We start from the raw sequence: 144179 nt of genomic DNA on the forward strand, positions 1-144179 counted from the left end.
ATGTCGAGACCTACCTTCACTATTTTGTGGGCCATTCTCTCTCAGTGCATATAGCCTCCGTCTTAGTGTCTTTTCATATCACTTGTGTTGCAGCTTTTGTCATCAATTTTAATCTTGGTTTTCAATAGTAGTTAAGTTAATTCTCTATGTATCTTGCTAAATCTTGTTTTTTGTGAAGATCCCGTTGTATATCAAAACAATTTGTAATTTATTACACTAGTGCGAAGTGTCCAACATGCAATTTATTGGTGGAGTCCATGCAGCATTTGATTTGTTCTCCACAAATCTTAATAACACGTGGGAGATTAAGATGCATAAGTTGGATGTCCATTTCATGTGCCAAGGTCATTTTGGGTGCCCAATGCGTTGCACACACTGAAAAAGTGTCCACTCACTTACTAATAAATGTCAACCTGCAAAGATTATAACATTACAAAGTAATTTTTAATAAAAATAACAAAGGTTTTCGGAATACAAGGCCCCCACACGGTTCATGGGTGTCTGAGGATCATGAACTGGACATTCATAGTAGCAAGCCCAAACACATTGTAATAAAGTAGGAACTTTATTCAATAGGGTTAATAATGGGACAAGTCCATGTATAAAAGAGGGGACTTGGACCATGGTTGTAACTTTTGATGATCATTTTTTAGAAATGGAAACTTATGTTTCTTGGAGCTCATGGCTTCTCTCTTGGCTTGTGGAAGGCTATTTCCATTCTCTTGGTGGGAGACTAAACACACTTAGGCATCATGTTTACATGGTGATTACTCATAATTTTCATGCATTACATCCCTTCATTCCAATTGGTATTAGAGCTCTTGATTTTGATCATGGGCATGCATGGGTTGTTGGGAAAATTTGAGTTTCTTTTAATTTTTTTTCTCATTTTCTTGTAATCCTTGAGTGATTCTTGACAAATCTTCTCTAATCTTGCTTAATCTCATGGAGATGGTGAGCATTTCATGGAAATTGCTTGAATTTTGAGTGATTTTGGCCAATTTTGCCATTTTTGGACTAAATTTTGGGCCTTTGGACCAAAAATTTGGGACAGTCGGGCCAAAACTTAGGGCAAGTGACTAATTGCAATTAACTTTTTTGCTAATCATGTTTAGTAATCATCTTCTTCTTCCTCAAGCTTTCCATAGCCATGGGATGCTCTTCCTTTACCCGTTTTGATGCCAAACCTTAGGGTTTTTGTAGAGCTCACTGAGATCTTTCATTTGAGCCTCTTCTTGCAAATTTTTTTCCTCAAGATTGGAGAGCTTTTGTTCATTCTTCCATGGCTATGAGAAACCCTAGTATACCTTGCCACATTGACCAAATCTTGCATTGCTAAGCTCTTACTCTTCATAGGCATCATTGTTAGCCTAATCATCTCATGAAGGGAGGCAATGAAGCAAAAATGGCGGGCTGCAGGCAGGCTGCCGCCTCAAAATCGCGCTGAAGACATGTGGAGGGAGAGCTAGGTGAAGCCTAGCTCTACTACCTCAAGAGATGGAAGCCTTTCAAGAGGGTTCTTAGCCATTGTTTGGAGCACATTTTCAAGCTTTGTTCAAGCACATGGGAGGTGTTATTTGGCTGCAAATTTCAGAGCAAAGAGAGGCTACGTTTTTCTTCAACAAGAGGCTTCTTCAACATTTTCTACCATTGAAGCTTTCCAGATGACATTGGTGAGTGGTTTGATCAATTTCTTGCAAGTTTGAAGCATTTGGTGGAGCTTGGGAATGGATTAGGGTTGGACACATTCAAACTCCCCTAATTTTCAAAAATTAACCATTAAAGCTTGACCATTCACATGCCAATATTGCTTCTCCATGCATTATTGATGGCAATGGTGAAAGGAATTGATTCCACATGAGCTTGGCCAATTCATAGATCACATTTTGGGGGATTTTCTTCATTATGTCTCAATTGGCATGCCATTGATGGAATAGCAAGCTTATGCAATGTTTTTGGAGTCTCTCATGTTCATCTTGATGCCATATGGACACTATGGATGTTATACATAGCCATGCCAATGCTATGTTTTACACATGGGCATAAGAGAGCATAAGTTTTGGAAGCATGCATTTGTCAATATGATGTGAAAGGGATTGTTGGAATGCAATTGCAAATGCCTTGATTGTGGTTAACAATTGCTTATGCAAATGCCATGGTGAGGGCATTGTGAATTGTTGGTTTGTGTTGGAGCTTTTGGATGATGGATTGAGGCATGAGTCCATGCTTTATTGATGAGTTCTAAATTGTAAAAGGGCATGAGTCATGCTCAATACTTGTAAGCCAACAAACTTGTTCTATCATTTGATATTATCCACATCATTTTGTACCTACACTCACCATTGCTATCACTTCAAGTTTCTATAGAATCTAGCAATGTGTGAGGGTACCTTGGCATTGGTTAGAGAGGCCAAGGGGAGAATGGCTTGAACTCTTTGTGCCGTGATTGCCTTGGAAAAGCGGTACAAAGGGGGATTAGGTACACCGGTGTGAAGAAACGGCCTCAACCTTCACCTTGGAGGAAAACTCGGTGAAGGGGTGAGAAGAGCTTGGCCGGGAGATCGGCAAGCTTCAACGTGCGTCCTCAACAATCCTCACCATCGACTTTGTGGATGCATTTGGGCAATGGGGCCCCTTTTCCGTCATATTGTGTGGATATTGCAAATGCTTTGATGGACAAAGAGTGCATATGATCTTTCATGACATTGTGGGATACAAAGAGTATTGCATTGTGATTTGAGAAGTTGCATTTTCATTTGAGATTTGGTTCCAATTACAAAGGAGACTCTGGCGGAATTTTTCCAACAAGGGAGCCAAACAAGCTTATTGATTGGAGATTTACCCCATGGATACACTTGAAGAGTTATTCACAACTACCAAGGGGAGAAACACCAATCATTTGTAGCCGGATTGAGCTTTGGGACCGAATTTTGGGACTTTCTGGGATTTTACAAAACCCTAATTCAGTCCTAGGGTTTTTGGGATTAGGTCCGAGTGATTACACGACTCTATTCTACTCCTTGAGAGTTTTCAAATGAGCCATAGAACCCCTTAATCGGATATCACAATCTTGGTCAAAGTAGTCATGTTGACTTTCTGGTCAAAGTCAAATAGAATATACTTCCACTTTGACTGAATCAAAATGCTTTTAGGGGTAGGTTCTATCTTCCGTTAGCTTTCTATAGAGCCGTCAAAATCCTAATTTCGACATATATTTTGCATTTTAGAGCCAAATTACTACTTTCAGCTGTCCTGCACAAACCCTAAAACAGAGAGTACTTGCCCACACCTAATTCTTACTGTGTTCATTTGGGAGGATAGTAGACACCATTACGTACCCATATAACCTTCTTTTGTCCAATTCCGACATCATTTGGGCATTCTACCAACATCTTGCATTTCTTCACTATGCCGAAGGGAAGACCACGCAAGGGTGGGGATGTTGTGCAAGAAATGATCATTGGTGATGAGGACATGGAAGGTAATATGGATGCAAGGGATGCATTCATCAATGAAGACAATGGGGGCAATGTACATAATCAAATTTCTCAAGGGACACAAGCGGCGGTTAACCATGACACCCTCATGCAAATGCTTGTACAATGGTTGGAGACCTTAGACTCCAAGCTTGATTCTCATTTTGAAACATTATCCTCACGGATTGGTGTGATGGAGGACAAGTTTGGGAAGTCTCAAGCACAAGAAAAGCATGGGAATTATGGTGACTATGAGCAAAGAAAAGACAAGGGCATCTTGAATGAGGATTCCATGAAGGCCGTACAAGAGGATCCATGGGAGCATCCACTCGGGGATTCATGGCGGATGCACGGAGACCTCTTGTCAAGGACATGTTTCCTCCTTCTTTTCATTCGGGTTTGTCTCACCTCAATGCATCAAAGGGTCCTACCTCTTCTAGGGCAATGCATTCAAGGGAAGAGGATGAGGTGTTTGTGAATGATGAGGAGATTGCACTTGATTGGAATCAAATGTCCTTTGCCCAAAGACAAAGGGATGCTCACGAGAAGTGGATGGAATTGTCGAATATCATCAAGAGGGATTACAAAAACTTTGCACAATTTATGGAGTCATACTCGAAGATGCAAAGATTCAAGCCCTCTACCCAACATGATAACCCATTCCACATATCTTCCAAGGATGTCAAAGACAAAATCTCACTATCAAAGTTCAAAGGTGACGGGTCATCTCCGCAAGAGTTGGAGGAGTGGGCTACCGAGCTTGACACCTATTTCCAACTTTACCCAAAAAGTGAGCATGATATGGTACAATTTTCCTCCTTACATCTTGAAGATTATGCTCATCAATGGTGGAGGCACTTGGTCAAACAAGGGAACACGCCATCAACTTGGGAAGGATTGAAGCGGGAGATGAACTTGGCCTTCATTTCACCCTTAGTGCTTGACCGATACCATGAAGAATGGTATGAGCTTTCTCAAAAGGGGATGATGGTGAGAGATTACATCAAGAGATTTTTGAAGCTTTCAATGTATGTGGAAGGCTTGAGTGAAGACATGAAGATGAAAAAGTTTGTGCATGGGCTTGAACACTTCATCAAGGCGGATGTGTCGGCTCAAAGGCCTAGCTCTCTCAAAGAAGCTATGAGGTTAGCCGAACTCTATGAGCCAAAGTACAAGAGGTCTCAGCCCATGACCTTCACCAAAGACACACTCAAACCAACCACTACTTCTTACAATTTTGGGAAAGGTCCTACCTCTACATTACCATCCTCTAATCCAAGAACTCCTACATCATTTGGGGGTGGACAGCCAAAGAATGGGATACATCAATTTGATGCCAAAAAGAGTAGTGACTTCATGAAGAAGAAGCCCTTTCAACCCTTCAAGAAGACTCAAAGAATGGATGATCCAAATATTGAGGAGTTGAGAAGCAAAGGGCTATGTTTCAAGTGCAAAGAGAGGTGGTCACCCGGGCATGTGTGCAAATCAAAGAAGATTGTGGCCACTATGATCCTCATGGATGAGGAAGAGAACAAGGATGACTCTCATGACATTGAGGAATGGGAGGATTGCAATGAAGAAGCACATGAGGAGTCACTTGAAGACCATTCTTTCATCACGGAGGATGGTGAGTTTCCGTTTGATCCGGGAGGTGGAGTTAAGGAAAGCCTTGTGGACGGAGACATGCCTACAAATGCAGAAATTTCAGCTTGCATATGCTCTATCTCACAAGAGTTATTGGCGGGTTGCAAGAACCCAAGTACACTAAGGTTGGTGGGGACCATCAATGGGAGGGTTGCACATATTCTTGTGGATTCCGGGAGCACTCATAGCTTCATCAACTCTAAATCCATCAACTCTCTCAAACTCAACACAAAGAAGACACCTACAACGTTCCAAGTGCAAGTGGCAAATGGGGAAAGTGAGAAGACTAGCTTGGTTTGCCATTCTACAAAAGTGGTTTTATCCTCTTCATACACTTGGGAAGGTGATTTGGTGGTTTTGGATATGGGTCCCATCGACATTATTATGGGGTGTGATTGGTTGGCTTCACTTGGTGACATTCACATGAACCTTCAACAAGGTTTCATGAGCTTTCTACATCATGGGCAACAAGTGGTACTTGCTGCAAATGCACCTAAGAAGCTCTCTTTGATCACTCCAAGGCGACTCAAGAAAGAGATTAAGGCTTTTGGCACTATCTATGTGTTACATGTTACCCAAGAGGGAATGGAAGGCAGTGGACAGCACATAGATGAGGAAATGGCAACTCTTCTTAAGGAGTATGAAGATATTTTGCAAGTGCCAAAGAGTCTACCACCTAAGAGGGAGATTGACCATGCCATAGTACTTGAACCGAATGCAAAGGTTGTCAACAAGCCTCCTTACCGTTTGTCTAAGGTACAAAGAGAGGAAGTGGCTAAGCAAGTGCAAGATTTGCTTGCTATGGGTCTTATTCAACCTTCACAATCTCCATTTGCATCTCCCGTTCTCTTGGTGAAGAAGAAGGATGGATCCTTTCGCATGTGCATTGATTATCGTGACTTGAACATGGTCACAATCAAGAATAGGTATCCCATACCTCGCATTGATGATCTTCTTGATGAGCTCAAAGGGGCAAAGTTCTTCACCAAGATTGATTTGAGATCGGGATATCATCAAATAAGGATGAAGGAAGGTGATGAAGAGAAGACAGCATTTAGGACGGAAAGGGGATTGTTTCACTTCATGGTAATGCCCTTTGGTCTTACAAATGCTCCGGCCACTTTTCAAGCATTGATGAATAGGATATTGGCTCCCCTTCTTTTCAAGTTTGTGCTAGTGTTCTTCGATGACATCTTGATCTATAGCAAGAGCAAAGGGGAACATCTATGTCATGTGAAGCAAGTGTTTGAAGTGTTGAGGAAGCACAAGCTTTATGCAAAGGAGAGCAAATGCACATTCATGGTCAATGAAGTGGAATATCTTGGACACTTGGTGGGTGAGAATGGCATAAGGGCTGATCCTAATAAGAAAGTGGCATATGTCAAAGAGTGGCCAACACCAAGCAATACAACTCAATTGAGAGGATTTTTGGGATTATCTTCTTTCTATAGAAGATTCATGCAACATTATGCATCCATTGCGACACCTCTTACCGACTTGCTCAAGAGGGAGGCTTTCTTTTGGGATTCCATTGCCAACAAGAGCTTCAATGAGCTCAAGGAGTTGCTCACTTCAGCCCCTATACTTGTATGTCCGGATTTTGCAAAGACATTTTATGTGAGGGCGGATGCAAGTGGTAGAGGAATTGGGGCAGTTTTGTATCAAGAGCATGGAGTCATTGCATTTGAAAGCAGAAAGCTTACCGAAAAGGAGATGGGGCTTCATGTTTATGAGCAAGAGATGCTAGCCATACTTCATGCCATCAAGAAGTGGCATCACTATCTTTATGGTGCTCATTTCAAGGTGAGAAGTGATCATAGGGTGCTGAAATTTTTCCTCTCCCAACCAAATCTTTCTCCAAAGCAAAAGAGATGGCTGGCCACACTTCAAGGATATGATTTTGAGATATCTTACACACCCGGGAAGGACAATGTAGTGGCGGATGCATTGTCTAGAATGTGGGCATGCGCTACAACTTCAATCATGGAGGTATATAGTGAATGGATCAAGGGGATTCAAGAGGAATACCTCATCAATGAAGGTGCTGCCCATATTTATACCAAATTACAGCAAGGTGATGGTGGAGAGTTTCCTCATTACAAGCTTCACAATGGTCTCTTGTGGTACAAGGATAAGGTGTATTTGGTTCCTACCTCATTCTACATACCAAAGGTGCTTCATGAGATGCATTCTTCACCACTTTCGGGCCATCTTGGCGTACTCAAAACCTATGATAAAGTGAGCAAGAGTTTTTATTGGAAAGGTATATGGGGAGATGTGAAGAAGTTTGTGATGGAATGTGCTTCTTGTCAAAAGAATAAGGATAGCCATCAACTCCCAAGTGGTTTACTTCATCCATTACCTATTCCGGATGGTAAATGGACTCACATTTCTATGGACTTCATCACGGGTCTACCAAAGACAAAGCATGGATGGGATCAAATATTTGTGGTGATTGATAGGCTTACAAAATCAGCCCATTTAATTGCTTCAAAGACCACTTATGGAGCATCTCATATTGCCAAGCAATTTTTGGAACATGTATTCAAGATACATGGCTTGCCACTCAACATAGTTTGTGATCGAGATACCAAGTTCATGGGGACTTTTTGGAGGTCGTTATATGAGAGCTTGGGTACTCAAATCACTCCATCTACGGCCTATCACCCTCAAATGGATGGGCAAACGGAGTGCACAAACAAATGGCTTGAGGTGTACTTGAGGCACTATGCAAACATCTTGGGATGAGTGGCTTTATCTTGCTGAATTTTGCCATAATTCAAGCAAGCATTTGAGTATTGGCATGTCACCATTTGAGGCTCTCTATGGATATCAAGTACATGTGCCATCGATAGCCTTCCATGAAGACAAAGTGGTCAATCCATTGGCAAAAGAAGAGTTGGAAAGAATGAGACGACTTCTTCAACTTTGCAACAAGGACAATATGAAGAAGGCTCAAGATGTCATGAAGGCTAATGCGGATGTTCATAGAAGGAATGTGGAGTTTCAAGAGGGTGATTATGTGCTATTGAAGCTTCCCAAGAGTCGGCATAACACTCTCAAAGGTGTAACCAACTCAAAATTGGCTCATAGGTATTATGGACCATACTTGATTATCAAGAGGGTTGGTGATTTGGCCTACAAGTTGGATTTGCCTTCTTCGACAAGGATCCATAATATGTTTCATGTATCTAACCTTAAGAGGTTTATGGGATCTTTGCCTCAAGAGATGGAAGAGCTTCCACCCATGAATGAAGAAGGTGAGATCATTTATGAGCCGGAGAGGGTTATTGGCAAGAGGACAAGAGAGTTGAGGAATCGGAATATTGATGAATACCTTGTCAAATGGAAGCAATTACCCATGGATGAGGCTACTTGGCAATCATTGGAGTATGTCCAACAACATGGCTTACTTGTGGATGATTTTCCGTGACCAAGTGGTGTGGTTTACTTGAGCAAATTGGATAATATGAGGAGAAGTATACATGCTGTAATTTCTGGACAGCTTTGGGAAGGTCTACTATTGGGCCTATTTTTCTACTCCAACAAGCTTCATGGCGTACCCTAATGAAAGATTATGATGTGGGCTACATATGGCTGAGTGTACATATCATTTTCAGCCCAATATATGGAGTCTAAATGAAGGATTTTCAAGGGTCTTCATCGACTAGAAGGGCTGTCATAACAGTCCCACTCATACACTTTGGGCTTGAAGCTTTGTGGACTTGTATACATCCGGATTTTCATTGTATATGTGCTTTGGATGTACTTGAGAACTCTTAACCACTTCCCATTGATTACATTAGAGTCTCATACTTTGAGATTGTACATGTTATTGATTTTGAGGACAAAATCTTTGGGAAGGGATGGTTTGTAATAAAGTAGGAACTTTATTCAATAGGGTTAATAATGGGACAAGTCCATGTATAAAAGAGGGGACTTGGACCATGGTTGTAACTTTTGATGATCATTTTTTAGAAATGGAAACTTATGTTTCTTGGAGCTCATGGCTTCTCTCTTGGCTTGTGGAAGGCTATTTCCATTCTCTTGGTGGGAGACTAAACACACTTAGGCATCATGTTTACATGGTGATTACTCATAATTTTCATGCATTACATCCCTTCATTCCACACATGAATACAGATCATACAAAACAATGTTATACATGCGAATATGTGTGCATAAGCACTTGATTTATGGGTCACAAATCTCCCGCCCATGGAACATGTACAACATCGACATTTACGGGCACGAATCTAGCATATTGAAAAGCGTGGAACTGGGATCTTGAACACTCAGATCCACACACTGGCCACATTTGGGCGTGAGAACATGGCCACATTTGGGTGCGAGAAACTGGCCACATTTGGGCATGAGAAACTCGGGGAAACCATATAAGTGGCCAAATGGTGAGAGTTATGATCCTTAGTGCTAGGATTCATAATTGCTAAGTCTGCCTTGTATCTTTGAAGCTCTGACAGAAACTCAGTACATAGACCTTTATATGAATGTATACTCTTGTGTGTGTGTGTGTGTGCGTGCGCGCGCATGTGTGTGTGTGTGTGTGTGTGCGCGCGCGCATGTGCGTGGGGAGTGTGTGTGTGGGAGCATATATTGATACCAAGTTCTACAACCACTATTGGGTAATAATGATGCTAGCGGGGATGTCGTTGTATCTAATCCATATTGTGCATGATGGAGTTGATGTTTTATTGTCTTGTGGATGACTACCATGAGGTTATAAATTACACTTTATTATAAGGTGAATTTGGGCATGTTCCTAGATTCATTTAGGTTTTCATGACCTCTTTGGAAGCCTCACTTTCTCAAATTTAAGCAATACCCAATCATTTTCTTTAATGTCTTATTGAGCAGCCTTTTTATGCTTGTCTTGAGACCTAGCAATGGTTAACCGTACCTATGTTGGTGGGATCCATTCTCACGCCATCTTTAGACACAATGTGGCCTAAACGGTGGATCTTAGAAATAAAGAACTCACTTGTCTGGTGTTTAGAAAGAACTTACTCTTTTGGCATTTAGAAAGAGCTTATGCTTATAAATCTATCTAAAAATTGTGGCCAAATGAGCCCTGCATGCCTTCAATTTGTTCACCACCAACTTTAATAGCACATCGTGTTGAGATATCGAGCTCGTCTAGTGAGGCGGTGGATAGGGGATAGGCCCCACACTTACACCACTGGCATGGTTGGTGAGATCATGGGAGATATGCGGCCAGTGGGATGACAGGCTGAGTGGTAGCCATTCTAGAGACTGGCATAGTTATAGCGCCATTTAGTTGGGTTCACACTATAGAGAACCCGTGTATGTATTGGTTGAGTACCTTTCATATTAATAGCACATGGTGTTGAGATATCGAGCTCGTCTAGTGAGGCGGTGGACACTGATGACCCACCTGGGGGATAGGCCCCACACTTTCACCACTGGCATGGTTGGTGAGATCATGGGAGATATGCGGCCAGTGGGATGACAGGCTGAGTGATAGCCATTCTAGAGACTGGCATAGTTATAGCGCCATTTAGTTGGGTTCACACTATAGAGAACCCGTGTATGTATTGGTTGAGTACCTTTCATATTATGTGTACTCTTATCTTGTATATGGTGTGTTGAGTGTTGAGTGAAGAAGAAGAAGATTTTCAACCTCTCACCGTGTGTGTTCTCTATTAGGGTTTTGTGTGTGTGTGTGTGCTTGCAAGAGCTCAAGCTCTCTTCCCCCCTGCATCTTTTCATGGTATCAGAGCTTGGTTCGTGCTAAGGACTGAGCTGCAAGCAAGAGAACCACAGGAAGAGGTACGAGGGCAAGAGCTTCAACTACTCTTCCCGATTTGGTTGGTGACTACACCCTTGTCGGGAGCTCTACGGGAGGCAAACGATCTCTGATTGAGGAGCTTTCTTCGCAGGAGTAAAGCTATAGGGCAACTATATTATTCTATTGGACATCATTTTTTGGGCCGAAAACGTGTTTCGGGCACGTCTGGACCTCCGTTTTTTAGAAAGCAGGCGATTTCGAGCACTGCGGCGGGTAAGTCATCAATTCTCTGCAGAACTCTGTTTTAAGAACTGCAAGAAGACAGATTGACTGTGCAGACACTGTGGGTGCTGCAAAGAGGTCAACAGTTGCCATTGGGTGTATGTATGCATATTGAAGTCACTGGTTGTGACATTTGAGAGTACTACAATACCGCTGCAGAAAATATAGCAGTTTGTGCAGGACAAACTAGAGTGCTGTTTCTGGTAAAATTATGTGTTTGGCAAGATGTGAAATGATGGGATAACCCAGATTGTGACAAAGAAGCTTGATAAGAATAACTTCCATGCTTGGAGGTTCAGGTTGATGAATTTTTTGATGGGAAAGGGCTATTGGGACTACATAGAAGGTGAGCATGAAGAGGCACCAGAGATAACGGACATAAATCCGACTGTTGCAGATGTGAAAGAGTTTAAAGATTGGAACCAAGGAGCCATGAAAGTTATGTATTGGCTTTCCATTAGTATACAAGACACCATGATTGGGCACATTCAGGATGCCAAGTCCCCCAAGGAGGCGTGGGACACCTTGGTAAAGCTCTATGAAACAAATACCAAGGCACATAAGATACAGTTGAAGAATGAACTTCATACTATGGAGAAAAAGAGCATGTCTGTGAATGACTATGCGCTGAAGATAAAGGGTATTGTGGAATCCCTTGCATCTATTGGTGTGTACAGTAAATGATAATGACAAGGTGGAAGTCTGTCTACGTGGTCTCAGGCCACAATACAAGGCATTCAAGACGTCTATTTAGACTCGGAAAAACATTCCCAAATTTACAGATTTGGTATCTATGCTGATTATAGAAGAGAAGAGCTTGGGTGAAGACCAACAGTCTTCACAAACCAAAAATAGTTCAGAGCAACAGGCCTTCTACACAAGTTCAGGAAGAGGACAAGGTAGAGGAGGCCATGGACGCGGTCAAGGAGGTGGCCAAACAGGTAATCAGAATTATGGCCAGCACAGCAGACAACAACACTCCCAGAATACACAACAACAACAACAACAACAACAACAACAACAACACGCAGGTGGAAGAGGCAGATTCAGAGGCAGGGGGAGTGAAAGAGGCCGTGGAAATTGGCAAAGGCAGTATAATGATGCACGTGAATGCTATTATTGTGGTAAGCCTGGACATGTGCATGCAGAATGTTATAAGAAGCAGGCTGACATGCAAAATGGAAAAGTGCAGCAAAACAACTATGCATCCTCAAGCAGAAATAATGAGGACAATGAAAGGTTGTTTATTATGCAGCATGTCGTGAATGCCATGTCTGAAAATGTTGAAGCAGCACAAAAAGATGATGTGTGATATGTGGATTCAGGTGCTTCGAACCACATGACAAGTCATGGGGAGTGGTTCAAGGAGATGAAAAACCCGGAAAGACCAGGTTTTGTGGAAACAGGGGATGACACTACTCATCCAATTGCCCATGTTGGAGATGTGCCATTGTCTATGTAGGATGGCAAAGTGAAGTACCTTGCAGATGTACTTCACGTTTCGAACATAACAAAGAATCTGGTTTCAGTTGGCCAGATGATTGAGCAGGGTTTGCAGGTTTGGTTTAACCCTGATGATTGTTATGTTGAAGACTTTAAAGACAAGTGCAGGTTGGTTTAACCCTGATGATTGTTATGTTGAAGACTTTAAAGACAAGTGCAGGTTGGTTGCAAAAGGCAATAGAGTGGGCAGAATGTTTACGTTGAATGTAGACATGCCTAAAATGAGTGCTGCGATGTTTGCACATGGTTCAGAAATTGTTGCAGACATAGACATTTGGCATAAAAGAATTGGACATGTGAATGTGCAGAGAATGAAGTCTATGTAGACTAAAGGAATTGTGACAGGGCTGCCAAAGTTGGAAGGTATGCAGAGAATATGTGAAGCATGCCAATTTGGAAAGTAAACAAAGCATGTATTTCCACGTAATAGATATGTGAGCAAAAATGCACTAGATGTTGTGCATTCAGATGTATGGGGTCCTACGAAGACCATGTCTATGGGAGGCTGCAGGTATTATGTGACATTCATTGATGACCACGCAAGGAAAGTGTGGGTATATTTCATGAAGGAGAAGAGTGAGGTGTTCACTCACTTTCAGAATTTCAGAGTTTTGGTTGAAAAGCAAACTGGAAAATATGTAAAGTGCCTAAGGTCAGATGGAGGGGGAGAGTACTTCTCCAATGAGTTCTTTGAATTTTTGAAGAAGAATGGTATTCCGAGACAGTTTACATGCAGATACACTCCGCAGCAAAATGGAGTTGCTGAGCCAAAAAAACAGGCACATTGCTGAGATTGCACGAGCATTGATGGTGGGCTGAGGCTGTTTCTACAGTAGTATACATCATGAACAGGACTCCAACTGCAGCCATACATGATGTGAAACCAGAGGAGAGGTTTACTGGCAAAAAACCAGATTTGTCTCATCTGAAAGTTTGTGCATGCATTGCATATGTGCATGTGCTAGATGAGCTAAGAACTAAGCTGGATTCAAAAGCTGAAAAATGTGTGTTTATTGGATATTCCCTTGAGCAAAAGGGATACAGGTGTTATAACCCTACTACACGTGAGTTGAGGGTAAGCAGGGATGTTGTCTTTGATGAGATGAGCAGTTGGTATGCTGCTAAAAAAGAAGCTATTGGGATGGATACAGGTGTTATAACCCTACTACACGTGAGTTGAGGGTAAGCAGGGATGTTGTCTTTGATGAGATGAGCAGCTGGTATGCTGCTAAAAAAGAAGCTATTGGGACTGATGTGAGTGGAAGTGTGGTTGCACAGAATGCAGGTCAGCAATCACAGTCTTTGAGTGGACCAAGAGAGTCCTCATCTACTGGGTCTGTTGATAGACCATGGAGTGGCAGGCTGCATCATAATACCAGTCCTACAAATGTGGTTAGTACATCACGTAAAGGAAAATAGAAAGTGGTTGAGCCCCTTGGTATGCCTGACATTTCTGCAGGGCATTCTCATGTTGATGGAGAGTCTAGTGGTTCAGATATGAGCCTTGATGATGAGGAGCTTGGGATCCCAGCTATGAGAACACCTGGTGTAAAGAAGGCTATGGAAGCCATGAATGAAAAGCTGCGAAGATCTGGGAGAGTGACAAATCCTGTGCAGAGATTTACCTATGATGGTTATGTGGCACATCACTATGCATATATGGCAAAGGTTGTGCAGGTTGTTGAGCCCACATGCATTGATGAGGCTGTTGGAAATGTGTGTTGGGAGAAAGCTATGGATGAGGAGATGGATGCACTATATGGAAATGAGACTTGGGATTTAGTGCAATTGCCTGAAGGCAAGAAAGCCATTGGATGCAAGTGGGTATACAAAGTAAAACATAACAGTGATGGAAGAATAAATAGGTACAAGGCTAGATTGGTAGCCAAAGAATATGCGCAGACATATGGCATTAATTATGAGGAAACTTTCAGCCGAGTTGCCAAGATGGCAACAGTGAGAGTTGTGATAGCAGTGTGGCTGTGTCAAAGCAATGGTCTTTACATCAAATGGATGTAAAGAATGCATTCTTGCATGGGGATTTGCAAGAAGAGGTGTATATGTTACAGCCACCTGGTTATGAGAATGTGGGTCACCCCGAGCATGTTTGCAGGTTGAAGAAAGCCTTGTATGGCTTAAAATAAGCACCAAGAGCATGGTCTAACAAGATTTTTGAATATCTTGTCACTATTGGCTTTCATGTAGCCAATGCAGATTTCTCGTTGTATGTGAGACATGGTGATAGAAAGGTTGTGCTTGTTGTCATCTATGTAGATGACTTGATCATTACGGGGGACCATGATGCAGAGATCTTTGATGTAAAGATCTTGCTTAGACAGAAGTTTGAGATGAAGGATCTGGGGGAGCTCAGATATTTCTTGGGCATTGAGGTGATTAGGTCACTACATGGTATTGGATTACTGCAGAGATAGTATGGCTTAGACATGTTGTCCAAGTATGGTATGACAGGCTGTAAGCCTATTTCCGTGCCATTGGATCAGAATGGCAAGTTGAGTGCAGATTCAGGAGAGATCTTGGAGGATCCTACTATGTACAGGCGCATAGTAGGAAGTTTGATCTACATGACGATCACCAGACCAGATTTGAGCTATGCTGTTGGGTTGGTGAGTCAGTTTATGCAGGTTCCACGAAAACCGCATTTGGATGCAGTGAGACGCATACTAAGGTATGTGAGGTCTACTTTGCATTGTGGACTATTCTATGAGACTGGGATAGAGATATGTGTACATGGGTATATAGATGCTAATTGGGCTATTAGTATCTCAGATAGGAGATCTACTAGTGGATTCATGTTTTCTTTGGGGAGTGCTGCTGTGACTTGGAGCAGCAAAAAGCAGCCTACGGTTGCTCTATCCAGTACAGAGGCAGAGTACAGAGGAGCTGCTATGGCAGCATGTGAGGTAGCTTGGTTGAGAAAGCTACTTGGAGATTTGGGTCTATCAGAGTGGATAGACAAGTTGTCATTTTTTGTGACAATATTAGCAGTATACAGTTGGCTAGGAACCCAATTTTTCATGCTCGCACGAAGCATATAGAGGTCCACTACCATTTCGTCAGAGAGAAGGTCTTGGCAGGAACCCAATTTTTCATGCTCGCACGAAGCATATAGAGGTCCACTACCATTTCGTCAGAGAGAAGGTCTTGGCAGGAGACCTTGACCTTGTTTATGTCAGCACAGAGGATCAGGTAGCTGACATCTTCACCAAAGCATTGGGTACAGAGAAGCTCCATAGATTCAGGGCTTTGCTTGGTGTACATGAGATGGAGTTGAGCTCGAGGGGGAGTGTTGAGATATCGAGCTCGTCTAGTGAGGCGGTGGACACTGAGATGACCCACCTGGGGGATAGGCCCCACACTTACACCACTGGCATGGTTGGTGAGATCATGGGAGATATGCGACCAGTGGGATGACAGGCTGAGTGACAGCCATTCTAGAGACTGGCATAGTTATAGCGCCAGCTCATTTAGTTGGGTTCACACTATCGAGAACCCGTGTATGTATTGGTTGAGTACCTTTCATATTTTGTGTACTCTTATCTTGTATATGGTGTTGAGTGTTGAGTGAAGAAGAAGAAGATATGCTCTTATGTGTGTCTGTGTGTGTGAACTTGCAAATGTTATAACATTACAAAGAAATTTTTAATAAAAATAACAAAGGTTTTGGGCATAGCTACCACCTCTTCATAGGCCATAGAACATGTTAGAATACAAGGCACCCACATGGTTCATCGGTAGGGGTCCCACGCCCATGAATTGGACATTCATAGTAGGCAAACACACAAATACAAATCATGCAAAATAAGGGTCATGCAAAAATATTATCATGAATGATGCGAATATGTGTGCATGTGAAATTGATTCATGGACAAATCTCCTAGTCAATGAAATATGTAAAACATTGGAATGCACGGAATTGGGGTCAACAACACTTGGATCCACACACTAGGCACAAGAAATTGGCCACATTTGGGCATGAGAAACTGGGGGAAACCATATAAGTAGCCAAATGGTGACAATTATGATCCTTAGTGCTAAGCTTCATTATGTGGCCGAGTCTGCCTTATATCTTCGGAGCTTTGACAAAAACTCAGTACACATAGACCTTTGTATGAATATATGCTCTTGTGTGTGTGTGTGTGTGTGTGCGCACGTGCGTGGGGTGGTGTGTGTGGGAGAATATATTGATACCAAGTTCTACACCCACTATTGGGCATTGATGATGTCATTCCTTTTTTAATCTGTATGTGAGATACAATGGGAATAGAGTATCCCTCCTTGCTGGCATCAATACCATGCATGAAACCTTTATGCATAAAAGTGACTCTATTTGTCTTGTAATCCTTGTGGAAATCAAGACGATGGTGCCATAGCTTGCTAGAAATACATCATAATTATCGAGAGGGGCAAACCAAAAAGGTTTCATGATCCAACCTTGAATGTGCATGAGCTTGCCTATGATAGGCGTACTTGCACCTCTTTGATTACAAAAGCGGCTTCCGCTACAATTTGGGGTCCCAATTCCCCTAATTCAATGCCCAGTGTGGTGGCCATTTGCATGGAGATGAAGTTATCCATTGCACAATCGCTAAACATGAAGAGAGCGGACTGATCTTTAGTTTGTCCTCAAGCTTTGCATACCACTCTCTCATTACCCTCATGACTTGTACTCCCTTGGTGTTAATCTATGATTAATTGCGTTAATCTAATTAGTAAGTCTTCCACTATTAGTTAGTAAGTCTTTGGATATTAGTTACCATGTTATAGTATAGGTTTTATGTTTATCTCAGTTAGGTGATGTGGTCGGGCCATTCAGTAGTATATATAGAGGTGTTTGGTACCTTCATTATGTTGAGATCTACCTTCACTGTTTTGTGGGCCTTCTTTCTCAGTGCATATAGCCTTCGTCTCAGTGTCTTTTCATATCACCCCTATTGTCCCTAACGGGACAACACGGGTGGGAAGCTCTTGTCATCAATTCTAATATTGGTTTTCAATAGAAGTTAAGTTAATTCTCTATGTATCTTGCTGAATCTTGTTTTTTTTTTTTAAGATCCTATTGTTTGTTAACAAAAAATTTGTAATTTCTTACACTACTGCTAAGTGTCCAACATGAAGTTAACTGGTGGAGTCCATGTAGTGATTTGTTCTCCACCAACCTTAATAACACGTGGGAGTTAAGATGCATAAGTGGAATGTGCACTTTAGATACCAAGTTCATTTTGGGTGCCCAATGGGTCGGACACATTGAAAAAGTGTCCACTCACTTACTAATAAATGTGAACTTGCAAAGGTTATAACATTACAAAGTTATTTTTAATAAAAATAACAAAGGTTTTGGGAATACTAACCACTTGTTCACACACCACAAAACACATCAAAATACAAGTTACTCACATGGTTCATGGGTAGGCATTCGAGGATCGTGAATTGGACATTCATAACATGCCTAACACACGAATAGAGATCATACAAAAATAGTGTCATACATGCAAATATGTGTGCATAAGCACTTGATTTATGGAAAAATCTCCAGGTCATGGAACATGTACAACACTGACATTTACGGGCACGAATCCAGCATATATGAAAGCATGGGATCTTGAACACTCAGAGCCACATAGTGGCCACATTTGGGCGTGAGAATTTGGCCACATTTGGGCGTGAGAATTCGGCCACATTTGGGCATGAGAAACTGGGGAAAACCATATAATTGGCCAAATGGTGAGAGTTATGATCCTTAGTGCTAGGATTCATTATGGATGAGTCAGCCTTGTAGACAAAAACTGAGTACATAGACCTTTGTATTATGAGTGTATGCTATTATGTGTGTGTATGCGTGCGTGGGGGGGTGTGTGGGAGCATATATTAAAACCAAGTTCTACACCCACTATTGGGAAATAATGATGCTAGTGGGGATGCTATAGTATCTAATCCATACTATGCATGATGTTGATGGTTTATTGTCTTGTGATGACTACCATGAGGTTATAAATTGTAGTTTCTTATAAGGTGAATTTGGGCATGTTCCTAAATTCATTTAGGTTTATATATGCTCCTTCCTTCCATGACCTCTTAGGAAGTCTCACTTTGTCAAATTTAAGCAATAGCCAATCATTTTATTTAATGTCCATGTGCCCTCTATGCTTGTTGGGCAACTTTTTATGCTTGTCTTAAGACCTAGCAGTGGCTATCCGTACCTTTATTGGCTTGATCCCTTCTCACGCTATCTTTAGATACAATGTGGACTCAACAGTGGATCTCCAAAAGAAAGAACTCACTCTTTTGACGTTTAGAAAGAACCTTGGGGTGGTCACTCATAAATATGTACGCATAGCATGTGAGTTCAACACAAGGGATTTTTAAAAATCCATTTTTAACACATTTTTTACATACAGAAGGGTACCATTTAAAGGTGGTGTTTACAGCTTGAATAGAAAAAGGGTATGTTTTATTCATGAAAAATTCACAAATAAGGGATTTTTAAAATAAGCCTTGAGCTCATGTGATATATAGGGTTTACTTCTAGAGAATCCCCCAAGGAAAGAACACACTCTTTTGGCATTTAGAAAGAGCTTATGCTTATAAAGCCATCTAAAAACTATGGCCGAATGAGCCCTGCATGCCTTTGATTTGTTCTCCACCAACCTCAATAACACGTGGGAGATTAAGATGCATGAGGGATGTCCACTTCACATGCCAAGGTCATGTGTGACGCTTCGTAATTTCATATAAATATTTTTCATAAATTCATGTTGTAAAAAGTGTGTAGAATATTTTGTTAGGACATCTAACGTGTTTTGACAAAATTTTGTATTGCAGGAAAGTTTTAGTTTTGGTCATTTTCAAGTAGTTGCCATTTTTATGGGTGAGTTTTGATTAGGTTAGATGTGGAATTAGGAAAAAAATTGTATGAGAGTTTTCTCGTTTTGTACATAGAACAACTTTGCTCAAATGAAAATTTTGGAATTCACATTATTTCACATCCGTTTGGTGACTCCAAAGTGGATTTTCAATGGTTTTATGCTAAAAATGTGCCTAGGTTTTTATGTCGAGACATTGAGGTCCTAATAAATGGAGGTCAAGAACAAAAATTTAACCTCGAACGAAGAGATACAAAGTCGAAGAGGAGGATGGAATCCTCATCGGATCACCTATTCGCGAATGTCGCACCATGGAAAAGGGCTATTTTCCCAGTGTAAAAAAAATGTGATCTCATAGGAATGATGATCGCGTTTGAAGAAAGCTCCTAAACATGCTTTTTCCAAAAAGAGCGACATCGCCAAAAATATGGCACGTAGATAGAGAAAGCTCTAAAAAGGGCTACTTTTGGATTTCGATGTGAAGAAGATGAATAAACAGAAAATCGAAGAAGAGATTGAGAGTGCGTGTGCGAGTGCGAGTGTGAGTGCGAGTGTGAGTGTGAGTGTGAGATTTTCATGAGAGTGAGAGTGCAAGTGAGATAGCTCGAGGGTGGTCGTGGTTCGAGCTCTTTCCTCCAAGAGTGCTTCATATCAGATTGTTGCAAGATTTCTTGATTATATACATAATGGTTCTCTTTTTGCCTCTAAAATTTGTGCAAAATTCTAATTTCTTGAATTGTATTGTGATTATTGAGCTGAAGCCTCACATTTGGGTGCCTGATTGGTCAGACATACTAAAACGTTTCCACTTAATTACTATAATAAATGTGAACCTGCAAAGGTTATAACATTATAAAGCATTTTTTAATAAAAATAACAAAGGTTTTGGGCATACTTACAACTTGTTCATAGGCCACAAAACACATCAGAATAAAAGGCACCCGCACGGTTCATGGGTAGGCATCCCATGCCCGTGAACTAGACATTCATAGCAAACAAACACACAAATACTAATCATACAAAAATAGTGTCATACATGAAAATATGTTATGCAGAGATCTTTGATGTAAAGATCTTGCTTAGAAAGAAGTTTGAGATCTTCGATGTAAAGATCTTGCTTAGATAGAAGTTTGAGATGAAGGATCTGGGGGAGCTTAGATATTTCTTGGGCATTGAGGTGATTAGGTCACCACATGGTATTGGATTACTGCAGAGAGACAGTATGGCTTGGACATGTTGTCCAAGTATGGTATGACAGGCTGTAAGCCTATCTCAGTGCCATTAGATCAGAATGGCAAGTTGAGTGCAGATTCAGGAGAGATTTTGGAGGATCCTACTATGTATAGGTGCATAGTAGGAAGCTTGATCTACATGATGATCACCAGGCTAGATTTGAGCTATGCTGTTGGGTTGGTGAGTCAGTTTATGCAGGTTTCTCGGAAGCCACATTTGGATGCATTGAGATGCATACTGAGATATGTGAGGTCTACTTTACATTGTGGACTATTTTATGATACTGGGATAGAGATATGTGTACATGGGTACACAGATGCTAATTGGGCTGGTAGTATCTCAGATAGAAGATCTACTAGTGGCTTCATGTTTTCTTTGGGGAGTGCTACTGTGACTTGGAGCAGCAAGAAGCAGCCTACGGTTGTTCTATCTAGTATATATAGAGGCCGAGTATAGAGGTGCTGCGATGGCAGCATGTGAGGTACCTTGGTTGAGAAAGCTACTTGGCATGTGAGGTACCTTGGTTGAGTGCAGATTTGGGTCTATCAGTGTGGATAGACAAGTTGTCATTTTCTGCGACAACATTGGTATACAGTTGGCTAGGAACCCAGTTTTTCATACTCACACGAAGCATATAGAGGTCCACTACCATTTTGTCAAAGAGAAGGTTTTGGCAGGAGACGTTGACCTTGTTTATGTCAACACACACACAGAATCAGGTTTTGGCAGGAGACGTTGACCTTGTCTATGTCAGTACACAGGATCAGATCGCTAACATTTTCCCCAAAGCATTGGGTACAGAGAAGCTCCGCAGATTCAGGGCTTCGCTTGGTGTACATGAGATGGAGTTGAGCTCAAGGGGGAGTGTTGAGATATCGAGCTCATCTAGTGAGGCGGTGGACACTAATGACCCGCCTAGGGGATAGGCCCTACACTCTCACCACTGGCATGGTTGGTGAGATCATGGGTGATATGTGGCCAGTGGGATGACAGGCTGTGTGACAGCCATTCTAGAGACTCTGGCATAGTTATAGCGCCAACTCATTTAGTTGGGTTCACACTTTAGAGAACCCTAGTATGTATTTGGTTGAGTACCTTTTCATATTGTGTGTACTCTTATCCTTGTATATGGTGTGTTGAGTGTTGTGTGAAGAAGAAGAAGATTTTCAGTCTCTCACCTTGTGTATTCTCTTTTAGGGTTTTGTGAGTGTGTGTGTGCTTGCAAGAGCTCAAGCTCTCTTCTTCCCTGCATCTTTTCACCTTAGCACTATTAGAGCCCTCTTTCCTACCCACTTTTGTCCTGTTACCCACTTCATACCACTTTTTATAAAATATCCAAAGTTACCCATTGAAATAAAGTTCTAGAATTCCTTGGGAATTTAAAGACATAAAAACCTTATTAGAGACCCCATCAAAAGAAGAAATGTCAAACCAATCTAGGGTACTATGAGAAATGCATTTACATGCAATTGAAAAACTCTTGAACAACTCACCAAATCAATGGAGAGTGATCTAGGAACTCAATCCAAAGTGGGTAGACTTCTAGTTAAATTTGCAGAAATGTGATGAGCTATGGTGGATCAAATGCAAGGATCAACATGATTAGCAAGTAATTAGATGGTGATTAAGATGAGATTAGTGCACAATTAATCTAATAGCTTAATGTAGACATGGATACTCAAAAACCAGCAATTTCTCATTATGGCAATGCCTCAATTTCTCATTATGACAATTTCTCATTATGACAATGCCTCAATTTATAGATTTTACATCCATAAGATGCCAAGCATCTAATCCCATTGATTTCTCCTTAATTTGTGCCACCTTCCCTATCTAGGGGCACCTTTTCCTAGAATTTTTCCACACCCCTATATTCACTCATGCTATCCTTGATTCTCTCATTCAGTCGACTCTTCTCACCTTTTCACTGCTACCCACTCAATTACAGACTCCCTTTTACTGTCTCCAGCGAAGGGCTTATTCCTGCACACACCCATTCACTTGCATATTTCAACACCTCCCCTCAAGTGAATACTCTAGCACACTGGGACTCTATACCAAATTTCCCTCTTACTTGGTAGCCCATGACCAGTGCCTCAAAGTCCCTAACTCATAGACCTTGACACTCTCTCTCTATGTGTCCAAGACTACTACAAGTTCCTGTGACCTTGACTAAAGTTGTCACACATTCATCTACCACATGGCCTACATCATTGGTGGCTCAAAGGTGGTTTTACTCTATTGGGAAAAGTTACATTGGTTTGTGGGGTTTCTCTCTTAGAAAAGATGTCTTGACTCCTCTACCTTCTTATTAGGAGTATCAATGAAGTTTATCGATGTCGATCCTTATTCATTTGGTTTGCTATAGCAGTCTCTAGCTATATGTCCTAGCTTCCCACAGTTGTGGCAAGTGAAGGTCCTTCCTCCTTCCTTGCCTCTTCCTCGTCCTTGTCCTCGTCCTACGAGGCCTCCTCGGGTGTGTTGTATATCATTTCTGTTCTTCCACTCGTTCTCCCCATTCTCCATTGGACATTCATCTCTTCCCTCAATTAGCATCACCAACCCTAAAACTAAGTGTGTATCTTGGCCGTTTGTTTTGCTAACCCTAAAATCCAGAGCGTACATCTTGCAAACCCTAAAGTGCATGATGCCACCGAACCTCATTCGAGGTTATAAAACCAGAAAACTTTTTTTTTTGCCTCATTGTTGTCAAAAGTCATTTTCACTCTCCTTACTCTCTTGACTTGGATTAGCATTAGTGGGCCCATTAGCATTGTTTTATAGCTTCATTAGTGCTACTTAGCACTAAGCATTGGACCCTTCACATTGGACCTTTCACATTAGACCTTTGTGTTAGGCTTAGGTTTTAGCATGGAGTCACACGAGGAGGGCCGCTCGTCTATTGTGGACCTCATTGCGGAGATAGAGACCGCGAGTTAGCAGCTATTTGTAGGAGTGCTAAAGACACACCGTCTACATTACATATCGCGGCAGACTTGGAGGCGATGCTTTTGTCCCTTCGTAGCCTTCACAATATTGTTTATGTAGATGAGTGGATAGCCCACCATCGCACTGCTCCTGTGTCACATGGCCTGACATATCGCCAAGTCTGTGATCTTGGTCTGATTAGGGATGGAGCCTACTTAGATCTTTTCCTCGATAGTCATGGGATGAGGCCTAGGGGGCGGGCAAGCCCCTTACTATTTCGCGGTGTTCGCATCCTCGTATGGCGGCACATATCTATAGTCGATATGTTGCCGCATATGGGAGGATGCCGAAAAACCGCCAGATTCTCATATACTTCGCAAAGCAATTATATGCGGAGTTTGTCTTAGTAGGGGAGGAGGTGGATTACACTAGCCATCGGCCGGGTGGTGGTGTTGGCCGAGGCCGTCTCTAGGACCAGGGTAGGCGGCCTCCACTAGCCCTTCGTGTAGCTCCTATTGAAAAACAGGTAGAGGGAGAGGAGACACACACACACAAGAGCAAACCCTAATATATATTACAAACCCTAACCATAGAGGGAAGCCATCTCCCTTCTCATACAATGCATAAAGCCATCTCCCTTCTCATACAATGCATAAAGCCATAATCCATAATACACAAGACACACTATAAGTTGTGTCCATATACTACTAACCCTAGCTAATGTCCACACTCTATGACCAGCTGGACGTGGTCATTTATGTCTCACACATGTTCCTACCTAACATGCCAGCACATAGAACAGCTGGCACATACTGACATCGAGCTTGAATCTCAACAGCCCCTCTCAAGCTCATCCCATGTACTCCCAACATAGTACGGAAGTAAAACTTCTCCCTGCTAAGTGGCTTTGTAAAGATGTCAGCCACTTGCTCTTCAATCTTCACATACTGTAGATCCACTGTACCATCCAGCACTTTCTCTCTGACAAAGTGATAATGGACCTCTATGTGTTTGGTCCGCGCATGAAACACTGGATTCTTGGCCAACTGTATACTGCTCATGTTGTCACAATGAATGACAACTTTGCCATCAATAGGCTCACCCAAATCAACCAAGAGACTCTTTAACCATACTCCTTCATATAAAGCAATGACTGCACCCGTGTATTAAGCCTCTGCACTGGATAAAGCAACAGTAGGTTGCTTCTTGCTACTCCAACTCACCACAGCACTTCCAAGTGTAAAAGCATAACCACTAGTAGACCTCTTGTCATACGAGCTACCTGCCCAATCTGCGTCTGTGTAGCCATGTATATCCAAGCCTTTACCATGCTCATAAAGAAGACCATAATGTGCAGTGGTCTTTACATATCGCATAATGCATCTCACTGCATCCAAATGAGGTTTTCTAGGGCTTTGCATAAATTGGCTTACTACCCCCACAACATAACTCGAATCCGGGCGTGTGATAGTCATGTAAATAAGACTACCAACCATCTTTTTGTATATAGATGGATCATCCAACTCTTCACCAAAATCAGCCCGCAACATCAGATTCTGCTCCAAAGGTGTACTCATTGGCTTATACCCTGTCATGCCATATTTTGCCAACATATCCAATGCATATTGGCATTGCACTAACCATGTACCTACATGGTCTTTGATCACTTCAATTCCAAGAAAGTATCTCAACTCACCCAAGTCTTTCATGTCAAAGTGCCCACTCAATGCTTTCTTGACATGCATCACATCTGTAGCATGATTCCCTGTGACAATCAAGTCATCCACATAAATGACAAGTAAGACAAGCCCTTGATCTGTTTTCTTCACATAGAGTGAAGAATCTGCTGTAGAAACTTGAAATCCAATGGAGATAAGATATCTGCTCATCTTATCACTCCAAGCACGAGGTGCTTACTTCAACCCATATAAAGCTTTCTTTGATCTGCATACATGAATGGGATACTTTGGTGGGTGTACACGGTGCCATATAAACTTCTTCTTGTAGATCACCATTTAGAAATGCACTTTTCACATCCATTTGATGCATTTCCCAACCATTTGCTGCAGCCATAGCAATGACTGCTCTCACTGTTCCCATCTTTGTGTTAACCCATGACGGACATTGAGACGTACTATGTTTTACGTCATTAATTTAAATATTCTGAGTCATGGGCTGGGCTTGTCGGCACCATATGTTAAGGATAAAGGGATTGGGTGATCGTCGATGAGAGGCGCACCTTGAATATCAGCAGGGTAAGGGTTAGGATCGGTCGGCCATGTATGGGCGCCCATGTGTGAATGGCCAAGTCACCTATAAGAGTCAAATGTAACCCTAAAACCCTCATTCTCATGTGTTGTGAATACAAGAGTGCTCTTGCCGTATCTCTTTGGTTTCCTTCTCCTACATGTGTGTGAGAGAGAGAGAGAGTGAGAGAGCGATCGAGCACTGTGTAGCGGCACGACGGCGGGCGGAGAGGCGGTAGAGCGACGACGGTAGCTCCTCCTTCACTGCGACACGGGAATCCTTCAAGGTGGCGGTTGAGCGGTGAGTGACACACCTTTTGCATTCTGTTTGAGCTTGCTTTCCTGGTTGTATGCTTGCAACCATTCGTGGCTCGCATACGGTGTTTGGCAAGTCCCCAGCTATGACCTGTGCGGCAAAAGCGCACATTTTTGGCATCGCTGCCGGCGGGGAGTTACCCTTCACCAAGATCCAGTTTGCAGCTCGGGCTGCTGCTGCATGAAGTTTAATTTACACTGTAGAAAAGCGACTGTGTGTTTGTTGTTGAGGTGTTTCCGTGTTTTGCAATCTGTTTCTGCAATTTGTCTTCTGCATTTCTGTTTCTTTTGTTATTTTTTCGCTCTGCGTGTGGGCGTGCGTTCTGTTATCTGGTTTTCTACGTGTGAGGGGGGATTTCCTGTGCTGTGTGTGAACTGCGCCGCGGCCAAGGCTGAACCCTAGAAAGAAACCCTAGAAAACCTATCTCCCAAAAAAAGAGAAAAAATAATTTTAAAAAATAAAAAAATTAAATTAAAAAATTAAATTTTTAAAAATTTTGAAAAGAAAAACCCCCAACCGACCCCGACCCCAGCCTCGGTTTCGATCTTTTGATATATATATATAGGAGAGTGAGCCTCCATAGCTTTCTTTCAAGTGAGAGCTTATGGGAAGTTGTGCCCTATATGTAGCCCACCCCCCAAGGAGTAAAGTGAGCATGTGGGATAAAAGCCCTCACCCTTTCCTCCACAAGAAAATAGGCTTTCGCCCCTTCCCCACAAGGAAATAGATCCATAAGAAGTGACATTGCGTCCACTTCAAGAGAACCGTTTGGCACACCAAGTCTAGATGGGATATTTCTCAATGAAAATTGGGAATATAATCTACATACAGAGACTCTAACTGACCTACACATGGGTTACACATACCATGTAGGTTGGTTAGAAGTCCTACGATCTACATCTAGCGCCACTAATCTAGAGGAGCAACAACAAATGATATGTGAGGTTATTCATAGAATTATCCAAATTGAGAGGCAAAATAGGGGAGTGAACTTAGTTTCCACTGGCCCTATGAGATTTTTGGATACAGGTAAGGCCAAACAACCAACCCTATCACAATTGGAGACTCCCTCGATGAGTCCCATAGACCCTTCGTATGTTGTTTCGCCTGGAGTCTCAATGCAGGTTGAGCCCATGAGCAGTAACTTTAGCTTTCCAACCTTGGCTCAACTTTCCATTAAGGAATCCACAATGCCTACCCCAATGATGAGCATGACAGAAAGCGCACCTGTTTACCACTGTAGTTAGTACGACACCGCTACCTAGTGGAACAGTACCTACAACAGTGCGTGCTAGTGCCTATCGACCCTATGTACCTATCGCTACTCATGCTCATGTAGCTCCTACGCCTCTTAGTATGCCAATGGTGTATGCTCCACGACCGCCTTATCACAACCCTTATCCAAGAGGAGCTAGGCCTAGCCACATATCATATCCTACGTCATTTGCCAACATACCCAGACCAACGCCAACTCCTATCAGCCAAGCTATCCCAGAAGTGCCTCCACCAGCTATGCCTGCTCACCTAGGTGATCTCGCAGCGTTTGCTCAAACGATTGGACGATCTATTGCAGAAAACATGCGGGGTATGCCTAAGAGAGAACCTAGAAGCAAGGCAGTACAAGTGGCTAAGCTCACTCAAAACTTCAGTGGTAACGAGGATGTTAGGAAGCACATTGAAGTCTTTGAACACGTGTGTGATTCCTTGGAAGAGCACAATGAGCTGCATAAGTGTAAATCCTTAGGCTTAAACCTTGAGTGGGAAGGCCGGAGATTGGTATCGAACCTTAAGGGTTGAAGAGCGCACTCACTACCCCACTCTCACGAGATTGTTCTTGAAAGAATACATACGTGAGGGTGTACTTTGGGGAGTAGCATCTCAACTCCAAAAAGCTGAACGCGAGGAAGGAGAGTCAATGAGAGAATTTATAAGTCGATTGAAGCATCTAAATTCTCGCTGCACTCCCAATGAGCACTTCAATAATAACCAACTGCTCGATAGATTCATCCGAGGATTGCGCCACGAGGACATATACAATGGCCTAGTCATTAGAGGTCTTACAACGTGGGAAGCAGTCACTGCCAATGCAATCCAGTTAGAAGACAACTTGATGATTGCATGTAAAAAGGTGTCTTCAGAGACAAAATCCGTTAGTTCATAAGTATCTGGGTACGAGCCAATGACGGTGAAACCTATTGCCAAGGAGCCCAAGATATCTGAAATGTCTGTGATCGACCTTACTAAGGCTCTCCAAGAATACTTTAGGGGTAATCGAGCTCCTCAGAATAGCCATATGTACCCAAGGAGAGAGCAACAATGGTGTTCGGTTTGCTTAGGACCACATAGCACGAGTGAATGTCCCACATTCAGAGTCAAATTCAATGGGAATTGCAATGCATGTGGTAAGTATGGCCATCAATCTAAGCCATCAATCGAGCTCCTCAGAATAGCCATATGTACCCAAGGAGAGAGCAACAATGGTGTTCGGTTTGCTTAGGACCACATAGCACGAGTGAATGTCCCACATTCAGAGTCAAATTCAATGGGAATTGCAATGCATGTGGTAAGTATAGCCATCAATCTAAGCCATCAATCTAAGGATTGCCTAGTATGTTAGCAAATCAGGCACCCCTAGCCTGGTCAAACACACCTCAAGTACCCGCGCTAATGCCTGCACCACTTGTTGAGCAACCGTCACAGCACATAGTTCCAAGGAACCCGAATGTAGTCCAATCTGTGCCGTTACCACCGCCAGTGCTAGAACCACAACCTCCACATCCAAGGATTACCCCTATAAACCAGATGGGTTGTGAGTCACATAGTGCGTGTGGGGATTATGAAGAGGAGATAAACCCCACTGCTCCATATGGGATTGATACGTTTGAAATGACTCCCCCCAGTACTACATGGAGGATCATTTCGGGCAAGTCAAGCCTGTAATCAAGCGGCTGCTCTCACCACAAGAGGGCAAAACCTTAATACTTTGGCGAGAAGACCACCTCTTCAATGCTACGAGTGTGGTGGACCGCATCATGTAGTGGAGTGCCCTAATAGGCTACAGAAGATCGCTACTCAGATGCAAGTTGGGAAACACCTGAGGGGCAAGATATGCCATAATTAGTGCCAATAAACATGGTAGGTGTTATGCACTTGACTCTCGATTGGCGAGAAAGTGGCAAACTCCACTGACACTGAAAGTAGCGACGAAGACTCTGACCAATGCAACTCTGAGTATGAATCTCAAGAACAAACTGACTCTGAGCCTGATGGGAGGGATGAATCAAATAATCACCCAAATGTGGAAGCAAGGTGCTCAAGGCCTAGGACGGTGACCTCCTACAGTTCATCCGAAAGTGAGGGGGACACAAGTGAAGATCGACCAAATGAGTCCGAATCTGATAGAAACAAAAATCAAAAACTTGGTAAGAAGAAAACAAGACATAAGCGCCAACGCTATCGAGCTAATGTACGAACTGCAATAAACAAGGAAAGATCCACTGCAGAATGGCTTAGTTATGTAGGAGCCATTGATGCTCATCGGAAGTTAGCGGATAATTGGGGACAATACCTCCAAAGTGTCATGTGGAGTATTCCGCAACCTCATGATGTCGCCCAATTAGAAATCGAAGAGAAGCTGAAACTAAGTCGTACTGCAAGAAGGCGGCAAAACCAAAAGTTGGCTCAGCAACAAAAGGAAGCGGAATTGAAAGAAAAAAGCCTGGCACAACAAGAACCAGTAGACTTACACCCCGCACCCGAGCATTTCAAATCATTTACCACAGGGGAACGTAAAGTGGTCTACACAAAAGCCCAACGAACGCCTACCAATGGGAGTAGCAGTGTCTACGATGGCCCTGCGGTAGTTAAGGAGATAGACTTAGCAAATCCGAGTGAGGAGTCTAAACTAGTTTTTATTGCTCAAGACCTCACCAAGGCGGAAGAAGCTGCGCTTACAAAGCTTCTTAAAGAATTCAAGGACATATTTGCTTGGACATATCATGATATGAAGGGTGTTCCACCCTCGGTGGTGCAACACACGATTCCAATGATTAGCACTGCTAAACCAGTCCAGCAACGTCCCTACCCAATGAATCCTAAGTACGTAAAGATTGTACAAGAGGAAATTGAAAAGCTTGTAAAATGTGGATTCACATACCCTATTGAGCACTCAGAATGGGTTTCTCCGATAGTCATCGTACCAAAGAAGAATAGGAAACTCAGAGTGTACGTTGATCTCAAAAAGGTTAATGCAGCCACCAGAAGGGATCATTACCCCTTACCATATTCTGAACATGTGCTTGAAAGAGTGGCAGGCAAGGAGGCATATAGCTTTTTAGATGGGTACTCGGGTTACAATCAGATTACAATTGCAGTCGAGGACCAAGCTAAAACAGCATTTATCACGGAGTTTGGAGTGTTTGCCTTTCGCGTCATGGCTTTTGGCTTGACCACTGCACCTGCAACATTCCAACGATTGATAAACACGGCCTTTAAGGAATGGTGGTATGGAACGCTAGTGATCCCTCACATATACTATCTTATGGGATAATTTGGGCTCAAGATTATTGCTTTGCTTACATCACTTAGCATATTGTCCTCAACATTCAAAGACAATCTCATTTTCTAAATTCACTAGAAGTTATAGTGTGGGTATTCTCTAGATAAACTTCTTTTATCTATAGCCTACATGTTGTGATGAGGGTAATCTCATTGGCATTTTCACTTGTTGAAATCTCTTTCTTTAGAGTTCAAACAAGTTTATCTTGTTGTGTTCGGATAAGGAAATTCGGATTCTTCCTTTGTTGGCATTTTTTTCTCTAGTTCCATACTTTAGGTGATTTATATAGTCAACTTGATTGTTTACGGATGGACATATGTGACTCATCGAGACATATGTCAACTTGATTGTTTACGGATGGACATATGTGACTCATCGAGACGCTGATGACTCTCTAGGTTGATATGGGTAACTCGAGATGTCGATTATTCCATATGCAGATGTGGGTATGTCGAGGCGCCGATGAATCCCTGGTTTCTGCTGTTATAATGCCATGTTTTCCTACTTTATTTCGAATGGTTTACAACGAGGAAGTTACTTTGAATGTGAATTGCTCTGATCATCCGTAGTCTGATGGGCAAAACAGAGCGTATGAATCAAATTGTAGAGTATATGCTTCGTGCATATGTCTCTAGAAAATCATCATATTGGGAAAAATATCTTCCAATGATGGAATTCGCCCATAACAGTTTCAAATATACGGCTATTGGTTTTAGTCCATGCATACTTATGTATGGGTATCACCTAGGGCACCTATTGATGTCGGTCTTAAGGGGATATCGAGCTTGATGCATCGAGGGATTTCTTGCATGATATGTAGGAAATGCTGACCGAAGCTCAGGATTCTATCAGGAGTGCTCAAGATAGGGTACGGTTTTATGCTGATAAGGGATGCTCATCTCGATCTTTTGAACCAGGAGCGTTGGTTTATTTTAATGTTTCTAAAGATTCTCAGACTTTGTCAATAGAAAAATGCTCGAATTTATCTCTTAGATATTGTGGTCCATTTTCGAGTTATACATCGGATTGGCATGGTTGCGTTTGAACTTAAAACTACCTCCACATGTTAGAGTTCATCCAGTCTTTCATATCAATAGATTGAAAGGGAAACTGGGAGGTGAGGATAACACAGTTACTCCTCAAGAACTCGTTGAAGTCGAAGAATTATCCTATGTTCCACATGAACCTAATATGGTACTTGAATTCAGGGAAAGAAAACTTTGTAGTTGACTAATCCTTGAGGTTAAAATTAGGTGGAAAGATAGGGGAATAGAGGATTCGACTTGGGAGTCAGTTGAGATTGTGCAGCGCAGTTCTCCTTCTTTTCATTGTTGCAAGAGTGCAATGTTTTGAGAGAGGGGAAGTATGTTATATATACATTATGTGTGCTATGTTATATGCACATTATGTGTGCATATACTAGGAGTCTAACCCACATTAGGCTTGTGAGCATGAGAGCATGGGAACAAGCTCTAGTGGAGCATGGGTTAGGATTAGCCTTAAGGGTTAAGGTTAGGGTCAGGCATCCAAGGGTCACACATGGGAAATGGAAAGTCAAGATTCACTTAAGGGCCTTCCTATATAATAGGGGCATGGGGCTCACTCAAGGGAGGCTTGGGGGCTTGGAGGCTTATGCTATGGTCTCTTGTGTGTAGAGGTCCATATCTACTCATCTACCATTTCACACTATAGCTACATTCTATTGGATTGGAGTTATACCTCTTGATGGTATGGGACATCAAGGTAGAGGTATGTTGTATTTCATTTATAATTCATGTGTGCATCCCTTGGGCTCGGGGGTGGTTGGGTGGTTGAGTTTATGCCTGATTTATGCATGTTTATGCATAACAATTATCTAAAGAGATCTTAGGGTTTTAACACACAGTCACTAACACTTTGCAACCCATTTGTGAACGATGTGCTATCGATCACATATTCCAAGATTGCCCAAGGCAAGCTCCTTCAATGCAACCTGTCTCTCAAAATACAACTTTGAACATCTTAAGTATGCAAAACGGGCAATTGTCCATGATACCCTTAAATATGTTTACACGCTTGCAAGCCAAGGGACAAGAAACAGTCAAAAAGAATGCAAAAGAACACACTTCGAGATGGGTAGAAGAGAATGTTTTAAAACGAAAACCAAGAACGGAAGCTAGAGCAACCTATAACTTTAATGGTTTCTTTCACAAGAGAATTTTCTTTAGGGATGATTGTAGGTTGGCCCAATGATACCCAAGTGTCTATTATTACAAGGTTATGGCTTGCTCAAGGGCTAATCAATGCACACTTGTGCTTAACCTTATTTCCCCCATAGGAAAATCTAACCATACCATGATAGAATCCTCAATCAAAATCATGGATGTTTCAGTTTTTGTTTTAGCTTCAGTTTCCGTTTCAGTTTCATATTCCCATTCACTTTCATCCTCTTCTTCTTAGCTCTTAGATTTTTCAAGAGTTCCAAATGTTTACAATGGTACCCTGGGTCTATTGACCACTTTAATTGAGGTCTGTTTGGAAACTTGTGAATCCTTACAAGCCTGTTCTATGTAGATCTTGAGATCTTGGTATAACTCATGGGGTTAGTCTTTAAAGGTGCAAGGGATGAAGCTATGCTAGCTTCACCAATGAGAGAAGAGAAATCCTCTAAATGAGGATTTAAGAGACTACTTAAATTTCATAATGGATTCATCGAATTCCTCACGTGCTTTTTCAACTGCATCATTCATGCAATCTCCCTCTGATGACACTTCTAGTCTTGATGAGTTTATTTCCGTAGAGAGTACATCCTCTTGGAAGGGAAGTGATACTCCTTCAATTTTGTATTTTGGTTGCTTTTTTAGGTTTGACATTATGTGGTTCAATCACAACCGGTGATCTTGTATGACACTCAACAATGCTAAGCATGCTCTCCTAAGCCTGCTTTTTGCTTTCTTCATATGTCATGTGATTATGATTTTCAATTTGGGAGGTTCATTAAGTGACAAGTCAGAACTTGTTTTGTCCTCACTAAGTGATGTACTAGAACTTGTTTCATCTTCTAACTTTCCTAGGATCCTCAGGTTTTCATTATGCTTGCCCATGCGGCGAGAACAAACTTTCTTTCAAGCTTTTGAATCATGTGTCGCACATGCGGGTTTTGTGGTTCGAGAGGTAGCCTTTGAGGTGGATGCATTCACATCATGTGTAGCTTTTGGCTCTTTTGGGGTTAGGTCCTCCATAGGCCCCTTTCTCTTGTCCTTAATTTCAATCGTGGTTTCGACAGTTTGTTGGCCCTTGTTTTTCTTGGGTTTAGAATCTTTTGCATCCTCTTTTGGTTTCTGTTTTAAAACATGCTCCTCTACCCATTTCGAAGTGTGTTCTTTTGCATTCTTTTTACTGTTTCTCGTGCCTTGGCTTGCAAGCGTGTAAGAACCATTGATTCAAGGGTACCATTGACAATTTCCATTTTGCACACTCAAGATATTCAAGTTGTATTTTGTTTTGCGAGACAGGTTGTTGGGCTATAACACAACAATATCTTTTGTGACTACTGTAGTGATACTTCAGCATAACCTGTAGGTCACCAAATCTAACCAAAGTACATGTACATACACCCAATGTCGACAATACATGTGCAAACACTGTTTGCACTCCCAAAATGCACTGCTGCACTGCAGTAACCAGATTTTGACCAGAGACAGTTCTCAATCAAAACTTTCCAAAACTTTCCAAAACTATCAAAAATACCTTGCACTGATAGAACGGAGACCAAGACACACCTGAAACACGATTCTAGCCACAAAAGTGGTGTAAAGTATCGTGTAACACAGAGGCACCTCCAATCCTGTGAAGACAACTCCTCAATCGGAGATGTGTAGCTCCCGGAGCTACCGCGAGGGGTGTTGTACCTAAACCAAGAAGGGAAAGAGGTGATGATGCTCTTACCCATGTATCGCTTCCTTGATTGCTTGTTCCTTCCTCTTGCTTGCCTCCATAGCTCTCACACAAACCGGAGCTCCAATACCATAAAGAGAATGTGGGGGAGAGAGAGAGCATAACACCCATCAGGGTTAAACCGAACCTGCAAACCCTGCTCAATCATCTGGCCAACTGAAACCAGATTCTTTGTTATGTTCGGTACATGAAGTACATTTGCAAGGTACTTCACTTTGCCATCCTGCATAGACAATGGCACATCTCCAATGTGGGCAATTGGATGAGCAGTGTCATCCCCTCTTTCCACAAAACCTGGTCTTTCCGGGTTTTTCATCTCCTTGAACCACTCCCCATGACTCGTCATGTGGTTCGAAGCGCCTGAATCCACATACCATACATTATCTTTTTGTGCTGCATCAACATTTTCAGACATGGCATTCACGACATGCTGCATAACAAACAACCTCTCATTATCCTCATTATCCTCATTATTTCTGCTTAAGGATGCATAGTTGTTTTGCTGCACTTTCCCATTTTGCATGTCAGCCTGCTTTTTATAACATTCTGCCTGCACATGTCCAGGCTTACCACAATAATAGCATTCACGTGCATCATTGTACTGCCTTTGCCAATTTCCACGGCCTCTTTGACTCCCCCTGCCTCTGAATTTGCCTCTTCCACCTGCGTGTTGTTGTTGTTGTTGATTCTGGGACTGTTGTTGTTGCTGCTGCTGCTGGCCATAATTTTGATTACCTCTTCGGCCACCTCCTTGATTACCTCTTCGGCCACCTCCTTGACCACGTCCACGGCCTCCTTTACCTCGTCCTCTTCCTGAACTCGTGTAGAAGGCCTGTTGCTCTGAACTGTTTTTGCTTTGTGAAGACTGTTGGTCTTCACCCAAGTTCTTCTCTTCGATAATCAGCATAGACACCAAATCTGTAAAGTTGGGAATGTTTTCCCAAGTCTGAATAGACGTCTTAAACGCCTTGTATTGTGGCCCGAGACCACGTAGACAGACTTCCACCTTGTCATCATCATCTACTGATACACCAATAGATGCAAGGGATTCCACAATACCCTTTATCTTCAGCGCATAGTCATTCACAGACATGCTCTTTTTCTCCACAGTATGAAGTTCATTCTTCAACTGTATCTTACGTGCCTTGGTGTTTGTTTCATAAAGCTTTACCAAGGTGTCCCACGCCTCCTTGGGGGACTTGGCATCCAGAATGTGCCCAATCATGGTGTCCTGTATACTAATGGAAAGCCAATACATAACCTTCCTGGCTCCTTGGTTCCAGTCTTTAAACTCTTTCACATCTGCAGCAGTCGGGGTATCTCCAGTGCCTCTTCATGCTCACCTTCTATGTAGTCCCAATAGCCTTTTCCCATCAGGAAATTTGTCAACCTGAACCTCCAAGCATGGAAGTTAGTCTTGTCAAGCTTCTCAGCCACAATCTGTGTTATGCCATCATTAGACATCTTGCCAAACACACAATTTTACCAAAAACTGCACTCTGGTTTTTCCTGCACAAATGCTGTATTTTCTGCACAGCGGTACTGTAGTACTCTCAAATGTCACAACCAGTGACTTCAATGTGCATACATACACCCAATGGCAACTGTAGACCTCTTTGCAGCACCCACAGTGTCTGCACAGTCAATCTGTCTTCCTACAGTTCTTAAAACAGAATTCTGCAGAGAATCGATGACTTACCCGCAGGAAAAAACCAGAAACTGCACTCTGGTTTTTCCTGCACAAATGCTGTATTTTCTGCACAGCGGTACTGTAGTACTCTCAAATGTCACAACCAGTGACTTCAATGTGCATACATACACCCAATGGCAACTGTAGACCTCTTTGCAGCACCCACAGTGTCTGCACAGTCAATCTGTCTTCCTACAGTTCTTAAAACAGAATTCTGCAGAGAATCGATGACTTACCCGCAGTGCTCGAAATCGCCTGCTTTCTGAAAAACGGAGGTCCAGACGCGCCCGAAACGCGTTTTCGGCCCTAAAATTTCAAACCGTAGGACTGTATAATTGCCGTAGGACTGTATAGTTGCCCTATAGCTTCACTCCCGCGAAGAAAGCTCCTCAATCGGAGATCGTTTGCCGGTGCCTCACGTAGAGCTCCCGACAAGGGTGTAGTCACCAACACAATAGGGAAGAGTAGTTGAAGCTCTTACCCTCGCGTACCGCTTCCTGTGGTTCTCTTGCTTGCAGCTCAGCCCTTAGCACGAACCAAGCTCTGATACCATGAAAAGATGCAGGGGGGAGGAGAGCTTGAGCTCTTGCAAGCACACACACACACTCACAAAACCCTAATAGAGAACACCTAAGGTGAGAGGCTGAAAATCTTCTTATTCTCTACTCAACACTCAACACACCATATACAAGAATAAGAGTACACACAATATGAAAGGTACTCAACCAAATACATACACGGGTTCTCTATAATGTGAACCCAACTAAATGAGCTGGCGCTATAACTATGCCAGTCTCTAGAATGGCTGTCACACAGCCTGTCATCCCACTGGCCGCATATCTCCCATGATCTCACCAACCATGCCAGTGGTGTAAGTGTGGGGCCTATCCCCCCAGGCGGGTCACCAGTGGTGTAAGTGTGGGGCCTATCCCCCAGGCGGGTCATCAGTGGGGGCCACCGCCTCACTAGACGAGCTCGATATCTCAACATGATGTTTTGCAAAGTCAAGTAACGCCCAGTGTGCATTTGTGTGCATGTGGGGGCTCACAAAGTTTGATCACCATTAGACGTACGATGGCACCCAACTCTCTAACCACAACTCTAACCCCCATGGAAAAGAGTGGGATTTTCCAGGGCCTCTCGAGCACTTTAAAAATACACACGCATTGCTACTCGACATATCAAATATCGTATGAGGATGACCAAACTTTGTGAGCATGTGGGGGGATCCTCACCATCGAACGATGTTTTTCCATCGCCTCTCCAGCAATAAGAGACTTGAAAAATACATGCTAAGTACTACTTGAATTTGCGAACATCATCCGATAGTGATGAAACTTTGCGAGCATGCATGAGGAGGGGGGACCACCCACATGCTTGTAAAGTTTGGTCACTCACACCATTGGGGACAATGTTTGGGTATGATGGCATGGGAAAAAGCTAGATTTTCCATGCCCTCCTTAGGCACTAAGAAACTTAAAATACTTGACTTTGCAAGCATCGTCTGATGGTTTGTGAGCATGTGGGGGGGGGTCTTACAAGCATGTGGGAGGGGGGGACCCCCTCCCACATGCTTGTAAGACCCCCTCAAAGTTTGAGGGGGGGACAAAGTTTGGTCAGAGAGATTTTCCATCACCCCTCAAGCACTAAGAGACTTGAAAATTGCACACTAGGCGCTACTTGACTTTGTGAACATCATATGATAGTGACCAAACTTTGCAATCATGAAGGGGCTCACCCCCACATGCTCACAAAATTTAGTGAGATAACCATCATACGATGTTTGGGTACGATGGCATGGTAAAGAGTGGTTTTCTAGGGCCTCTCAAGCATTAAGAGACTTGAAAAATGCACATTGGGTGCTAGTTGACTTTGCAAACATCGTCCAATGGTGAGCAAACTTTGCAAGAATGTGGGGGTGGTCAATGTTCACAAAGTCAAGTAGCACCCAATGTGAAATTTTCAAGTCTCTTAGTGCTCGAAGGCGATGGTGAAAAATCTCGCTCTTCCCCATGCCATCATACCCAAACATTGTCGAATGGTGACCAAACTTTATGAGCATATGGGGGGGACCCCCTCCCACATTCTTGCAAAGTTTAGTCACCACTATAACGATGTTTATAAATTCAAGTAGCACCCAGTGTGCATTTTTCAAGTCTCTTAGTACTCAAGAGGCTATGGAAAATCTTACTCTTTCCCATGCCATCATATCCAAAAATCATCCGATGTCAACCAAACTTTTTGACCCCCCCACATGCTCACAAATTTTGGTCACCACCATGAGACGATGTCGATAAAGTCAAGGTTCTTATATTGCATCCTTTGTGAGCATCATTATATATAGGCATGATCTTTGTACATTTGTTATATTTGTTGGGAGAAGCATCCAAAGGTGCAGTAGAGTCAAACATCAAAATAGCAGGCTTCCTCCTCTTGCTATCTATTATGCCATGCACACGAATTGTAACCATAATAGATTGAGAAAAGGCTTCCCAATCCACCCTATACTTTGATTTTTCGGCTCCATAAAGGGTTGAGTTGGAGTTCTCCCTTTGCAAATGTATGCGAAATTGTTGAATGCGAGAGTAGATGCTCTACATACACACACAGACACACACGCGCACACAGTCACACACAATCTCAGACCAGGGCTTCCAAGGCTAACAAACCCCCTTGAAGTGAATGGTGTGAATCTGTACATGGTGTAGCAGACTACCCTGGTAGAGGTAATAAGTTCAAAGCCTTGTGGAAAACCTCAAACATTTCCCTGGAAAGGGACTTGGTAAACCCATCTACCACATTGGCCTGTGTAGGCACATAATTCAAGGTAATCTCTCTCTTGCATGTACTTCCCTAACATAATGATAATGCACTTCAATGTGTTGTGTCCACGCATGAAGAATCAAATTCCGTGCTAATGCACTCTGACTGTCAATGAAAATGGTGGTAGAAGGTACATATCTAATACCAATATCTAATAATAGATGATAAACCCCTGAATTATGCATAGTGACAAGGCAACAATGCTGAAGACAATGTAACAGTAGCATCTATGTAAATGAGCTATAAAAAAGGGAGGCAACTCGAACATGAAGCGAGGAAAGAAAGTAATACATCTCAGCAAGCAAGCACCACTGCATAAAGGTATGTCTCCAAGACATAGCACAAGTGAGAGGTCAAATGCATAAGTGACCATAGACATTACCAATAGCAATACACAACGTCCCCCCTCAAATGCAACAACCATGGAGAAAGCTCAGTTGTGACAATTACTAGAAAGCATAATCATTAGATTATAGTTCATGACCAAAATCTATTAGTGGTAGAGTAACATCATGCAATGAGGATGTAGTATGACTAGGACACAATCATCACTCATGAGCCCAATTAGCCTCTATTGCATTAGATGTACCAACACCAGCTAACAATTCTGCATCTCAATCAACATCTGACAACAATGACAAACAAGAGGCGGTAGATCACTGCATGTGACTGTTAAAGCATAGCCATCATGTGTGAAATTGTCTTCGTCTGCATTGTCAGTATTGGTGGTAGGAAGACCTTGCTAGTGCTTCTTCTGCTCACATTGTTTCGGCTTCTGGCATTCCTCAATGACATGACCATGTTTCTGATAATAGTTGCATCTCTTCTTCTCAGATTTCTCCTCTTTGGGCTTAGGAGGGTTTGAATGGGCTTGTGCTTTGCCCTGAGGTTTAGCACTAGAAGCAACCCTAGATTATCCTTTGCCATAATGGGAGGTAGCAAAGCCTAATCAGAAGCAAGCATGTTGTTCCAATTGGAATGAGACTCATTGTAACAAGAGAGCTACCAACTCATCAAATGTGTATAAATATGTATTCTTTTTTGTCAGGAGGTGAAAAGTGGTAGCAAATCCTTGATAGGATTCAGATAAGAAATTGAGAATTTTAGAGACAAGAGAACTATTAGGAATCCCCTCATTAGTATTGATCAACTTCTCTCTCAGATCCTTAACATGTCCAAAATGCATCCATAGATTCACCCTCAGTCCAGATGCTCCAAGTCAAGCTTTTTTTGAAGATAGGCAACTCGAGCTTCATTGCGGATCTGATATAGAGAGATAAGTATATCCCATGCACTTTTAGAAGAAGATCACCATCAAATGATGTTTGGGTACCATGGCATAGGAAAGAGCAAGATTTTACATGGCCACTTTAGCACTAAGAGACTTGAAAAAAGCACACTAGGCACTACTTGACTTTGGGAACATCATCTGATGGTGTCCAAACTTTTCAAGTATGTGCCCCCACATGCTCGTAAAGTTTGTTAACCAGTGGATGATGTTTGGGTACGATAGCATGGTTTCCATCACCTCTCAGGCATGAAGAGATGAAAATTACACACTCGGAGCTGCTTGACTTTGTGATGGTGACCAAACTTTGTGAGCATGTGAGGGGGGGTCCCTCCACATGCTCACAAAGTTTGGTGACCACCATCGGACAATGTTTGGGTATGATGGCATGGGAAAGAGCAGGATTTTCCACGACTTCTCAAGCACTAAGAGACTTGAAAAATGCACATTGTAAGCCACTTCAATGGTGATGAAGCTTTGAAAGAACGTAAGGGATTACCATCGTACTCAAACATTGTTCGATGGGTTACCAAACTTTGGGAACTCCCCCCCCACCCCCCCCACATTCTCCCAAAGTTTTGTCACCATCGGACGATGTTTGCATAGTCAAGTAGCGCCCAATGTGCATTTTTCAAGTCTCTCAGTGCTCGAGAGGGCCTGGAAAATCCTACACTTCCCCATGCCATCATACCCAAACATCGTCCAATGGCCACAAACTTTGCGAGCATGTGGGGGATCCCTTCCCACATGTTCGCAAAGTTTGGGACCCCCTACATGTTCACAAATTTTGGTCACCATCGAACGATGTTTGTAAATCCAAGTAGCGCCCAATGTGCATTTGCGAGCATACAGGGGGTCCCCCTTGTTGAAATTTGAGCATAATGATGAGCTATGGTGGGTCAAACACTAGAATCAACATCATTAACAAAAGTGATTGGCAAATGATTAAGACATAATTAGTGAATAATTAGCAAATAGATTAATGTAGGCATGGATACTCAAAAACCAGCAAATTCTCATTAGGGCTATGCCTCAATTTATAGAGTTTACATCAAGCATCAAATCCCATTGATTTCTCCATGATTCACTCCCAGAATATCTCCACCTTTTGCATGATTCTCTCCACCTCTTCTCTTTTCCCTGAATATCTCCCAGAATATCTCCACACTCCTAAATTCCCTCATGCTACCCATTATTCTCTCCCAGTAGATTCTTCTCACCTTTTCACAGGTTCTTTCACAATTACATCTTCTCTTTTACAGCCTCTATCCAAGAGCTTGTTCCCACACACACCCTATTCACTTGTATATTTCAACACCTCCCCTCAAGTGAATAATCCTAGCACACCTGGACCCTATATCAAGTTTCCCTCTTACTTGATAGCCTGCGACGACCAGTGCCTCGAGTCCCTAACCTCATAGTCCTTGACACTCTCTCTCTCTATGTGTCCAAGGCTTACTATAGTTGCCTGCGACCTTGACTAAAGTGCTCACCCATACATCTACCACGTGGCCTACATCATCGGTGGCTCAGAGGTGGTTTTACTTTATTGGGGCAGGTTACATTGGTTGTGGGGTCTCTCTCTCTCTCTCTCTCTCTCTCTCTCAGAAAAGATGATCCGACTCCACTTCCCTTGGAGCCTCCATGAAGTTTGCTGATGTCGTTCCTTCTCCACTGGGTTTGCTGTAGCAGTCTCTTGCCATGTGTCCTGGCTTTCCACAGTTGTTGTAAGTGAAGGTCCTCCCTCCTACTCTGCCTCTTCCTCGTCCTCGTCCTCGAGAGAATCCTCCTCGTCCTCGTCCTCGTCCTCGTCCTCGAGAGAATCCTCCTCGGGTGAAGAATGCTTTTTCCTCTCCTGCTGTTGAGTCGAGCCCTTTCTTCTCTTTGCCTCTGCTCTCTTGCTCTAGTAGAGCTGCTTCTATCTCGTGTATCTTCAGTTCAGGTACATTCTTTAGTGTTGCTACAATGTTTTCATAATCTCCTTTGTCCACACTCTTCAAAAGTACAGCTAATGCTTCATCATCTTCTACCTTTTTGCCAATAACTGCTTTTATATTTGTTCAAGTGTGTGATAGCTGTTGCTTAATGCTTTTATATTTGTTCAAGTGTGTGATTAAAGGTTCACTTTCCTTCATGTCCAATTTGTAGAATTGCATTAATAGATTTATCTTGGAATTTTTTGCTTGTGTACCAAATAATTTATTGAGTTCATCCCATGCATCTTTTGCCCACTGTATCCCTGTGATATGATGAATGATTTCATCATTTAAACTGAGTGCAATAAGCCCCAATGCTTTTTCATTCCTACTCTTCCACTCATTTTCCCCTCTCTCTGGGCATTCATCTCTCCCTTCAACTAATCCCCATAGATTTTTCCTCATCAACAAATACATGGTTTTTGTTTGCCATGTATAAAACTGTTCCCCATTAAATTTGGCTATTTCCTGTGCTGAATTCATGGTGATGTGAAGGGGGTCTTACCTCTTGATCCAAATTCAAGATTCAAGGGCAGTGTCTACCCTTTTACAACTCAATCTGGTGTTTAATAGATGATTACAACAATTTTATCAGCATAAAATCACCAGAAAATACATTAAATTGAGAGTAACCAATTTGTACGGGATGGTTGGAGTATCAAACCAACTCCGATTTGCAATCTGAAGCTTTAGGGATCTGTATCAGATACCTAATGGTTAATTTGAACCCTCAATTGCACCAAAATATAGTGATTAGCACTGATTCACTGATTAGCAAATTAATGCTCTGGTTTGTGTGCAGAAAACAGAGTATGCAGGGAGTCCAGATCTGGTGCCTTCCACTTCAAATGAGCTCAAATGCTTTCAAGGGCATCAATAGCAATGAGTCTAGTAGAGGATTAAGCCAAGAAACACAAGATTTAACCAAATAATGAAAGCTTAATCTCTGTTTTACCAAAGTCACCTGTAGATTTGATGAAGAGCTTGGATCTCACTGTAGACTTGATGAAATTGATTTCTGTCTTCACCAGCTTGTAGAGCATGCTTGATTACCCCTTGGGCTAGGAGGAGTTGAAGCAATTTGACTTGATGAAGTAGCAATGGCAAAATCTGCAGAGAAAAAAGGCGCCGGCGAAAAACGCGAAATCTCCTGATTCCTTTGGCGGTTTGCTACGCCGTTTCGATGAGCTGGTAGCCAGAGGTGTTGGCTAGGTTGTGCTAGAAGCTTGTGCCCTAATGTTGACTGTGCATAGATAATGGAGTCCTCCACTGACTGGGGGTGAAGGGGGAAATGAAAAACTCACTAAAAATTTGATTTTTTGCTAATTATCTTACTAATCCTCATTAATTAACTAATGGGCTCATAAATCTGGTTGATTCTAGGCATGGCTCTGATACCATGTTGAAATTTGAGCATAATGATGAGCTATGGTGGATCAAACACTAGAATCAACATCATTAACAAAAGTGATTAGTAAATGATTAAGACGTAATTAGTAAATAATTAGCAAATAGATTAATGTAGGCATGGATACTCAAAAACCAGCAAATTCTCATTAGGGCTATGCCTCAATTTATAGAGTTTACATCAAGCATCAAATCCCATTGATTTCTCCATGATTCACTCCCAGAATATCTCCACCTTTTGCCTGATTCTCTCCACCTCTTCTCTTTTCCCTGAATATCTCCCAGAATATCTCCACACTCCTAAATTCCCTCATGCTACCCATTATTCTCTCCCAGTAGATTCTTCTCACCTTTTCACAGGTTCTTTCACAATTACATCTTCTCTTTTACAGCCTCTATCCAAGAGCTTGTTCCCACACACACCCTATTCACTTGTATATTTCAACACCCCCCACATGCTCGCAAAGTTTGGTCACCCCAGACATGTGGGGGGGGTCCCCCCCCCACATGCTCGCAAAGTTTGGTCACCCACCAGACATACGATAGCACCCAACTCTGGAGCACTTGAAAAATTCACACTCGATACTGCTTGATATATCAAACATCGTCTAATGGGGTGACCAAACTTTGTGAGCATGTGGGAGTCTTCACCATCATATGATTGTTTTCCATCGCCTCTCCAACACTAAGAGACTTGAAAAATGCACATTGTGCACTACTTGACTTTGCAAACTTGGTGACTAAACTTTGCGAGCATATGATGGGGGGGACCCCTCTAGAAGCTTGCAAAGTTTGGTCACCATCGAACGATGTTTGGGTATGATGGCATGGGGAAGAGAAGGATTATCCATGGCCTCCTTGAGCACTAAAAGACTTGAAAAATGCACACTATGCACTACTTGACTTTGCAAACATCGTCCGATTGGTGACCAAACTTTGCGAGCATATGGGAGACTTCCCCACATGCTTAGAAAGTTTGGTCTATTGGACGATGTTTGGGTACGATGGCATGGGGAAGAGTCAGATTTTCCATTGCCTCTAGATCACTAAGAGACTTTGCACATTTGGTGCTACTTGACTTTACGAACATTATTCGATGGTGAACAAACTTTGCGAACATGGGGATAAATGGACACTAGGTGCTACGTCACTTTGTGAACATTGTGCGATGGTGAGCAAACTGTGTAAGAATGTGAGATTGGTTTATGTTCACAAAGTCAAGTAGCACCCAATGTGCAATTTTCAAGTCTCTTAGTGCTCGAGAGGCGATGGAAAATCTCACTCTTTCCCATGTCATCGTATGCAAACATCGTCCAATGGTGACCAAGCTTTGAAGCATGTGGAGGGAAACGTTTCCCTCCACATGCTCATAAAGTTTGGTCACCACCATCAGATGATGTTTGCAAAGGCAAGTAGTGCCGAGTGTGCATTTTTCAAGTCTCTTAGTCCTTGAGAGGCATGGAAAATACCGTTCTTCCCCATGCCATCTTACCCAAAAATTGTTCGATGTGGTGACCAAACTTTACGAGCATGTGGGGGGCCCACATGCTCGCAAAGTTGGTCCCATCAGACGAAGGTCACCCCCCCATGCTTGCAAAGTTTGGTCACCATAAAATGATGTTTGTAAAGTCAAGTTTCTTCTATTTGCATTCTTGGTGAGCATCACTATATGTAGCCATGATCTTTGTACATTTGTTGTCTTTGCTAGGAGAAGCATCCAAAGGTGTAGTAGAGTTACTCAAAATATCAGACTTCCTCCTCTTGCTATCTAGGCTGCCATGCACATGAATTGTAACCATAACAGATTGAGCAAAGGTTGCCCAATCCACCCTATACATTGATTTTTAGCTACATAAAGGGCTGAAGTTGCAGTTCTGCCTTTCCAAATGGATGTGAAATATCCTTGTTAGTAAGGGAATCTTGGTATACCTTGTAGTGTAGCACCATGAGGTCCTCGTAGAGTTCTCCCTTTACGTTGTAACATTTCATCGTCTATCTAGCAAGGATGGTCAGGAGGTTTTTTTGATGTGTGGATGGTAGCATTGTCGATTGCTTAGTGGCATTGGATCCTTGGAGTGAGCAAGTGATAACACTAGAGTATCTGATACATGTTATACCTATGGCACATGATGTTGGTGGTTATGGCAAGTTTGTAGTTGGTTATGAGACGAGCTTACAGATTTAATGAGTGATTTCCCCAATGCACTAATTGATGTCACCTATCTAGATGCTTTTACTCAGAGATCTCATTTTTAGAAGCCTGTGGTTTTAGCCCATAGTAATTAGTGACCTCCACCTTAGTATTGAGCACTAGGGTCAGAACAACAGCTCTCATAGACTCAAAACAGTTCTTCTAATGTAGTGTGATTATAGCTAACCAAGAGGAAGAAGAGAGGTCGAATCCATGTCGGTTCTAAATGACTCTTTCTCCCTTGACCTTGAAGTTCTCCGCACCGTCCAAGGTTGCCTACTAGAGGCCCAAGTCAAAACCCCCCTCAGCAATCTCTTTAGGGTTGCCTACCCAACCCCTCACATGTGAGAGGAGTAGGCTTGACACCAACATTAAAAAATGTAACAGAAATATCATACTTAGATGGCAATACCCTTAGATAACATCGATGAGAGAGAGATCCGAGGAGATTACACTTATGCCAATTTTAGCCATCTAGTCTCATGGGGAGACACCAACATTAAAAAATGTACTATATTACTAAATATATTGCAAATCTCCACACCCATGTGCTATGGTGGAGGAGCTTTGATGGTGGCTAATCTAGAACTGCTCAGATGGAGGTATATACTAGTAGAAGCCATGGAGTAAACTCACAATGATAACTAATGAACTGTGTGGAGAAGGGGCTTGCCGTGTATCTATATAGGCTTGTATATACACGAGGTCCAAGGTCATAGTTAGTGCCACCGTGTGCTGTGTAGACTTAGTCCATAAAGATGAATAAGGACTGCTTGAATTCAAACTTAGGTTCAAGGTATGGTATGGTAAAGACAAAGGTGTCCACTCAACTTTGTGCTAGCATATTGCTTACAACACAAATACTTGAGTTTGTGTAGGACTAGTGAGGTTCCCTTCTATACAAAGAAAAAGCTTGCAAGGGAGAAAGACAATGAGAAGAAAAGGAGAGGGGGATGTGTGTTAAGTTTCTTAAATATATTTAAAAAAAGGCATAGTATCACAAATAATTATGTGAAAATATGTGTGTTAAGTTGCTCAAAATATTTTTAAAAAGCATAGTACCAAGAAAATTTGATTATTATTTTAGATTATAGGTTCAATGAAGAGGATAGTCTGTTTTCTTGATAACATAATTAAGAATTGGTTATGGCTTAATAGACATTTCTTACTTAAACCCTTGCTATAACATATCACTCAAAAGTTACCTTGAGGATTATAAAAAGATAAACTACATGTAAGATTAAGAAATGATAAGAGAAAATTCACCATTAAGATATATTACAAAAAATTATTTGAAGCACCAAGTCCTCAATAGCCAAGTTCTCACCTTAGTATTTTGAGACGAGAAGTGAAGGCTAGAATTTGAAAAAATAAGAGAATATAAACTCGAATATATGTGTGTGTGTGTGTGTGTGTGTGTGTTGAGAGAGAGAGAGAGAGAGAGAGAGAGAGAGAGAGAGAGAGAGAGAGATTTTGAATGGACCGGATAACCCAAAACATTCAATTTTCTTTCATTTTTTTTAGGTGGACAGGTTTTTGGCATATCTGGTTAACTAGGAATGTCTTCGTATTTGATGCAAAAGTGGGTATTACAGCTCACATAGGTTGTATAAAAGGGCTACTATTGTGGCAAGTCTCTTCCTTGTGGTCAGTTCATTTGGTGGAGAATGACATGGCTATATATTGGATGAGGGTACTCCGAGCTACACCTGTGGTTCGGAGTAATTATTAGTGAGGGAAAGCTAGTATATATGGCAGCCATGTGGCCATATATACTAGTATATATGGTAGCCATGTGGCCATATATACTAGTATTTAGTGAGGGAAAGCTAGTATATATGGCAGCCATGTGGCCATTTGTAAAGTAATTTTGGTAAGATATCTTCTATTATGAGAGAGAGAGAGAGAGAGAGAGAGAGAGAGAGAGAGAGAGAGAGAGAGAGATTGGTTGTGCTCGAACTATGATAGAGCAAGGTCAAATGTTGTATATATTCTCTTTATAGAAAATAAGTTAAGGAAGAAAAACATCAATGGAAACATGTTGTGTTGAAAAAATAGCGAATCATTAGATTGTCACAATTTTCTACGATCATTTGGTGAGATAGCTAAAAGTTAAATACAAAGAGTCAATAAATCAATAGCCACCTATGGGCTAGCTTTCATAAAGAAAGGAAACTATGCAAGTTTCCATACCTTAAGACTAGACTAGAGGCAGATTGTCACAATTTTCTACGATCATTTGGTGAGATAGTTACACGTTAAATACAAAGAGTCAATAAATCAATAGCCACCTAGGGGCTAGCTTTCATAAAGAAAGGAAAATATGCAAGTTTCCATACCTTAAGGACTAGGCTAGAGGCTTTTCTATCAACACGAAGTTCAATCAAGACACTAGGTTAGAGGCTTTTCTAATGTGATCAGTGCCATGACCTTGGCTTCCATAATGTGATCAATGCCATGACCTTGGCTTTTCTAAAGTGATCAATGCCGTGAGCTTGGCTTCCATAGTTTTCAAGAAAATGCACAAGCTAATATATTGTGAAACTTATTTCCAACAAAAGATGGCATTGAAAATTGTGCTCCTCCTATATACGATGATAACTATTGTCCACACAATGAGATATAAGAAGCAATTATTTCATTATTGTGATAAGATTACATTGTTAGATGAGCCCTAACGAGGACGATGTGGTAAGATTACATGATTAGATGAACCTAATGAGTATGCATGTGTTAAGACTATACGATTGGATAAACCCTAATGAGGATGTATGTGGCTTGGACAATAATGTGAAAATAGTGTGGAAAGGAGGTGGGAGTACATGGACTCTATTTGGCAAAGTAGTGACTATCCCAAACCTAGATCTTAGTTATGGGATGCATGCGAAAACCATCCTTGTAAATCAAGCTCATATACCTGTGATTGCCCACTCTTATGGTTTGAATGTGCACATGAAGTGACATGTCCACACTTTATTGCCAAATTTTTAGTGCAAAATCTCAAAGTTGACATTTCTTCTACTAGTTAATACTTCTAATGGGTCCTAAGGGATTTTATTATATAAATAAGGCAAGTTAGGAGGAGGCATGTCATAAACCGAGGGAGACTTTTATAACCGACATTGACGTTTGCTAATTGTGATGCTTTTATGAAAACCTTAATGAAAATGCGGATAATTGAACCCTTAGGGTGCAATTGAAATATATAAATAAATTAATGGTACAAGCACAAGATTGGGAGAATCTACAAAGGAAACCCTTGTGAAGGAGAGAGATTATTAACATAGGACTCACTAGGATTAATTTGCTCAAATTATAATTAGCTTTAGATAAAAATTTGCCCTTTGTGAAAGGGGGAATCAAAAACGAAAAAGGCTCGGTTAGACCGGTCTCACGTTTTTCGATTGCACAACCGGCCAAACATAGCACATAAACACACACACAAACGACACACACCCACATCCCTCCCACACACAAACGACACACCCACATCCCTCCCACACACACAGCAGCAGCAGCAGATCTACTCACTCTTCTTCTTGCTTTTTCAACTCTCCTACCTCTCAATTCAACCCACAGCCAGGAAAAAAAAAGCAACAAATAATTCATCAATCTTGAGGGCTTCCTCAAGCACTTCAAATTGAAGTCCAATTTCTAGAATTAAGCTTCTTTTTTCCGCCCATTATCATGATCCTCTTCGGCCTTCCATGATGGTTGTAGCCATACGCAGGTCTCAATTTGCTTTTTGTTTTTTTGTTTTGGTTGAAATAATTGTTTCTGTAATGCTTGATCTTGTATGTTTCCATGAACCCAACTCTTTTTAATAAATATTTATCTTTTTGGGTCATGCAGTGGTGCAACCATAAAGCCCACAGAGATGAGGCGACTGATTGTTACTGCCGTATTGGGAGTTATGCTTGGCATACTCATTGGCATCACCTCAACAAAGGTAGAACATCTCCCGCAGTATTTTCAAATAGCTTTTGGTCATCTTCAATTCCACTTATTTATGTTTTTTTAGATTCAAATCTGGCATAACTGCCCTAAATGCACACACAACAACACGGAAACTCATGCCCGATCACTGGACTCTGTGATCACCTTGTTTTGGTACAGCAGATGCAACAACACCATGTTTAACTGATGTGGATTCATGTGCAGTATGGTTTGGTCGTCAGGATACCTATGATTCAAATAGCCGAGAATCGACCTACTCAGGTAAGAAAGAGAGTGAATAGTTTGATCCAGAGCTAGTGCTTGTCTTATTAGTTTGATGATTTTGATTGCCAACTGGAGTCTCTTTCCACCACACCCGCCCCCTCTCCGCCCCCCACCGGCCCTCCTCCTTTCCCCCTCCCAGAAAGCGACATTCTTCTCTTAGTAAAGTGAAAAAGCATCTGGAGAACCCAGATTAGATCACTCATCTAGAGGTAATGACCAAGAAGGACAAGGGGGGGCTCCCTCCATGGCTGGCTGCTCTCAGAGGTAGACTACATCTGAAAAAGGAAAGGAAGAGGGAAGGGTGATAGTGCCAAAAGATGCAGCCCCACTGTTTTTTTTTTCTATTTTTTTTTTCCTCGAGTAGAATTTTCTGTAGTAGCAACTCAAGGGCGCACCCAAAGGCAGCTTGGTCTCCTGCCAGAAAAGGCGTTGCAATTATCACCACAAACGGCCCGGATGCCACCGGGGAGCCTCCGGGGATTTGTACTCAGGACCTCCCCCTTCCCAGTCACAAACCCACACCCCTAGGCTACACACCCCTTGGCGCCCCTTTTTTTCATAATAAAAACTACCTTGTGTGAAAATGATAGCCTACTTAGCCGATCCTTTCAATTTTTCAAACCTAGGATATTGTAAAATAAACAATGAAACTATCCTGCAAATCTAGAAAGTATATGTTTTATGCCCAAAAAATAAGGTTTGGTTACAAGTGTAGTGTAGTTTATTCATTATCACATCCTGCAAATCTAGAAAAGTATATGTTATATGCCCAAAAAAACAAGCTTTGCTCATCCCCTTATGGTGAAAATTACCTCACGGTAAACTAGGGCTGATGCTGCTCTCACCATTTTGACAAGAAAGGATCCGGCTCCAAGTACGAAGAAAAACATATCATTTCTCCCTTAGCTGCCTTGGATGGGTTAGCTGCGTAGAGTGTTGGATGAGATTGTTTTAGATAGGTGAAATGAAACAGCTACTTACTCTGGGATAGTTGTTGCAAAGCAAACACACAGACATAGAAGTGGCTGATAGGCTCACTTCCCAACGATAGCTCCATCGGGAGTATCCCCAAGCTTGAGGCTAGAACAACAACGAGCACGCTTAGAAGTGGCTGATAGGCTTACCGAAATTCCGGTGTCCCAAACCACCAAAGCCTTGTTTCCAAGTGTATGTGTAAAACATGGGCCTTGCTTGGAATTGAATCTCCAGAGAGTTATCCTTGTGAGGGATGCCACTTTTGAGCCAATACCTCACATATATATGCAATAAGAGCATACCTATTATTAATGAGGTCCTTTCACACTAGCCCATGCCGTAAATGACCCATATTTCACCTATAACCTTTAGTGTCCCTACCACCTTACCATAGATATCTCAAATGGGGCTTTCTCGTGGATGCATGCACTGTCATTGTATGCAAACTCTACCAAGGGCAAATACTTCTCCTACGAAGTTTTCTAATCTGCCACATAACATTTCAACAAATCCAATGCTATTGAATTTGCACCTTCACTTTGGTCATTCGTTTGAGAATGAGATGCCGAAGTAAAATTCAACTTTGTGCCCATGTTGTCAAAAAGCGCCCTCCAAAAGAGACTCAGTGTGTTGGGATCTCTATCTCCCACCACAATAGACTTTGGCATCCCATGATGCTTGAACACCTACGATAAAAATATATTAACCATATGCTCAGCTTTTATGGTCTTCTTGACTAGCAAGAAGTAAGCTTCCTTGCAAAAATTATCCACAATTGTCCAAATTGCATCATTTCTATATAGGGTGCAAGGGAAATCCACAATAAGGTCCATTGAATTACTTTCCCATGGTTGGTTGGGAATAGGCAAAAGCCTGAAGCTAACCTGGACCCTTTTGCCTATCAAATTCAACCTCTTGACAAGTTGCACATGTACGTACATAAGCATTAATGTCTGCTCTCATGCCCAGCCAATAAAATTACCTCTCAACCGTTTGAGTTGGAGGCAGTATACCTCTCAACAAGCATAGGGAAGAGCATGCCATTGATCCAAGACGTTCTCCGTCATGTTGATCACACAAGCAATTATCTTTCATGAGGTATCCATCTTTGATCACAAAGGAAGAATGGCCTGCAAATCAGCCCATGCGAACAACTTTCTCGTAAATCCCAAGTGTTAGCTCGCCATCATGCAATCGCCTACTCTCATAAGTGTCACCATTTCCAAAATTTATGGAATTTACAGGCATTTGTCAGTATTTTACACACTTATCAGGATTTATGGACTTTTTTCAAAGTATGGGCGTCAAAGAAGTGATGGCCAGTCCATGTATTACTGAGGGAAACATTATTATCGAAGCCTGGATAACACAAAGGTAAATAGAAAACTATTAAAAACTCACAAGGATTTTTGGAAAAAGCAAGGAAAAGCAATTTTTAAAGTATAAATAAGTGGGCAAGTCCACTTTTGACACACAAAAGGAAGCTCTCTCTCTCTTTCCAGCACTGTTTATGGCCAGGAGCAGGAGCAGGAGAAGACTGCCATCACCGTACGGACGTGTGCGGATAGTTGTTTAGACTGTATGGACATGCTGAATGGACTGTGCAGAAACCCTAAAATGCCTCAAAAAACCACACAAAAAAAATTGCTTTCTAGAAGATTTTGTCACCCGAAAATCAGCAAAACAAGCTGTAAATCAGTTTTATGGCTAAAAGCATTTATCTAGAAGCCTCTGTCATCCCCACTCTATGTAATGAAGAGACCAGCATGACATAACGCCTCCATCTTCATCAGGTCCTTGTAGTAGAAGCCCACCATCAAGCCCCCATGATACCATGGGACCCCTCCACACCACAGGACTCCAGGTGCAAGATGAACCAAGGGAACAGCCTTAGAAGCACCTCCTGTAATACTACAGGGCTGCCCTCCAGAGGAGATGCACCTCCATTACTAAATCTTTTGTAGCAGCTCCTTATCCTTCTTACCCACCACCACATCTAGCTTCATATAAGCCTCTGCGATGGGCTCCAGCTTCAGGGAACAGAAACCCATCATCACATACTGCTTCATACATGACAACAAGAGGTGAGGTCATTCATATGTAAAAATTAGCAGGTTGTTGCAGTGGATCTAGTACTACGAGGTAGGTGTACCATGACAGCAGACAATCACAAGATAAGTGATCTGTATGGTGCAGTCTTAAGAGATCTGAGGCTGCACCTTCTTTGGCAACTGTACCGCTTGTTGTCAATTTTCCATCTAATGGAGCGCTGGTAGCCTTTCTGCTAGAAAGCCTGTTACAGCCAATCATTAGGGCAAAAACACTAAGATCCTAGCCATTTTGGCAGCGTGTGCAAAACCTTCACAAAGGTCTCCTCATTTTTAATGCCACGTCTCAGGTATCTCTTGTATGGCATATGCAGAGTTTGTTCATGTTGCTTGTGTCACTTTATCGATGCTCATTTTTAATTCTAAGGTATCATAGATCTGATCAAATCCAAGCATTTACCTTAAGTTTCTGGAAAATCATTTTTTAAATTCTAAGGTATCACAGACTGATCAAATCCAAGCATTTACCTTAAGCTTCTGGAAAAAGTAAGTGCATAGCATTATGCTTCACAACCCCACAAGTCGAATTTCTTCAACACACGTGCAGAAACTCCACTCAACCTTGGTGATCACGATGAAGGAAGGCTCAGCCATCCACTGTGAGACGGATAGGATGAAATTCGCTCTTCATATATCACATAAGCAGATATCCATCATGGGGGCACACGCCTCCCTTACTCTCGCTGGAAGTTGCTCAGCAGAATAGGAGCATGACAGAGCACGCTGCTGCAAGACCATCAAGGGCACAATGACACCTCTGCTAGAGGTCATTTTGGTGTTGAGGCCCTAAAGTTCATAACATGGATGACAATTATATTTGAGGTTAGGCTTATACCTATGGACGGCCGTGAGTGTTGCGCCTCATCCTACGCACTAAAGATAAAATCTTTGCCACAAATGAGTATGTAAGGAACTGGATCTCAAGAGAAGCATAAGAAGGCTGCATACAAACATCGGAAGCAAATGGATGTCAAAGAGAATGAATCGGTGTTGCTGAAGTTTGAGATAGCTAGACTCATGATCTTGCTTTTCGATTCTGGTTTTCTGATCATTAGAAGCTCCACAGTGCCTTTGATGTAAGCCTCTTACGAAAATATGTGGGACTAGAACGAGTGGACCCAATCATAGAGGATCCACTTGAAGTGGATGAATTGGATGAGGTCTTACAGCCGGAATAGATTGTGTTTCACAAAGATCGCATGTCACCATTTGGCCACCCAAATGGTCTTCTCCGCCTCGTGCTAATTTACGGGGGCCTGGCAACCTTATTGCCGCCCCTATTGAGGCCAGTGAAAAATATCCTAGAGGGCAAATTTTGAATTTCCAGCAGGAGGGGTGAATTGGACAAACATCAATTTGTGCAAATTGATGTATCGAACAATCTCCCAGTCTTAATAGCTTGTACTTGCGATGTTCCTTGGATTTAGGTGTGGACACCCTGAAATCCAAGCCCATTGGATCTAGGTATGGACACGAGGCCCGTAGCCCAATTGAAGTGGTTCTAGGTGTGGACACGAGTGTGACATGCGGGGGATTGATCATAGTAAAACAACCTTAGGCTAATCACTTAATGATGCTTAAGAGATAGACAATTGTGTCAATGGAATGCAATGTAACCATATTAAATGCAATGGTTACAACTGCGATCTATGAATAGATCTATGTTGAATATCCTTCTCAGAATGAGAGAGATATGTTGAATGCTAATGGTGAATGACTGTTCCTTTCTCCACTGCTGAGGTCCACCCTTGGATGCCGGCTTTCCTCGATGTAGGAGGTAGGAAGATGACTGGATGCTGACTATACTTTGAAAGCTGAGTGCTAGATGCTGAATATGCTACTGTTGCTTATGATGCTGACTATTGAACTTTTTACGCTGAGAAGATCCAGATGATTGATGCTTGAATGATGCGCTCTTATATATGAGAGCATGGCTGCTGGTCGGGTACCTTTATTGCAGTCGGCCAGCCTTCTGTACCTTCACGACTTGCAATAAATGCTATGAATTGCTGTTGGCTGCCAATGACTGCTGGCGGCTGCCATAACTTGTTGTCGGCTGCCATAAATGCCCACGACCTGATGCTATTAATGTCACGTGCATCCCGCACTTGGATGCCACGTAGACATTTCTGTACAGAAGGTGCAGGATCTGGGGAGGTGTGCATTGTCCTGCACATGAGTCCAAGGTCAGGTGTGCATTGTCCTGCACATGAAACAGTGCCAGTCCGCAATGTGAGTCTCCCTCTAGAATGATGTTGGTGATTCTGTGTATCTGGTATGGTACCGGATGCCAGATCACTGAGTAGTTAGTGTTTAGAACAAGGGGCGAGCCCATAGGGCTACCCCGGATCTTAGTGTGGGCATGGGAATGGAATGGAACCACCCCCATGAGGGCCAGGAAGGCCCAGGCTGAACCCACCAGCCATGGAGGGGCTGTAGGACAGCCCTAGGGCAAGAATAAGGTAAATTCGAGTTTACAGCCTTTACGTGGCTGTAGGGCAAGTATGGGGCAGCCCATCCCTTGGAATGTGTGCAAAGGCTGAGCCCAGCACTCTGGAAGCAGGCGCATCACCTTTCAGCTTGATAGGGAAAAACGCAGCATTTTATGGGATTTAATTCAGCATTTATTGCTGAATTTTCACAGTCGTGGGACACTAAAAACTGGCCGCCTGGTTTTATGCTGGCCGACTGCTCGTGTGTGGGTAGTATAAGTAGAAGTGTCCATAATCCCATTCATTCATCTCATTATTCACCAAGAGCTCAAGCAAATCAAGGGCTAGACAAGCCAAGGGAGTTGCTAAGCAAAGGGGTGGAGAACTGAAGGTCAAGGGCAGGGATTTTCCAGCCAAAAAAGGTCAAGAATTCTGTATTTTCTTTTCAGATTCACATCATTCTAATAAAGCAAATACACCATCCGTGGTGGGGGCCCTATAGAGGGTAATTGGGACCCAATACTGTGTCCTCTCCATCTCTCTCCCTCTCTCCCTCTCTCTCTCTCTCTCTATTTTCTACGCATCTCCTTTCAATTTGTGCGTTAATTTTCGTCGCGAAAAGAGTGCTGAATTCTGAGTATTGAAGTTACCGATTCTTCTCCGAAGCTTCGGCATACTATAGTGGTATGAGAGCCTACTTCAAGTACAAAGATTCAACAAAGAAACCAGAATTTTCTCTCGCTCGTGTGGTTGGTTTTTAGACGTCGATGGACTACCCCTTTCGGAGTGACTCCTGTCCCTCGAAGGACGGTTGGTTTTCAGCCTCCGGACGTCTCCCACACAGATAGTGGATGGTCAGATTGCGTTCCGGAAAGGAAGTGCATTTTCTTGTTATGGCGAGCTTCGACGACGAGAGAGACCAAGAACCATGGGACCAAAGTGCACCAGGCAGCCTAGCTAGGGCACCAGGCTTGAGTGTTACAGACATGTTCCAATAGATGATGCGAGCAATCGCAGTACAGACAGCCAAGTTGGATGAGCAGAAGGCGCAGATCTTGGCTCTGGAAGAGCGTACCTGTTCTCCAGGGTCACGTTTTCCATGTCCTCCTCCCTCTTCTTTCGTATCCCAAATTCCAGATCCTTGTCACAGGGACCCTCTTGCGGGGTCACAGCCGCAGCCAAGCTCTTTGCTTGAGTTGCAGATGCGTGCATTGGAGATCCGATAACGAGAAGACGAAGCCATGCGACGCGTGGAACACGAGCGTTACCTCAAAGCATTGGACGCCAGATTGACACCGACCGCGCCCTCGAATCATTTTCCCGAGAAAATGAACTTCAGTAAGTATAATTCAGTATCTGTTTTCCTAACTGCGGCAAAGTAAGCTTCAAATTGATGTAACCATGAATAGAGAGTTGTGGGATCGAGTTTACCGCCAGTTGGTACTTGGAAGGTGAGGCCATTTCTTGGTGGACTCAGTGGGCTCATGCCCACACCAGATTAGGTATGGCAGCTTATGTGTGGGATGAGTTTGTCCGTGACCTTAAGTAGCGGTTTCTACCGCCCCACTACCTTGAGCGACTTGAAGACGAGTTCAGGGGAGCGCGTCAGAATGCGCAACCAGTCCTTCAGTTTGCCAATAGAATTTCGACTTTATGTCTACAATTAGGCTTATCTGATACGAACAAGAAAGGGCAGTTTTTGTATGGCCCTGACATGCAAATCCAATGGGAGGTGCGTATGTTTAGGCTAGCCACCTTTGAAGACGCACTCTCGCTTGCGCAGAGTGTAGAAATGAAACATAATGGTGGCAAGCCCAAGACTTCCTAGCCGGCTTCTCCCAGGGCTACCGCCTTGGGGGGTAAAGGCCAGAACCAGACGAAGTCTTCCCCAGGATAGAGCCGGAGAGCCTCTGGCTCCAAGAGCTCAAACAGTGCGTCTAAGCTTACTCCAGACCAGAAAGCGGAGGCAGGCAAGACAGGTGGCAAGTTGAGTGCTTAGGAGCTTCTCAGTACAAGAAGGAGGGTAGATGTTTCTTTTGTCATACAAAAGGACATACTTCTCGGGATTGTCCGAAGAAGCCTCCAAAGCCCGCTGCCGCCGTCTCCACAGCTTCCGTGGTGAGCTCAGCTCCCACATAGACCCCAGCAGCTACCTCTAGTTCTTCAAACCCCGGTGCTTCAGTTGGAGCAATTATTAGCCGGGAGCTCGAAGATAAGCAGAAGGACGCCCATGACGAGGAGTATGAGCGCAACGAATTGCTCAAGTCCTTTTGGCTACATAGGTGGCCAGAGAGTCGTTGTCTTGTTTGACAGCGGCAGCACGGAGGATGTGGTCACGGAATAGGCCGCTAGGCGTGCCCGTTTCAAGCTGACTTCGGTGGACAAACAGGTTGGGGGTTTTAGCACAGGCATGACAACGAGCGTCAAGTATGAATCTCTAGGTGCTAAGTTAGTGATTCAGGGCATAGAGTTTGTGCGTGATTTTATGGTTGCCCCTCTTGTAGGAGCAGACATAATTTTGGGCATTTAGTGGTTTCACAAGTTTCTTCCTGGTGTCAAGTGGGACAAGCACACGTTCCAGATCAATCGGAATGTGTCAAACGCCCCGGTGACCATTAAGTGTGAGCCAAGAATTCCAAACTTTCCGCTCATAAGCCACTTGCAGGCTAAGCGAGCAGTTAGGAAAGGCGCACAGTGTGTGATGATTTACATCCAAACAGCCCAGACGGTGGCCAGTGCTTCCGAGAAGTACTCGGTTCTCCATGAAAAGTTCCAGAAGATTTTACTTCGGGACAGTCTCCCTCCCCAGCTCCCCCCGTCAAGACCGGAGGACCACAAGATTGACCTCCTCCCAGGCTCAGAACCCCTGAGCAAGTTTCCGTAGCGCCTTTCTAAGGCAATGGAATCGGAGCTGGACCGCCAACTCCAAGAATTGTTGCAATCTGGCTTCATCCGCCCCAGTGTCGCCATTTGCAGCACCGATCTTATTTGTCAAGAAGAAAGATGGGTCTTCTCGTATGTGTGTCGATTATCGTGCACTCAACAAGCTGACTATCAAGAGCAAATTCCCGATGCCTCGAATTGATTATATTCTCGAGAGGTTGAATGGAGCAAAGGTGTTCTTAAAACTAGATTTAAAGAGTGGGTACCACCAGGTACGGATTGTGGAGGGGGACATCTCCAAGACAGCCTTCCGTGTACAGAACGGGCCCACTATGAATTTGTGGTCATGCCATTTGGCTTGACGATGCGTGTTTTCCGGGATTTGATTGGAAAGTGTGTGTTCATATTTTTGGATGACATACTGGTTTTTTCAGCTACATTTAACCGCATGATGATGCGTGTTTTCCGGGATTTGATTGGAAAGTGTGTGTTCATATTTCTGGATGACATACTGGTTTTTTCAGCTACGGTTGAGCAGCATGACATTGATGTGGAGAAAGTCCTTAAGTTGTTGGAAAGCAACGAGCTCTATGTCAATGAAAAGAAGTCAGGAGTAACATCGCAATTGGAGGTGTATTGCAACAGAATGGTAATCCAGTAGCTTACATGTCTTGTAAGTTACTGCCCACCGAGAAGAACTACTCAGTCTATGATCGTGAACTCCTAGCAGTTATACAGGCCTTGAAACATTGGAAACATTTTCTGTATGGCTGTGACTTCGAGGTTCGCACTGACCATCAGGCATTATGCTGGATTCAGACGATGCCAAGTGCACAGTGGAATGATCGACAACACCGCTGGAGTCAGATATTTCAGCAATTCGGTGGTATGATTGAGTACCATCTAGGAAAGGCCAATCCAGTGGCTGATGCTTTGAGCAGGAAGGGACAAGTGTCTACGATTCAGACCACTAGACTTGATCTTGTTGGTACAGGACTAGAGGACATGAAGCACACGTACGCGGATTCCGAGGAATTCGGTACACAGTGGGAACAGGCATTGGATGCCACAGGACCATGCCACTTTCTGATACGCGATGGTTGGCTTTTCTACAAAGGCCGACTATGTGTCATGAAGTCGTTCAGGGCAGCTCTTCTCCATGATGCCCATGACGCCATTACAGGTGGTCATAGGGGCATGAATTGGACTCTGGAGAAATTAGAACGGCAATACTATTGGCCAAAGATGAGGCGTGATGTGTTTACATATGTACAACACTGTGACATTTGTCAAAAGGTGGAAAGAAGATAGGGTTGTTACAGCCCTTGCCAATCCCTGAGAGTTCTTTCCAGGACATTTCGATGGACTTTGTCACAAATCTGCCTCCCAGTCCGAGTAAGCGTAATACACAGTGCTTAACTATTGTTGATAGGTTTAGCAAATTTGTTATGCTTATTCCTTGCAGGGCCAATGTGACTGCCGAGGATGTTGCCCAGTTGTTCATTCGGCATTGGTACCCGATTGGCGGGATTTCTAGGACCATAGTGTCAGATCGAGATGCCAAGTTTACTAGTCATTTCTGGAGGGCATTGTTTGATAATTTTGGTACTAAGTCGAATTTTTCCAATGCATTCCACTCACAGACAGACGGCCAGACAGAGATATATAACCAGTTGGCCTTTGATGTGCTGAAGTGTTATGTCCACAATCAGCAAGGTAAGTGGGAATTGTATTTGCCTTTAGTTCAAGCTGTTTTGAATGACTCTTTTTCTTCAGCTATTGGCAGGACTCCATATGAGGCAGCGTTTGGAAGACCTTTCCAGTCGTCGTTATCCAGGACTTCGTCTTCAGTACCGGAGGCGAACAGAGTGACGGAGTCTACCAGGAGAGCTAGACAAGCCAAGGGAGTTGCTAAGCAAAGGGGTGGAGAATTGAAGGTCAAGGGCAGGGATTTTCCAGCCAAGAAAGGTCAAGAATTCTGTATTTTCTTTTCAGATTCACATCATTCTAATAAAGCAAATACACCATCCATGGTGGGGGCCCTACAGAGGGTAATTGGGACCCAATACTGTGTCCTCTCCATCTCTCCCTCTCTCTCTCTCTCTATTTTCTACGCATCTCCTTTCAGTTTGTGCGTTAATTTCCGTCGCGAAAAGAGTGCTGAATTTTGAGTATTGAAGTTACCGATTCTTCTCTGAAGCTTCTGCATATTACAGTAATGTAACACGCGGAAGCTCTGGGAGTCTTCTTTCAGCCCTAAACACTACTGGAAACCATCTGGTGCAAAACGCAGATATGGAGAGAGAGTAGAGAGAGAGAGAGAGAGAGAGGGGTGTTGGAAATTGAGTATATTACTATAGTACAAAAAGGTACTCTTCTACAGTCCTAGGCTGTCTTCATAAAAGGGTGATAAACACCAAAATCCTGGTCCCTACTTGGACCCCTAAAGACACAATCCCTAGAGGATTGAATGACTCTACACAATGAGCTCCTATGCCTTTTATAGGCCTTTGGACACCTAGACTGCAGCAGTCGGTCAGCCACCAGACCCCTTTTCTCCATAAATACTGGTCGGCCACTAGAAACGCTGAAGTGCTGAAGCTGATATAGCCGACTCCCACTGTGATGCACCCGACAACACTTGTGTGCAGCCGACAGAGCTTGTGTGCAGCCGGCAGAGCCTTCCTTCTCTTCCGTGCCTTGCACCAAGTCCAACACTGGCCCATCTGCACTCTGTGCTCCAAATCCCTAGCTCTAATGGTCTTTTTCTGGTTACCTCTGCGGGAGAATCTCTGAGAATGTTTATGGCATATTCATGCACATGACATCCCCTTTTGCTGAACTTGATGACGGGATTCCAACCTGTTCTTGGATGACTGTCATCATCCCACTCTATTCCCGGAGTCACAGACTAAGATCTATGCATCTAATTCCATCTAGTCCACAATCCAATCCTGCCCTGACCTTGAACACTGTCTTGGTCTTCATTCCAGAGACATGAGTCTGGCACTCTCACATCACGCTTGGAGGGTAAACCTCCCTTGGGACCGTTGCCCGAGAACCTATTTGGCTCACAGGACTGCCATCCCCTCTGGCTTTGTGGAACACCACCAACAAACCTCCTGGGAGCTCTTCCTGATTCTGTGTTCCTTGCCTTGGGCCTCGTATCCGTTGTCACGTGCACACCAGTCAGGTGTACAGTGACATGGCTTCATTCTAGCATCATTAGCATCTTTAGATTCATCAGGTATTTTTACCAGCATTTATCAGGAATTATTCAGGCATTTTTATGCATTTTTGGGGCAGCCGACTACCATTTATGGTACTTTATTGATATTTTTATGGAGACATGAACTGGCCGACTGCATGAGTGCTGGCCGACCAGCCCTCTCCCACCCATAAATACAGGCGCCTCTTCATTCAGCAGATAGGACCCTCATCCATTCAGTCAACAGGCTCAGCAGGAAGCGCATCATCATCTTCATGCGTTTTCAGCCTGGCATCATCAGCATACAGTAGCAGCATCATCATAGTACCCCTTCAGCCTATGGTGCTCTAACGCATCATCATCAGCAGCATAATCAGTAAACGCAGCCTCCTCTGGAGCATCATGCGTTTCAGCCATCATCATCAGCAGCAGCATTCAACGCATCTCCATCAGCATCTTCATCAGTAAACGCATCATCCTCAGCATCTTCATCAGCAAACGCAGCCAGTTCAGCCCTACAGGTCTGCGTTTCATCATCCATTCAGCATTCAGCTTCTGTTCCAAAGCCTCCCTTCAGTGTTTCCTTCCCAGGAGACAAGGGAAAGAGTGGACAGCAGTTCAGCCCGCATTTACAGCATTTAGGCAGCATATTTCAGCAGTACAGATCCATCTGGATCTCATTGTAACCGCATTCATTCATATAATATAGCTGCACTGCATTGACACATACTTGTCTATCTCTTGTATATCTGTTTGTCTCTTGAACATCATTAAGTGCAGTTAAGTGTAGACTAAGGTTGTGATTACTACGGTCCCATCCCCCACATGTCACATCCGTGTACTTTCTTGTACCTTGGATCTGTACACCATCATATGGGACTGAATCAGTCTTTAGCTTTGCTGAGCCTGATGCTCTGATACCAATGTAACACGCGGAAGCTCTGGGAGTCTTCTTTCAGCCCTAAACACTACTGGAAACCATCTGATGCAAAACGCAGATATGGAGAGAGAGTAGAGAGAGAGAGAGAGAGAGAGGTGCTGGAAATTCAGTATATTACTATAGTACAAAAAGGTACTCTTCTACAGCCCTAGGCTGTCTTCATAAAAGGGTGATAAACACCAAAATCCTGGTCCCTACTTGGACCCCTAAAGACCCAATCCGTAGAGGATTGAATGACTCTACACAATGAGCTCCTACACCTTTTATAGGCCTTTGGACACCTAGACTACAGTAGTCTGTCTGCCACCAGACCCCTTTTCTCCATAAATACTGGTCGGCCACCAGAAACGCTGAAGCGCTGAAGCTGATATAGCCGATTCCCACTGTGATGCACCCGACAGCACCTGTGTGCAGCCGACAGAGCCTTCCTTCTCTTCCATGCCTTGCTCCAAGTCCAACACTGGCCCATCTGCACCCTGTGCTCCAAATCCCTAGCTCTAATGGTCTTTTTGTGGTTACCTCTGTTGGAGAATCTCTGAGAATGTCCATGGCATATTCATGCACATGACAAGTAAAAGCTTTGAATGCCTTATGTGCTGAAGATGGGGCTGAAATAGTCCCATACATGCTGTGATAATGCTTTGAATAAATGGATAAATGCTTGGATTAATACTTGATGATACTGAATGCTAGTTGCTAAATGCTTATGAATGCTCTCATATGCCATGTCACTTGTACACCTTCTGGGTGTGCACGTGACATTCCCCTCTGTTAAACTATTGTGGGTGGTACACCTGGCAACTTTATACTTCTGTGTTGATCCTTCTCCACTGAAACCACTGCCCCCTTTTGACTTCTTCTACCAGGACTGAGGTCGATTGCTAGAGTTGAATCCTTTGAGCCAACGACTCCTTTACTGTGGGAACTACATGGTGAATGGTGATAGATCTGCACGGAAAACCTGAGTCACCATTGACTTGTCTGTGGAATCCTTTTACACACTATCTCCATCGTTCTTGAACCTCTGAACCTCCTGAGGTGATGTTGGAGCAAACTTCCGTCTTCTTATGTGGAAGAGAACCCCTTGTTGCCAGTTCAAGCCCAAAGCTCCATTTACTCCTTTGATGACGGATGTCATTCTTCCCCAGAAAACTCATGGGTAAAACATGTATGCCTTGTAAATGCGAGATGCTAGATTGACTGCTAGGATGACTACTATGCTGATGCAAGCCCTGTGCAACTCTAAATGCTGTGCAAGAATGCAGATGGATGGGTTACTGATGCATGCCTAAGGGGAAAACCCTAAGGATGGCCTGCAAGATCTTGAGAACTGGATTTAACTGAGCGGAAGCGACTAACATGCTGACTTGTTGAATGACCTTTGGAATGAACATGAACTAAGGTTGGTTACCCTGTAACGCTCTGATACCAATGTGACATGCGGGGGATTGATCGTAGTAAAACAACCTTAGGCTAATACTAAACTTCACTTAATGATGCTTAAGAGATAGACAATGGTGTCAATGTAATGCAATGCAGCTATATTAAATGCAATGGTTACAATTGAGATCTATGAATAGATCTATGCTGAATATCCTTCTCAGAATGAGAGAGATATGCTGAATGCTGATGGTGAATGACTGTTCCTTTCTCCACTGCTGAGGTCCACCCTTGGATGCCGGCTTTCCTCTATGTAGGAGGTAGGAAGATGACTGAACGCTGACTATATGCTGAAAGCTGAGTGCTAGATGCTGAATATGCTACTGCTGCTTATGATGCTGACTCCTTGTCTCCTAGGAAGGAAACGCTGAGAAGATCCAGATGATTGATGCTTGAATGATGCGCTTCTTATATATGAGAGCATGGCTGCTGGTTTTACTGCAGTCGGCCAGCCTTCTGTACCTTCACGACTTGCAATAAATGCTATGAACTGCTGTCGGCTGCCAATGATTGCTGTCGGCTGCAAAAAATGTCCACGAAATGCTTTGAATGCCTTATGTGCTGAAGATGGGCCTGAAACAGTCCCATACATGATGTGATAATGCTTTGAATAAATGGATAAGTGCCTGGATTAATACTTGATGATATTGAATGCTATCTGCTAAATGCTTATGAAGGCTCTGATATGCCATGTCACTTGTACACCTTTTGGGTCTGCATGTGACAACGAGACCCCTAATCCACTCTTTTTGGTCCTAGGTGTAATCACGACGGTCCCTAGGCCAGTCACATAAGCCCAAAGCACGGATAAATGTCCAGCTGGTGACATCCCCCCAACTTCTAAATAGTTGATTCTAGCTGAAATGCTTCCAAGTAAGCTTGCAAAAGCAATGGATTATTCTTGAAGTATGTCTCTTCCATCCATTTACCATCAATGGCTCAACAATTGACAACTTCACCAAATAGCATGTGTGGAGGCTCACCACACGTAAGAGCTTGCAATGTCAATCGGGTGTGAGCACTATTTGGACACTGTCTCATAAATAATTAGCACTTAAACGCTGATGAAATGGAAATAACACAAGACAAAGACAAGGCTGAAAAATGAAACTTTGCTCAAAGATAGCACCTTGGGGCCGGAATTGGGCCGACCCCCCTAAATACCGAGTATATTAATCTCGGACACTTGGATCCACACACACAAATGGGCATGAAAACTAGGATCTCGACCGTGTAGATCCACACTGGCCTCCATATGAATGGCACGAAGGTTGCTTGATCCTTGTAAATTGGCACGAGACTGGAGTAGATCGTTGGGGTGGCCAAATGGTGACATCCCCCCAGCTTCTAAATAGTTGTCCTCAATTGAAAAGCATCAAGGTACGCCTGAAGAAGCTACAGATAGTAGGTGAAATATTCTTCGTCAACCCACTTCGCATCAATAGGAAGATAGTTTTTAATTTTAACAAGGTATCGCCCGGAAAGCTTGCCGCCAGTTATAGCTTTCTCTCTTTGTGAAATACTATCTGCTCTGGCTGAAGTATCTCTTCAAGCTCGTCAACCTTTGGCAATTCTTCTGTGACAGGCTCTTGTGGATTTGACCCCACATACTTGCGCAATAAACTCACATGAAAGGCATTGTGAATCTTCCAATGATCAGGTAATGCTAACCTAAAAGCAACTTCATTGATTTGCTTGTTCACCTTGGAGAGCCCATAGCTTAGGGGATGCTCCCTCTAGTCCATACTATGCATGATGGAGTTGATGGTTTATTGTCTTGTGGATGACTACCATGAGGTTATAAATTGCACTTTCTTATAAGTTGAATTTGGGCATGTTCCTAGATTCATCTAGGTATATCTTTATGCTGTGTTAGCGGATATGCAAATTTCACATTGTGAAGTTTTCGTCCAAGTTGTAGCCAGTTGATATTGTGTTAATTCTTTCTATCTTTAGTGGTGCATATGCCCTATCAACTACCTTTTTGTTGTAATAATTTTTTCTATTTGTTATTGTAATGTACCCTATGGGGTGTAAGCATGTATTGGGCGCCGTATCATGATTTAGCAACACTTAAACACTTAGGATTACTAAGACAGCTCAAGACAGACAAAACTGAAAAAGAGAAAGTGCTCCGTAACACCACACTGGGGCCGGAATCCTAGGCCGACACCCCCCCCCCTCCTTACAATACCAAGTATATTATTGGAGTATTTTGTTTGTACAATGATCTACGGGCTTTGAAGCCAGATTTGCCATAAATGCACAAGGAATGAATACAGATACTAGACAAGATCGTCGCAGACGAGTTCCTTTCGTAGTCGATGTCCCTTGAGAAATCCTCGCACCCTTCATTGAAGTGAGCAGTCACGGTATTGGCTTTCCGGGTCCACACATGATGCTGGTATGCTGGTATTGGCGCTTGGACTGGGCACTCTCGGTGTGGAAGATGAAATGTTGGCCTTACAAGCTGTCCGACCTGTTTTAGCAGCCAACCAACAGCCAAGAGTCACAAAGGTATCCCAATATGAAGAGCTTGTACTGTCCAGTAGGTAGAAGAGAAAGACTTTTGCAACTGTATGGGCTGTATGACCAGGCCTAAATAGTCGACCAGCAGCCTGTAGGAGCTCGACCAGCAGAATAACCAATATGGAGGGTGGCTGAGGGTCAAGATGTAGATGGGGATTGCTACTATGCCTTCCGTTTTCAAACCGACCTGAATATGGAGGATTATGAGCAAAAACGATGGATCCAAGATGGTCTGCACTTGCTTTCGAAAACATTTTGTGAGTGGGAAGAAGCCTTGCATGCCTTCGATTTGTTCTCCGCCAACCTTAATAACATGTGGGAGGTTAAGATGCATACGTGGGATGTCCACTTCACATGCCAAGGTCGTTTGGGTGCCCATTGGGTTGGCCCGGGCACACTTAATAAGTGTCCACTCACTTACTAATAAATGTGAACCTGCAAAGGCATCGATGGGAAGATAGTTTTTAAACTTCACAAGGTATCGCTAGGAAAGCTTGCCCCACTAGCTAGCTTTCTCTCCTTGTGGAAGACTATTAGTTCTGGTTAAGGTATCTCTTCTAGTTCATCAACTTTTGGCAGCTCTGCCGTGACAAGCTCTTGCGGATGTGGCCCCATGTACTTATGCAATAGACTTACATTGTGAATCTTCCAATGATCATGTAATGCCAACCTGAAGGCAACCTCATTGATATGCTTGATCACTTTGAAGGGACCATAATACCTTGTAGAGAGCTTAGGATATGGTCCCTCTTTACTTGGCATCTTGCGGAGTCTTGCTTTCTCAAATTTCAGCAATACCCAATCTCCTTCTTTGATGTCCAGCTGCCTTCTATGCTTGTCAGCAGCCTTTTTATGCTTATCTTGAGATCTAGCAATGGCTGTCCATACTTAGGCTACATCAAGATCTCTTACATACTCATCAACAGCAAAGATCTCATGCGAAGGATGTAGAACCCCTTTGCCTCTCCCGTGGATGCATGTACCGTGTTGTTGTACACAAACTCTACCAGCGGTAGATACTTCTCCCATGCTGTCTTTTGATCTGCAAGATAGCACTTGAGAAGATCCAACACGGCTGAATTTGCAGCTTCACTTTGGCCATGAGTTTGGGGATGATAAGCTGATGAGAACTCCAACTTGGTCCCCCTGTTATCAAAGAGAGCCCTCCAAAAGAGGCTCGTAGTTCTGGGATATCTATCCCCCACAATGGACTTCGGCATATCATGATGTTTGAACACTTGTGCAAGGAAGACCTTCACCATATGCTTGGGTTTTATGGCCGTCTTGACAGGCAAGAAGTGTGCTTGTTTACTAAACCTGTCCACAATCGTCCAAATGTGATCATGACCGTGCTAGGTTCTTGGCAAATCCTTTATGAAGTCGATAGCTACGCTTTCCCATGGCTATGAAGGAATGGGCAATGGTTGAAGCAAACTTGGAGCTTTCTGGCTACCTTTTGACAGGTGATACATGCACGCACATATGCCTCTATGTCCTTGTGTATACCTGGCCCAAAGAAATAGCGCTCAATCATGCGTGTAGTAGTCAATATACCTCTATGACTAGCATAAGGAGGAGCATGGCATTCATCCATAGCCTTTTGCCTCATGTTAGACACGACTCATAGGCAATTATTCTTCATGAGATATCCTTCTTTGATCACATAAGATACATGTGTATGACCTGTCATCAAATCAGTTCATAAATGTCCAAAATCAGCATCTTGATGATACAAATCACACATGGCAGACAAGTCCCCATGTGAGGCAACCAAAGTTGCAGCCACATATGGTCTCCTGGACAATGCATCTGCCACCACATTCTTCTTTCCCGAAGTGTGTACAATCTGAAAATAAAACATAGAGAGGAAATTTGCCATCCTCATTTGTTTCTCAGAAAGCTTTGTTTGCATGAGAAAGTACAACAAACTTTGGTGATATGTCTTGACTATAAAATCAGCCCAAAGTAGGTAATGTTTCTAAATTTTCAAGGCATGAATTACAGCCAAGAGCTCTTTCTCATAGACATCCAAGTGAACCTTGGCATCATGCAATCGTCGGCTCTCATAAGCTACAACATGACCCTCTTGATTTAGGACAGCTCCAATGCAATCCCCACATGCATAACATTCTACACTAAATGGTTTATGCACGTTTGGAATGATGAACACTGGCCCATGTATGGTTGCATCCTTGAGATGATGAAAGGCATCCTTCTCGTTGCCAGTCCATTTGAAGGATGCCCTTTTCTTAGTTAACTCATGCAATGGCGAGACAATAAGAGCAAAGTGCCTTATGAATCGCTTGTAATAGGAGCATAGACCAAGAAAACTTTGAACCTCGTGTACATTAGATAACTCTGGCCAACTCCAAATTGTATCAATCTTTGTGGGGTCCATACATACACCATATTTTGAAACAATATGACCCAAATAGTGTATCTCTGAAAGAAAGAATTCACTCTTCTTGGGATTAATGAAGAGTTTGTGCTTTCGTAGCTCATCGAAAAACATGGCCAAATAAGCTCGATGTTCTTCCTCATTCTTGGAGAACACTATGATGTCATCAAAAAGGACACCTGTGAATTTTCGATGTTCTCGAAAAATTTGGTCCATCATTCTATTGAATGTTGCCAGGGCATTTGTAAGACCGAAAGGCATGACCAAATACTCATAAAAACCAAAAGCTGTCCGGAATGCCGTCTTATGTACATCTTGGGGTACTACATGCACTTGGTGATACCCACTCTTCAAATCAATACAGCTAAAGCATGTCGATCCATCCAACTTATCAATGCGTGGAATAGGAAACTTGTTCTTGATTGTGAGCTTGTTTAATGCCCTGTAATCCACACACATACGGAAGGATCCGTTCTTCTTTGTACTAGAAGCGCGGGAGAACATAATGGTGAAGAGCTCGGCTAAACCAAACCCTTCTTCAAAAGCTCTTTTTTTTGCTTCAGAATCCTTCTTAGTGTGCGATGCTCACACGATATGCGGGTCTGTAAGGTGGAGAACTTTGTGGCACAATACCTATGAGCTCCCCTAGCAACGTGTCAACAAAACTTAAAACCATTTAGAAAATTCAGTCCTTCTTGTGTTAGAGTATCCACATGAACATTGCTATGTTCTACATTATCTCAAACAAAAATCCAAGTACGCGGAAAGGCTCTTTCTCATTGCTTTATTAATCTGGATGTGGGATACAATTGGGATTGAATCCCTTTCCTTGCCGACATCAATAACATGCTTACGGTCCTTATGCATAAGTCTTATGCATAAAAGTAATCTTATTTGTCTTGTAGTCCTATGGTTTTCTCAGTAACACATCACATCCATTGAGTGGAGCAACCAAGAAATGCCCATGGTTGAGATATCCTTGAATATGCACATGTAACTTTCCAATAAGAGGAGTAAATTGCACCTCCTTTCCCACAAAGGCCGATTTTGCTTCAATTTGGCGTCCCATGTCCCCAACCTAACTCCAGTTACTCAGTAGCCAATGCAGAAGCTATAAGTTGCTGTAAGGTGTGGTTCGGATGCAATTCCAACCCCGATTGGTATACCAGATGACCTGACTCAAACTTTTGCTTCTTCTCACCTTCTCCAATATGCGTAAATGGGAAACTTCCAAAAGAACCTTCCATAATTTGGCTACATATGATTTGAATGGCTCATTGTCCTTTTGTTCAAGCTTGTCCCACTTCTTAGTGATTTGCCTAACTGCATTTGGTGGTAGGAATTGAGCGTAAAATTTCTCCTTGAACTCCCAAGTGGTAATAGAAGTTCCTAAGAGCTTTTCTGCGATCCACCAATGAGCGGCTGTCCCCTTAAGGAACATGCTTACATGCCTTATTTTTTATTTTTCGGAAATAGCCTCATCACTAAATGCGATATCAAACTGGGCAACAAAAGCCATCACCTTGGAAGTATCATACTCCCCATGGTAAGCTTCAAACTTGACGGATTTGTCACCTGCTTTAAAGTTCTTGAGCCTTCTTGTATTAGGCTCTTGCTCTTCTCTCTCTCTTACCCCTAATGGGGCAGTCCTAGATGCATGGGCATCTTGCACATTATGGCAAGATACATGAGGCACGGTGGCATCTACCCTTTGAATTGGTGGCCTACGTACATGCATAGATACATCTCTTCTTGCGTCACCGTGCTCATGGGAATATTATTTGACATGAATACCATGAGCTGAGTTTTCATCATATTCATCACATGTATAGCGAGAAAATCTCAATCTATGTGGTTTCTACACTAGCCAATTCTATAGGTAAAGTACTATGTCTTGCATGATGCTCATGTCCTACATGTGCATAACCACCTGGCTGTCCACCCTCTTTGGCATGAGCATGTCTCTCTTCCCTTGCATTAAGTGGTCAAGAAGCATGGTGGGAAGTCACCGAGGGTTCTTCTCGTTGCACAAAAGATTTAATTCTGCGAGAAATTGCACCGCCCGGCTCTATGTGAGGAGGCTTTTTGAACTTAAGAACACTCGCTTTACCTTCCATTACATCTCCATTCCATATAAGGTATGTAAGAGCCAACTCCCTTGGCTTCACACCCAGCTCCCTGGCCATGGAGTCAAAAGTACGGTCCACCATGGATTCAGCTTTGGTGGCTTCAATAAGCTTGTGAACCTGCGGGTTCCCATGAAGAAGCCTCAACTCCTCTTCTCTTGCCTGCAACTGCCTCTTTACATGATCCAATTTAGCCGTCAATGCATTGGGCTCCTCTTCATAAACCTTTTCCTTGCAACAGGACGGCTATCCCATTAAAACCATAGTAGGGTCATGAGGGCTTGACACATATGTGCCTCGAGATGCATCAGAGGCATGTGTAAAGACACAACACATGACAATGATAGAGATTCTTCTAGTACCACTTCTAGGGCTCCGAGGGCGCTTCCGGCTCAGGAGGACTCAGATGGTGTACTTCTCTAGTATACATGTAGTTCCCCCCATGTACTTCCAGCCAGAGGAGGCTTGTGGGTGGGAGAGGGGGTTGATTGCAGCTCCACTTATTGGTGCATGGGGAACGTGATTCGGAGTTCCAAGCATTAGACATCTGGCAGGACATGTTTATCTTTGATGTAGCAAAGATTATGAACTGGATTTGTTCCGAGTTCATTGTTCAAGGCTTTCGGGACGTGATGTGTTTTCTGTCCACTGTTGGGGATTATGGGCGCGGTGTGTCCTGCAGCTCATCATCTATTCTTGGAGTTCATTGCACACTTGTGTGGGAATTCGTAGCCAAGCAAAGTTCCTTGTTGTTCGTGGTGGCATTTTTGTTTCAAGGAAACAGGTTGGTGGGTGCTCTCTCTCAGGTGATTCGAGTATTCGCGGTGCTGGAGGGTCCATGGTTGCATCTTCATCAACTTATCTTCTTCAGGCTCTTGCACACACTGAGCTGCATAGAGGGGGCGTTAGAATTAGTGCATCTTAGTGTTATGGGATTGAGTCTATTTTATGGGCATTTATCTATTTTTCACATGATTTATTGGTCTTGGGCTAGTCGGCCAGCTTCATCATGTAGTTGGCCAGCTTCTGGCCTCTCCCTATATAAAGGGCCTCCCATCATCACTTGTATTTAACTTAGTCACAGGGAATGGGCATTTTTAGACTCGGGAATGTTGGGGATGGCAGCATCTTCCCGTTTCCATTCCCGTCCCATGTCACTCTATAGTCACAGGGAATGGCCATTCTCAATCTTTTCCGTCCCCGTTCCCCGTCCCCATTTCCCGTCCCATGTGACTATGGTATTTAATCCATTCCCGTGCACATTGTTCAACACCTCTGCTGGCTATTGCGAGTGTAAAGCTTGTTGCTATTATAAAAGGTGATCTTGTCCAACTCTCTCCATCTTCTTTGCTCTCTCTCATTGTTGTTTTGTTTATGCTTCCGCCTGTGCATTCTTCAATAGGGATCCATTCTTACGCTATCTTTAGATACAATGTCGCCCAAATAGTGGATCTCCGAAAGAAAGAACTCACTCTTTTGGCGTTTAGAAAGAGCTTATGCTTATTACAAAACTCTCTTAAAACTATGGCCAAATGAGCCCTATGTTCCTGTTCATTTGTGGAGAATATTAATATATCATTAAAGAACATACCTTTGAATTTTAGATGCTCTCAAAAATGTGATCCATCATTCTATTGAATGTTGCCAGGGCATTCGTGATACCAAACGTCATAACCAAATAGTCAGAAAGTCCAAATGCTGTCTGGAATGTTGTCTTATGTATATCCTATGATACCACACGCACTTGGTGATACCCACTCTTCAAATCTATGTGGCTAAAACATGCAGACCCATCAAAGCTTATCAAATATGTCATCTATGCGTGGAATCGAAAAACGATTCTTCATAGTAAGCTTGTTCAATGCCCGGTAATCAACACACATATGGAATGACCGTCCTTTTGTACGAGGAGTATAGGTGAGCAAAATGGTGCTAAACCAAACCCTTCTCTAAAAGCTCATTTACCCGTTTCATAATCTCCTCTTGTTGCACAACACTCACGCAGTATGCGGGTCCATTTGGTGGTGAACTATCCGGCAATATATCAATACGATGATCCTTGGGTCTTGGAGGAGGTAGCTCCCCTAGCAATGCATCGGCAAAACAATCATTAAATTCAGCAAAAAATATCAGCCTTTCTTGAGTAAGAGTATCCACATGCACATCGATATGTTCAGCATTATCACGAACAAAAATCAAGTACACAGAAAGACCCTTTTTCATTCCTTTATTAATATGTATGTGAGATACAATGGGAATAGAGTATCCCCGTTGCCAGCATCAATAACATGCATGCAGCCCTTATGTATAAAAGTGATTCTATTTGTCTTGTAATCCTTGTGGGAATCAAGACGTTGGTGCCATAGCTTGCCTAGCAATACATCACAATCATTGAGAGGTGCAACCAAAAAGTTTTCATGATCCAAATAGCCTTCCATGTGCACATGCAGATTCACTATGATAGGCGTAACTTGCACCTCTTTGCTTACAAAAGTGGCTTCCACTACAATTGGGGGTCCCAAGTCCCTAATTCAATGCCCAATGCGGTGGCCATTTGCATGGAGATGAAGTTATCCATTGCACAATCACCAAACATGAAGAGAGCGGACTGATCTTTAGTTTGTCCCCAAGCTTTGCATACCACTCTCTCATTACCCTCGTGATTTGGACTCCCTTGGCGTTAATCTATGATTAATTGAGTTAATCTCATTAGTAAGTCTTCCGCTGTTAGTTAGCATGTTACACTGTAGATTTTATGTTTATCTCAGTTAGGTGATGTGGTCGGGTCCTTGGGTAGTATATATACAGGTGTTTGGAAGCTTCATTATGTTGAGATCTACCTTCACTGTTTTGTGCACCCTTCTTTCTCAGTGCATATAGCCTCCGTCTCAGTGTCTTTTCATATCACCATTTAAGCGCCCTAACGGGACCACACGGGTGGGAAGCTCTTGTCATCAACTGTAATCTTGGTTTGCAATAGTAGTTGAGTTAATTCTCTATCTATCTTGCTGAATCTTGTTTTTTGTGAAGATCCTGCTGTATGTTAACAAACCAGTTGTAATTTCTTACACTACTGCGAAGTGTCCAACATGCAGTTTATTGGAGGAGTCCATACAGCATTGCATTTGGGGATGCATACAAGCCCAAAGAGTGGTAGAGGATTGCATTACTTATGTTTCATACTAGGATAGAACGGTTTATCTTACTAGGGGCATAGTGGCTTGATGGGCCTTAGGTCTTCTAGAGGGGAGACTTGCAGAACATGCTATCCTGGCAGACAGGTACATGGTAAACATCATTCCTTGGATCTAGTTCTAGAGTGATCATCATTCTGCATGGAAGCCATATGTGTCGTGCGTGAAAGGTTTGGAGCATAGAAGCCATGGAGGTTACTTAGACCCTCCATATACAGTTCTAAGCACTACACTGCCCACACTCCAGCTTCCATTTGAAGCGGGAGGTTGGAACCTCCATGGCTTCTGAATCTAGATAGGAGACCTGCATGTGTATACAGAAGATAATCCCTTCCTTGTGACACACCTGGCCCCAGACAGTGTCCAGATCATTCAGATAAGGCAGATGTCGCAGCCCCAATCTCTAGCACATTCCGTTGCAGCAGCAATATGCAGTCTTACTATACAATTTTGTTATCTGATATGATCAAGCTGTCTATAGGATTTTGTTTTTTTGATATTCAGTACATCTAATCATTTCCACAGGATCCCAGACCTTGGTATGAGGCAATTCCAGAGAAACGATTTTTTTATTTTTTATTTTTTAAAAGATGTTTATTGTATTTTTGAACATGATGGGTCTTTTATGGCCATACCTTGTTGCTAGAATCCATTGCTAAATAATCTCGTGTCTCTCAGGTTAATTATGAAAGCCCTCATCATGGTGCAGAACTGCTACCCCCTGGTATAGTTGTTCCAACAACAGATTTTTTTCTGCGGAGGCTTTGGGGGAATCCAGAGGAGGTGCAAGCCGTATTCCATCTTTGTCATCATGTTGCGTTTCACAAGATCTTTGTTTTGCGACATTAAAACCACTAATTCTTTCTCTTGATAAGCTAGGAATATCTTGCAATTATAAGCTGTTCATGCTTGAGGTGTTCTCTTAAAAAGGGCCGCACTTTGGATGGTTCTTGGCTCCCTTACATTTGCAAACTTAAGCAGTCGGTTTGGGATATCAATATCACCGATCTACTGTTGAACTTGATGAAAAATTAAGAGTTTGCATGGTGCCACTATAAAAAGTGGTTGCTCATACGTCACGTGCATGCCTGTGCCATGCTATGGCTAATCTCCAGCAGGAACATCATAATCCCTGATTGGGACAGTAGTTAGGACAGCATTTAGGTCATCTTCATCAGTATCAGCAGTAGCATCATCAACATCATTATCATCAGTATCAGCATCAGTGTCATGTGCACGCCCGTGCCATGGCTAATCCTCTGCATGAACAGCCTTAATCCTTGATTAAGTCTACATTAGGCATTAGCAGCATTACGATCATTAGCAGAATTATCTGCACATCCTCAGCATCATCTTCATCATCACATCCATCAGCATCTACAGCATGACGATCCTCATCATCAGCCGCCACATCATCATTAGAATCACCATCATCAGCACCATTAGCATCTCATCATCATGAGAGTGCTTGGCACCTTGTCGGCAGCCAGCAGGGGTGCCCAAGCAGTAGGTGGCCAAGTGCCCAGGCGGTAGGCAGCAATATGGACAATGCATTATATCCAGTGCAGCATATATCGGTTTTTGTGCATGAATATTTGTCCATAGCAAGCTGATAGCCCCTGATGCTGGCCGACCTGCATCCCAAGCATATATAAAAGCATAAGAGCATAAATCGAGCTGGAGAACCTCCTCTAGATCATCAACCTCTGGCAGCTCATCTGCGACATGATTTTTTTTGGCTCTGGCTCCACATACTTTGGCAATAGACTCACGTGAAAAGCATTGTGAATCCTCCAATGATCAGGCAATGCAAACTGGGAAACAACCTCATTGTTCTGCTTGATCACCTTGAAAGGTCCGTAATAACTGGTAGAGAGCTTAGTTCTTTGCTTTATTAATTTGAACGTAAGATACGACTTGGATGGAGCTTCCCTCTTGTTCAGCATCAAGAATATGCATGCGGCCTCTATGAATAAAAGCAATCCTATTTGTCTTATACTCCTTTCGTGGCTCAATGCATTATGCGGTGATGCCACGGTTTTCCCTGCAATACATCACATCCATGCCATGGTGCAACCAATAAATTTTTATGATCAAGATACCCCTGTATATGAATGCGCAACTTCGCAATGATTGGGGTCACTTGCACTTACTTTCCCACAAAGGTGGTCTCCGCTTCAATCTTGGGTCCCGCGTCCCCTACATCAATGTTCAATGTGGTTGCCATCTCTACATAGATGAAACTATATGTGGCACAGTCATCAAACATAAAGAGTGCGGGCTGATCCTTAAGCTGTCCCCAAGCTTTGCAAACCACCCTTTCTTTATCATCATTCCTTGTATTCCATTGCACATCAGGAATGGCATGCATATTAACCTTTTGTTGCGTATCATTATCTTTATTCTTGCGTATAGGACACTCACAAAACATGCGATCCTGGCTGCCAACACATGAGAAGCATTTTACTTCTTTGACATATTGCTCTCTTTGCTCCGGGGCCAAGCTAAACTTGGACTTTTTCTGAGGGGCATTGGGCTGAGAATTTATAGCCTTCCCTCTACTTTTCGCATTTGTTTAGCGTGCTGTCCACCCTTTTGCAGGTTATGATCAGCCCTCTCTTTGCCCTTGAAAACATGATCTCCTTTGCCAAAACGTTGCAGTTTGTGCTCTAACTGCTATGTGGCAAGAGCGGCTGCTATGTAGTCCTGCAAGGTAGCATTGTGATGCATACCAAGACTGGATTTGTAAACCGGTTGAAGTCCATACTTGAACTTCCGTTTCTTCTCAGGCTCACCCACAAACAGAAATGGTGAGACCTCCAAATAGATCTTCCTAAATTTGTTCAGAGACTCATTGTCTTTTTGCTCTATCTTATTCCATTTGCTCATGATCTTCTCCATAGCATTGGGAGGCAAGAACTGTGCATAGAACCTCTCTTTGAAGTCCTCCCATGTCTAAAGAGGGCTACTACAAAGCTTTTCAGAGATCCACCAATGGGCAGCTGAGCCCTTTAGAAACTGTTAGAGGTCAGTGGAAAGATGTAGATGAATGACAAAAATGCTGAAGCTCCAAGAGAGAGATGAGAGAAAACAGCAAAACGCTGATGCACTAATCCTCAAGAAAAGATGGATACAACCAGCCCGTAGGCATGCAGAGAGCTGAAGGTGCTCACGAAATGATAAAAAATGATGATGAAAAGTGAGGAAGAGGGCAGCATATATATATACTCCATATGAGCCGGCCGACTACCTCCTACATGACTTGAAAATAGGCATAAAAAGCCATAAAAGGGTGGGCAACCCACATCAAAGGCCCATAAAAATATGGGGAAAAATGGGGGTGCCTGAGCATGGAAAGGGTCCCTATAGACACCAACACCCCCTCTCAGGTCTTGGAGGTGGCCCAAGGCCCAAGGAGCTGTCCATGAATGTCAATAGCTGACCGAGACAATCCTTTGGTGAATAAGTCTGCAGCATTGTCCTCGGTAGGACAATATTCAAGGATATTTCTCCCTCCAAGATCCGCTCCTGCACAAAGTGGTACTAGATCTCTATATGCTTGGTCCGTGCATGAAATACCGGATTCTTAGCAATAGCTATGCAACTTTGGTTGTCGCATGAGATAAGGGTAGATTGTTGCTGTCGAAAACCGATCTCTTCAAGTAGCCGTCGCAACCAAATCACCTCACAAGCAGTTGAACAGGCCGCTCGATACTCCACCTCAGTCAATGAAAGCGCCACTGTAGGCTGCTTTTTACTGGTCCATGAAATGGCTCCAGATCCAAGAGTAAAGCATACTGTTGCTAAGAAATGAATATGCCATTGGAGCGCTGAAAAATCTCCAATCCAAGAAAGAAGTGAAGCAATTTGAGATCTGTCATCTCAAATTCCTTACTGAGGGCAGCTTTTGTCTAAGCAATGTGCATTGTATGGTTGCCTGTGATGATCAAGTTGTCCACATAAAGAATGATAAGAGTATACAACCCTTTCTAGGGATAGATGTAGAGATTTTGATCAGCTGTCGACCCCTTGAAATCCTTCTGTTGAAAGAAAGCATCAATCTTCTCATACCAAGTCCTAGGGGATTGTTTCAAACCATGTAAGGCCTTTTTTAGCCTATAGACCATACCTTTGGAGCCAAAAACTTGAAATCCCAGGGGCTGTTCCACATAAACTTCCTCCTTTAGCTCCCCCTTGAGGAATGCCGACTTGACATCCATCTGGAAGATTGGCCAATGAGCGTGTGCAACAAGACCAAGAACTGTCCGTATGGTCTCCATCCGAGTAGTCGGTGTAAAGGTCCAAATGAAGATGTCCAAATCTAGGATGCCAAAGATCGCCTGTGCAGGTACCTGTGTGAGAGTAAAGAGCCATGAGTTTGTAGAGGACATGGTCCTCGATGCCTTGCCATGGGATCCTATTAGTGAGAGGGTCACATATGACTATACAGAGGCCTCCAGAAATTCCACCTTAGTGCCCAATTCGCAAATCTCATGTACAAAAAGGGAGATGAAATCCTAAATCTAGCACATATAGCACTCTCGAGGTGTACTTCCCTCCATTCCCATTTGGAATGAGGGGCATTGTCCCTTCACCACCAAGAATGAGGACCCTTACACACGAAGCTGCTCTACGGGATCGGATTAATTCCCGTGCTTAGTCATTCATCCTTCTGAACTCTCAACCCTCAGTGATCGCTCACATCAAACAGGATACCCATGCACGTGTTGCCTCGAAGGTACTCTCCGACATCTACGACCGGAAGACACCCATGAAGAGAGTTTCCGTGGAGCAACAAATGTTGAAGCTTTCACCCAATGATTCTACTTCCATGCGAGATCACATCAACAAACTGGAGTCATAGCGATTTGAGATTTCTAGGTGCGGGAAGGAGATTTCCGCTAAAGATATGGCCGTCTGGCTACTTGCTCACTTGCACCCAAAATATAAGGGCATCTATTCTTCACTTCTTACCTCAGGACGAACGGAAACCATTACTTGGGATGAGCTGGTGCCTAGGTTCTTGATCAGGAGAGAAGATTCAAGGATTCTTTTTCAAAGAAAGCTTTCATTGGATAGAGAGGGGGGGCAGCCTAACAAAGGCAAAGGTGAGGCATGTCCCTCTAAGGACTCTAAGGACTCCAAGGACTCTAAGGATGCTAAGCCAAAGGGGTCTTCAGCTCCTAATTCTTCTGGCAACCATAAGGTTTGTGATTACTACTACAAATAAGGGCACTTATTGGGACAATGCCGGAGTCGCATGCGGGGCTTGGAAGTCAAAGGACAAAGGGGCGAGCTCATCCACCAAAGTTGTGGAGGAGTTAGCTTTCGTTACCCTGATTGATCTGGAGTTCGACACTCCCCCATCCAGGTAGATTAGGCTTTTCCTTCTTGTTCCCACTCTCCTCTACGGATTTTGGACAGCGGTGCCACACAGCACATGACTTGGAGATAACTCTACGCCATCCCTCATATCCTCATCCGCTACGGTGTCTGGGTTAGGTGGAGGACCGGTTGAGTGATGAACTCCAGAAGATCGTATGTCTCCACGACTGCTTCCACCGTGACTTTTCAGATGTTGTAGTTTGTGCCATCCAACTTGGCATTTGAAGGAAAAGTTGGAAGAGTGGGTATCTGAACTGCGCGAGGTTGAACCACCCCTCTGAAAAACCTAGACACCAAAACAGCCCAAGAACTGCTCTGTGCACTTGTCAAAACCCCACCGGATCTCCTTGTAGAACGCTCCTGGTTCGAGACTCGAAACCTGCAAACAAACAAATAAACAAGAAGGGGGTGCAGGCCTGACTCACCTCCCAACCACGACAGTCGTTGGCAAGCCCACAGTCTTGGCTGTCCCCACCGAGCCACGAGCTGAGCTAACTAGGTTGACGTACCGACCAATCTCTACCTCGCGACGTCCCATACCGCCACGAAGCTACCCTCGCAGGCCTCGAGATTGCTGCCGGCCTTGGTTGCGTAAAGCAGTTGCACGTCTGCACTAGATCTAGGCTCCAGACCATAGAGCTCTCACAAATCTCGCGAGACTCTATATGACTAATGACTAACCTTGGCCACCCTTTTATAGGCTCTTGGCCGGTCATCGGGCGTCCACACTTGGGCACCCGCCTGTTAGTCTATCCCTAACTCAGCTCGCCAATCAGCTTGCCTAGCTCCAAGCTTCCCCAAACCTCGAAGTTAGTCTTGCGTGCGTGTAGCACATGGTAGATACACACTGTGCACATGACATACTCCCCTTCCTCTAAGAGCTCACTCCTGAGCTCACTAAAAAGCCAAGGTAATCTCTCTGAAGAGTAGTCAATGTCTCCCATGTAGCGTCCTCCTCAACACGATCCTTCCACTTGATCTTGTATTCCGTGATAAGCGTATTACGCAATCTTCTTTCACGAAATTCAAGAATCTTTTCAGGTTCGTGCGGAACAAATGTCATGTCCTCGACATCTATGATTTTCTTGAGTAACTAACTAGTCTGTTCCACCCAGTACTTCCTTAAGTCTACTGACATGAAATACAGGATGAACTTTCACATGAGAAGGCAAATCCAATTCATATGCACCTGAACCAATCCTTCGTGTAATACGAAATGGTCCACAGTATCTAGGGAATGATTTCGGAGGTCAACCTGTCCGTAAAGTCTCGGAATCTTTGGGAACTCGCAAATACACCATCGTTCCTTCAGAGAACCCTCTGGATGAACGATGTCTATTAGAATAAAATCTGTCTCGGTCTTGAGCACTTCTAATAGATTCCTTCGCAACTTGTAACATTTCTTGCATACCTTGCAAAAAATTACGTGCTGCATCATGCTGAAGTCGTGAGAATCTTATTGTAACATGTAATCTAGGTTGAAAACCATACATAAGCATGAAAGGACTAAATCCTGTACTCGTTGCTTAGTACTGTTATATGCAAATTCTAACATAGAAAGATAATCCTCCCATGAACTCTGTCTTTTGGATACATATGCCCGAAGCATATCCTCCAAAATCTGATTCACTCTTTCTGTCTGGCCATCAGATTGAGGATGATCTGAGGAACTCGGAGAAGATCATGCAAGCCAAATACTTTAGAGTTGAACAGACAATCAGAACATGTACTAGGGCGAGAAAGTACAATAACTGACGTACTTGTCAAAGACAACTGATTAGCTGCCTTTGGCTTGGGTCCTGCGTTGGTCTTCGCACCCTTTTGCTTCAGGCACTCGTTACGCATGTGTCCTTTTCCTTTGCAGATAAAATAACGTCCCTCCTCCTTGAGCTTTAAAGCCTTAAGGAGTCATTTCTTCTTCGCTGGTGTCGAACTTGAATTCTTCGAAGGTTGGTCCGAAGACTTTCCTTTACTCGTGTTAGCCATAGGTGCGGAGAACTTTCTTCTATGCTTGTTCCCCTGCTCGGTAATGGGTTTAGACTTGGAAGAGACCATTGTATCATCATAGATACGAGCTGAATGAATGGCTTCGTCCAATGTTTTGCATTTGTTATTTTTAACTTGTAAACGGTATGAGTCTGGTAAACCAGCTACGAAGAACGCCAAAAGAGTAGTGGGATCCATCTTTGTAGCTTTCATCTGCAAGTCCCTAAACTTCTGGCGGTAGATCTCGTAAGTGAGGTGCTGCGAGGTCATGGTCAAAGCTGTAAACCGGGCAACAACATCATAATCATTCTCTTTCTTTAGGAATTCCTTCTTGAAGACGTCTTCGAATTGTGCCCAAGTTGTTGGCTTAGGGTTGAGTTCCTAGCAAAGCTTTGCCTGAGAGGAAACCTGCTGCTAACTGGATCTTTTTTCCATCATCATATGGATGAAACTGAAAATGGACTTGCCACTTATGTACCCAAGTGTCCACGATCTCCTTGGTACGCTGCTTTTGCTCGGCCCCGAACTGTTCCAGAGTAATGTTGGGGCCTAAAGCAGAGGCCAAGGTATCCATACCCGAAAAAGTAGAGAGGGCAGTGGTCAAGAGAGAGATGGAGTTCTGCAAAGCTTGCATCTGGGCGCGGCGATTTGTGCCTGACGTTCCGAAGAAGAAGCTTCGAGAGCTACTTTGAATTTTTGGAAATCTGATTTTGACACATAATTGTCAAAAAGATCGGCATCGGTATCTTCCGTAGCCGGCAAGCCTTTGCGTTCGACAAGGGGCTCCAACTCCGATTCTTGGGTCGACATCGTGAAGAGGGCAAGTGGGGAGAGAATTCGATCTTGCACAAGAATAATGCGAGAGAACTTGAGAGCTTGAGAGCTTGAAAACTCGAGAGATGTGTGGCAAGAAGCCCACTTAAGGGGTTTATATAACTGTCCCCAAAAGCTACTTGAGCTTTTGCTTTTGTGTGTTTAAAATATATATGTATATATATATATATGTATATATATATAAATATATATATATATATATATGGATATATATATTCTGCTTTCTTAAAAAAAACACCTTTAAACCTTAGAGGAGACCTTTAAACTTAGAAAAAAAGTTTAATCTAAAAAAAAAATGCCAGATTTGCATCACCCAAATCCTTCATATCAAAGGTTTGATGCAGCCTCTTCTTCAAGGCATCCATCTCTTTACGAGATTTCCCGGCAATCAACATATCATCAACATACAAGATGAGGATCAATAGACTGCCATCCAAAGCTTTCTTGGTGTATAAGCAGTGATCTATGTCACTTCTCCTGAAATTTTGAGATTTCATGAATGTATCAAATTTATGATACCATTCCCTTGGTGCCTGTTTGAGCCCATAAAGACTCTTTTTCAGCTTGCATACAAGCTTCTCCTTTCCACTCAGTGCATAATCCTCTGGCTGTTGCATATATATCTCCTCATGGAGATCACCGTGAAGAAAAGCAGTCTTCACATCCATCTGAATCAAGTCCAGATCATCAAGTGCAACCAAAGCTAATACAGCTCTAAGTGTGGTCATTTTGACCACTGGAGAGAAGATCTCTTCAAAGTCCACACCATATTTCTGCTTGAAGCCCTTAGCCACTAACCTGGCTTTGTATCTTGGCTTTGCATCAGGTGCAACTTTGAGCCTGTAAACCCACTTGCATGGCAAAACCTTCTTGCCTGCAGGCAAATGCACCAACTTCCATGTTCCATTTTTGTGTAGAGAATCCATCTCTGACTTCATGGCACGCTCCCAAAGAGCCTTGTCTGCCCTCTGTAAAGCCTCCTTATAACATGAGGGCTTCCCACAGTCAGCGAGCATCAAGTAGTCAACCCCTGGAACAAACCTGTCAGGGGCTCTGGAGGGTCTTGTGGACCTCCGTACCCAATGACCGTCATTTGCAGGTTGCTGTCCAGCCTGCATATCACCTATTGGTGGCTCCTGTTCCATGCCATAAGGCTGAAAAATCATGCCCGGTATCTCCTCTAACTGTGGGATATCCATAGGGATATCTTCTGCCATCTTTGGCTGTCCATTTGGACCATTTTCAGCACCATTTAAGGGCTGGTTTTGCTGCTGTAATGGCTGATTTACAGCCCTTGGTTGTTGTCCATGATGTCCATCATCATCAAAGATGACTCTGCCAGGCTCCTGTTGCCTTGCAATCTCCTTATACATGCATGTTTCATCAAAAATGACATCATTGCTGTGTATAATCTTTCTATTCACGGGATCCCAAAGTCTATACCCCATTTCACCTCTGTCACCATATCCTAGGAATATGCATTTGTGAGACTTAGGATCAAGTTTGGTGTGCATTTCCCTGCGTATGTGCATGTACGCAACGCAACCAAACACTCTCAAGTGCTTGTATGACGGAGGCTTCCCTGTCCATACTTCCTCTGGCACTTTCCCACCAAGCCTCGTGTTAGGTGACCTGTTTATAAGATAATCGGCTGTCATAACAGCTTCAGCCCAAAAACCATGAGGTAATGCAGCATGTGACAACATAGAACGGACCTTCTCCTGAATGGTCCTGTTCATCCTCTCTGCTGTCCCGTTTTGTGGAGGATCATAAGGAGTAGAGAGCTCCCTCTTGATGCCTTTAGCATCACAAAAGTCCTGAAACTGTTTGGACATATACTCTCCACCATTGTCGGAACGCAAAGCCTTCAGTGTTTTGCCAGTTTGATTCTCAACAAGAGCAACAAACTCCTGAAACATTGAGAATGTATCACTCTTCAAACGAAGAGGATAAACCCACACCTTGTGTGTGGCATCATCAATAAAAGACACAAAATATTTTGCCCCTCCCAAAGAAAGCTGAGGCATCTCACATACATCTGCATGCACAAGCTCTAACTGAGCATCTTTCTGTCCAAGAGCTTTCTTGTGGGGGCACTGGAGTTGCCTGCCATATATACAATGCTCACAAAACTGAAAACTTGAAAACTTTAGAGAAGGCAAGTAACCCAAACGAGACAATTGCTCCATTCCTTTGACACTCATGTGTCCCAACTGGCTATGCCACATAGAGATTTCCGGCAGCTCGGTTGCATTTACATTAGCATGGTGACAAACACCTGCATGCATGAAATAAAGAGTGTCCACCTTAGAGCCTTTGGCAACAACCAGTGAGCCCTTACTAATCTTCCACTTTCCACGACCAAATGTGGTAACATAATCAGCATCATCAAGCTGTCCAGTAGAAAGCAGGTTCTTCTTGATCTCAGGCACATGCCTGACATCATGGAGCATAAGCTGTGAGCCATCTGAAAACACAAGCCTCACATCACCTCTGCCAAGAATCTTGCATGCATGGTTATCACCCAAATAAACTACTCCTTCATTGCCAGCAGTATACCTGACAAACAAGTCTCTGCAACCTGTGACATGAAGGAGGCACCTGAATCAATGATCCATGAGTGCATACCATGACCATCTCCTGTAAGAAGTGAACGGGCATCGAGTGAAGACGTGAATAGGACCTCATCCTCACTGTCACCTGCATGTGACACATTGATTTCTTCAATCTTGACTCCACTTTTGCCCTTTGGCTTTACATCTTTGGCTTCATCTTTGTCTTTGTCTTTGCCTTTTCCCTTTTCCTTTTGATCATTTTTCCATTTGTAGCATTGCTTTTTGATGTGTCCCTTCTTGCCACAATAATGGCATTCCAAGTCCTTTTTGGAGCGGGACTTGCTCCTTCCCCGTTCTTGGCTTTTTCTCCTTTGCCGCGATCTCCCACGTGCATTCATTGCATTGGACTTTCCAACAGAATTGTTCTTCCTGTTCATCTCTTCTTGAAGAAGAGCACCCTCAACATCTGCATATGACAGCATAGCATTCGAATTGCTAGTGGCTGTCCTGAATGTGTCCCAACTCTCTGGCAAAGTGCATAAGAGAAAAGTGGCTTTGAACTCATCGTCCATTGCCAACTTTTGATTTATAACTTGGCTGACAATACCATTAAACTCATTTAGATGGGCTGTCATAGAAGCCCCTTCCTTCATCTGAAGACCTATGAGTTTCTTCAATCAATACACTTTGCTTGAGGCACTTTGCTGGGCATACAAGTCCTGCAATCTTTGCCACATTCCCCAAGCTGTCTTCTCTTCACGAATGCTGAAAAGTAAAGTGTCTGACACAGACAACATGATAGTAGATCTTGCCAGCTCATCCATATCTTCCCACTCTTCAGCAGTAAGAGAAGCGGGCATTACACCCCTTTCTTTGATAGGCTTGTGCTGCTTCTTCTGGAGCAACACATTATAGCACTGGGTTTGCCAAATATCATAGTTATGTGAGCCTTCAAGCTTCTTGATGTGAAGCAATGAAGAGCTCTCACCTGTGATTGCCATAGCAATATGCAACCTGTCAATGCCCGACTCCCTGCAAAATGTGCAAAAAGTTTCAGGACTTTTGTGATGCTAAAGGCATCAAGAGGGAGCTCTCTACTCCTTATGATCCTCCACAAAACGGGAGCTCTGATACCAGTTGAATGGGAGAGTTAATTAGGGTTAGAGTTCATGTGGGAGACAAACATACAGAGAAAGAAGGGAGAGAGAGAGAGAGAGTTGTGGGGATAAGTCAACTCATGGGAATGAGTGTGTGACTCCCCTATTACACATGTATATTGCACTAGTACACATAGTGCACTTAGTACATTAAAAGTACTAAGTGTACTATGTACTATAACTTATGGGCTTGTACACACTACAAGGGTGGGCATAATGCCTTTACCCCAACAAGAAATGTTTAGTACTTGTTTCATGAACGGGAGATATGTCCATGATACTGTTTGCACATGCATTCATGTTTTGCATGTTTGGAACTGTTTTCGCATGACTTGTATTCTTGTGTTTGCCTGTTTGACGTGCCACTTATTGAGCAGGGACGCCTGCCAGTGAGTCGTGAAGTTTGCTCTGTCTTCTGACGAGTTTTGTTGCGTGTGAACAGGTGGTAAGTGTATTGCACTTGTTTATTTAATAGCATTCTTTTTAACCTTTGTTTTTATAAGGTTGCAGGTTCACACTCATTAATGAGTGGACACCCTCCCCAAATATTACTTGGTGTCCTTGGTAGGGTGGGCACCCACGTTTGGGTCATGGTGGGGAGGGAACCCCTCGTGTGTGGGGGTGGGTGCATGGCCACCTACCCACCCCCCACCTTGGAACCGTTGGAACTGGCCGCCTCCGTGCAAATGAGGTTGGCTGGCCAGCTGTTCGTGGGATGTCTCTCCATCGCTCAGGAGTGAACCTCCTCTTGTTTATAGGCGACCGTGCATGACCACCTTGGATCATCTGTCCGCCAGGCGACTTCTCCAACGTCTACCCACAGACGACTGTGCCCTGATTGCCTCTCTTTCGCTTGCTTACAGGTGGCTGCGCTGGCCTTTCTTCCGCTTGCCCTCAGGCTGATGCACACAGGTGGCTGCGCTGGCCTTTCTTCTTTCGCTTGCTTACAGGCTGCTGCACGCAGGTGGCTGCGCAGGCCTCTTTTGCTTATCCACAGCTGCACACAGGCGGGTGCACAGGTCATCATCCACTCGCCTTGCAAGTGGCTGCGCACTGGCAGCTGCACACAGGTGGTCGCGCAGATTTTCTCCCTCTCTTGCTTTGGAGGCTGTCGCGTGCAGGTTCCCCACCTCTTACTTTGTAGGTGGCTGCACACACAAGTCTTCTATCCCTTGCGCTCAGGCGACTCCAGCTCTCCCTATCAGCGGGCAGGTGCTAGTGAACCATCATCTATCTCTCAAGCTGGCTACAACAGCAGTAATAGACACTTCTTCTTTCATACGGATACTCTCTGCTGCTAACACCCGTTCGGTGCCAGGTAGTCCAAGCTTCTGGAGAACCACGGTCCATGGGTGCTGAGATCGGGAGAGCGAGGCGTTAGTACGGGAGCGCGTGTTTGTGCGTGGTCCTGGAACACCAGTGGGGCGCTCTCTGCGGATTCCAGTGAAGGCACGGGACTGTAGAGACTAGACTTCTTCAAGTGGATTGCTCTCCTCCTTCAAACGACTACTCCAAGTCTCTTGTTTGGTAATTGCATTCATTTCAGTTGTACATGGACATCATCTGGTTCGTTGAACCCATGGAGCATTGTATCACTTAAATACCCCCAATAATATATCATATATTGAGGGGGGGTCGGCCCGTTCCGGCCCTCTATTGATCATCATTTCATTTCATTTCAGTTTTCAGTTGTTATTAAGTTGTCCATTCAAATTGTGATATTTAAGTTGTGCTATTACGCGTGTGGGTGTCCAACGGAGTCTATTCCCACTTGACGGGATTGGTTTCATTGGTATCAGAGCACGGTTATTTCCCTCTTCTTAGTGGGGAAACAAACCTGTGTATTGGACACCCCGCTTCTAGCACACTTAACACAATGGACAGCCAAGGCAACCCTTTGGAAGTGCCTAATTCGAGGGGCCCATCAAGTGCCTCGCGTGGTTCTGATGCTTTACAGGGAAGGCACAAGCCCCTTGAGAGGGTGAATGATAGTGATTCAAGGGGACAACTGTCTCGAGGAAAGACAGTTATGCAAGAAGAAGAGCCTGATGCAATGAGGGCTGAATTGGAGCATATGAGAAAGCTTTTGCAGGCACAAGAGCAAGAGCTGAAATTTTTGCATGAAGATCCCCATGTGCAAAGTGCCATTGAAGCAAGGAAAGCCGATGCAATGGTAGACATGACTTTTGAGTCCATGGCACGAGAAGTGGCCAAGAAGCCAAGGGAGTTGGCACTTTCCTACCTCCTCCGCAAAGGTGACATCAAAGAGGGGGAAGATGGAGAGCTGAAATTCAGAAATCCACCTCGATTGAAGCATGGAGACCCCGCATCTCAAAGGTTGAGGTCATTTATGCAAAGGGAAGAGGTGACAGCCACCTTTCGTTATGCATCTTCTCCACAAGGCACAAAGGCTGACAGGTATATGTATGCTAGTGCTCATGGAGGGCATGATGGTCACATGTATTCAAGGCATGTATCCCATGGAGGGGGTGACAGGTCTGCCACTAGAAGAGCCTTGCCTACTGAGTTGTCTCATGGAGAGACATTGCCTTTTTTTTTTTTTTTCTGGAAAAAAGATCCTTCTATTAGTTAATGAGAAAACGCCATAAGGCTACAAAGCTCACCTCGCAAGGAGGGATAAAAAACACAGTGAACTCCTGAGCTCCACCCCCGTGGCTGGCCGCTCTCTGGGGGGGGCTACCTAGTAGTACATGTGGGAGGTGAGAGGAGCCAAACTGGAGGCCTGTAGTGCCAAGTGACATCCTCGCCCCTCGCGGTGAGGAAAGGGCCAGGCTGCCAAGTGCGGAGGAAAGCCTTGCGGCGCCCTCTCATGCGATCCGAGTCGCCCTGGAGTTTCCCCCTCAAGGTGTGAATGATGTCCACCCAGAGGGCCTGTATGACCTCCGCCGGTGGAGTCGCCTGGCGGTCAATGGCCTCCCTGCATCGGGCTCTCCAAATGTGCCAAGCCGTCATGCTGCTGATCAACTCCCATCTGTGCCCGACCCCCTCCTGAGGGGCTGCCGAAGAGAAGTCTGGCGTCGGGAACACCGCCATCGCCTTGTCAGAGACCTGGATGGTCGCACTGCCAGGGACGTCCTCATATCCAAGGGCCGGGCCGCTGTTCGTGGCCCAAGCCACCGCACCCCACGTCACCAGCATCTCACCTGGTGAGCCTGGAAAAACCATCCTGAGAGCGCGCTGCGAGACCTGCTGTGCCTGTGGGCAATCCCATAAGCAGTGCCGCTGCGACTCCTGTGCATGGCCGCACCGAGGGCAGGACGCTGGGTGACTGCCGAAAGCTAGCCAAGCCCCCACAGCTAGTCCTCTATGCGCTGTGAGCCAGAGAAACAGCGTCACCTTCCGGGGCCGGAAGCTGGCCCAAAGGCGCTGCCAGAAGTCCCTAAGAAAGGCAGGGGAGAGCCCCTGTCGCCGCCAATGCTCGGCCGCCGCCGGGGTGCTCGCTATCCTGTGTCTCTGAATCCGCCGCCCCAGCCTCGCTGTGTACTGAAAAAAGGGGATGCCTGGGCTGGTAGGGGCCAAGTAGGGATCTCGCCAAAACCACTCACCTGGATCCCACTGAAGGCGAATAAGAGGCCTGCTGTCCCAAGCCCATAATCTCCAAGAACAGTCCTCCCCTATCGAGGCCGGTGAGGGGTCTACATGCCACTGTCTCTGATGAAAGCCGACCACCCGCACCCTCTGAAGAATACATCCCTGGAGCCCATCCAAATCTAGTCGTGTCCTCTGAAGCTGGCCACCCTCTCCCACCTCGAAAGTGAGTGGGGCGACTCTCTCCGCTGTGCCGCAGACCGCTAGAAGGATCTCATGCCGAGTGAAGACACCCATCCACTGTGGAGGTGGAGGGTCCTGTACTGGGGTCCGCCACTCCCGGGGGATGGCCGCCTCAATGTCCTGTCTCGTCAACTCTCTGCCCCTCATCCCACTGAGTCTCCTCTCCTGAGCCTCTAGAGGCAGCTGCTGAAAACCTATCCAGTCGTCTAGGGACTGGGCTGGGCCAGAGCTCAGCGGGCCCCACGACACGTGAGACCGCGATCCAACCATATGGCCACTGGGGAGACGAATCAAGGGGTTCCAGATCAAAGGCTGCCTCAGGCGCTCCTCATCGGTGCCCGGGGGAGTCTGGAAGAGTGACGGCCTCAGATGCGCCCAGGCCCTCAGAAGGCTAGCTGCAAAACGCTCCTCGAAGCCAAGGCCCACTCCTCTGGATCGCTGCTCTGTAAAGATCCACCTGATGCTGGGGGTCCAGGGGCCGCTAAGAGAAGGGGTGCGGGGCGGCTGAGCATCCTGGAAACAAGAAACTCCTTCCACGGCTCAACGCCTGGCAGGAGGCCACGAACTACCAACTTGCCAAGCAATGCTCGGCTTTGGCAAATAGGATCAACAATGCCCAGGCCGCCTCTCTCCCTCGGCTGAGTGATCACCGCCCATGCCACCGTGGCCCTGGCGGGCCGCCCGTCGCCACCGGACCAAAGAAAGTTCCTGATGAGCCTCTGCACCTGGCCAATGCACGCCCGAGAGAAGGCCCAGCAAGAAGTGATGTACCACATAGTAGCAAGCAGAACCTGGTTGGCCACAACTACTCGGCCAGCCAGAGATAAACGAGCGGTACTCCAATACAGAAGCTTCTTCCGAATGCTCAGAAGAAGGGGGGCTATCTGCTGCTCCGGAGATATGTCAATGCCCACATAGCATCCCAAATAACGCACTGTAGTGCCGGGGGGCAGCCACTGAAAACCGTCAAATGGCCTCCAAGTCGGGGGGGGCATAGAGCTGACCCACAACCCACACGACTTGTGCCAGTTGATCAAAGCGCCCGAAGCTCTGCAAAACCTGTCCATGGCTAAGGCGAAGCGGCGGAGGTTCTCCTCACCTCCCTGAAGATAGACAGCAGTGTCATCCGCAAACTCCGAGTCTAGGAGCTCCTCCGAGGTGCGGATGGGAAGCTGGAGGCCCCGCAAACCTGTATCCTGTGCCGTCAAAAAAGTGCTCATGGCCTCTGCCACAAAAAGAAAAAGAAAGGGCGCCAAGGGGCACCCCTGTCGCACCGAGCGCGAGAGCTGGAACCTCTCTCCGCGCACGCCCTGTATCAGCACCTGGCTATGAGCCGATGTGTATAGTGCAGAGACCCCACGGATCCACTGAGGGGGGAAGCCCATCCTCTCCATAGTGCCTTCCAAGAAGGCCCAGTCCACCCGATCATATGCCTTCTCGAAGTCGAGAAGGAGCACTGCCAGATCCTCTTGTCGAAATCTAGCCAGAGCCGTAGCCTCCCAGAAAGAGAAAATGTTATCCAGAATGCTCCTATCCTGGATGAAGCCTGTCTGCGTGGAGTGGATGATGTCCGGAAGGTGAGGCTGAAGCCGCCTGCTGATCGCCTTAGCTAGGACCTTGTAGGCCGTGCCTAGCAAGGTGATCGGTCTCCACTGTCTAATCTCCAGTCTGTCTCCTCCCTCTTTGGGGATCAAGTGGATCAACCCCTCTGCCATGCTGTCCGGCATGACTCCTGACTCCATAATCTCCTGGAATGCCAATCTGAAGCCCCTATGTAAGAGGCCCCAGTACCTCTGGAAGAAAGCCACCGAAAGACCGTCCTCTCCTGGGCATTTGCCCCGAGGTAATGCCTGAAGAGCCTCCTTCAGTTCCGTATCCGAGAAGGGGGAGAGAAGGGAGTGCTGCAAATGGGCCGGCACAACCGGTCTCGTGAAGCTCCAGACTGCCTCCCGAGCCTCTCTCACCCTGTCATCTGCTGGCTCAGCAGAGAGAAGATCCCTGTAAAAATCTGTGGCTATAGCCCGAACCCTGGGGGGATCCACCACAACCTGGCCATCAGCCTGCCGAAGACGCCTGAGACCCTCTCGTCTGAAGCGAGGCCCTGTCGCCTCAAAGAAATCTCGAGTCACTCTGTCTCTAGCCTGTGTCCAAAAAGAAGCCCGAGCATGGAATCGGAACTCCACCCTCCTCTCCTTGATGGATCTGATCTCAGTGCGAGCTGACTCCATCTGCTCTGAGATCCAAGGGCTCGTAGGATCCCTCTCCTGGAGTCTCTGGAGGGACGCTAGACTCCTCCGTAGGCTCCTCTCCTGCTCTCTGAAGGCCTCCAGCCGGTCCAAGGCAGCCTGTCTGAGCATCTGGCTGATCTCCTGCAAGCCACTGGCAAGATCGCTGGCTGCCGATCCTCTCCTGAACTGTAGCTCCTGCCAGACCTGCTCAACTCTGATCGCAATCTCGGGCTCCTCTATGAGACAATCTGGAATCCGGACGCTCTGGCCCTGCTCTCCTCTTGTGGGGTCCTCGATCTGGAGAAGCACTGGAAAGTGGTCTGAAAACGAGGAGCCTGCAAGTATGCCCACTGTGCCACCTCTATCACAGGCCCACTCATCAATGTAAAACCTGTCGATGCGGGAAAGGTTTACTCCTGTGGCCCGTCTATCCGAGCGCGAGAAAGAGACTCCCCTGCAACCTGCCAAACTCCGGGAGAGTCCACGGATCCTGGCCTCTCACCTGTAGCACTAGTTCCTCCCAGGCAGCGAGCTCCGGCCCATGAATGGTCTCCTGGCTGCCCCCCATCCTGTCCTCTGCATCCTCCAGCATGTTGCAATCCCCTCCGAGGCACCAGTGGTCTGCCAAGGGGAGGGACTGCCTAATGGTGCTCCAGAACTCGGCTCTCCCGGTCGCCCCATTAGGGGCGTAGAAGTTGAGGAAGCCAATGCGGTCTTCCCCAACCCGAAGGATGATCCACTGCGCACGACCCTGGACCAGAATGCCAGAGTCCACAACCTCGGATAGAAGCTGCTCGCTGACTGAGATGCATACTCCACCCTGGTTCCCCTGGGAGCCATATGCCGGTGACCAAAAAGTGTGACTCCTGCCTGGCAAGATCTTCCCGCAGGTGCAGGTACGCCCGGCAGAAAGGTGGTGCTCCTGGATGAAAAGGATATCTATGGGTCCTCCAACGAGAGCCCTCTGGATCTCCTGGCGAAGTCTGCCCCGACCAATGTAGCAGCGATGTCCACCGAGACCCTGGATGTTCCATGAGAGGATCCTCATGGATGAGCTATGGCAAGTGAAGCAGCCTCCACTGGCTCACCCCTCTCAGCCGGCCCGGATGATCTGCCCTCCACTCTGTGAGTCTTGGGCGCCGGCTTGGAGGGAGAATAATCACTGTCTGTCCGGGTGCGGAGTCTCTCCAAAAAGAGGGTGACCTGTCTCTGAGTCCAGCCCCACTCCGCCTTCGCCCTGTCCAGGGCATAGGCGTGAGACCAATCCTCTGCATATATGTATCTAAAGGTAGGCTGCACCCTCGGGGCGGCATGGAGGAGAATCAGAAGCACCGCCTCAACTGAGGTGTGGACCGGATCCGCCCGCCAGTCTCCTATACCAAACAAGCTCATGCGGGCTGAGTGTAATCGGGTCTGCAATAGGTCTGTGAGCCCCAAGTCACTGAAGTGGTGAGAAAACTCCAGTATCACGCAAAACTTCCTCTACAGAGTTGCAATCCCATGCTGTGTCTGGGGCAACACTGAGAGGAAAGGAGAAAGCCACCATGCTGCTCACCACTGAGGGAGAACGAGAGGGATGGCACACCACGCAAACTCGCAAGGGCGCGACCAGTGTCTCGAACGGGCCAGCGTCCAGCTGGAGGCACCTGAAAAAACCGTAATCCACTGGTAGCCCCATCACTCGCGGGGGGCCCCCCAGGGGAGGCTGGAGAGAACTCTGTGGTGGCGGGCGAAGCAAGGATCGCCATCTCCACCGGCCCGGAGTGGCGGTGGAACAGCCGCTGGACTGAGCTCTGGCCTACCCAGCTACGCTGCCCCGGGGCAGTGGGTGGTCTGGCGAAGTATCCTGGAGAGGCCGAGGGAGGGATGGGGGCTCGCGGCGAGGAGGGGGGAGAGCGAGGAGAGGATGGAGAGGCATCTGCCAGAGGATAGGTGTCAGGGGGGGGCCGCCGGGGGAGGCGGGAGGGGGGGGCTGGGGGGGGAGAGGGGAGGGTGGAAGGAGTGCTCTCCGGGTGAGGGGGAAGGGGAGCCGGGGGTCGAAGAGTGCGGCCCAGGATCCTCAGGAATCTGCTCCAAGGAGGGGCCGGGGCCCCCCGCGGGGGGAGGCGGGAGCGGGGTCTCCACGTGGGAGGCTCCACCAGCGGCCTCAACGGGCACTGAGTCTGAATCCTCGTCCATTGGGGTGGGACCTGCTGGCCGCCTATCCCTGACAGGAGCATAAGTGCGGGTAGGTGCCTGTACGCCAACCGGAGTCGCCTGTCCGCCAGCCTGTGCTGCCTGCTGGCGTCTGCAACGGTCCCTGCGGGCCGGGCGTTTCCGCCGGCGAACCTCCTGCCACCCGCTAGCCTCCTGGGATTGCGCGGCATCCTCCGCCGGGGCCTGCTCGTCAGATGATGGCGCCTGCTGTGGTGAGCCAGGGATGTCCGGTCTCTGAGGTGGATGGCCACCCCTCGGGTCTCCTGCAGGGGGTCCAGAGGCGGCATAGCGTGAAGGATGAGCCCCCTTGCGGGGACAGGCGCGTGCGAGATGGCCCATCTCCCGACATGTGTAACACTGGCCGGGGAGGCCCGAATACTCCACGCGATGTATATCATGTCCTCCAGAAAGACAAGGGAGAAGGATCGTCTTCGGGAGGGACTCCGGTGACGGAACCACAACCCGAATGGCCGGGAATCCTGCTGCCCGAGCAATCACTGAAGCCGCTGTCTGAGGCGTCCTGCCCGAACGCCTTGCCAATGGATGACAAGAGGGGCAAGTACTCCCTACGGAGTCCAGGAAAGCAGATAGTGACGGGGAAACCTGTCGCGCCTGCTAGCGGGTCAGAAGCGGGGTCGAAACCATGAGTCCATCGCGCCAGGAACGCCCGGGATGAGCGGAGGGCAATGGGGCTCCAAGCCAGCACCATCTGAGCTGCCTGTGGGGACTCGAAATCCACCTGGTAGTAGCCACGTCCCAAAAAATCTACGCTGACGATCTTGGCGGGCACGCCAACAAGGCTGCCTTGCAGAAGGTCGCGAAGCTCTCTCCGCATCGGACGGCTACCCACTATCTTGCAGACCAAGGAGGAGGCCTCAAGAGCGGAAACTGTGGAAACAAACAACTGAAGATCTTCAGCTGTGAACTCCAGACGGAGACCGGAATCGGCAGGGTTACTCGGAGCGGCTTCCATGGAGTCCTCCAGAGGGAAAAGGCCAGAAACCGGGGTCACCAAAACGGGAGGGACACAGCCCTGCGAGGAAAAAAGGAGAGGCGGAGGGCTACAGGATAGCGGGGGCGGGCCGGGGGGGGGCGGGGAGGAGTTAGCGGTGGGCGGAGGGGCGAGACGAAAGGGAGGAGAGAGAAGGCGGAGAGGGAGAGGTGGCGGGGAGAGAAGAGAGGCGGGGAAGAAGGAGGCGAAGGGGTTAGAGAGGCGGAGGAAAAGATGACGGGGGAAGGAAGAAGCGGCGGGGGGAATGGCGGGGGAAGGCAGCGTGGAAGGTGGCGAGGGAAGAGAAGGCGGGGGGAAAGAAGGTGGAAACGAGGAGGGAGGCAGGGGAGCGAAGGCGGGGGAGGACGCGAGGCAGAAGGCGGGGGAGAGATGGCGAAGAGGGGCGCAATGAAGGAGGCGGGGGAGAGGACGGAGGAGAAAGCGGTGGACTGGCGGGGGGGAGGAGGGGGGCGCGATGGCGAGAAGCGGTGGGGGGGGGGGGGGGGGGGGGGGGGGGAGAAGCGGAGCTCGCAGGCGAGGTCAACGTCGTCAGCTCATGCGGAGAGACATTGCCTTATGTAGGAAGGTCACATGTATCTGATTCTCAGGTTCGTGGAGCACATGCCACCGTGCTTCATGAAACTTCAATGATGGCCCATGGAGCCCATGCAGATAGGGCTGCCCCGTTGGAAAAGGGGAAAAGAAAAAGAGAGGACCATGAGCCTCATGCCAGAAAGCTCAAGGAATTTAAAGCAGGTGACAAGTCCATTAAGTTTGATGTTTTTCATGGAGAGCATGATGCTTCCAAAGTGTTAGCATTTGTGGCACAGTTTGACATTGCTTTTAGCGATGAGGACTTCACTGAGAAGTCTAAAGTACGCCATGATAGCATGTTCTGGAAGGGGACCGCTGCTCATTGGTGGATCACTGAAAAGATCACCAAAGATCCCATTTGCACTTGGAAAGAGTTTAAGGACAGATTTTATGCTCAGTTCTTGCCCCTAATGCGGAGCAAACTCTCACCCAAAAGTGGGATAGACTTGAGCAAAGAGATAATGAAAGTGTGCAACAGTATGTCAATAAGTTTTGGAAAGTGTTGCTTGAGGTAACTCCTTTTATGCAAATTACTGAGGATGAAAGAAAGAGGAAGTTTCGCTCCGGATTGCAACCAGCTTATCGTTCGGGCATTGAATTGCACCCGAAACACACTTTGCAACAACTTATAGCCTCTGCTCTTGCTACGGAGCAATTGGTGCTCAAAATTAAGCAAGATCAAGGTGGTTCAAAGGGCAAAGATAAGGCCGTCCCAAATCTGCAAAAAGGTGGACAGCCACCTAAAAAGAGCTTTCGGGAGATCCAGAAGGGAGGAAAAGCTGAAATTACCTCATCTAAAGATCATGGCCCAAAGAAGAACAAATTTGGCTTGACCCCCGAGCAAAGGGAGCAATATGCCAAGGAGCGGAAATGTTTTTCTTGTGGCAGCAAAGAGCACATGTTTAGACAATGCCCTGACCGCAAACCAAAGCATGAGGACAAGCAAACCAAGGCTAATGTGCATGCAGTTCCCGATGTGCAGGGAAACACAAAACATGATGCAAAAGAACGGATGGTATGCAAAGCATGGGGTCAAATCAAGGATCAGCCCGCCTTATTCATGTTTGATGATTGTGCAACCGATAACTTCATCTCTATTCAAATGGCAGCTGCTCCGGGAAAGAAAAATGTGGTGGCAGATGCATTATCTAGGAGGCCTTATGTGGCTGCAGTTCAGTGGCCTCTCATGGGGACTTATCTGCTATGCGAGATTTGTATCATTTGGATGCTGATTTTTGCCATATATGGACTGATTTGATGGCTGGTCACTCACATGCCTCTTATGTTATCAACGAGGGTTATCTTATGAAGGATAACTGCCTATGTGTGGTGAAGGATTTGCGTCCAAAGGTTATGGAGGAATGTCACGCTCCACCTTATGCTGGTCATAGCATGCCCAGTACACGCATGATTGAGAGATATTTCTTTTGGCCAAGAATGCGTAAAGACATTTAGGCATATGTACGTGCATGTATTACTTGCCAAAAGGTGAAATTTGACAGGCAAAAACCTCCAGGTTTGCTTCAGCCATTTCCTATTCCCTCGCAACCTTGGGAAAGTATTACTATGGATTTTATTATGGACTTGCCTAGATCCCAGCATGGGAATGATGCTATTTGGACCATTGTGACAGGTTTAGCAAGCAAGCTCATTTCTTGCCCGTCAAGAAAACCATTAAAGTTGATCATATGGTGAAGCTTTTTCTTGCTAATATTTTCAAACATCATGGTATGCCTAAATCCATTGTTGGGGATAGAGATCCCAGGACTACGAACCTCTTCTAGAGGACTTTATTTGATAACATGGGCACTAAACTTGAGTTTTCATGGGTTGAAGCTCCCCGCCTCACCCTGCTCTGCGCACCCTTGCTCCCCCCCCCTCCTCGCGCCTGTTTTCCTTCCGCCCCCCGCTTGCTTCCCTCTGCTCGCCGCTGCGCCCCCCCTCTCCTTCCTCGCTGCTGCGCCGCCCCCCCCTCCTTCCTCGCCGCTGCGCCCCCCTCTTCGCCATTTCGCAACCCCCCCCCCGCTGCCGCCTGTTCGCCATCACCCCCCCCGCTGCCGCCTGTTGTCATCCCCCCCCCCCGCTGCCGCCTGGTCGCCCCCCCGCCTCTTCGCCTGCTCTCGCCGCCTCCATTCAGCAGCGCCCCGCCTCCCTCCTCCTCGCGTTGTCGCCGCCCCCCCCCCCCCCTCTGGGCCTCTCCTCTTTTCGCCGTCCCCCCCTTCCCTGCTTTTCACCCCTTGGGGGTTTTTGTTTTTTTTTCCCTCTTCGTCTTCCGTCCTTCCGCCTCTTGGTGTGCAGCCCGCTTCTTGCAGGTTTTCCGCTTTCGCCTCGCCTTCGCTTGAGCTTCAGACTCTGATGGAGACTCCTCCCGCCTCGTCTCAGAGGGACTCTTCCGCAGCCCCCTCGCCCGCCACCGAGGTCCTCCCCATCAGGCTTTCTCTTTCGCCGGAAGAGGAAGCGAGCCTCACCGCAGAGGTGGAACGCCTTCAGGCTCACTCCACCATCTGCCGTATAGTCGGCACTCGCCCCAGCAGAGGGGAGATCAGGGATCTACTTCAGGCTCGCCTTCTTGCAGATGTGGGCAAGATCCTTGATGTACAGCTCTTGGGCCGGGGACATTATCAGATCGAGTTCGAGGCCGCCCAGAGCGTTGCCAAGGTCCTTGCCATGAGTCCTCTGGATATCAGGGGTGCTCGGGCTTTCTTCAGGCCCTGGCAGCATGGATTTGACCCAGCTGCGGCGGAGCAGGGAGAGCGCCTCTTCCATATTACAGTTTGTTTCCCTGGTCTCCGCCGGGAGTATCTTCCGCTCCTCTCCAGGCTCGGAGCACTGGTGGGCTCGGTTCTTGAGACGGGCCCCTCAGCAGCTTCAGTGGTGGCCAGAGCAGCTGGGCTACCTTCGGTCAGAGTGTTAGTATCTGACATCTCCTCCCTTCCTAAGGTCATTCAGCTACCTAGGATAGGGGGGGGGTGGATAGATCAGAGAGTGGAGTTCTCGGGGCTCCCGAACCAGTGCTTCATCTGCAGGCAGGTCGGTCATTTGGCCAAGGCCTGCCCTCGCAGGAGACCTCGGCCCTCACCACAGTTGCAGGCCACGGAAGGCCCGCCCACAGATTCGGCTCGGCAGGCTGCCTCAGGGACACCTGCTCAGGCCACAGAGACCTCGGAGTGGCAGCCTGGACAGGGGCGCCGTCGAGGGAGACAGCCACAGCAGCACGCCCAGGTACCGCTGCAGCAGCAGCCACAGTCTCAGCCTCACTGGGTTCCCGTGAGGAACAGATTTGCTCCCCTTCAGGAGGAGACCCCTGCAGCGACCGAGGACCAGGAGATGCCAGCTCCCCCTCCTTCACCTCCCCCACACCCATCCCCTCCCACCGCCTCGCTTCCACCATCGCCTCCTCCCGCCCCCGCTCCGGTCTCGGCAGCGGCTCCCTCTCCTCCTCCCTCGCCTCCCCCTCCTCCCCCTCCGCCCGCCTCGCCTTCCCGGGAGGTCCTGGCAGCTCCCTGGCGCTCACCTGCAGTCCGGAGGGCGCTGAGCACTGACCTCGCTCGAGCATCACAGAGGAGACCTATGCCGATTAGGGCCTCACGGATTTCATCTATTCGTAGTCGGCTGAGTCGCCTCGGCATTCGACAGCGCTCGGCGGCGTTTGATTATACCTTCACACGGCTTTTTGGAGCAGAGGGCCCCCATGAGCCAGCACCCATCCGAGTGCATGTAGTGATACCTCCGGCCCGTGGGGAGGAGGCACTAGACTCAGCAGTGGCCTTCTCGTTCCCTCTATGTGGACCTTGTGACCGGGAGTGGACTCTAGAGCTCGCTCTCAGCACGTTGAAGACTCAGGCAGTTGAGTTTTCACATCACATGAGCGATTTGGAGGTTACAGATGTGCTAGGCCGACTTTGGGAGTTGGCTCATTTTGTCTTGGATCCCGAGGGTGTGGATACATCCGGGATTCGGCATTTGGTCGTGCGCATAGTTGCAGATTTGGCGCGCGACCCAGGATATGTGAGCATTCACGAGGTTACTATGTCAGAGCAGGAGGCAGTCGCCATGGGTCACAGCCACTGGCGCCTGATCCGGGATTCTTGCAGTACACCGGGTGGGCAGACTCGCAGCCGTTCGGATGGGGACTACTCTCCATCCAAGCCGCTTGCGAAGGCCCGCCGTACGGCTGAGACAGCATCCACCTCAGTAGGACATCCATGAGGATCATCTCATGGAATGTACAGGGCCTTGGCGGAGCACACTTTATACGCTATCGAGGCTGCTTGAGGCAGGAGCTACAGAGATGTCTGGTTGGTGGCAGCATTGACATTCTGATGATGCAGGAGCACCACTTGGGTGAGAGCAGGATCCGGAGATATGGTTCGGTGATGCCTGGTAGATGGGACACTTTCTGGTCTGCAGGGTTTGGTCCGTTGGGTGGACAGGGAGGAGTATGCATGGTTATTGCAGATGCATGGCGGCAGGCCATTGTGGACCGAGGGATCATTGTGCCTGGTAGAGCACAGTATGTCATTCTGAGGATGCATGATGAGCTATTGGGGGTGCTCAACATCTATGCGCCCAATCATGCTAGTGCCAGAGCAGAGTTCTGGACTCAGGTTACAGATGCATTGCCAGAGGCCGCACATTGGTGTGTTGGGGGAGACTTCAACATGCTTGAGGACCCGGCAGATAGGGTGGGAGGCAGTCATGTTACAGTGCACGGCACGGAGCTTGCAGCTTGGGACCGGTTTTGTATGACACTGAGGATCACTGATGCATGGCAGCATGGGGCTTTCTCCCGGTCTCAGGACAGTCTTAGTTTCTCTCGGTCGGATCGCCGGCAGGGAGGGACTAATCTATCTCGGATTGATCGCTTTTATGTGGGCGATTGGTTGGGGGAGCGAGGGGGCTCCGTCGGCATTCTTGCTGGCACCTCATTTTCAGATCATGCGCCAGTTATACTGACTTTGGAGGAGGGGACACGGGAGCCCAGCTTGCAGTTGAGGATCCCAGAGAGGGTACTTGCAGACCCCAGTCTCGCTGAGGACATTGAGAGGATCTGGCATGATAGTCAGTGCTCTGACCAGGATGCAGCGGGCCAGTGTGCCCAGGGACTCATTGATCTTAGCTCTTTTCTTCACGCTGCAGCTTTGACACGACTGGGAGAGATTCGCGAGCGGGAGCAACGGCTGAGACGCAGCCTTGCTTCGCTACAGCGCCTTCAGGAGTAGCAGCCTGCATGTGAGTGGGTGGCGTCCCAGCTGAGCCAGGCACGCCAGGAGGTTAGAGAGGCAGAGGAGCAGAGACATGAGTTTTACTATCGTCGTCAGGCCTCTCAGTGGACGCAGCTTGGTGATAGAGTGACTGGGGAGTTTTTTGAGATCACTGGACCCCGTCATGCGCGAGCAGGGGTTCGCCAGCTTGCTAGACCGGATGGATCGATAGCTACTGAGCTCGGGGAGATCAGAGCCATTGCCACTGCTTTTTATCGTGACTTGCTTTCAGCGGAGCCAGCCACTGAGGATCGAGATGTATGCAGACAGACTGTGTGGGCCCATGTGCAGAGGAGGGTCACAGACCATATGCGCACAGTTCTAGGTGCGCCTCTGTCAGAGATTGAGCTTGCCGAGGCCTTGAGGGTCCTGCCGCGACATAGTTGCCCAGGGGAGGACGGACTGACGCCGGCCTTTTTTATGCGCTATTGGGACCTTTTGGGGCCAGGCCTCCGCAGGGGCTTTCAGCATGTTTTGGACACTGGGGTGATGCCGCAGAGCTTTTCAGAGGGCTTGATCTATCTTATCCCCAAGGGGGAGGGAGTATCGGATGACATTCGGCATTGGAGGCCTATTACGATCCTCAATACTGTATACAAGGTCTTGGCAAAGGCCTTGAGTTTGAGGATCCAGCCCTTCTTGGGGGAGTTGATTCATGCTACTCAGACAGGATTTGTCAAGGAGCGCAGTATCCTTGACAACATCTTTACTTTCTGGGAGGCGACGGCCCGAGCTAGGTTTCTTGGCGAGGACTTGGTCGTGATGCTTCTCGATTTTGAGAAGGCATACGATAGAGTTGATTGGGGATTCTTAGAGGGCACTATGCTACGCCTGGGCTTTGAGCCAGGATGGATCAGAGGGGTGGCAGCTTTGTATTCCACAGCTCGCAGCCAGGTGCTGATTGCAGGAGGTCGGGGGCCGAGTTTTGAGCTGACCAGATCAGTCCGTCAGGGGTGTCCTCTCGCCCCTTTCCTTTTTCTCTTCTTTGCGGAGGCTATGAGTATGTATTTGACGGCAGAGGAGGTTGGTTTGAGAGGACTTCAGCTCCCAGTCCGGGGGGAGGATTTGCTTGATGCTGAGTTTGCAGACGACACGGGCTTATTTTTGCATGGCCAGGAGGCCAATCTTATTCGGGCAGAGCAGTCGCTCCAGGTTTTTAGTGCAGCTTCGGGAGCATTGATCAATTGGCGCAAGACAGTGGCCTTTTGGATCAGTAGTGCTCCCACTCCGGCATGGAGTCCGGACCCCGGTTTTAGATGGATTCCTCCCGGCACAGCAGTGCGGTATTTGGGATGCCAGATTGGCCTCGATTTGTCACCTGAGCAGCAGATTGCCCCGCTTCTTCTGAGCATTCGGAAGAAGCTATTGTATTGGAGTACAGCTCGACTATCCTTGGCTGGGAGGGTGGTGGTGGCAAATCAGGTGCTGTTAGCGACCATGTGGTACATTACGTCTTGCTGGATTTTTTCGAGCTCTTGCATCAGCCAGGTACAGAGGCTGATCAGGAACTTTCTGTGGTCTGGGCGGGACGGTCAGCCAGCTCGGGCAAAGGTTGCATGGGCAGTTATTACACTCCCGCTGGCTCAGGGCGGTTTGGGCATTATAGATCCAGTCGATCAGAGTAGAGCCTTATTGGGGAAGCTTATTGTTCGGGGGTTGCTTCCAGGCGCTGAGCCTTGGAAAGAACTCCTCTTACAGCGTTTGCAGGCCCGGGCGCCTCCTGCAGGGGGTACTTGGGCACCAGAGATTCGCTGGATATTCATAGAGATGAGGAGGACAGGCCTCAGTAGAGGATGGGAGGACAGATTTGCTTTGAGTATCCTGAGAGCTTGGGAGCTGCTGAGACCGGGGCTCTCTCAGCGGCCTCCGTCTTGTGTTGAGGAGCGGGCCAGGCAGCCGCTCATCTGGAGCCCAGCGGTTCGTACAGAGCAGGGTCATATGCTGGGTTCTCGGCCTCGTCTAGCCTGGGGACCTTTAGCGGCAGGCCCAGCTCGTAGTTTTGGAGACTGGCAGGCTTTCTGCAGTCTACCAGAGGAGACCCAGGTGGAGAGGCTGAGTCACTTCAGAGGGGGGTTGATTATGAGGGATGATATTCAGGAGGCACTTTCAGAGGAGTGGTTCACACCTCTCGAGCCAGTGGCCCCACGGTGGATGGGTGCCTTCACACAGTTGGAGATCCTGATTGCTGTCAGAGCTAGCACTGAGGATGGCAGATGCCTCTATTATGAGATTCAGGATGAGGGCCGACTCCAGAGAGTGGAGGTGGAGTCGCCTTTGGTTGCAGAGTGCACCTTTCAGAGGATTCGGGTAGTGGCTGCCGCTTCTCGGAAGTGGCATATTGACCCCGACCCTGCTGACGTGCTCCCGGATTGGCGTATATGGGCATATGCAGCGCGCCCCTTGGCCCGGCTACAGTGGGACCCCGGAGAGTACGAGTGGCATGATCCTTATGCATCACTTGAGGCCACAGAGATCACATTTTTCCAGTATACTGTTCGGCTGGGACGGCATATTTTGACGGCGAGGAGGACGGTTTCTCCAGCGGCAGCGGGGCATTGGCGATTGCAGGGACTATCACCGGAGTTCCTGGAGGATTTCTGGGCTCGACTCTGGGCTAGTCGACAGGCCCGCAGGATCTCGGCTTTTCAGTGGCTGGTCGCCCACAGGGGCTCAGCAGTTGGCACTTGGCTTGTTTATAGCGGTCTTCCGGCGGCCTGCGTCCGATGCGGCCACCCTATGGAGACACAGAGACATTGCCTTTGGGACTGCCCTAAGGCACAACAGATTTGGCTGCGGATGCTACGTATTCTAGCCCCCCTCTCTCCAGAGGGTATGTTTACGTGGGGTGCCGCTGCTTGGTCGACTTCGTCAGGGCCTGCTATGGGCTATGAGATGGAGCAGGGCAGTCAGGCCATCAGATTTATTAGGAGCCAGCCTCGCCTGGTTCCGGCACCGGATTTCTCGTCCGACAGCTGGACACAGGAGAGGGATTTACGACGGGAGCTCCTCAGTAGCCTCACCATCTGGTTCACCTGGAGGGCCCGGTGCTTCACGGCCTTTGAGGGGAGATTAGAGCCCCCAGCAGAGACTGTTCGGGGGATTTGGCAGGAGTTGATCCACACCCTGCGAGGACAGTACGACCGCATCCGGGGAGACTCGGATGAGGCGATTTTACGGCGCCAGGCCTTTCATACCACTTGGCGCGGCGGCCCGTTCTACACCCTACACACGGGATCCCCCTGTTGGCACTACAGGCCACCTGTTTGGCTCTTCCCCCCCCCCATTGTATGATTTAGCCGCTCAGTCCTTTAGACTGATGCTTGTATTTTGCAGCACCTAGGGAGAGTCTCCCGGGCTGCCATGATGTATTCACTGCTCTTCTCTCTGTTAGGAGCAGGAGAGATCTCTTTTGTAGCCCTACGGGCGTTTTTTACATAACTAATGAAAGGATCTTTTCTCGGAAAAAAAAAAAAAAAAAAACTTGAGTTTTCATGAGCTTATCATTCCCAAACGGATGGCCAAAGTGAAGCTGCAAATTCAGCCGTGTTGGATTTGTTGAAGTGTTATGTGGCAGATCAAAAGACTGCATGGGAGAAGTATCTTCCACTCGTTGAGTTTGCCTACAACAATACGATCCATGCCTTCACGGGAAAGGCCCCGTTTGAGATTATTTATGGCAGAGTGGTATTGCCACCCATCCTTCGTACAAAGGATGAGATTTTTGTAGCTGATGAGTATGTTCGTGACTTGGATGTAGCCTTTGCTCAGGTACGGACAGCCATTGCCAGGTCACAAGATAAGCATAAAATGGCTGTTGACAAGCATAGAAGGGACATGCAAGTCAAAGAAGGTGATTGGGTTTTGTTGAAATTTGAGAAAGCTAGGCTTCGGAAGAGGCTAGGATGAGAAGGATCATATCCTAAGCTTTCTCCTCGCTATTATGGACCCTTCAAGGTGATTCAAAAGATCAATGACGTGTCATACATGCTTGCTTTACCTAGTCATTTGGTTCTGTGTCTTACCTATGGGAGTGTCACTCCATAGGAAGATCGGGATTTATGTTTTCTCTCGTGCCATCATTGTGCCCGACAGAAATGTTTAGTACTTGTTCCATGAACGGGAGATATGTCCATGATACTGTTTGCACATGCATTCATGTTTTGCATGTTTGGAACTGTTTTCGCATGACTTGTATTCTTGTGTTTGCCTGATTGACCCCACTTACTGAGTGGGGACGCCTGCCAGTGAGTCGTGAAGTTTGCTCTGTCTTCTGACGAGTTTTGTTGCGTGTGAACAGGCGGTAAGTGTATTGCACTCGTTTATTTTATAGCATTCTTTTTAACCTTTGTTTTTATAAGGTGTTACAATTGTTGATCGGTTGAGTAAGCAGACCCACCTTATTCCTTGCAAGTTAGATGCAGATGCTCCAGAGGTGGACAAGGTTTTCATCTGGGAGGTGTTCCGCTTACTCAGACTTCTGGAGAGGATTGTCTTAAACATGGATCCGAAATTCACTGAAGGTTTTTGGAGAGCCTTATTCTATGGGTTGAGGATGAAGTTATAGTTCTGTACTACCTTCATAGTTGTCACGGTACGAAAATACAATACCGTACAGGAATTTTTGGCACGATATGAAAATTTGGGATACCGTACGATAAAATATGGTTTTTTTTAATTAAAGAACACCTACAAACATAGACATTTTCAATTTGGAAGGGTAGAGTCTAGAGAAGTTGTTTCAAACCAAAATTTCATTAAAAACAAGTTTGAAGTGACAAACAAAAGTACATAAAGCATAGAGGTGCGATGCGATCATGTGCGCTAGGCGTGAGTACAAAAAGAGGGCAAGGCCCAAGGAGAGACTAGACAAAGGCATCACTATCAGAGCTCTCACTGAAATCATCCTCATGAGAAGAGGACACATCAGTGGCCTCACCGAAGTCCTCATTGCTATAAGAAGGTTGCCCTCACCATCGAACTCGGGCTCTCTAAGCTCATGTGAGAAGCCAAAGGGAGCATCCTCATCTGCAAGAGCGAGTGTGGAGCTACCCGAACCACGCCGCACATAGGTATGCACTGTCCCTGGAAGCACCACGAATCGTGCATCCACGGCTTCCTACTTGCACACCTCTGCCACTACCTCCACGCCCACGACGAGTGCGAGTAGGTCATCGATCAAACGACTCGAGCTCTCGATAGATCTCTGCATAGATCCTCTCCTCCTCCTCATCTTGCACTTTGTTAACACTCTCAAGAGTTTCCCCTGTGAGCTTGAATGCATCCACATTCACCTACATTGTACAATGATCAAGTGACAAGCAATGTATTAGAATTTAGTTTCAATAAACATTGAAGTTTGAAATTTGAATGCTTATAACTTATAAGTTGTAACTTATATACGTGTCTCGCCGATTCCATCTTTTACATTGTGTGCACCATGCGCAACTTAGCACGGCAATACACTAGCCGCTCTAACTATTGTGTGCTTAAGCGATTGCATAACTTCGTGTGTACAAGGGAGTAGGAACTCTTGTTCCTCTCACATGCACCCGAAGAGCAATCCTGAGCTAGGATTCTCAAAGCCACCTTTTGGAGGCTTGAGAGCGCATACCCAAATGTCTCCCACCAAAAGAGAGGCTTCACAAGGGATTCCCTCTTCCAACAGGTAGTAGATGCAAACGCGTCTCGTTTGGTCATTGTAGCTTATGAGCTCCTAAAGGAACTTCCCATGGCGATCCTCCGGCAATGCTTTGGGCAAGAAAGCATCTCGGGCTTCAAGTAGCTCCACGTTGGTGAAGAGGGCGGGTGATTTGTAAGCCGGATGCAATAATGCGGCAAGACCATGGATAGGTCTTCGCATCCACTTCCATCTCTTCTCCGCAATGGCCAACATACCATCGCGCTTCTCCTCGTCGATGGAAGGAGATGTGCGCAACTCCGCTATGGCCTCTCTCATGAAGTGAACGAGAAGGCCCATGGTGGCTCCCTCCATGTCGGTCATCCGCAATACCCTATAGAAGGGCGTGACCGCAATGACAATAGTGCGGATCGGCTGCCAAAACTCCTCCTTTAGGCAAAGCCGTTGCATGGCTTTGGCCTCCGCCGATTCTGGCTCATCCCACTCATTCCACATTGTGGAGACCACTGTTTGGCGAAGGGAGGATTTCACGTCGTGGAGGCCCTCCAAGAGGAGCCACATGTAGGCGAAGCGTGTAGATGAAGGCTTCTTCGCGGAACATGGCAAGCACCTTCACCTTTGTGGTGAAGAACATGACAATAGAGATAGCTTCGGTCATTACTTCCTTCATCCACACTAACTTGCCCATATCCTCCATGAGCAAGTCAATGCAATGGGAGGCACAAGGCGTCCATACTATGGAGGGATAGTCCTCCAACAATTTTCCCATCCGACGGAAATTTGAAGCGTTGTCGGTGATGACTTGCACCACGTTCTCCGATCCGACCTACATGTCACAATGCACATGAATGGATGCAATGAGCGTATGTGGTATGAGACTTGAGTCATGACATAGCCACATATCACATATACTAAAGCCTGAACTTTAAACTTTAAAGACTTGAGTGCAATTTGAAACTTACCTCTATGATGGCTTGCTTAATATGGCGATATATGAATGGGCCCGATGTTTTCCTCCCCGCCTTTCCGATATCCACGCCCCGCACAAAGTATGTACCAAGAGGGCAAGAGACAAGTATGTTGATGATGCCTCTCTTCTTCCGGTCACTCCATCTGTCGGAGAGGATGCTACACCCATACTTGGACCAAGCCGTCCGCACCGGATTGAGAAATCTATCGATTCTCTCCCTCTCATCCACAAGCCTCTTTGTGCGCATGTCATGATAGGAGATGCCGGTCCATCCTTCACATGGGCCCACATTTGCAATGGCTTTCACCATTGACTTCCATTGATCTACCTTGAGCACATGGAATGAGAGATTGCACTCAATAATGGTGCGTGCAATCTATATATCCGCTAACTGTTGCCGTTCTCGGAGATGTGATGGAGAAGAAGAGACAACCCCGGTGGCTTGGGCTAGACTGACTTGCCTCATGGGAGACTCAAGCCTTTCTCTTTGAGGAGGCGGAGGCGGCATCGACGGAGGCAGCGGGGGAGGATGTATCACAAGGCGGGAAATGACCTCATCATCCGTCCTTGAGCTTATACCACTATCACGGTGAGCACCCAATCCACCCTTGATCTTGTTGAAGATCTCATCGGATATAGCAAGGGGGACTTCCTTGCATGGTGCAACTTGCCCCCCCACCTTTCTGAGATGTTGGAGAAGCCTAGTAACTCCATTTTTGTATTGTTTGCCACAATACTTACAAGTCCAGACTCCACCTATATGACTTTGACTTTCCATCGGCTTTCTCTACATGGATAGCATGCACATTGAAGGCTTCATTCTTCTCCCTCGTCATTTTAATAGAGAGACAAGGAGAGCTTAGAAGTTAGAAGAGATGGATAGGCTTGAGAGAGAGAGAGAGAGAGAGAGAGAGAGAGAGAGAGAGAGAAATGAAATGAAATGAAATGTTATATTAATGTCTGCAAAAGGCCAAAGTGACCTATGAGACCAAAGTTACAACCATATGACATCTGATACACTATCTGGAAAAGAAAAGAAAGGACTCCGGAAGCAGCAGCTAGGGAGAGTGGGAAGCTAATGCTACTAGTCAAAATGGGGTACATGAGTACATGGATACATGAATACATGAATATGGGAGAGAGAGAGAGAGAGGCTTGAGAAAATGAGAGAGTGAGAGGCTTGAGTCCTTGAGGCTTGACTCTTGAGAGAGAGAGAGCCTAAAGGCTTGAGAGAGAGAGAGAGGCTTGAGAGACGGGGAGAGAGTGGCTTGAGAGTTGAGAGAGAGAGAGGGGGGCTTGATAGTTGAGACTTGAGCATTGAGAGCCTTGAGGGAAGCTTGGGGGGTTGGGCATTTTATAAGTATGGCCCATGGCCCATGGCATAGGCAATTGCCAAGTGCCAAAGACTTGGCCCAACACATGTCACAAGGCAAACAAAATGGGCATAAACGGCCATAAAACGGCGCGGAAAACAGTCATTATCATACCGTACGATATCGTACCGTACGAACCTGTTCATACCGGTACGAGAAACAACTATGACTACCTTTCATCCCGAGATAGACGGCTAGACCGAGAACATGAATAAGACTGTGATCACTATACTGTGGTGTTTATGTCAGGAGCATTAAACTCATTGGGAGGAGTTCTTGCCATTGGTGGAGCATGCCATCAATGATACAATGCAGGCATCGACTCCCTTTGTGGTGGTTTTTGATCATCCAGTTATTAACCCAATGACCCCAGCTCTCAAAACTTCTACAGGGAACTATGGTGCAGACGAGGTGGTTCAAGATTTGGACCAGCTATTGCAGAAATACGGAAGGTGCAGATAAAGCACGTCCGTGAGGCTGACAAACATCGTTGAGATAGTACCTTCAAAGGAGATTGGGTTTATTTGAAGATCATGAAACATAGGCTCAAATAAGTTGTTTCCAAACTAGCTCCGAACAAGAAAGGCCCATTCAAGATTATCAAGAAGCTCAGTGATGTAGTCTTCAAGCCAGAGTTACTGAGCCATTGGAGGATGCATCCGGTGTTTAATTCGAGCAACCTTGTATAGTATCATGGGCCAGAGTTGATCTCTCGCGTTGGATGAGGATGAACTTGAGTTGGTGGTTGACGGGCGATTACACGAGGTCTTAGTACCGGAGCAGCTTGTTTTGCACCAGTACAAGCGGGGTTCTCATCAAGCAGCTCGAGTATCTCCTCAAGTTCAAGGGCTACCCAATCGAGTGAGAATCAATCCATGGATGAGTCTTGCCCGTTGTTGAGGGCTTATCAAGAGGCCATGCCTGAGGACAACAACGGTGCAAGGGGAAAATATGAGATTATATGACACACCTACGAGTATGCAAGGCACATTCGGACATCAGATAGCAGGCGATAGGTAGAGTTGGACAGCACAAGTGACACGTGGCACCACATGGCAATGATGATGTGGTAGTGGTGATGTGGCACTGATGACATGGCATTGATGACGTGGTAGCTGGCCGGCAGCAATACTACTGGCCGACTAGGAGTATTGGTGTATATATATGTGTGGATAACCAAATCGTCATATTCACCTACATTCCTCAGTGTTGGACTCCACAGAGTGCAGAGTGTTTCTTTGCTAGCCAAAAATGTACAGTTGCTCACAGCGCTATGATTTGATGTCTTCATTCTCTACATCTTTTACTTGAATTTCAGTTGTATTACTTCTGTCTTGTACATAATACAGAGCAGTAGTTTAGGAGTTTGGTGTGCACACTTTGTGTGTTCCGCCGCACTCTTCTTTCTATCTCTGGAAAACCCTAGCTCTACATCCAATGAACCCCAACAGATTGGGATGGGGGTGACACAAGTCACAACAGGCAACTTGAGACCCACCCTTTGTGTATTCGACCCAATATATATTTCTCATACAATGCTGTTGCATGGCTGTTTGATCGTATGCCTTGGGTGGCTCTCTACCAATGTAACATTCTGGTGACCCTCAGTCTCTTTGGCCTTGGGGATACTAAGCGATCATACTCTACCGTGGATGAATCTTGATCCTTCTAAGTTGCCAGGGATAGTCAGAGATCGGGTTGATGCTTGCTATTGTCTCATTGATGTACTGAAATCTCCCCTAGCATATTGGCCTCTGATTGGCACCCCTTAGCAAATCTAAGAACAGGTGCAATGTCCCAGCATGAAAATAAAATCTGGGTTGGAGGCTTTTGTCTAGCCATGACTATATTGCCAATAGGTGTGGTTGTCCAGGAAAATCTCTTTGAAGGAAGGTCATGAAATTATTTGAGGTTTCCTTGTGTGTTGCATATTCCAGTGCTTGATGGTATTTCTTTGCTCTCTTGTTGTTTAGAAAAAGAATCTATTGGTTTTTTGTTGATCTCTTGCTGGTAACCATCGACAGGATATACCGTTTCAGCCAAAATATTTGGTTACATTCACAGTTGGCTTTGATCAAAGGGACATTGTCAATGCGGCTGTATCTAAGGTATCTTGTAAAGTTCTTGTGTGTCTTGAAGCACCAAAAATATTACTTGCAAGAGTTCCAATCTTTACTATAATGGCTCTCTTAGAACATGCTTGTTGTCGAAGCCTGTTGTCATGTTGTTTTGGCATTAAACTCAGATGTCACCGAGCTTGATGTTTTTTGTAGTAACACATGAGTATTGTGTTGAAAAGTTTTCCAAGAATTGGACAATTGTACTTTTCCATTATGACGGGCGGACAAGTGAATGGGACCAATTTGAGTGGTCTCAGCAAGTGATTCACATCAGTGCAAGAAAACAAAGCAAATGGTAGGCAATTCTAATCTATTGAAGGGCAATTTTGTAATTCGTAATTTTTACATATTTGATTGTGGTGAATATGAAAGATTCCTGCTTCGCTCATTGACATGCTCATGCATGTGCACAATATCAGTTTATCATTGTTTCTTTGTAATCAGTGGCTTGTTTATTGCTTTCCTAGGTGGTTTGCAAAGAGATTTCTGCACCCAGATGTTGTATCACCTTATGAGTACATATTTATTTGGGACGAAGACTTGGATGTGGAGCATTTTGATGCCGAGGAGTATGTTCAGAGCTGACTTAGAATTGTCATGGCTTTTCAAAGTTAACCCATTCCTGTGATAGGAATTTGAGAGATTTGAGATGACACCACATGGTTGCATTCAGGTACGTACGTTTAATCAAGAAACATGGGTTGGAGATATCCCAGCCAGGCTTGGAGCCCAACAGAGGCTTGACGTGGCAAATGACAAAGCGGTTGGGGAATTCAGAAGTCCACAAGTAAGACTTAAATGCAGTCCTAACTGATTGTATGTTTTGCAATGCATATAATTGGGTTGTGACATTGGAGGAACCTTGAGTTGATTTACACTTTTTCAGGACTACAGAGGAGAGGCCGGGTTGGTGTCAAGATCCCCATCGGCCACCTTGTGCTGGGTAAGGATTGCTCCACTTCTACTACGCTGCTCTGTGCCTTGCCATTTTATTAGGCAGCCAATTAGCAAGAGATAGGCTCTGATCAAGAAAGTTTGACTTTGGTTTATCATTTTAATGCAGGTTTGTGGAGATCATGGCACCTGTGTTCTCAAGGTCTGCTTGGCAATGTTTTTGGCATATGATACAGGTGCATAGTTTGTTTTGTCAACAAGGATCAGACCGTGTTCTTTGGATGAACTGAGGTTTTAGTGCTTAAATTGTGCTAGTGATGAAAGGCTTTCTGGTTTTTGCAGAATGATCTTGTCCATGGTTGGGGCTTGGACTTTGCGCTGGGAAGATGTGTTGAGGTGAGACTGCTGATTTCCTAGGGTTCCTCGGTTTGTTAGTGGTTCTTGCCTTGTTACAAAACAATTTAACATTTTTGAGTAACAAAGTCAATGCACTAATTACCTTTGGCATTGTTCCTGTTTCTTATTTGGAGTCAAAGTGAGGTAAATAAGCGTTGTCTGTTTTCATGCAGCCTGCTTATGAAAAGATAGGAGTTGTCGATGCACAGTATATCGTCCACAAAGTTGTGCCATCCTTGGGCAACCAGGTCTTCTTGAGCCGAATTTGCCTAATGTCATTTGGGCAGTCTTCTTTTGAATGCATTTAGAGTAAACTTGTTTAAATATGTCCATGCATGTAGGCGAGTTGGTAAGTGATTGAACTTGTAAGCCAAGAGTCTTGGGTTCAATCCCCACTTACAACAGCCGATGGAAACCCGGTGTACATGCAGGAGTTTACTTGCAAAAAAAACATCATTTAAATACACATAAGACATCTTATAGGATGGTGAAAGGGAACACCTCATCTTAAAAGCACCTTTTCTAATTGTTTACATTGATGTGTTTTAGGGGGAGTCACTGAATGGCAGGGCTCCATGGGAAGGGGTAAGATGCTGCATACTGACGACTCCTTTGGCAAGGATTTGTCGTACTATTTTGGTTTTAATGCCATGAATATCTCGTTGCAGGTGAGGCAACGTTGCAATTACGAATGGCAAGTGTTTAGAGAGCGAATGCAGAATGCTGAGAGAGCGATGCAACAGGCTAAAAAGGAATCGAGTCCCAAAAATGGATCCACGAGTGTTGAGGTGAATGAATTTTATGTGAGGTTGGATACAGAACTGTCCCCGCCGATCATGGCCAGCCTTAGGGGATGGTTCTTAATCCAGCTGGAGTTAACATCTTGTAGGAGAACTATCCTCATATATGTTCATTTCAGAAGTATTTCAAATCTTTCATGTTTGGGTAATTTTTACACATTTTTGTGCAGTCCAACAGCACATGAGAAGTTTAAGAGCGTACGGCTCATCGGCAGAGAGGAGAGCAAACTTGATTTTTATTGTATCAATCCTCATGAACCCTCCAGCCTTCATCATTAATTGCTACATCTTGTGGCTGTGAATGCATAGAGAGGAAATCATAAGCATGTAAATGGGGATTGTTGGGCCAGTTGACATGGCATAGGATGGGGATTGTTGGGCCAATTGACATGGCCATGGTCACTGTTCACTGCCACATTTTTGAGAATGTGCCATAATCCATTTTCCCCCCCCAAAAATGATTTTTATTTTAAAATTTAGGGGAAAAAACGTGCTGTAGAAGGCATGTGCGCTTGTATATTGCATGGGCTAAAACACGATGCATTGTCGTGGATTGAACTTATACTGTTCTACTGATCGGTGAGCTCTTGCCTGAGTTCATGCTGGAAAAGCTCATCACGATTAAATAAACTCTTCTGATGAGTGTGGGGGGTCTTGTTAATAAAAAAATTAGCCAAACTTGTTCTCAATTTGATGAGAGAAGGAAAATTACCTCGAAAATATCACCATTTAGTCATATTTAGATTAAAGTGTGAAGAAAATAATTGTTCAAATTTATGGTTTCGGAAAATATCATGACAAACTCACAAATATTCCATTAGTTGGGCATCCCTTGTGAGAGACATGTAATCGATTCAAGGAACATTGATGATTATTAAAGCATTTCATACAGAATGTTAGGTACGTACTTTGATTGCAACATCGCAATACCATCATCATGTTGCATACATTTTATGTCTAGATAAAAATACAATGAATCCAAATGTATCATTTTTACAAGACATGTAATTCAACCTTAAGGATAAAATACTCTTCATTAGGACCTGTGAGCGGCATGTCATCAACGTATAAAATGCTAACCAAAAAACAATCTTTACTTCTCTTTATATAGAAGGTACTCTCAATTGGACTATTGCAAAAAGCATTTTCTACCATGCTCTTCTAAGGCCATATAAAGCTTTTCTTTACTTACATAGTTTAGACTTCTATCTCTTTTCAATAAAATTGAGAGGTTGAGATAGTAGCATGTCATCAACGTATAAAATGGTAACCATCTTTACTTCTCTTTATATAGAAGGTACTCTCAATTGGACTATTGCAAAAAGCATTTTCTACCATGCTCTTTTAAGGTCATATAAAGCTTTTCTTTACTTGCGTAGTTTAGACTTCTATCTCTTTTCAATAAAATTGAGAGGTTGAGATATATATGTCTCGTCATGCAAATCACCATTTAAGAAGGTAGCTTATAAACCCACTCATACTAATGGTCTTCTTACCATAAGATAAATTTGTTAAATACTAAGTGTCATTTATGAAAATTGAGGTGTATTAATCTTGCATCGATCATTTTCATGTGCTTCCTCAAAGAAAACATGTTTTTGTTCATTGTATGAGCAATGATAGCTTGGTCCACAAAAGAATAAGATGCATGATGAGAATTTGCACGTCTTGCTAAGTAAAGAAAAGGCTAATTTGCTATCTTGCAATATCTACAACAACCATTTTGGTGTACACTTGGATGTATGTATGGCTATCCTTTCCTCATTAACAATTATCTCATCAATAGGTTGATCTATGAGAAGAAATGCAAGTTGATTTTTAGCGTATATCGGCGGTTGATTTGCAACACCTTGTTGAACATTCAAGTGCTCCATATATGGTTACTTTACATTGTACAAAGGTAGGAGTGTATCAAAGATGTCATGTGACTTGTCAGCATACACGTTGTTGTATTTATAAAACCATGGAATGAACCGAGTTCTCAACAAAGACAACATCTCTACTCACCAAAGATCGCTTTGTGGTTGGATGGTAGAGTTTATACCCTTCACTTTTTGAGGCTTATTCCATAAGAAATACATTTTACTGCCTTATCATCTAGCTTATTGTGGCGTTATTGTCAGGCATATGCAAGTGAGCCACAAAGGGCTTCTTGCCATTCCAAGCTTCATCAGGAGTAATTATCTGTAAGGTCTTGGTGGGGCATTTGTGTAGCAAATAAGTGGCACATATAACTATTTTCAACCAAAAAACATAAGGCAAATCATAGTTTTTAACCATGCTATCTTCATGAGAGATTTGTTCTCTCTCAGCCACACTATTTTGTTAAGGTGTATAAGGCACTGTGAATTGATATTTTATGCCTCTTTTAGCCATATATACATGAAACTCCTTTGACGTATACTCTCTCCCTCGATTTGTATGAAAGGTGTCAATTTTACATGTAGATACATTTTCAATCATAAAAACAGTGTATGAAGCATGTAAAAACCTCTGGCTTTTCTTTCTCAGTGGTGGATACACCCAGGTGTGCCTAGAGTAGTCATCAATAAAAGTCACAAAGTAAAGATATCCCCCAGGTGTACTTGGAGTAGTCATCAATAAAAGCCACAAAGTAAAGATATCTCCCGATCGAAGGTGTCCTGATAGGACCATAACATCACTATTTATAAGCGATAATTTTTGGACAATCCGTACTGATCTATCTTTCAAGAATGGTGCACATTGTATCTTACCCAAAATGCACATCTCACATACATATTTGATAGGTTTGGTAACTTTGGCACCATCTCTTACCTTTTAAGGCACAATAAACTACCAAAATTCAAATACAATACTATAGAGACCATTTCTTGAGACTCACAGTAGATGGTTTCATGTAGAGACCAAGTTTTGTTGATGCCTTCATGTCCCATGCTATAAGGATAGCCATTGGCCAGCTTAGGGTATCTTTCCATAAATTGAGGATAGGGACTCGTAGAGCTCAACCGGGGATCGACCTTTGTAAGTTATAATAGGCGAGTAATTTCCCATTCAGTATGTACTCTTAGCTCTTTATGTTATGATTATAAAGAAGAGAAGAGAATAGAAGACAATTTATCCGTCCCAACTGAGTTAGTGTAGTGGTCAAGCTTGTGACTTGTAACCTCTAGGTTATGAGTTCAAGTCCCACTAGGCTCTCTCATGTTATAAAGGGACACCTATGCTCGCTTGATGTGTTTGGTTGCTCGAGCTCTTGCCCTTTGAACACTCGAGTGACTCCTCCTCCTCGGGTGGTGGATCACCCGAGATAGGAGGATCCATACGAGACCCCTCCGCTGTTCCAGCGCTCGACTCATTGCGGTGGTCATGGGGGATGTCTAATTCGTGGCTTTTGCCCGATGATACGTGGCCCTTGCCCGACCATGATAATTGGCTAATTGTTGGAAGGGGAAATCGGCTCCACCCACTTGAGTGGGCCCCGGGTGTGTATGAAAAAAGAAAGAAGACAATTTATCCATCCATCTTTTTTGTGTGCTTGTCTACTCTTGTGTATGTTTGTTTTCTTGCAAGGAGCTCAAGGTCTGGTGCTAGTTGGGAACCCTTGGCCAAGGAGGTTTTGGATTACGCATCCCCTATCTCTTTGTTGTTTGGGTGGATGACTTCTACATAGTTATCTTACATATTATCCACTAGGTCTATTGTCATCAAAGATGTAGTGCCTAGCCTTGTAGAGATGGTCGTGAAGCCTCTTGCACTCAAGACTGATCATAAATTGATCAATGAGTGATTATTTTGCTATATCTCATATGGAGATACTTGTTGTTAAGACTGGTCATAAATTGATCAATGAGTGATTCTTTTGTTGCATATCATATGGAGATATTGGTCTTAAGACTGATCATATATCAATCAATGAGTGATTATTTTGCTACATCTTATATGGAGATACTTGGTTCTAGCAATGCGATCTCACATTTTTTCTCCCTCCTACATATATATATATATATATATATATATATATATATATATACATACATACATACATACATACATACATACATACATATATATATATATATATATATATATATATATATATATATATATATATAGATACATACATACATACATACATACATACATACATATATATATATATATATATATATATATATATATATATATATGTAATTGGCCTCCATTTGGCTTCATTGGGTGAGAATCCCATAATGAAAGTATGTCTCAAGATCTATAATGGGCTCCTGTGGAGAGCGAGACTCCTACTTGTGCTGTGTGTGCTTGTTGGGCTCGGTGTATATAAAAGATAAAGTAAAAGCTAATATAGACCACACATGGATTGTGGAAGAGAAAGGGTAGCTTCACAAGCAAATCCAAGAACTACCCTCTTCTTTAGCTTTGCATGAAATCCGATAGCATCCCTACCCATTGAACCCTCTGATATGAGCACAATGTCAAGACTGTCCCAACATGAGAACCATCAAAGCCTCATTCGTAACAAGCTCATCAAGATGAAAACCTTGATAACAAGGTAAAGATGCTATTACTTAAAGCATAGCAATAGGGGAATGTCACTAACTAAGAATCCGACTCTAAGTCAAGTTGCCAAACGGCCAAAATGAGCCTAAGGTATAAGAGTCAAGAGCGAGGTTGTAAAAGTTCAAAATGCACCCATGCCTAATCCCTTAGGGAGTCTTTTTTCACAAGTTGAGTTGCTTGTGCTAGAAAGGCAAGCATAAGGGTTTAGTCGAGTCGCCTATGGGAGAGGCATAAGAGTCAAGTCCAAAGGAGTGAGGAGGAGTGACAAAGCTAAATCTTTAAAATGCACAAAGGGAGTAGGCATGAACCTTGTCATCAAAAGCCCATGGACCCCCACCGAGTGTACTTGCACATCATGTTTCATGCATTCAAATTGTATGGGTGTTCACCGTAAAGGACATATGCATCTAGGTACTAATCAACTATTGGGATCCATGCACAGAGAAGAAGCACTTACAAACCCAAAAAAATACACGTTAAAGAAAAGAAAAAAGTCTGATCGATTGAAAAGTCCAATCAACGATCCAAATCTCCAATCAATCGATCCTACTCTTAAATCAATGATTCTACACCTCTAATCGACGATCCGAATCTCCAATCAATCGATGCAACTCTTAAATCAATGATTCTACACCTCTAATCTCGAATGCCAAAATGGATCATAGGTCCTCCAATTGTGAGCACAATCCAATGATTGAAAAGACCAAAAGTCGATCAACGGGGCCACTTTAATAAAGGAAACTTAAACGAGCCGATTGTTGGCTTCAATTGCCTCAAAATTCCGATCGTTCAATCCAATATGCAATCGTGCGATTGCTCGTCAAGTAGATGTAAGCATATTGACTAGATTTAATAAGGCTTTGAAATGCCGAAACCGCCAGCAGCAGCAGCAGCAGGTAAAGGAAAAAATTGTGGGGCTCATTGAATATGAGGTAATGAAGAACCCCAAGGAGCCTCTACTACCTAGAATTCTCTTTCATGGCTTGATGTAGGGCACAAAGAGGTTGCCCCTCCAATTGCAAAGGCTGACTTCTTTGACTCCAAAGGAAGAACATAAGCCTCTATGAATGAGCAGAAGCCTAGCCAAAAGAGAGAAATTGATGGCCACCAAGAATCAGAGAGGTTAAAGAAAAAAACGAGAGAATTTTTTTGTCACTAGAAAATGAGTAGAGCCAAATGTTGAAACAATCAAGCTTAAAGATCAAATGTTGAAACAATCAAGCTTAAAGATAGACACAAATACAGAAGGGGCCAAGACAAATAAGAAGGGGGAGGACACAAAGAAAGAGGAGGTTAAACCACAACCCATAGATAATGCCTAAAAGACTGGGGAGTCTAAGAAGGTGACATGGCTATGATCTCATATGTGAAAAGAGAATAAATGAGACCAGAAGAGACACCACAAACTTTAAATAATCTCATTAATGGAAAGAGATAGAAAGAGGAGACAGTAGACACACGAAACCCTAATAGCTCTCATTTCATCATCTCACACCAAGTATAGAAGCTCCATAGCTTTTTCCCATTCTACTCCACAAAATAGCACACAACATAATGATAAGTTCACATTGAAATAAATGTAATACTAATGTACAAACACTTGTCCAGTTGGGCACGACCATTATTATCCACACATGCTGCTAGTCTACTGTCCACACACTAATGCTATCCACTAGTTTTGTTGATGAGCTTGCATTCTCAAAACTCCTCCTCAAACTCACCATGTCCATCTCATGTACTCCAAGTCTATCTCTGAGGTACTCATACTTCTCTTTACCAGTGGTTTGGTAAAGATATCTATGCAACTTGCTCTTCAGACTTTACACATATGTCAAATCTATATGTCTATCCAACACTTTCTCCTTGATGAAATGATAATGAACCTCTATGTGTTTGGTCCTTACATGATATATCAGATTACTAGCCAATTGAATACTGCTCATCTTGTCACAGTGTATGACAATATCTCCATCATGATCCTATCTCAAATCACCAAGTAAAATTTTCAGCTATACCACCTCACATGTAGCCAAAGGTGCTCCTTTATACTTTGCCTCTGTGCTAGATAAAGCAACTATGGGTTGCTTCATCTCACTGCAGTAGTACCCATGCTAAATGCATACCTACTAGTAGATCTTCTATCACTAAGCACTTCCTACCCAATCTACATCTGTGTAGCCATACAGCTTCACTGCTCATAAAATAAACCATAATGGGAAGTGGTTTTCACATATCTCTCATGATCCTCTTGACAGTATCCAAATGTGACTTCCTAGGACTTTGCATAAGGGTGGTTGCAAGATGAGGTTATCTAGTTTCGTTTAGTGGGCAACCTTGGGTTTAGCCTGAAAACAAGTAAGTTTTCAAGAAGAATAGCCAATCTCTTCTAGTTAGTGAAGGAGTTTCACTTGAAGGTCTCCTTAATGAAACATCACATGCAAAGTTGGGCAACCAAAACTATAATCTGATTGAATATCCAATAATTGAAAAGCCCTTTTCTTTAGGAACTAAAATTGTATAAAGGCCCTGTCGGAGGTTTAGACAGGTACACTAAATGTCAGTAAATTTTCTACAACTTTTACATTATTACTCATATGATGTTTTCACTTTACATATCACAAATTCACATAACATAGAGCTTAACTTGATTTATCGAGTAATTTTGATGTGTTCTACTATTTTTTATATTATTTAAAATGTAATAGAATTGTTAAAAAAATACTATTTTGTACTCCCACCACATCTACCATTTAAAATGCTCAATTTGTATGGATATGGTGATGATTAGATTGGGAAAGATTAGTAGAATATGGATTTAAGGTAAAATTATAAATCTAACGATTGGATTTTTGAAGATTTACTTTGGAAAATTTGTTATGACTGGTGAGAGACCCATTAAATCAATTGCAATTTAATTCTAGAAAATCAAATATTGAATCTTTCAATCTAAAAACTCTAGGGATCAATATAATTGTTACCATGATTTTTTTTTTGGCTTAGTCTGAGTATGGGAAGGTCCATTTTCAATCCTCCCAAGTTAAAATTCCCATATTGTGTCCACTCTTCCCTTTTTGGAAATCTAGGCTTGGTAATCCTCAAAGCCTAGATATCATGCCATTTGTGAGGCTTGGGTGGGCACAAATCTTATATGTGCATGATGCCACTTTATGTCCACATCAGCTTCAAGAGGATCCACATAAGCACCTTGCCACCTCCATCCTCTATGTCAACATGGTCAACCTAGTTGACTTCCCACCTCATCAACCTAGTTGACTTCCCACCTCATCATCCTAGTCATCATTAATGCCACATCTTCTTGTCACATTTGCATGCTACCTCGCACTTGGTGACATGGCATGCCATATCATGGAATAGCCACATTAACCATAATAGTGCCACATGTCAAAAAAATGCTACCTGGCATGCACGCATGTGACACGTGACATCTCCTTTCTACCGTCTCTTTAAAAAAAAACGTATCTTTGAAAAAGTTAATTTAGTATATTTCCAAAACAGACCTTAAAATTGGGCAAAGGTCATTTGAGGGGTGTAAGCCTTTCCTATTGGTGTCGTCATCTCTGTGGTTGATTTTGCAAAGAACTACACCTTCACACCTTTTCAGGAAATACAATCTAAGTATTACTTCTCGGAGCAAGTAATGGTTATATTTCATAATATTTGTTTCGTGTTTGAGCTAGATTACTTAATTGAATTTTTGTGTCCTAAACGTCTCTCTTCCTTACCTCACCAGGTTGCTATTATGGTCCACATTAGCTATCGAGGTGTAGAGGCACATGTAGATGGGATAGCGAGTATCCCAAAGGACCATGTCATTCTTCGAGAGTATGATTTCTATATCAGTCATCATTGTTCACATGATGCACATTTTGTGCAGCACTATTTTCGTCTCCATGATGATTTTTTATGAGATTGTGGGGTTACATGTGGCCAGCGATGGGTTTGGTCAGATGGCTATGGTGCAAAATTTAAGTGGGCATGATAGTTCTATTAGCTCTACAGGTAGTACTTATAGTTCTCTTGGATTCATAATTAAACTAAGTTCACATCTTAAAGAAAACAATAACTAAGACTTGTTTGGCATGTTCAGTCTAGTATCCCAGTGATTTGGTCATTCTTTTGAGAGTGGTCATGGGAAGGGAGAGCATGATGGTGCGGGTGCATGTGTGAAACGTGCTCAGAGACGTCATCAACTGCAGTAGGATATTGAGCGGTTGAGAGATGCATGCCACATGGTCAAGTGGTGCTCCCAACATTTGTGTGAGAGTGCAGCATCATCCAATCCCAAACATGATGCTCAGATTTTCAGGATATTTTTTTGTATTTGGATATTGGCATGATTGACCGTAGAGGCCCCTACGCTTGTGACATAGTACCTGGCACCTTGGGCTTTTGGGATTTTGTGGCACATTCCATTAGGAGCATGTGCATGGCGGCCCCAACAATTTACACACGATGGTTTGCAAAATTTTGTGGAGCATGTATGAATGGCGATTTTGCCTCGAGAGGATGGGCAGATGCATGGATACTGAGAGTCCTCTCGCCCGAGCATCCTTCACATCCAGTGTTGTACGATGTGCACACAAGTCCTATGTTCATGGCCAACTATGATGATCTGATAGTAGTGGGGGAAGAGCGGGATTTTCCATGGCCTCTTGAGCACCAAGAGACTTGAAAACTCCTCATCACTAGGCGCTACTTGATAATCTAAATGTACTCCGATACTTACTAAACTTTGTAATCATGTGGGGGTGGGTCCCCCCACATGCTCATAAAGTTTGGTCAGCATCGGATCATGTTTGGGTACGATGGCACGGGGAAGAGCAGGACTTTCCATGGCCTCGTGAGAGCACTAAGAGACTTGAAAAATCTGCACTGTGCGCTCATTGTTGCTAATCCAAACATGCTCCGATGATGACCAAACTTTGCGAGCATGTGGGGGTAGGTCCCCCCCACATGATTGCAAAGTTTGGTCTGCATCAGAGCATGTTTGGGTACGATGGCATGGAGAAGAGGAGGATTTTCCAAGGCCTCTCAAGCACTAAGAGACTTGAAAAATTTGCAGTGGGTGCTAATTGCTAATCCAAACATGCTTCGATATACTGACCAAAATTTCAAGCATGTGGGGGTGGGTCCCTACCACATACTCGCAAAGTTTGGTCACCATCGAAGCATGTTTGGGTACGATGGCATGGGGAAGAGCCGGATTTTCCATGGCCTGTTGAGCACTAAGAGACTTGAAAAATTAGCACTAGGCACTGATTGCTAATCCAAACATGCCCCAATGCTGACCAAAGTATGTGAGCACATGAGTGGGTCTCCCCCACATGCTCGTAAAGTTTGGTCAATATCAGAGTATGTTTGGGTATAATGGCATGGGGAAGAGTGAGATTTTCCATGGCCTCTCAAGTACTAAGAGACTTGAAAAATCCGCATTGGGAGCTAATTGCTAATCCAAACATGCTATGATGTTGACCAAACTTTGCGAGCATGTCGGGGTGGGTCCACCCCACATGCTCGCAAAGTTTGGTCACCATTAGAGCATGTTTGGGTAAGATGGCATAGAGAAGAGCAGGATTTTCCATGGCCTCTCGAGCAATAAGAGACTTGAAAAGCCTGCATTGGGTGCTAATTCCTAATCTAAACATGCTCTGATATTGACCAAACTTTGCGAGCACGTGTATTCCCCATACATGCTCGCAAAGTTTGGTCAACATTGGAGGATGTTTGGGTAAGGTGGCATGGGGAAGAGCGGGATTTTCCATGGCCTCTCGAGTACTAAGAGACTTAAACAATTAGCCACACCGGGCGCTAATTGCTAATCCAAATATGCTCCGATGCTGACCAAACATTGTGAGCACGTGGGGGTGGGTCCCCCCAAATTCTCGCAAAGTTTGGTCAGCATAGGAGCATGTTTGGGTACAATGGCATGGGGAAGAACGTGATTTTCCATGGCCTCTTGAGCACTAAAAGACTTGAAAAAATTGCACTGGGCACTAACTGCCAATCCAAACATGCTACGATGATGCTGACAAAAATTTATCAGCATGTGAGGGTGCCCCCCATGTTCTCGTAAAGTTTGGTCACTATCGGTGTACAATGGCATGGGGAATAATTGAATTTTCAATTGGCCTCTCAAGCACTAAGAGACTTGAAAAATCAGCATTGGGTCTTAATTGTTAATTCAAACATGCTTGGATGTTGACCAAACTTTGAGAGCATGTGGTGGTGGGTCTCCCCCACATGCTCGCAAAGTTTGATCACCATCGGAGCATGATTTTGGGTACGATGGCTTGGAGAAGAGCATGTGGTGGGTCTCCCCTACATGCTCGCAAAGTTTGATCACCATCGGAGCATGTTTGGGTACGATGGCTTGGAGAAGAGCGGGATTTTCCATGTCCTCTCAAGCACTAAGAGACTTGAAAAATCCGCACTAGGTGCTAATTGCTAATCCTAACATGTTACAATACTAACCGAACTTTGCAAGAATGTGGGGATGGGTCCCCCCACATGCTTGCAAAGGTCGATCACCATCAGATCATGTTTGGGTACGATGGCATGGAGAAGAGCAAGACTTTCCATGGCCTCTCGAGCACTAAGAGACTTGAAAAATCCGCACTGGGCGCTAATTGCTAATCCAACCATGCTCTGATATTGACCAAACTTTGCGAGCACATGGAGGTGGTCCCCCCTACCTGCTCACAATTTTTGGTAAGCATCAGGGCATGTGTGGGTACGATGGCATGGGGAAGAGGGGGATTTTCTATGGCCTCATGAGCACTAAGAGGGGGATTTTCCATCGGCACTGGGTGTTAATCCAAACATGCTTCGATGATGACCAAACTTTGAGAGCACGTGGGGGTGGGTTTCCCCCACATGTAAAGTTTGGTCAACATCGGAGCAGGTTTGGGTACGATGGCATGGGGAGGAGCAGGATTTTCCATGGCCTCTCAAGCAGTAAGAGACTTGAAAAACCTGCATGGGGTGCTAATTGTTAATATAAACATGCTCTGATGCTGACCAAACTTTGCGAGCATGTGGGGTAGTCCCCCAACATGCTCGTAAAGTTTGCATTGGAGCATGTTTAGGTGTGATGGAATGGGAAAGAGTGAGATTTTCAATGGTCTCTCAAGCACTAAGAGACTTGAGAAATCTGCATTGGGCGCTAATTGCTAGTCCAAACATGTTCTGATGCACACCAAACATTTCGAGCAAGAGGCGGTGGGTCCTCCCCACATGCTTGCAAAGTTTGGTCAGCATCGGAGCATGTTTGGGTACGATGGCATGAGGAAGAGCAGGATTTTCCATGGCCTCTCAAGCACTAAGAGACTTGAAATATATGCAATGGGTACTAATTTCTAATCAAACATGCTTTGATGCTTACCAAACTTTGCGAGCACGTGGCGTTGGGTTGTCCCCATATGCTCGCAAAGTTTGGTCAGCATCGGAGCATGTTTTGGTACGATGGCATGGGGAAGAGTGGGAATTTCCATGGCCTCTCAAGCACTAAGAGACTTGAAAAATCCGCATTGGGCACTAATTGCTAATCCAAACATGCTCCGATATGCTGACCAAACTTTGCGGTGGGGGCGGGTCCCCCCTCACATGTTGACCATGATACACTAGATGAGATGCCCATAGCATGATTATGGCAGGCTGACCAAACTTTGCGGTGGGGGCCGGTCCCCCCTCACATGTTGACCATGATACACTAGATGAGATGCCCATAGCATGATTATGGCAGGCTGGTTATACCACAAATTGGACTTCGTTAGGGAAGTCTTGAGTTCTAGCAATGTAGTGGGAGTTAAAGGCATTTTAGTTCTCTCATCTAGTGCTTGCTACCAGGCTCACTCTTGATCGAGTACAGAGCCGAAAACAAAGATCTCGCGCGTATTTTTGGCTTCGAGTGGATGACCATGAGAGCATTCTACAACATTTGAGAGCTAGAGATGGTGCTACTGACTAGATCTCTATCTTGATAGTGACTAAACTTAGACTAGCTGGGTTAGCTCACTTACATTGTACTTAGATTTAGAGGCAGAGTAGTGACTAACCTCAGACTAGTTGGAGTAGCTCATTTACATTATGCTTTGATCTATTGAGTTAGTGGCTAAATCCAGAGGAGCTCGGTGAGCTCACATTCTTATGTACTCAGTTACTGTTTATATCTTATGAGTTATGTCGTTATTGATGAGGATCATTGCATTTTGGTTGATGTTAATGGTTTATGGATTTTTTTAACACTTTGGCTACCATATTGTTTGTTTAACACTTGGTGCTCGAGACACACTGGGCACTAATTGCTAATCCAAACATGATCCAATACTGACCAAACTTTGTGAGCATGTGGGGGTGGGTCCCTGCCCACCCCACATGCTCACAAAGTTTAGTAAGCAGCATTAGAGCATGTTTGGGTACGATGGCATGGAGAAGAGCAAGATTTTCCATGGCCTCTCGAGCACTAAGAAACTTGAAAAATTCGCATTGGGAGCTAATTTCTAATTCAAACATGCTTCGATGCTGACCAAACTTTGCGAGTATGTGGGGGTGGGTCCATCCCATATGTTCACAAATTTTGGTCACTATCAGAGCATGTTTGGGTATGATGGCATGGAGAAGGGCAGGATTTTCTATGGTCTCTCGAGCACTAAGAGACTTGATAAATCTGCACTGGGTGCTAATTACTAATCCAAACATGCTCCGATACTAACAAAACTTTGCGAGCACGTGGGAGTGTGTTCCTGACACATGCTTGCAAAGTTTGGTCAACATCGGAGTATGTTTGGGTGTGGTTCCATAGAAATTGAATCTAATGAAAATAACACTTATAATAAAAAAATTTCAATATGCATCTTTCTATGCATAGAAATTGAATCTAATGAAAATAACACTTTTATAATAAAAAATATCCAATGTGCATCTTTCTATGCATAGAAATTGAATCTAATGAAAATAACACTTTTATAATAAAAGAAAATCCTTTTATACATCTATTTATGCATAAAATAGGAATAACACTTTTAAAATAAAAAGAATTTCTTTTAGAATGCACAAACGGTGGGGATTATTCTTTTTGAATAACATAAAGATAAAACTTATTTCCACAAAATTTAAGAAAATTTTGCCATAACCGCCTTTGTATGGCTGACCATTTCTCAATTTTTACATTCTAAATTTACTTTAAAATTTATCCCAAGATGAATATAAAGCACTCTAATCTAATCAATTTTTCACTTCCAAAGAGTAATCAATAGGAAAAGTTTAACTCAATTTAGTTGTTACTCATTTTAGGATAAAGAAAGGCTGAAATTCTTAATGAAGAGAAGGGGGAAGCCTTTTCATCAAGGCTTATAATCCATAATCACATTAAAAAGCAAAGAATTCAGAAAACTATAGATTAGAATTATAAAAAAAGTAGAATTAATAACTTACATGGAGTTTTGTGATGAGCTTTTCTTTGGCTTAAGGGATTGATGGTTCTACTCTTGTTTGGATCAAGAGTGGCCACCAATTCTTTGTAGAGGAATCAGTGAAAAACAAGTGAATTATCAAGTGAATTCAATGTTTTTGGCTCTAGGGAGGAGTAGAGTAACAGTGCATAAACACTATTAAGCTTTTACAAATGGGGAGGCTTCTATTTATAGGAAAAAGTAAGCCTCAAACCAAGCAAACTGATTCTAGAATTTTCCAGATCAGTTTGGTCAAATTTTGACTAGTTTTGGGTCAATTTAGCTTACTTTTTGGAACTAGACTTGAATTAGGAGAGAGGAGAGATGAAATATCTCATTTTATTGATTTAAAATGGAAAGCAATGATGAGAAAAAAGGCACCTCCTTCATGAGGTGGAATCCCCATTTTGAGGTGTCAAAATGGGGATGAGAGATGAAATATCTCATTTTATTGATTTAAAATGGAAAGCAATGATGAGAAAAAAGGCACCTCCTTCATGAGGTGGAATCCCCATTTTGAGGTGTCAAAAATTAGTTTTTTAACTATTTTCCTTGGTCCTTAGTCCACTCTTCATCTTATGTGAGTATTTACTCATTTTTTGGGGGGGTTTCTTTATTTCTTCAATTTATCTTCTCCCTACATTTGGATTAATCTAATTGTTCCCTCAAAACCTTAATCCAAAATTTTTAGGAAAATCTAGACCCTTAGGCTAAGGCCTTTTGAGCAGATTATAATTTATTTCTAATGCACCTTAGGAAATTCTTTTTAAAATTCTGTTTCGGGGAAATTTAGTTTAATAAGAAAGGATATTTTTCCATCCAAAGATATCTAAAAACTGAGTTATCTCTCTCTAGAATATTTTCTCTCTCTAGGCCAAAATAGGTAGAAACAAGATCTTTTATTATTTTGAAAAGGGGGATTGATTACAGGAGAAGAAACTGGACATCTTGAGGAGCTGGGGAGGAATCTTACATTCTCTCCCACTTGAAAAACGCAAGATGTCCTTATCTCGCAGGTGGAGTATGATCTCTTTCATCTTCTTCTTCTTCTTCAATTACTTCCAGCGTTACCGCCTTGGAAGTGGACGGCCGATTTGGAAATATCTCTCTTTGCCTTCCCCTATTCTGAGGTGGAGGTCTCGCATTACTTTGGATTGAGATTGCGGGTTGGCTAGAGGGTCTACCTCTCAGATTTTCTTGATTTTGGCGGAAAGAAACCTGATTACTCTTTGGAAGGAAGAAGCTAGAGTCTGGAATCTTGATCCTTGATTTCCCTGCCCTGAAAACCTTGATCCAAAAGGTGTTGGGCAATCCATACTGTGATCTCCAAATCCTTGACAGTTATAGCATTTCACTCCCTTGTTCAAGGGTGGAACTTCTGAAGTTGAATTCCAGGGGATTGAGTTTCGGGAAAAGGACATTTCTTCCATTCTGGAACTTCCCATATCTTGGGCTTGACCCTGATATCTTTTAGGCGACGGAAGGTTGGAATCACCTTCTGGAATTAAAAACCTTTTAAAAGGTGATGGTGCTGGCTTCGGCGGGACTTTGACATCAAAGGCCTCGGTGAAATCAAAGGCCTCGGTGACATCAAAGGCCTCGGTGAAATCCTTTGCCCCATCATCCGCATTGCTTCAGCCATGGAAACTGGCTTGGCATTCTTCACCAGGATATTCAAAGGTCCGTTCAGTCCCCAAATGAACCTGGCCATCTTCATCCAGCGGTGGGGTGAGAATTTGAGGAGGAGAGCGAACGCTTGGTGATATAGTTCAATAGTTCTGCTCCCCTGGGTTAACTCTAAGAATTCGTTCATCTTTGTTTCCAAGAAGCCGGCAGGACAAAACCTCATCATTAGGTAATTTTTGGGATCATTCCACGTTTGGGTATTCCGATCCAAACGGTTTGTCTTGCAGTGGTTTCTCCATGCCACTCTAGCTGTTTCTACTATCTTTAGTCTTGCAAGAGCCATTTTGCTCTTCTCATTGTACCCAGTGACATCGAAGTACTCTTCCTTGGCTTCGATCCACTTTTCCACAGCCTCACCCAAGTTTTTTGCTTCACCCTTGAAAGGTCCAGGCTGCGATCTATGAAGAGTTTTACGAACATCCAAGTCGAGCTCTTCCTTGTCGAGTTGGGGGTTATCATTTCTACCACGACGACCTCGATCCATGCTCCTATCTCAATACGAAAATTCTTGTTAAGTCCCTTTACTTATGATTCAAATGCGATTTTAGATTCAATTGATTCTGGGATTCTTTAGATTGGTCAGTTCCTCACAGAATCATGGGATAAAGATATTCATATAGAACTCATTATCGAATAACAATTCATTCAGAACATCTCATTCAGAACATCTCATTCAGAACAATTCATTCAGAACATCTCATTCAGAACAATTCATTCAGAACAATCGTATCACCATAACAGAATTCCCAGGCCCCCTAGCCAGATATTCATGCAAGCTTAAAACTAGTCACACCACTTACACACCCAATATGAAATTGCCTTTTTCACAGATTCAGCTGTCTTTAAAACAATCATTTAATGAAATCATAGTCACTGATCATAATCCTCCAAAAATATTTCGGTTGAATTCTAATTTCCAATCATTCCTTCCTCAGTGTACCTATGGCATCATTGGCAACCAGAAAGCTCACCACCTCAGGGGTCTTTTCGATGGTTCCTAGCTCATAGTACTCGGCAATCATTCCTTCCTCAGTGTACCTATGGCATCATTGGCAACCAGAAAGCTCACCACCTCAGGGGTCTTTTCGATGGTTCCTAGCTCATAGTACTCGGCAATATTCACATATCAAAATGGAATCCTCGTTGAAGATCAGTAAGATCAACCAACAGATCCATATAAAAGAACCATGGACTCATCCGATGAGGACCAACAAAGTTAATCAACCAGATCCATGCCCGAATTCAGAAAACAACTCTTACTCCTTATGCAATATCTTCCACGATGCACGTGTGCGTATCTTTGATGACCCAAAGCCCGAGCATCGTATAGTCAGCACCCTCTAGGATCCTTCGTAGGTCACCTAGCGCTTTACTCATAGGCCGCTTCCTTGAGTCCCTCATCCACCGTACCAAAAGCTCACCATTTTAATCGAACCGAGGCTGGTCAAGACCTCAGCCGACCTTGCTACGTGAGATGTCCTCCATTGACTCTCCGTCAGCTCTTGCAACTTTATTGGATTAGGTCTCCACGACCTCATTCACAAGACGGTCAAAATGCTTCCCCAGCATTCTTGACATAAAACAGTTATTAAAAAAAAACGGGTCATAAATACAGTTTCTAGCGAACTCTCGTCTTTCCACATTGTTCCACATCCTTTCTCATTTATTTCATCTGTATTCCCTTTCTAATCACATCATAATCATTCACATCACAATTCCCATGACACCACATCAATTCTCGTCCGTCACATTCAATTACATCACATCCATTTATGCCCATCACATCTCATCCATTCATATCCATCACATTCATTCACTCATACCACCATATACATTCTCATAACCATCCCATCACATACATTCTATCCACATTATATAACATCACTTCTGTCCACACCATATCTCATTCATACACATCCATCCAATTGTTCACCTGTACGACTACCCACATCTATTCATACATTTATATCTATCACTTCATATCCACATATATTCATGTCACATCACATCATTTTTCATCACATCACATTCCTTCGCATACACATACGCATCCACATCACATTCTTTTACATACATTCACATCCATTCTTTCACATATATCAACTCACATCCCATTAGATTCACATGACATCACATCTCATCACATCTATGCACCTCACGTCTCTTCACCCCTATTCACATCACATCCATCCATCCATTCATGCACATCTCTCTGATTCACACCACACATCTCATCACTTCTATTTACCTCACATCTCTTTTTCTTCTTGAATTATCTTTCTCGAAAAGGGGGTGATATTTAAATTACTAATTTACTGAATTTCATTCATTGAATATTCACTTAACTGATTTCTAAATTAATCATGAATTCCGATGAGGAATAAATTAATCATTTATCTGAATATTTCGACTTCGATAGATTTCCTAAATTTTCTCTTTACAAATCGAGTGAATATGAAACAATAGAATTTTTCCTCTCAGAGTATTTATTTATTCATTTTATCAAATATTTATGTAAATTAAACATAGAATTAAAGAGAATCTCATTTTGATATAAAAATTCTTTATGCATCTATTTATGCATAAAATCAATTTAATAGGAATAACACTTTTAAAATAAAAAGATTTTCAATATGCATCTTTCTATGCATGGAAATTGAATCTAATCAAAATAACACTTTTATAATAAAAAAATATCCAATATGCATCTTTCTATGCAAAGAAATTGAATCTAATGAAAATAACACTTTTATAATTAAAAAAAACCAATATGCATCTCTCTATGCATAGAAATTGAATCTAATGAAAATAACACTTTTATAATTGAAAAAAAATTCCAATATGCATCTTTCTATGCATAGAAATTGAATCTAACGAAAATAACACTTTTATAATACAAAAAATTCCAATATGCATCTTTCTATCCATAGAAATTGAATCTAATGAAAATAACACTTTTATAATAAAAAGTATCCAATATGCATCTTTCTATGCATAGAAATTGAATCTAATGAAAATAACATTTTTTTAATAAAAAAATATCCAATATGCATCTTTCGATGCATAGAAATTGAATCTAACAAAAATAACACTTTTATTATAAAAAATATCCAATACGCATCTTTCTATGCATAGAAATTGAATCTAATGAAAATAACACTTTTATAATTAAAAAAATATCCAATATGCATCTTTCTTTGCATAGAAATTGAATCTAATGAAAATAACACTTTTACAATAAAAAATATTCAATATGTATCTTTCTATGCATAGAAATTGAATCTAATGAAAATAACACTTTTATAATAAAAAATATCTAATATGCATCTTTCTATGCATAGAAATTGAATCTAATGAAAATAACACTTTTATAATAAAAGAAAATCCTTTTATACATCTATTTATGCATAAAATAGGAATAACACTTTTAAAATAAAAATAATTTCTTTTAGAATGCACAGACAGTGGGATCTTTTCGAATAACATAAAGAAAAAACTTATTTCCACAAAATTTAAGAAAATTTTGCGATAACCTCCTTTGTATGGCTGACGTTTTTTGAGGTGAACCCCCCGATCAAACAAATAATACGGTAGCCAAAGTGTTAAAAAACTCCATAAACCATTAACATCAACCGAAATGCAATGATCCTCAATAAAGACATAACTCATAAGATATAAACATCAACTAAGTACATAAGAATGTGAGCTAATCAAGCTACTCTAGATTTATCCCACTAACTCAATAGATCAAAGCAAAATGTAAGTGAGCTACCCCAGCTAGCCTTAGGTTAGTCACTACCAATAAATCTGAGTACAATGTAAGTGAGCTAACCTAGCTAGACTAAGTTTAGTCACTATCAAGATAAAGATCTAGTCAATAGAGCCATCTCTTGCTCTCAAATGCTCTAGATAGCTCTCATGGTCATCCACTCGAAGCCAAAACATACGCAAGATCTTTGTTTTCGGCTCTGTACTCAATTAAGAGTGAGCCGCTTGGTAGCAAGATCTTTGTTTTCGGCTCTGTACTCAATCAAGAGTGAGCCGCTTGGTAGCAAGCATTAGATGAGAGAATTAAAATGCCTCTAACTCCCACTCCACTACTGGAACCCAAGGTCTCCCTTACGAACTGGCCTACCACAATCATGCTATGGGAATCAACCCAACACTCATGATCATCCATTGTATCATGGTAGTCTCAGCATGTAAGGGGGGACCCACCCCCACATGCTTGCAAATTTTGGTAAGCATCCAAGCATGTTTAGATTAGCAATCAGTGCCCAGTGTAGATTTTTCAAGTCTCTTAGTGCTTGAGAGGCCATGGAAAATCGCACTCTTCCCCATGCCATTGTACCTAAACATGCTCCGATGATGACCAAACTTTGCGAGCCTATGGGAGGGACAAACCCTCACGTGCTCGCAAAGTCAACTCTCTTAGTGCTCGAGAGGCCATGGAAAATCCCGCTCTTCCCCATGCCACCGCACCCAGACATGCTCCGAGGCTAACCAAACTTTGCGAGCATGTGTCGCGAACCACACTCCCATGTGCTTGCAAGTTTTGGTGAGTATTGGAGCATGTTTGGATTAGCAATTAGCTCCTAGTGCGGACTTTTCAAGTCTCTTAGTGCTCGAGAGGCCATGGAAAATCTTGCTCTTCTCAATTCCATGTACCTAAACATGATCCGATGGTGATCAATCTTTGCGAGCATGTGGGAGAGATTCACCCCCACATGCTCCCAAAGTTTGGTCAGAGCATATTTGGATTATCAATTAGCGCCTCGTGTGGATTTTTCAAGTCTCTTACTCCTTCCAGAGACCATGGAAAATCCCGCTCTTCTCCATCCCATCGTACCCAAACATGCTCCGATATGGGGGGGGAGACCCACCACCACATGCTTGCAAAGGTTGGTCAGCATCGAAGCATGTTTGGATTAGCAATTAGTGCCCACTGCTGATTTTTAAGGTCTCTTAGTGGTCGAGAGGCCAATTGAGAATCCGGCTCTTCCCTATGCCATTGTACGCAAACAAGCTCCAATGGTGACCAAACTTTACCAGAATGTGGGAGGGACCCACCCTCACATGTTTGCAAAGTTTTGTCAGCACATCTAAGCATGTTTCGATTAGCAGTTAGCGCCCAATGTGAAATTTTCAAGTCTTTTAGTGCTCAAGAGGCCATGGAAAATCTCTTTCTTCCCCATGGCAGTGTACCCAAACTGACCAAACTTTGCAAGCATGTGGGGGGACCCACTCCCACGTGCTCACAATGTTTAGTCAACATCAGAGCATGTTTGGATTAGAAATTAGCATCCAGTGTAAATTTTTCAAGTCTCTTAGTGCTCGAGAGGCCATGGAAAATCCTGCTCTTCCCCATGCCACCGCACCCAAACATGCTCCAAGCATGTGTCGGGAACACACTCCCACGTGCTTGCAAAGTTTTATCAATATCGAAGCATGTTTGGATTAGCAACTAGCTCCGAGTGTGAACTTTTCAAGTCTCTTAGTGCTCGAGAGGCCATGGGAAATCCCGCTCTTCTCCATGCCATCATACCGAAACATGCTCCGATGTGGACTAAACTTTGCGAGCATGTGGGGGGGAGGCAAAGTGTTAAAATAATCCATAAACCATTAACATCAACCAAAATGCAATGATCCTCAATAAAGACATAACTCATAAGATATAAACATCAACAAAGTACATGAGAATGTCAGCTAATCGAGTTACTCTGTTTTCGGCTCTGTACTCAATCAAGAGTGAGTCTGGTAGCAAGCACTAGATGAGAGGACTTAAATGCCTCAAACTCCCACTCCACTCCTAGAACTCAAGACTTCCTGATGAAGTCCAATCTATGGTAGAACTGACCTGCCACAATCATGCTATGGGCATCAAAAGAAACTCATGACCATCCCTTGTATCATGGTCAGCATGTGAGGGGGGGACCCACCCCCACGTGCTTGAAATGTTTGGTCAAAATTGAAGCATGTTTGGATTACAAAAAGTGCCCAGTGTGGATTTTTGAAGTCTCGTAGTGCTTGAGAGGCCATGGAAAATCCCACTCTTCCCCATGCCATCGTACCCAACATGCTTTGATGCTGAGCAAACTTTGCCGAGCATGTGGGGGGGGACCCACCCCCACATGCTCAAAAAGTTTGGTCAGCATTGGAGCATGTTTTGATTATCAATGAGCGTCGAGTGCAGATTTTTCAAGTCTCTTAGTACTTGAGAGGCCATGGAAAATCCCACTCTTCCCCATGCCTTCGTATCCAAACATGCTCCGATGCTCACTAAACTTTGCGAGCATGTGGGGGGGACCCCACATGCTCGCAAAGTTTGGTCAACATCGGAGCATGTTTAGATTAGCAATTAGTGCCCACCACCAGTGCAGATGTTTCAAGTCTCTTAGTGCTTGAAAGGCCATGGAAAATCCCGTTCTTCCCAATTCCATCGTACCCAAACATGCTCTGATGCTGACAAAACTTTGCGAGCATGTGGAGGGGACCCAACCCCACATGTTGGAGAAGTCTGGTCAGCATATCAAAGCATGTGTGGATTAACAAGTAGCGCCCATTGCATGTTTTTCAAGTATCTTAGTGCTAGCCAAACTTTGCAAGCATATAGGGGAGATCCCATGTGCTCGCAAAGTTTGGTCAAAATCGGCGCATGTTTGGATTGGAAATTAGTGCCCAGTGTGGATTCTTCAAGTCTTATAGTGCTCGAGAGGCCATGGAAAATCTCGCTCTTCCCCATGCCACCGCACCAAAACATGCTCCGATGTTGACCAAACTTTGTGAGTATGTGTCAGGAACACACTCCCATGTGCTTGAAACTTTTGGTCAATATCAGACGTATTTGGATTAGCAATTAGTGCATAGTGCGGACTTTTCAAGTCTCTTAGTGCTAGAGAGGCCATGGAAAATACCACTCTTCTGCCATCATACCCAAACATGCTCCAATGGTGATCAACCTTTGTAAACATGTGGAGGGGACCCACCCCTAGATGCTCGCAAAGTTTGGTCACTATCGAAACATGTTTGGATTAGAAATTAGCGCCTAGTGCGGATTTTTCAAGTCTCTTATTGCTCGAGAGGCCATGGAAAATCCCGCTCTTCTGCATGCCATCATACCCAAACATGTTCCAATGGTGACCAAACTTTGTGAGCATGTGGGGGAGACCCACCACCACATGCTCGCAAAGTTTAGTGAGCACTGGAGAATGTTTAGTGAGCACTGGAGAATGTTTGGATTAGCAATTTGTGCCCAGTGCTTATTATTCAAGTCTCTTAGTGCTCGAGAGGCCAGTTGAAAATCTGGCTCTTCCCCATGCCATCATACCCAAACAAGCTCAGATGGTGACCAAACATTATGAGCATGTGGGGGGGCCCACCCCAACATGGTCACAAAGTTTGGTAAGTATCGGAGTACATTTAAATTTACAATTAGTGCCTAATATGAATTTTTCAAGTCTCTTAGTGCTCGCGAGGCCATGGAAAATCCCACTCTTCTCCATGACATCGTATCCAAATATGCTCCAATGCTAACCAAACTTTGCGAGCATGTGGGGGGACCCACCCCCACATGCTCACAAAGTTTTGTCAGTATCGAAGAATGTTTGGATTAGCAATTAGCGCCAAAGCCTCTCCAGCTCTAAGTGTTAAACAAACAATATGGTAGTAGCCAAAGTGTTAAAAATTTCCATAAACCATTAACATCAACCGAAATGCAATGATCATCAATAAAGACATAGCTCATAAGATATAAACATCAACTAAGTACATAAGAATGTGAGCTAATCGAGCTACTCTAGATTTATCCCCTAACTCAATAGATCAATGCAAAATGTAAATGAGCTACCCCAGATAGCCTTAGGTTAGTCATTACCAATAAATCTGAGTATAATATAAGTGAGCTAACCTAGCTAGACTGAGTTTAGTCACTATCAAGATAAAGATCTAGTCAGTAGTACCATCTCTTGCTCTCAAATGCTCTAGAATGCTCTCATGGTCATCCACTCAAAGTTAAAAACATACACAAGATCTCTATTAAAAACTGTGTGCTTAATCAAGATTGAGCCTCATGGTAGAAAGCATTAGATGAGAGAATTGAAATGCCTCTAACTCCCACTCCACTGCTAGAACCTAAGACTTCCCTTACAAAGTCCAATATGTGCGGTAGAACTGGCCTATGACAATCATGCTATAGGAATCAAACCAAAACTCATGATCATCCATTATATTGTGATCAGCATGTGAGGGGGGGACCCACCCCCACATGCTGGTAAGCATCCGAGCATTTTTGGATTAGAAATTAGTGCCCAGTGCAGATTTTTAAAGCCTCTTAGTGCTTGAGAGGCCATGGAAAATCGCACTCTTCCCCATGCTGTTATACCTAAACATGCTCCGATGATGACCGAAATTTGTGAGCATATAGGGGAGACCCCGTGTGCTCGCAAAGTTTGGTCAAAATTGGTGCATGTTTGGATTAGAAATTAACGCCCATTATGGATTCTTCAAGTCTTTTAGTGCTCGAGAGGCCATGCAAAATCCCACTCTTCCACATGCCACCACACCAAACATGCTTCGATGCTGACCAAACTTTGTATGTGTCAAAAACACACTCCCACAGGTGCTTGAAACTTATGGTCAATATCGGACGTATTTGGATTAGCAATTAGCGCACAGTGCGGACTTTTCAAGTCTCTTATTGCTCGAGAGGCCATGGAAAATCCCGCTCTTCTCCATGCCATCATACCCAAGCATGCTCCGATGGTGATCAACCTTTGCAAGCATGTGGGGGGTCCACCCCCACATGCTCGCAAAGTTTGGTCACTATCGGAACATGTTTGAATTAGAAATTAGCGCCTAGTGCAGATTTTTTAAGTCTCTTACTACACGAGAGGCCATGGAAAATCCCGCTTTTCTGCATGCCATCATACCCAAACATGTTCCGATGGTGACCAAACTTTGTGAGCATGTGGGGGAGACCCACCACAACATGCTCGCAAAGTTTAGTTAGCATTGGAGAATGTTTGGATTAGCAATTTGTGCCTAGTGCTTATTCTTCAAGTCTCTTAGTGCTCAAGAGGCCAATTGAAAATCCGACTCTTCCCCATGCCAACCAAGCTTTGATGGTGACCAAACATTATGAGCATGTGGGGGGACCCACCCCAACATGGTCACAAAGCTTGGTAAGTATCGGAGTACGTTTAGATTTACAATTAGTGCCTAATATGAATTTTTCAAGTCTCTTAGTGCTCGCGAGGCCATGGAAAATCCCACTCTTCTCCATGACATCGTACCCAAATATGCTTTAATGCTAACCAAACTTTGCGAGCATGTGGGGGGACCCACCCCCACATGCTCATAAAGTTTTGTCAGTATCAAAGAATGTTTGGATTAGCAATTAGAGCCCAGTGCCTCTCCAGCTCTAAGTGTTAAACAAACAATATGGTAGCCAAAGTGTTAAAAAATTCCATAAACCATTAACATCAACTGAAATGCAATGACAAAATGTAAATGAGCTACCCCAGCTAGCCTTAGGTTAGTCATTACCAATAAATCTGAGTACAATGTAAGTGAGCTAACCTAGCTAGACTAAGTTTAGTCACTACTATCAAGATAAAGATCTAGTCAGTAGTACAATGTAAGTGAGCTAACCTAGCTAGACTAAGTTTAGTCACTACTATCAAGATAAAGATCTAGTCAGTCTCTTGCTCTCAAATCCTCTAGAATGCTCTCATGGTCATCCACTCGAAGCCGAAAACATATGCGAGATCTCTGTTTTCGGCTATGTACTCAATCAAGAGTGAGCCTGGTAGCAAGCATTAGATGAGAGAATTTAAATACCTCTAACTCCCACTCCACTACTATAACCCAAGACTTCCCTTACGAAGTCCAATGTGTGGTAGAACTGGCCTATGACAATCATGCTATGGGAATCAAACCAAAACTCATGATCATCCATTGTATCGTGATCAGCATGTGAGGGGGGACCCACCACCACATGCTTGCAAATTTTGGTAAGCATCCGAGCATGTTTGGATTAGCAATTAGTGCCCAGTGGAGATTTTTCAAGTCTTTTAATAGTGCTTGAGAGGCCATGGAAAATCGCACTCTTCCCCCCATACCTTTGTACCTAAACATGATCCGATGATGACCAAACTTTGCGAGCATGTGGGGGGGACCCACCCCCACATACTCGCAAAGTTTAGTCAGCATGAGCATGTTTTGATTAGCAACTAGCGCCCAGTGCAAATTTTTCAATTCTCTTAGTGCTCGAGAGGCCATGGATAATCCCACTCTTAGTGCTCGAGAGGCCATGGATAATCCCACTCTTCCCCATGCCACCGCACCTAGACATGATCCGATGCTAACCAAACTTTGTGAGCATGTGTCCGAACACACTCCCATGTGCTTGCAAGGTTTGGTCAGTATTGGAGCGTGTTTGAATTAGCAATTAGCTCCCAGTGCAAACTTTTCAAGTTTCTTAGTGCTCGAGAGGCCATGGAAAATCCTGCTCTTGTCAATTCCATCGTACCCAGACATGCTCCGATGGTGATCAACCTTTGCGAGCATGTGGGAGAGACCCACCCCCACATGCTCTCAAAGTTTGGTCAGAGCATGTTTGGATTATCAATTAGTGCCTCATGCGGATTTTTCAAGTCTCTTACTGCTCCACAGGCCATGGAAAATCTCGCTCTTCTCCATCCCATCATACCCAAATATGCTCCGATGGTGGCTAAACTTTGCAAGCATGTGGGGGAGACCCACCACCACGGTCAGCATCGGAGCATGTTTGGATTAGCAATTAGAGCCCAATGCTGATTTTTCAAGTCTGTTAGTGCTCGAGAGGCAATTGAGAATCCGGCTCTTCCCCATCCCATCGTATCCAAACAAGCTCCGATGAGTGACCAAACTTTATGAGAATGTGGAGGGGACCCACCTTCACATATTTGCAAATGTTTGTTAGCACATCTAAGCATGTTTGGATTAGCAGTTAGCACCCCCAGTGTGAAATTTCAAAGTCTTTTAGTGCTCAAGAGGCCATGGAAAATCTCTTTCTTCTCCATGCCATTGTACCCAAACATGCTCTGATGCTGACCAAACTTTGCGAGAATGTGAGGGGACCCACTCCCATGTGCTCAAACATGTGCTCACAATGTTTAGTCAGCATCGGAGCATGTTTGGATTAGAAATTAGCTCCCAGTTTTCAAGTCTCTTAGTGCTCGAGAGGCCATGGAAAATCTCGCTCTTCCCCATGCCACTGCACCTAAACATGCTCCAATGCTGAGCAAACTTTGGGAGCATGTGTCGAGAACACACTCCCACGTGCTTGCAAAGTTTTGTCAGTATCGAGGCATGTTTGGATTAGCAATTAGCTCCTAGTGAACTTTTCAAGTCTCTTAGTGCTCGAGAGGCCATGGAAAGTCCTCCTCTTCTCCATGCCATCATACCGAAACATGCTCAGATGTAGACTAAACTTTGCGAGCATGTGGGGGGGAAGCAAAGTGTTAAAATAATCCATAAACCATTAACATCAACCAAAATGCAATGATCCTCAATAAAGACATAACTCATAAGATATAAACATCAACAAAGTACATAAGAAGGTAAGCTGATTGAGCTACTCTATTTTCGGCTCTGTACTCAATCAAGAGTGGGTCTGGTAGCAAGCACTAGATGGGAGAACTGAAATGCCTCGAACTCCCACTCCACTCCTGGAACTCAAGACTTCTTGAGATGAAGTCCAATCTACGATAGAACCAGTCTGCCACAATCATGCTATGGGCATCAAAAGAAAACTCATGATCATCCCTTGTATCGTGGTTAGCATATGTGAGGGGAGACCCACCCCCACATGCTTGAAAAGTTTGGTTAGCATTGCAGCATGTTTGGATTAGCAAATAGTGCCCAGTGTGAATTTTTCAAGTCTCTTAGTGCTTGGGAGGCCATGGAAAATCCCACTCTTCCCCGTGCCATCATACCCAAACATGCTCCGAATGCTGACCAAACTTTGTGAGCATGTGGGGAGGACCCACCCCCACATGCTCAAAATATCTAGTCAGCATCGAAGCATGTTTAGATTAGCAATTAGCACCCAGTGCAAATGTTCAAATCTCTTAGTGCTTGAGAGGCCATGGAAAATCTCGTTCTTCCCCATGCCATCGTACCCAAACATGCTTCGATGCTCACAAAACGTTTTGAGCATGTTGAGGGGACCCAACCCCATGTGCTGGAAGAGTTTGGTCAGCATCGGAGCATGTTTGGATTAACAATTAGCGCCCAGTGCATATTTTTCAAGTCTCTTAGTGCTTGAGAGACCATGGAAGATCTCACGCTTCCTCATGCCATCATACCCAAGCATGCTCTTATGCCGACCAAACTTTGCGAGCATATGGGGGAGACCCCACGTGCTCGCAAAGTTTGGTCAAAATTGAAGCATGTTTGGATTAGAAATTAGTGCGCCCAGTGTGGATTCTTCAAGTCTTTTAGTGCTCGAGAGGCCACGAAAAATCCCACTCTTCTCCATGTCATCATACTCTAACACGCTTTGATGGCAACCAAACTTTGCAAGCAAGGGGGGACCCAACCCTACATGCTTGCAAAGTTTGGTCAGCATCCGAGCATGTTTGGGTTAGCAATTAGCGCCCAGTGCTGATTTTCAAGTCTCTTAATGCTCGAGAGGCCATGGAAAATCATGCTCTTCTCTATACCACCGCACCCAAACATGCTCCGATGTTAACCAAATTTTGTGAGCATGTGGGGGAGACTCACCCACATGTGCTTGCAAAGTTTGGCTAGCATCAAGGTATGTTTGGATTAGAAATTAGCACCCAGTGGGTATTTTTCAAGTCTCTTAGTGCTCAAGAGGCCGTGGAAAATCCAAGTCTTTCCCACTCCATCATACCCAAACATGCTCCGATTTGGTGACCAAACTTTGAGAGCATGTGGGGGGGGGGATCCACCTCTACATGCTCACAAAGTTTTGTTAGTATCTCGGAGCATGTGGGGGGGGGATCCACCTCCACATGCTCACAAAGTTTTGTTAGTATCTCGGAGCAAGTTTGGATTAGCAATTAGCACCCAGTGCCTCTTGAGCAGTAAGTGTTAAACAAACAATATGGTAGCCAAAGTGCTAAAAGAATCCATAAACCATTAACATCAACCAAAATGCAATGATCCTCAATAAAGACATAACTCATAAACATCAACTGAGTACATTAGACTGTGAGCTAACCCACCTACTTTGGGTTTAGCTGCTAACTCAATAAATCAAAGCATAATGTAAATGACCTACCCCGGCTAGTCTAAGGTTAGTCACTGCCAATAAATCTAAGTACAATGTAAGTGAGCTAACCCAGCTAGTCTAAGTTTAGTCACTATCAAGATAGATATCTAGTCAGTATCATCCCCTCTAGCCCTCAAATTCAAATTCTCATGGGCATCCACTTGAAGTCGAAAACACGGGCGAGATCTTTGTTTTCGGCTCTGTAATACTCGATCAAGAGTGAGCCTGGTAGCAAGCACTAGATGAGAGAACTGAAATGCCTCTAAATCCCACTCCACTATTGGAACTTAAGACTTCCCCAATGAAGTCCAATTTGTGGTAGAACCGGCCTCCCACAATCATGCTATGGACATAAAAATAAAACTCATGATTGTAAGATTCCTCCGTCCAACTTTTGAGATGTAAATATATAAGAATCTCCCCTTCAATCTCTTGTAATCATTCCCCCCTTTTATTTTTATGCTATGGGCATAAAAATAAAACTCATGATTGTAAGATTCCTCCGTCCAACTTTTGAGATGTAAATATATAAGGATCTTCCCTTCAATCTCTTGTTAATCATTCCCCCCTTTCAAAATAGATGTAAAGTTTCTCCTCAACCCCAAAAATATGTGTAAGTTCTCCTCTCAGTCCCTTGTAATCATCCCCTATTTCAGAATGCAAGAAAACCCTGTTTCCTTTGTTTTTGGCCTACAGAGAGAAAATATTCTAGAGAGAGGTAATATGTTTTTGAATTGTAAATCTCTCTTTCTAAAAGAAGACTCACCTATATGGCGAAATCCTTCTTGGAAGGATAGATCTTAGTCCTAATCTCATTTTCTTACCCAAAACTCTAGGCCTAACAAGCTAGAGATGGAGATTAAGCGTTTTTTATGATTTTTAATCTAACTAAAATGAGAATTAACTCATTTAAGCTTGTTTTATGTTAAGAAAATTCATATTCATTCATTTTAAGTTGAAAGAAGGTTTATGCATAATAAATTTTATTCTAAAAGTTTAAATTTAACCATTCTCATTTCATAAAAAATACGGGGAAACTATGGCAAAATTTTATCATTAGAAAATGAATGTTTATTTATAAATTAAATTTTATGCTAAAAGAGGAACTTTGAGTATTCTCCTTTTATAGAAAATGAGGGAAAGCTATGGCAGAATTTTTATCATTAGAAAATGAAGTTTATGCATAGATTAATTTTTATACTAAAAGTGAAATTTTAAGCATTCTCATTTCATAGAAAATGTGGGAAAGTTATGGTAAAATCTTTTAGAAAATGAATTTATGCATAACTTATTTTTATATTAAAAGTAAAATTTTGAACATCATCATTTCATAGAAAATGTGGAAAAGCTTTGGAAAATTTTATATCATTAGAGAATGAATTTATGCATGATAGATTTTATGCTAAAAGTGGAGTTTTAAGCATTATTCATTT

The 144179-nt window shown here is 44.3% G+C and overlaps 1 protein-coding gene across 1 annotated transcript; it reads left to right on the top strand.

Annotated features, from left to right (window-relative positions):
* The first annotated feature begins 49535 nt into the window (after nucleotides 1-49535).
* On the top strand, nucleotides 49536-114412 carry LOC147614243 (uncharacterized). Its single transcript, XM_086780786.1, has 15 exons — nucleotides 49536-49875; nucleotides 49998-50094; nucleotides 50307-50363; nucleotides 75278-75382; nucleotides 111587-111670; nucleotides 111862-111977; nucleotides 112150-112251; nucleotides 112356-112469; nucleotides 112569-112625; nucleotides 112746-112812; nucleotides 112919-112972; nucleotides 113146-113220; nucleotides 113522-113557; nucleotides 113641-113760; nucleotides 113943-114412. The coding sequence occupies exons 1-15, from the start codon at nucleotides 49853-49855 to the stop codon at nucleotides 113955-113957; spliced, it is 1122 nt and encodes a 373-aa protein (XP_086636912.1). The 5' UTR covers nucleotides 49536-49852; the 3' UTR covers nucleotides 113958-114412.
* Nucleotides 114413-144179: the final 29767 nt, after the last annotated feature.

This window comes from Cibotium barometz, chromosome 42, assembly GCF_041138505.1.
Source record: "Cibotium barometz isolate CiBa-2024 chromosome 42, ASM4113850v1, whole genome shotgun sequence".
NCBI classification, from domain to species: domain Eukaryota; kingdom Viridiplantae; phylum Streptophyta; class Polypodiopsida; order Cyatheales; family Cibotiaceae; genus Cibotium; species Cibotium barometz.

What these genes read in the sequence shown, in the direction of transcription:
- LOC147614243 (XM_086780786.1), top strand. Translation starts at nt 49,853, where the DNA reads ATGATGGTTGTAGCCATACGCAG. An exon ending in ATGGTTGTAGCCATACGCAG is followed by an intron (nt 49,876 to 49,997) that starts GTCTCAATTTGC and finishes TGGGTCATGCAG; the next exon opens with TGGTGCAACCATAAAGCCCA. An exon ending in TCAATGCGGCTGTATCTAAG is followed by an intron (nt 111,671 to 111,861) that starts GTATCTTGTAAA and finishes TGTGTTGAAAAG; the next exon opens with TTTTCCAAGAATTGGACAAT.